Source organism: Culicoides brevitarsis, chromosome 1 (assembly GCF_036172545.1).
Source record: "Culicoides brevitarsis isolate CSIRO-B50_1 chromosome 1, AGI_CSIRO_Cbre_v1, whole genome shotgun sequence".
NCBI lineage: Eukaryota > Metazoa > Arthropoda > Insecta > Diptera > Ceratopogonidae > Culicoides > Culicoides brevitarsis.
In genome coordinates this window covers 33153447-33270489 of record NC_087085.1, presented here as the reverse complement: position 1 = coordinate 33270489, position 117043 = coordinate 33153447, and the positions used below count along the sequence as shown (strand labels likewise).

General features: G+C 31.8%; 27 protein-coding genes across 33 annotated transcripts; 11 read left to right on the top strand and 16 right to left on the bottom strand.

Moving 5' to 3' along the window:
- Nucleotides 1-5947: 5947 nt before the first annotated feature.
- LOC134827070 (odorant receptor coreceptor) lies at nucleotides 5948-10942 on the top strand. Its single transcript, XM_063839608.1, has 8 exons — nucleotides 5948-6230; nucleotides 7144-7743; nucleotides 7801-7899; nucleotides 7958-8075; nucleotides 9598-9790; nucleotides 9847-10051; nucleotides 10113-10268; nucleotides 10324-10942. The coding sequence occupies exons 2-8, from the start codon at nucleotides 7144-7146 to the stop codon at nucleotides 10372-10374; spliced, it is 1422 nt and encodes a 473-aa protein (XP_063695678.1). The 5' UTR covers nucleotides 5948-6230; the 3' UTR covers nucleotides 10375-10942.
- A 2781-nt stretch (nucleotides 10943-13723) lies between these two features.
- LOC134836832 (alpha-tocopherol transfer protein-like) lies at nucleotides 13724-19080 on the top strand. The gene is made up of 5 exons (XM_063852073.1): nucleotides 13724-13868; nucleotides 17077-17221; nucleotides 17278-17693; nucleotides 17823-18036; nucleotides 18761-19080. The coding sequence occupies exons 2-5, from the start codon at nucleotides 17077-17079 to the stop codon at nucleotides 18910-18912; spliced, it is 927 nt and encodes a 308-aa protein (XP_063708143.1). The 5' UTR covers nucleotides 13724-13868; the 3' UTR covers nucleotides 18913-19080.
- A 25-nt stretch (nucleotides 19081-19105) lies between these two features.
- On the bottom strand, nucleotides 19106-20391 carry LOC134837673 (odorant receptor 83a-like). The gene is made up of 5 exons (XM_063853058.1): nucleotides 20194-20391; nucleotides 19935-20134; nucleotides 19542-19875; nucleotides 19222-19485; nucleotides 19106-19111 (listed from the first exon to the last, which is right to left on the bottom strand). Exons 1-5 carry the CDS (start codon nucleotides 20389-20391, stop codon nucleotides 19106-19108), a joined length of 1002 nt encoding a protein of 333 aa, XP_063709128.1.
- A 4929-nt stretch (nucleotides 20392-25320) lies between these two features.
- On the bottom strand, nucleotides 25321-26864 carry LOC134837672 (odorant receptor 83a-like). Its single transcript, XM_063853057.1, has 4 exons — nucleotides 26125-26864; nucleotides 25748-26069; nucleotides 25430-25693; nucleotides 25321-25374 (listed from the first exon to the last, which is right to left on the bottom strand). The coding sequence occupies exons 1-4, from the start codon at nucleotides 26862-26864 to the stop codon at nucleotides 25321-25323; spliced, it is 1380 nt and encodes a 459-aa protein (XP_063709127.1).
- Nucleotides 26865-27025: 161 nt separating this feature from the next.
- LOC134837671 (odorant receptor 83a-like) lies at nucleotides 27026-28597 on the bottom strand. Its single transcript, XM_063853056.1, has 4 exons — nucleotides 27858-28597; nucleotides 27483-27804; nucleotides 27156-27419; nucleotides 27026-27085 (listed from the first exon to the last, which is right to left on the bottom strand). Exons 1-4 carry the CDS (start codon nucleotides 28595-28597, stop codon nucleotides 27026-27028), a joined length of 1386 nt encoding a protein of 461 aa, XP_063709126.1.
- A 334-nt stretch (nucleotides 28598-28931) lies between these two features.
- LOC134837670 (odorant receptor 83a-like) lies at nucleotides 28932-30068 on the bottom strand. Its single transcript, XM_063853055.1, has 3 exons — nucleotides 29367-30068; nucleotides 29048-29311; nucleotides 28932-28991 (listed from the first exon to the last, which is right to left on the bottom strand). Exons 1-3 carry the CDS (start codon nucleotides 30066-30068, stop codon nucleotides 28932-28934), a joined length of 1026 nt encoding a protein of 341 aa, XP_063709125.1.
- Nucleotides 30069-32704: 2636 nt separating this feature from the next.
- LOC134832465 (glucose dehydrogenase [FAD, quinone]) lies at nucleotides 32705-45947 on the top strand. 2 transcript variants are annotated; one of them, XM_063846499.1, is made up of 5 exons: nucleotides 32705-32779; nucleotides 41463-41639; nucleotides 41782-41908; nucleotides 44083-44487; nucleotides 44547-45947. In XM_063846499.1, the coding sequence occupies exons 2-5, from the start codon at nucleotides 41490-41492 to the stop codon at nucleotides 45686-45688; spliced, it is 1824 nt and encodes a 607-aa protein (XP_063702569.1). In that variant the 5' UTR covers nucleotides 32705-32779; nucleotides 41463-41489; the 3' UTR covers nucleotides 45689-45947. The 2 variants fall into 2 exon arrangements, with proteins under 2 accessions (XP_063702569.1, XP_063702561.1); XM_063846491.1 differs by lacking the exon at nucleotides 32705-32779 and adding an exon at nucleotides 33046-33163.
- Nucleotides 45948-47747: 1800 nt separating this feature from the next.
- Nucleotides 47748-48573, top strand: LOC134837669 (zinc metalloproteinase nas-4-like). The gene is made up of 2 exons (XM_063853053.1): nucleotides 47748-48132; nucleotides 48197-48573. Exons 1-2 carry the CDS (start codon nucleotides 47748-47750, stop codon nucleotides 48571-48573), a joined length of 762 nt encoding a protein of 253 aa, XP_063709123.1.
- LOC134835132 (general odorant-binding protein 84a) lies at nucleotides 48542-49238 on the bottom strand. The gene is made up of 3 exons (XM_063850003.1): nucleotides 49045-49238; nucleotides 48928-48989; nucleotides 48542-48877 (listed from the first exon to the last, which is right to left on the bottom strand). The coding sequence occupies exons 1-3, from the start codon at nucleotides 49214-49216 to the stop codon at nucleotides 48659-48661; spliced, it is 453 nt and encodes a 150-aa protein (XP_063706073.1). The 5' UTR covers nucleotides 49217-49238; the 3' UTR covers nucleotides 48542-48658.
- A 1322-nt stretch (nucleotides 49239-50560) lies between these two features.
- On the top strand, nucleotides 50561-51818 carry LOC134835142 (small ribosomal subunit protein uS10). The gene is made up of 4 exons (XM_063850014.1): nucleotides 50561-50701; nucleotides 50877-51041; nucleotides 51270-51359; nucleotides 51575-51818. The coding sequence occupies exons 1-4, from the start codon at nucleotides 50699-50701 to the stop codon at nucleotides 51689-51691; spliced, it is 375 nt and encodes a 124-aa protein (XP_063706084.1). The 5' UTR covers nucleotides 50561-50698; the 3' UTR covers nucleotides 51692-51818.
- On the bottom strand, nucleotides 51804-53738 carry LOC134835112 (parafibromin). Its single transcript, XM_063849980.1, has 2 exons — nucleotides 53299-53738; nucleotides 51804-53235 (listed from the first exon to the last, which is right to left on the bottom strand). The coding sequence occupies exons 1-2, from the start codon at nucleotides 53527-53529 to the stop codon at nucleotides 51880-51882; spliced, it is 1587 nt and encodes a 528-aa protein (XP_063706050.1). The 5' UTR covers nucleotides 53530-53738; the 3' UTR covers nucleotides 51804-51879.
- Nucleotides 53739-53831: 93 nt separating this feature from the next.
- On the bottom strand, nucleotides 53832-56725 carry LOC134835101 (2',5'-phosphodiesterase 12). The gene is made up of 2 exons (XM_063849969.1): nucleotides 55582-56725; nucleotides 53832-54544 (listed from the first exon to the last, which is right to left on the bottom strand). The coding sequence occupies exons 1-2, from the start codon at nucleotides 56688-56690 to the stop codon at nucleotides 53875-53877; spliced, it is 1779 nt and encodes a 592-aa protein (XP_063706039.1). The 5' UTR covers nucleotides 56691-56725; the 3' UTR covers nucleotides 53832-53874.
- On the bottom strand, nucleotides 56684-58440 carry LOC134835122 (splicing factor ESS-2 homolog). The gene is made up of 2 exons (XM_063849991.1): nucleotides 58020-58440; nucleotides 56684-57963 (listed from the first exon to the last, which is right to left on the bottom strand). Exons 1-2 carry the CDS (start codon nucleotides 58327-58329, stop codon nucleotides 56789-56791), a joined length of 1485 nt encoding a protein of 494 aa, XP_063706061.1. The 5' UTR covers nucleotides 58330-58440; the 3' UTR covers nucleotides 56684-56788.
- A 1940-nt stretch (nucleotides 58441-60380) lies between these two features.
- Nucleotides 60381-64530, bottom strand: LOC134836058 (YLP motif-containing protein 1-like). 2 transcript variants are annotated; one of them, XM_063851207.1, is made up of 7 exons: nucleotides 63906-64530; nucleotides 61711-63851; nucleotides 61352-61654; nucleotides 61239-61292; nucleotides 60932-60983; nucleotides 60732-60838; nucleotides 60381-60671 (listed from the first exon to the last, which is right to left on the bottom strand). In XM_063851207.1, exons 1-7 carry the CDS (start codon nucleotides 64459-64461, stop codon nucleotides 60501-60503), a joined length of 3384 nt encoding a protein of 1127 aa, XP_063707277.1. In that variant the 5' UTR covers nucleotides 64462-64530; the 3' UTR covers nucleotides 60381-60500. The 2 variants fall into 2 exon arrangements, 1 of the variants encoding a protein (XP_063707277.1); XR_010162242.1 differs by lacking the exon at nucleotides 60932-60983 and having other exon boundaries at nucleotides 60535-60671.
- An 888-nt stretch (nucleotides 64531-65418) lies between these two features.
- Nucleotides 65419-66567, bottom strand: LOC134826949 (small ribosomal subunit protein eS7). Its single transcript, XM_063839465.1, has 3 exons — nucleotides 66488-66567; nucleotides 65721-66218; nucleotides 65419-65504 (listed from the first exon to the last, which is right to left on the bottom strand). Exons 1-3 carry the CDS (start codon nucleotides 66488-66490, stop codon nucleotides 65427-65429), a joined length of 579 nt encoding a protein of 192 aa, XP_063695535.1. The 5' UTR covers nucleotides 66491-66567; the 3' UTR covers nucleotides 65419-65426.
- Nucleotides 66568-67171: 604 nt separating this feature from the next.
- LOC134835095 (tyrosine-protein phosphatase 69D) lies at nucleotides 67172-73104 on the top strand. Its single transcript, XM_063849956.1, has 10 exons — nucleotides 67172-67547; nucleotides 67770-67887; nucleotides 67953-70863; nucleotides 70920-71097; nucleotides 71168-71298; nucleotides 71359-71511; nucleotides 71691-71981; nucleotides 72042-72361; nucleotides 72425-72560; nucleotides 72622-73104. Exons 1-10 carry the CDS (start codon nucleotides 67454-67456, stop codon nucleotides 72718-72720), a joined length of 4431 nt encoding a protein of 1476 aa, XP_063706026.1. The 5' UTR covers nucleotides 67172-67453; the 3' UTR covers nucleotides 72721-73104.
- Nucleotides 73105-79007: 5903 nt separating this feature from the next.
- LOC134836797 (solute carrier family 52, riboflavin transporter, member 3-A) lies at nucleotides 79008-88876 on the bottom strand. Its single transcript, XM_063852021.1, has 3 exons — nucleotides 88750-88876; nucleotides 79355-80542; nucleotides 79008-79296 (listed from the first exon to the last, which is right to left on the bottom strand). The coding sequence occupies exons 2-3, from the start codon at nucleotides 80441-80443 to the stop codon at nucleotides 79087-79089; spliced, it is 1299 nt and encodes a 432-aa protein (XP_063708091.1). The 5' UTR covers nucleotides 80444-80542; nucleotides 88750-88876; the 3' UTR covers nucleotides 79008-79086.
- Nucleotides 82265-84192, bottom strand: LOC134827870 (glycosaminoglycan xylosylkinase homolog). Of its 2 annotated transcripts, XM_063840734.1 has the most exons (4): nucleotides 83513-84192; nucleotides 83085-83451; nucleotides 82628-83027; nucleotides 82265-82569 (listed from the first exon to the last, which is right to left on the bottom strand). In XM_063840734.1, the coding sequence occupies exons 1-4, from the start codon at nucleotides 83858-83860 to the stop codon at nucleotides 82368-82370; spliced, it is 1317 nt and encodes a 438-aa protein (XP_063696804.1). In that variant the 5' UTR covers nucleotides 83861-84192; the 3' UTR covers nucleotides 82265-82367. The 2 variants fall into 2 exon arrangements, with proteins under 2 accessions (XP_063696804.1, XP_063696803.1); XM_063840733.1 differs by having other exon boundaries at nucleotides 82628-83451.
- LOC134837668 (mitochondrial inner membrane protease subunit 1) lies at nucleotides 84189-84798 on the bottom strand. Its single transcript, XM_063853052.1, has 2 exons — nucleotides 84697-84798; nucleotides 84189-84638 (listed from the first exon to the last, which is right to left on the bottom strand). Exons 1-2 carry the CDS (start codon nucleotides 84796-84798, stop codon nucleotides 84189-84191), a joined length of 552 nt encoding a protein of 183 aa, XP_063709122.1.
- On the top strand, nucleotides 84882-86674 carry LOC134827872 (complex I intermediate-associated protein 30, mitochondrial). Its single transcript, XM_063840736.1, has 2 exons — nucleotides 84882-85459; nucleotides 86285-86674. The coding sequence occupies exons 1-2, from the start codon at nucleotides 84919-84921 to the stop codon at nucleotides 86647-86649; spliced, it is 906 nt and encodes a 301-aa protein (XP_063696806.1). The 5' UTR covers nucleotides 84882-84918; the 3' UTR covers nucleotides 86650-86674.
- Nucleotides 86610-87935, bottom strand: LOC134827871 (probable cardiolipin synthase (CMP-forming)). The gene is made up of 2 exons (XM_063840735.1): nucleotides 87777-87935; nucleotides 86610-87711 (listed from the first exon to the last, which is right to left on the bottom strand). Exon 2 carries the CDS (start codon nucleotides 87667-87669, stop codon nucleotides 86743-86745), a length of 927 nt encoding a protein of 308 aa, XP_063696805.1. The 5' UTR covers nucleotides 87670-87711; nucleotides 87777-87935; the 3' UTR covers nucleotides 86610-86742.
- On the top strand, nucleotides 88371-90855 carry LOC134836798 (U7 snRNA-associated Sm-like protein LSm10). The gene is made up of 3 exons (XM_063852022.1): nucleotides 88371-88581; nucleotides 88640-88757; nucleotides 90480-90855. The coding sequence occupies exons 1-3, from the start codon at nucleotides 88445-88447 to the stop codon at nucleotides 90633-90635; spliced, it is 411 nt and encodes a 136-aa protein (XP_063708092.1). The 5' UTR covers nucleotides 88371-88444; the 3' UTR covers nucleotides 90636-90855.
- LOC134836796 (5'-nucleotidase domain-containing protein 1) lies at nucleotides 88910-90473 on the top strand. Its single transcript, XM_063852020.1, has one exon. It carries the CDS (start codon nucleotides 89060-89062, stop codon nucleotides 90452-90454), a length of 1395 nt encoding a protein of 464 aa, XP_063708090.1. The 5' UTR covers nucleotides 88910-89059; the 3' UTR covers nucleotides 90455-90473.
- A 264-nt stretch (nucleotides 90856-91119) lies between the features above and the next one.
- Nucleotides 91120-92949, bottom strand: LOC134836010 (acetyl-CoA acetyltransferase). The gene is made up of 2 exons (XM_063851119.1): nucleotides 92813-92949; nucleotides 91120-92636 (listed from the first exon to the last, which is right to left on the bottom strand). The coding sequence occupies exons 1-2, from the start codon at nucleotides 92859-92861 to the stop codon at nucleotides 91504-91506; spliced, it is 1182 nt and encodes a 393-aa protein (XP_063707189.1). The 5' UTR covers nucleotides 92862-92949; the 3' UTR covers nucleotides 91120-91503.
- Nucleotides 92950-98065: 5116 nt separating this feature from the next.
- On the bottom strand, nucleotides 98066-98911 carry LOC134837667 (pro-resilin-like). Its single transcript, XM_063853051.1, has 3 exons — nucleotides 98894-98911; nucleotides 98581-98662; nucleotides 98066-98547 (listed from the first exon to the last, which is right to left on the bottom strand). Exons 1-3 carry the CDS (start codon nucleotides 98909-98911, stop codon nucleotides 98066-98068), a joined length of 582 nt encoding a protein of 193 aa, XP_063709121.1.
- Nucleotides 98912-106484: 7573 nt separating this feature from the next.
- LOC134837021 (sodium-coupled monocarboxylate transporter 2) lies at nucleotides 106485-108809 on the top strand. Its single transcript, XM_063852329.1, has 3 exons — nucleotides 106485-107452; nucleotides 107506-108534; nucleotides 108600-108809. Exons 1-3 carry the CDS (start codon nucleotides 106749-106751, stop codon nucleotides 108679-108681), a joined length of 1815 nt encoding a protein of 604 aa, XP_063708399.1. The 5' UTR covers nucleotides 106485-106748; the 3' UTR covers nucleotides 108682-108809.
- Nucleotides 108810-109357: 548 nt separating this feature from the next.
- Nucleotides 109358-113949, top strand: LOC134826969 (protein pygopus). 4 transcript variants are annotated; one of them, XM_063839503.1, is made up of 6 exons: nucleotides 109358-109685; nucleotides 110376-111274; nucleotides 111341-111820; nucleotides 112392-112770; nucleotides 112835-112981; nucleotides 113323-113949. In XM_063839503.1, exons 2-5 carry the CDS (start codon nucleotides 110734-110736, stop codon nucleotides 112953-112955), a joined length of 1521 nt encoding a protein of 506 aa, XP_063695573.1. In that variant the 5' UTR covers nucleotides 109358-109685; nucleotides 110376-110733; the 3' UTR covers nucleotides 112956-112981; nucleotides 113323-113949. The 4 variants fall into 4 exon arrangements, with proteins under 4 accessions (XP_063695573.1, XP_063695565.1, XP_063695582.1 ...); XM_063839495.1 differs by having other exon boundaries at nucleotides 113268-113949; XM_063839512.1 differs by lacking the exon at nucleotides 113323-113949 and adding an exon at nucleotides 113041-113242.
- Nucleotides 113950-117043: the final 3094 nt, after the last annotated feature.

Sequence of the window (117043 nt, the reverse complement as noted above, 5' to 3'; positions counted from 1 at the left end):
CTCGCCTGCCGTCAACGGAATGTAACTATCATTTTTTGCACGTTCAGGCTCAGACACACACGAAAAAAACGTGAAAACGGAGATTAGAAAGTGTCTACCGAAAAAAAAAATTGCCAAGTTAGTCACACACTGTGCGCGTCGAGGAAATTCGATCATGTTTGAGATTAATTTTGTATGTGAGCTGCTGCGATAATTTACATGATTTATGAGCATGGGATGTTAAGTTGTCGCGATAATTCCATTAATAAGTCATTTGTCGTGCAGTTGATGCGGGACTTTGGGGACATTTCATTTTACACTTTGTGGTTCGAAACTCACAACAACAAAAAAAAACTCTGGGATGAGAAAAAGTTTCGTGAAAATTTCGCATTTTACGTGACGTTTGGCGGAAAATACGTGCCTCCTCAAAAAAAAACAAGAGATTTTGTCAAATTTCCAAAGAAACTCAAAGTAAAATTATGAATCAAGTTTAATGATGTGAGGAACTTTCGAAAAACTTTAACGAGTTCGGTGAATAAATAAAATCCTTTAGTCCAGTCCCCAACGTTTTTCCGTGTGTGTTATGACAGAAAATCGATTCAATTTTAAAGTTTTATTCTTTTTTCTACGTTACAAAAGAAAAATGTTGTGAAAAAGAAAGTAATGACAGGTGCGGCAACGACGACGACGGCACAGGTGTGCATAAAACAAATCAGAAGTTTGTTTATTAAACTTGTTTATTCGTTCGTTATTCATGCTTTTGGACTCCATTTCGATACTTTTCTTGTAAGGCATTCCAAAGGATTTTTTTTTAATTTTTTTTGTCTGTCCGTTACTTTGCTGTTTTTATAAAATTTAATCCTTAATTAAAAATATTTTTATTTTTCATTAAGAAACTTTTTATGGGAAAAAAATAAATATTTTTAAAATAAAAAAATCATAGAATTAATTAATAAATAAATAAGAATAAAATAAAATAAAATAAAATAAAATAAAATAAAATAAAATAAAATAAAATAAAATAAAATAAAATAAAATAAAATAAAATAAAATAAAATAAAATAAAGTAAAATAATAAAATAAAATATAAAATAAAATAGAGTAAAATAAAATAAAATAAAATAAAATAAAATAAAATAAAATAAAATAAAATAAAATAAAATAAAGTAAAATAAAATAAAATAAAATAAAATAAAATAAAATAAAATAAAATAAAATAAAATAAAATAAAATAAAATAAAATAAAATAAAATAAATAAATAAAATAAAATTGTTAAATAGAAATATTTTTTCTCAATTATTTGTACATTTAATTATTTTTTTTTTAGTAAAACTTATTAAATGGTGTTTGCTAAAAACTTAAAGATTCAAAAGTTTCACTTTTCTCTTCATAAAGTTTAAGAATATCAATATTTACAAAGAAAATTTAACGCATTTCATTTAAAAATTTGTTTTTAATTTAAATAATGTCTGTCTGTCTTGAGGAGTACGAAAATGTTCAAAATTTGTTATTTCAACAAATTATTATTATTTCAAAAAATTAATTTAAATTTATTAAAATTAAAAAAAAACTTATTTTTTTTTTTAAATTTTCAATAAAATTCTATCACAAAATGCGCTCAAACCATTAACTAAAAAACAAAACACCTTGATTTTTTTCTTTTCTTAGACCAACTTTACTCGGATACTTTGTGGATGAATAAAACATTTTTCTTTTCAAGTTTCTCTTTTTCTTTCTTTCAATGCCTTTTAATAATACAGCGTCGAACGAACTATTTTTTGGGATGGAATAACAATAACCTCCTTGTGTTCCTCCTTGCCAACCGACACACAAGGTAAGTAAGCAGAAGAAGAAGTAGTTGAACAAAAAATAATAATAAAACAAATACCAAACTTTTTCAATATATTTCCAAACTTGTCTTTAGCGAAGCCTCAGGAACGTCGTCAGCGTGTCTTTTAAAGAACCATCATCATCAAAAAAATTACCATTGTTTACTTTTTTTTTTGCTCGGGTTTCTTTCTTATTTTTCCTTTATTATTGTTTGGTATTTGTTACCGAAATTTAGACATTCATGTAGAGTAGATACACGCAACAAAACTAATCAAATTAGATTTCTCACTTCGTTACCAGTTAACTTGATTACTTCTTGTATGAACTCTCCTCCGTCACTTTTCAATATTTTTTTTTTCATATATGAAGTAATTTTCTCTCTCTTTCTACTTGTTTTAATAAAAAAAATTATTTTTTACGTACATTTATTCGTTTTTTTGCCTCCTTCCGACGACGACGAGTCTATTAATTTATTTTTAACTATTATCCTACTTTTTATTTTTTTTAATATTCTTACGAAGGTAAGCAAGCAAGCACTTTACTTTATATTTTTTTTATAACATTTATTATTACAGAGCACTTTTTCTCTCGTCTCAAGTACAAGAAAAATGGAAAATATAAATATTACGGATCTACCAATTTGGTAAATGGTGCTCTTTACTTCGTGGTTTCTTTGTTTCTTATTTTTTTTTTTTGCTCTTCGGATTGAATGAATGCTGACAACACTTTTTTTTTTCTTGTAAAAGAGATAAATTTCACTGTAAAAACACTATTTTTCGTAGAATTTGTTTGTTATGTAAAAAAAAGAGCTATGCGGAGCGAGTTGTAAAAATTTTGCTTCTTTCTGCAGAATAACACAAGGGGAACACAAAAATTGAAGAAGAAGAAGATTATGTTTTTTTCACCATCACGGTCGTACACGCAAAGAACGGGAGAGTAGACTAACAGTCACTGCGATGGACCATTTTCAACTGAGATGCAAAATTATTTTCAGATCCTGATTTCGGTGTGTCTGTTTTTGCGAGAGAACGACTTTTCTCCGCTCACACGAGTAGCGACGCGCTACTTTTATACGGGAACAGCTGATTTCTGTTATCATTACATCATACGTTGTGCAAAAAATGAGAGAAAATGGAAAATGGAATGTGTGTTCCCAGAAAATCACTTCGCAAACATTTTGTAGCTACATCTTGTTGTTGTTGTTGTTGTCGTCGTCGTCGAGTAACTCGTACGGAACGTATGTGAACAATAAAAATCAGGGTGAAATGCAAAAACATCGACTCTGTGTGTCTGTGTGGGGGAGTATATGTGCCATTCACAAAAATTACGTAACAATTTTTAGCTTAACTACGGACGATGACGACGACGCCGAAGAAGAGGATAACAATAAAAATCACAAAGAACGGAAGAAAATGCCGTTTCCTTGAATGAAGTTAAAAAAATCGTACTCTTCAAAACTCTCAAAGAAGGACATTTATTCACCTTAAAGTCCTCAACAACATTTTACTTTTTCCTATGAATGGCAATTACAATTGAAAGTGAGTTATTCACACCTTCCCTTTTGTAGTTGCGGTTACGAGAGTCCTTTTGTTGTGATACTCGATGACACCGCACCTCATTGTTTGCTTTAATAATAATTAAGTCATAAAAAAAGAGAACCCCACGCGAGAGGAAAATTTTAATTAATGTTCACTGCAAACGTTTTAATTGTTATGGATCCTTAATTGTATGATTTCAATGGTTGACTATCGGTAAGAGTTTCAAAGTTGAATGAAAATTTTCTTTTTGTCTCAAGGGATTTCCTGACAAAAAATATTTTTCTGTTAAAAAAGATCAATAGAAGTAAGGAAATGGAGACGCCAAGTTAAATTTGTGCATCTTTAGATGTCATTTCATGAATTCAAAGAACATTTTTGTTTTTTCCTTTTATTCCGTTATTGAAAGTGACAAGGGTTGAAATAAATATTTCTAAGGAATTTGTTCTTTTTTCGTGTTTGGATATGAGAAAATCCTTGAAAATCCATATTTTTATTGTTTTGAACGTTTATGATATGTAAGTAAAGAAATTTTTATTTTATATGTACTTTTTGTGAAGAGTCCTTTATTTGTCTTTTTTAGCTGTTTGTGGTTTTAAATCAATTTATTTTTTTAAAAAGATTTTAAGGGCATTATTTTGATTTTTTTATGAATCACAGGATTTGGGTGAAAATTTAAAAAAATAAAAATTCGCGCAAAACATTGGAGGGTTAAGTTACATTTTTCTTCATGAAACATTGTTTTGAGGTTATAACGTTAAACACAAATTTTATACAAGGACAAAAAAAAATATAAATACCTAATTATATTTAAAAAATGTTTAATTAAAATGATTAATTAATTATTGACGAATTGAAAATTAAAATATAATTTTTTTTCGAAAAATCATGAGGTTTTGTAACTGAATCATTTTTTTAAAAAGGAAAGTAGCGAATAAAATTATTTTAGATCTTTTAATGAACTTCTGGATAAATTTTTGTAAGCACATTAATTTTAATAATTTTTCAACGACTGTTTTAAAATTTCCAAAATTTTTACGAAATAGTCTCAAAAATTTTTTAGACTCTCGTTAAAAAAAATTTTTCTCCTTTTAAAATTCCGAATATTTTTTTAAATTTTGAATTTCTTTTAACTTTTTCTGTAAAAATTAGTCAAAACCTTTTTCAAAAAAAAAAAAAAATATTATTTAAATCAATTAAAATATTTAAAACAAGTATCAAAAATTTTCAACCATTTTTTTTTTCATCTCCATCAAAAATATTGACATTTTTTTAAAATTTCTTCATTTTTGATCGATTAAATTTTAATTTTTATTGATTTCCGCTTCATAAAACATTTTTTCTCGAATCACATTTTAAAAAATTTATTACTTTTTTTTGTCTTGCATGAATGAATTGATTTTTATTTCAACCATTCTTAAATTATTCAAAAGCGTAAAATGACAAATCAAGTTCCTGCTTGTTCATTTCTGCGTAAAAATCCTTCACAAAGGTAGGTACATGAAAAGCAGAAAAATTGAACTCTGTCTATTCTACTTCCCATTAACATAATCCTTGAACTAACTTTTCCAACAGATTCAACAAAAGTCAAACGTATGTTTTTTTCCGTTATCTGTTTTACATAAAATATTGACTTTTTCCATGTTTGCTCCCGCTTCTTCGCTGATTGCAATATTTTTTTGTTATTGAATATTTTCTCAAAGCAAAATTTTTCTTTTGATATTTTTCATTATTTTTTCTTCAAGAAAATATTTGTTTGCTTCTAACTGTTCGTTTGCATGGGAAAATCTGCTAAATTTGCATGCATCGTGATTTACCGAAGCCATAAAATCATTATGTAAGTAACGTTTATGGCGCATCTTCTAACCGCAAAATGTTATCGCATAATTCCTGGCAACCAGTTAGTGCCTGCCAAGCAACAACAACAATAAAGTAGTAGATAAGAACTTGTCTTATTACTTTACAACCAGTAGTAGTGCACTCGCTTCAATCTCTTCTTCTTCATCTCTGTTGGTGCGGGGCGAGCAAAAAAGACTGTAAATTTATTTTTTTTGCCTCAGCTGAATGGAAATGAGAATTGAGCGCATCTGTAAAAGAGTTCCCTGAAGCAATGTAAAGTTTCGTTTTTTTCTGCTTTTCGCATGAAATAGTAATGAGAAATGAATGACTTGTAAAAGTGGCAGGCTTTAGGGCACCTCCGAAAAGAATTGCTTTGCAAAAATCCTTGAACCAAACCTAAAAATAAACCGCAATAAAAAGATGACGACAAATTCTATTTAAAAGAGTGGAAAATATATCATTAAAAGTCGTTCGAACAAATCGATAGACACCGCCTGGTCAGTTAACGAAAAGTTCCCATCACACATTCAAGTTCAAAATCTTGCTGCTGCGTGTATTTTATCCCGATTAATATTTTAAAACGTTGCTTCGTGCGACTCGTGTATGTCAGGGACAGCTACATATTCAAAGCAGGAATAGATGGGAAAATTTCTTTACTTTCTGATTGGAACACGTCCGACTTTAAACTAATACACATCACAATTTACCAACAATTTAATGAAAATTTTGAACTTGTTCTTCATTTTAGTTTGACACTCGAACACTTTAAACGGATTTTTTTCGGTCTCTTATTTGTCTTTTTTTCAACACTTAAAAAAAAATTCAAAGCTGGTAAAAAAGTGAAAAAATTGATAGAAAATGGCCCAAGCCGGAAATCCAATAGAGAATTGTGAAAAAACGATACAAAAATAAATTTGATCTGAAAATAAAAAAAAAGAAAAATAAATAAAAAATTGAAATTTACTTAATTTTTGAAGTGGATAAAAGAAAGCAAGAAAAAAAAATAACAAAGAATTAAAGAAAAATAAAGATAGAAGAGAAAAAAAGTAAGTGTCAATGTTTATTTATTTATTTAGTAGACGCGAAAGCGAAAAGGAGAAGCATCTGGTTTCATTGTAATTAATCATCGTTTCTTACATTTTGTGTTTCCTCTCCGCGTTATCATTGTACGATGAGATGAAGACAAAGATATATTTTTGCGCGAGATGGAGTGAAATGTGTTACTTTATTTTCGAGTGATGTCAATTTAAAAGTTTCATTTTTGAAGCGCTTTTAGTCGTCAATTAATTTTCTTATACGTTTTAGATCAGTTGAAGTTGAAATGAAAAATTTTGTTTCAAAAATTAATTAAAAATCATATTTTTTGAAAAACTATTTTTTCTTGCAAATTTTTGATTTTAAAAAATTAGTTTATTAATTTTATTTCTTAAGAAAAGTCAAAAAAGTTAATTTTCATTTTTTTATTTTTCAATGATTTCAAAAGTTTTTTTTATTTAAAATTTTCAAAATTAGTCTCAAAATTCATTTTCAAAGACTTAGACTTTTTATTTTTATTTTTTTTTCTAATTATTTTTTTAATTTTTCATCAATAATATTTATTTTAAAAAATTCCCTAATGACTACAAAAATATATTTTAAATAAATTTATTTTAAATTATGTTTTTTTTTAATTTTTAAAAATAAATTAAAAAATAATAAACTTAGTCATTAAATATTTAATTAAAAAATTTTAATACAAAAAAAATTGAATTAAAAAAAATAATAAAATAATTAATTTAAGAAAAAAGTTCAATAATTTTCGAAAATTATATTTTTATATAATCATATATATGCAATTTTTTTTAAATTACAAATTTAGCCTTGACATCAAGTTTTTTATAAAAATGATTTAAATAAAATTTTCTCAAAAATTAAATAATTAATTTTAAATCGCAAAAAATAACACAAAATTCTCCATAGATGGAAGTCCAACAGATGAAATATCAAGGGCTCGTCGCCGATTTGGTGCCAAACATCCGTTTGATGGAAGGAGTTGGCCATTTTCTGTTCAAATATGCACAGGGCCCCGTCATGATCCGCAAAATCTATTCATGGGTAACGCTTGGCTTGGTGACTTTCCAATACGGCACGATGCTGCTCAACTTGGCGCAAAATACGGGCGACGTCAACGAACTCACGGCAAACACAATTACCGTTCTCTTTTTCGCGCACAGCTTGATCAAGTTTTTGTATGTCGCCGTGAACTCGGAAAGTTTCCATCGAACTTGGAGCATTTGGAATCAGGCGAATGTTCATCCGTTATTTGCGGAATCGGATGCACGATATCACTCGATCTCCCTCTCGAAAATGCGCAAATTGTTGGTTATGGTAATGGGAACGACGCTTTTTGGGGTTGCAGCATGGACTGTTATTACGTTCTTTGGCGAAAGTGTTAAGGGAGTTGTTGATAAAGCTACGAACGAGACTTATATTGTGGATATTCCGCGATTGCCGATTAAGTCGACATATCCTTGGGATGCCATGCACGGATTTTTCTACTGGCTTTCGTTCGTTTTTCAGGTAAAATTTTGAATTTTCTCCTAAAATGAACAATTTTTTACATAAAATTGTTTTTAGGTTTATTATTTGTTGGTATCGATGGTCCAAGCTAATCTTGCTGACGTACTTTTCTGCTCATGGCTTATCTTCGCATGTGAACAATTGCAACATTTGAAGGTAAAATATCCTCAATTCGATGAATTTTTAACTTACAAAAATTATTTTCCTATTTTAGGGTATTATGAGACCTCTCATGGAGTTGTCTGCAACTTTGGATACTTACCGACCCAATTCCGCTGCCTTGTTCAGATCCGTTTCTGCCGCCTCCAAATCCGAATTGATCGCCAATGAAGGTAATTTTTGATGATTTTTTAGTTAAAGTTTTGAAGCAAGATTTGACAAAAATTGCTTTGACACAGTTTTTGACATAGTTTTTTTGCTCTTGATTTAGTTTTTAAAACAAAACTATGTCAAAGAAAATTTTTTTTTCCTTTTCTATTTTTTTGCAGTTTTGAGTTATAAAATGATTAAAAATGATAAATTAGAGCCCTCTGACAAATTTTTATCCATTTGGAGCAAGATTTGACAAAAATGGCTTTGACACAGTTTTTGACATAGTTTTGCTCTTGATTTAGTTTTCAAAACAAAACTATGATTTGACAAAAAGCTTTGAAAAAAAAATTTTCAGTTTCAATTTTTTGCCAGTTTTCAGTTATAAAATGATTAAAAATGATAAATTAGAGCCCTCTGACAAATTTTTATCCATTTGGAGCAATATTTGACAAAAAATGCTTTGACACAGTTTTTTTGCTCTTGATTTAGTTTTTAAAACAAAACTATGTCAAAGAAAATTTTTTTTTTCCTTTTCTATTTTTTAGCAGTTTTGAGTTATAAAATGATTAAAAATGATAAATTAGAGCCCTCTGATAAATTTTTATCCATTTGGAGCAAGATTTGACAAAAATTGCTTTGACACAGTTTTTGACATAGTTTTTTTGCTCTTGATTTAGTTTTTAAAACAAAACTATGTCAAAGGAAATTTTTTTTTTCAGTTTCAATTTTTTGGCAGTTTTGAGTTATAAAATGATTAAAAATGATAAATTAGAGCCCTCTGATAAATTTTTATCCATTTGGAGCAAGATTTGACAAAAATTGCTTTGACACAGTTTTTGACATAGTTTTTTTGCTCTTGATTTAGTTTTTAAAACAAAACTATGTCAAAGGAAATTTTTTTTTTCAGTTTCAATTTTTTGGCAGTTTTGAGTTATAAAATGATTAAAAATGATAAATTAGAGCCCTCTGACAAATTTTTATCCGTTCGGAGCAAGATTTGACAAAAATGTCTTTGACACAGTTTTTGACATAGTTTTTGATTTGCTCTTGATTTAGTTTTCAAAAAAAAAAAAACTATGTCAAAGAAAATTTTTTTTTTCAGTTTCAATTTTTTGGCAGTTTTGAGTTATAAAATGATTAAAAATGATAAATTTGAGCCCTCTGACAATTTTTTTTCCATTTGGAGCAAGATTTGACAAAAATTGCTTTGACACAGTTTTTGACATAGTTTTTTTGCTCTTGATTTAGTTTTCAAAACAAAACTATGTCAAAGAAAAATTTTTTTTTTTCAGTTTCAATTTTTTGGCAGTTTTGAGTTATAAAATGATTAAAAATGATAAATTAGAGCCCTCTGATAAATTTTTATCCATTTGGAGCAAAATTTGACAAAATTGGCTTTGACACAGTTTTTGACATAGTTTTTTTGCTCTTGATTTAGTTTTTAAAACAAAACTATGTCAAAGAAAATTTTTTTTTTTCAGTTTCAATTTTTTGGCAGTTTTGAGTTATAAAATGATTAAAAATGATATAAATAATTTTTAGAAAAAGAAGAAGCAAAAGATTACGATTTGGGAGGAATTTACAGCTCCAAGGCGGATTGGGGAGCACAATATCGCGCGCCATCCACACTACAAAACTTCAACGGCAACAATCCGAATGGCTTGACAAAGAAACAAGAGATGATGGTTCGAAGTGCCATCAAATATTGGGTTGAGCGACACAAACACGTCGTGCGGTAAGCCAATTTTGGTAAAATATTGGGATATTAATTCATAAATTTGCTACTTATAGACTCGTATCGGCAATCGGAGACACGTATGGCGTCGCTTTGTTGCTGCATATGTTGGTTTCGACCATCAATCTTACTTTGCTCGCGTACCAAGCGACAAAAATCGATGGTGTCAATGTGTTTGCCTTCACGACAATTGGCTATTTGGTCTATGCGTTGGCTCAAGTGTTCTTGTTCTGCATTTTCGGTAACCGATTGATTGAAGAGGTACCATTCGTAACGTCATAAAATCAATTTTTCACTAATTTATTGATTTATTTTCCCCCAGAGCTCATCTGTCATGGAAGCTGCTTACTCATGCCATTGGTATGATGGCTCGGAGGAGGCAAAAACTTTCGTTCAAATTGTTTGTCAACAGTGCCAAAAAGCTATGACGATCTCGGGCGCCAAGTTCTTCACTGTCTCGTTGGATTTGTTCGCTTCAGTAAGTAACTTTCTCGCATTTCGCGACCAAAACCTTTTAATTTTATTACTTTTAGGTCCTCGGTGCTGTCGTAACATACTTCATGGTGTTGGTACAATTGAAATAAATTGCCGCCAAAAGCATCATGAACAACAATCAAGTTCAATTTTTCACTTTTTACTATAAAATTATACAAAAACGTAATTATAATACAATGTTATACTACGATAAAATATTCACAGAATCCCTCAAAGGGTTTAAAATAATTAAAAAGTGCACTTTTTCAACAACATGCAAAAAATATATATTTATCTTCATAATAACAATAAAATATAATAGAGCACCTACAAGTTTACAGTGGAAAAAAACATGAAAAAGGGAAATATACGCTTTATTTTACAAAATATTCATCATGATGTAGAACAAGGAATGGATTAATTTCACAAAAATTTATAACTTTATAAAGTAAATAACATACAAAAGAGAGGCAGCTTATCACAAAACAACAAACACACTATGCTAACTCAACACGTACCACAAAAATTGCATTTAAGCTTAAAAATAAATGTATAAAGAAAAGAAGATTATAAAAAATATCTGACTGAGCTCGAGAATAAATGAAAAAATAAACGGATTGAATTTTACAAATGGACGGTTACTATCAAAAATAATAAAATACAAGAAAATATTTATAACACAACATATATAACATACAAAAATAACATAATAACAAAAGTAGAACAGGCCTAAATTAATAATTTTATTATCAAAAGAGATTATTTTTGTTCCTCTCAAAGGAAATAAAATTTTCTCCTCACAGAATAATACCAAAAATAATCACAAAGTAACGTTGTGAGCTGGATGTTGTAAAAAAATTACGAAAAAAATATTCGCTTCTAAGAAAAATTCAAGCTTAATCGGCTTTTTATTCAAAATAGATAAGATATAGAAAAGATATTTTTATTAAAGCTTAATTTACAAAGAAAAGGTTCAAAAGCTTACAACGTTACTACAATAAAATAAACATTAAATATTCAAAACATATTCAAAGAAAATTAAAATATAAAACAAAATAACTTTTATTGATTGTTAATCGTTAAAAATTAGTTTTAAGTTAAAAAAAAATACAAAAAAAAATTAAAAATTTATAAAATTTCCTTGTAAATGTATACAAATTATAGCTGAAAAGTTTAGGGAAGTTATATTTAATATAATAATGTACGACCTCTTTACTCATTATTTTATTATTAAATCGTAAGTGCCTTAAGATATAAGATATATAAAAAATATATATTACAAAAATATTAACTTACTCACCGAATATAAATACAAATAATACAAAAAATATATTAAACATAATATTTGCACCCGGAATGTTGCTCCTCGCAATATAAATAAACGTTATATCGTAAAGGAAGCAGGAAAGAGGAGATTCATGAATCTAGTACAATATATAACAAAATTAAATTTGAGCACAATAATAAATAAATAAAATAGGTTGTAACACAAACATACAAAATTTTGAGACTCATCAAAGAAAATGCAGTGATACAAATAGAAAATTACCTAAAAAAATATAGGAAAGTGAGAAGTTAATACGGAAGAAAATTTTTAAAATTATTTTAGATGATATTAATGTTGATCATAATGATTATCATCATCATATTTAAATTATTTATAAAAAAAATATATATAAAATATATTTATAAATGTTATTAAAAAATATTTTAATTAATTATATTTATAAAAAAAATATACAAAAAAAAATATTTATTATTATTCATACATTTATATATTTATAAAATTTGCTCAAAAAAAAAAATTATTAATGGTAATTCAATAAAGTATGCATATTTTATTCTATCACTTAGGAACAAACAAAAAATACAATGTTTTAATTTTCTGTTCTCGAAAGCGAAAAATGAATGCACCAATCGAAAAAAGCCGCAATCCACAAAAAATAAAACCAATTATTTTCATTATTATATTAAATAATCAGGAACATGCACAAAGCCGCAACGAAATCCACTAACCAGTAAATCACCGCCGCATGCACTTGGAAAAGTATAACTTAAAAAAAAATTACAAAATGATTATTAAAACAAAAAAAAATGAAATAAATATTTTAACCAACCAAAAATGAATCTACGCCGTCATGGATGGATGCAACTGCAGTTTATTGATCCAATTTTTAATGAGTCTGAGTCATAATTCGCTTAAAAGCACATACAAAAAAAATTGTTTAATAACATTAAAACGCATTCAAGGCTAATTATTTATGTTTAACTTTTTTTAAAACGATTTTTTTTTGTGTAACAAATGAAAAATAAACTTGAAGTGCGTTATTTATTGCATTTAATCAAACAAAAGGTACTGTAATGAGCAAAGTACACTCGAAAAAAAAGTGTTACAATTTTTTTTTACTTCATTCATTATGAAATACTCATAAAAAAATATTTAACTTTTCCCTTTTTTATAACATTAAAAAATTTGTTTGTAATTTTTTTTTATTTTTCGTAGATTTCTAAAATGAAAAATTTTATGACCTGTTAATAGAATGAATTTTATTCGATTTTTTTTTGGTTCGTTAATTCCCTGATTAAAGCATGCGGAAAAGTTACATTTAAGGAATAACGTTTCTTGTCAGAATTAAATTAAATGATTGCAAAAATTAATTTTAAAGAAGAAAAAAATGTTTATTTAACAGTTGCGTGCACCGAAAAGAAATAAAAAATAATTTTTAATTCGATTTCTTGAGTAATTTCGTTTCCGTTGAAACTTGAGACGACAAATTTACGTAAATTATTTTTTTAAAATAATTTTCGTGACGTTAAAATTTCTAAAGCTCAAATTATCAAGTGACCTTTCTCAAGTGCAAGATAGAAATTTTTGTTCCGATTCTTTGTGATGATTTCTGGTACATTTCCCAACAACTAACATCAAACGTGCATTCAAGCAACACAAGTACATGTACCTAACGAACAAGTAGCAACAACAACAATGAACAAAAAAAACTGTACAGCAGCAGTTTATTACCCCCCACTAAAAATTCACGTGTTTGCATGTTGTTGCTTGAATGGAAATAGTGCGCAAACTTGTAAGTCACTTGCGCACATTACCAATATCATGTATAGAGAAAAAAAAATTAAACCATTACAATTATATACCCTCACCTACGGATTTTTAATGCCGATATTCAACACTAAGACTCTGGCAGCAATTACAGAACCAAACACATACACCAACAATTCGCTGATTCCGCAATCCGAACATTACACACGGAATGCATACAACTTTCTTTGCAACGAGCTATATAGTGGTGTGATCTTTTGTTAAGTACTTTAGTCTTAAATCTTGTTTCAACGGTTGCTCATCAAATAAATCGTGTGTGTTTTTCTTTCATATTATTTTTTGTGCAATTTTTTCATTTATTATTAATAATAACAAAGGAAAAAAAATCTAAAAAAAACAAGAAAATCAAGAAGAAGAAGTAAAAAGTTTCCTCATTTCTTTCTTTATATATATTTTTATAGAGAAAACGAGATAAAAACGACAATCGTGCTTCCTTTTGTGATTTTTTGTTGCCTTAGTGAGATATAAAAAAAAGGATAAAAAATAAAGGTAATGCCATTCATTCATTGCGTGTGTTATAAGAGGATCAACATTGATCCCCGATATCCCGTTATTTATAGACTAAAAATTGTTCTGACGCCAAATCGATGAAAAATCCAATCACAAAAAATTTAAACAAAGCATTAAATTGGCAAAAAATAGAAACTTTATTTATTATTATTAAAGTAATGTTGCATAATTTTCCTTTATATTAACTTTAACATATATTTTATACGAGCAACATACATTTAAATAGGCATAAAGTAAACATGTTCGCTATTATTATTGCATCAACGAATTCTTTGGTTTAGCTTACTTGACTTTGTGACTGCGATTTAGCGAGGAAATTTGTAATTTTTTTATAAATCAAGAAAAAAAATTAAAAATTGTTTTTTTTTCATTGAAGTTGTATTTTAAATGGAAAAATTATGAATAAAAAATAAATAAATAAATGGATGTATTAAGTTATTTTGAAAAATTTCAATGATAATTTAAAAATTTACTAAAAAAAATTTAAAAATTTAATTTATTATTTTTAATGAAATAAAATAATTTAAAATTTATAGTTTTTTACAAAAAAAACTAGTAAAGTTGACGAAAAAATTAAAAAAAAAATAATTTAAATTTATTTTAATTAATAAATTGAATATAAATAATAAATACCTATTTAAAAAATTAAATTAATTAAAAGTAAATTAAATTCTCTAAAAATCTTTAAAAGTTGAAAAAAAATTTTTTTTAAATAAATAACTTAAATTAAAATAACTTAATTTTGGAAATTCGTATTTATTTTATTTAGCATTCTTTAAAAAATATTTTTCAATTAGTGTTTTTTAACACTTTTTTTTTCATCTATTTTTAATATTATTTTTTTAAATATTTTTTTTTAATATTTTTTTTTATTTTTTTTTTAATATTTTTTTAAATATTTTTTTAATATATTTTTTTAATTTTTTTTTTTTAAATTTTTTTTTTTATCAAAAATTTTTTTTTATTTTTCTGTTGAAAACAGGCAAAAATTATTAAAATTAATTAGAAAAATATTTTTAAAAATTTATTTTATTAAAATTTGTCAATAATGATAAATTTTAATTTTTTTCAAAAAAATTGGTAAATTTTCTCGCAAAATCGCACTTAACGTTATTTCATTCGCAGAAAACACGGAATTAAATAAAATAAACGGCACGATAAAATAAAACATTTCAACATAATCTTACATTGAAAATCAGCTTTACAACAAATTTTTGTCAATTTTCCCCGAATTTAGTTCAAAAAGCTGTAAAACTGCGCTACTCTTGTACAACTCAATTGCATGCGAAAGTTTGCATTTCTCGCGTGCGACACACGATGAGCACGAATGTGTGTCAAATGCAGTACAAACATGGACCGCTACAAAAAAAAATGATTTACTTGCCGTTTTTAATTTACTTTCTCTTTCGTTTCATTATTCGTCAGTTGTTACTGCCTGTTTTTGTGCAGACAATTTTTTTTTACGTGTCTGCATTTAACGGCGCACGTTGCGAAAGATGATCAGTTTCGTTAAAACAATATTTTATTGCAATTTATTTCGTTGTGCATCTTGAAGTGCATCTCGCAAGATTTACCTTGCCGTTAATAAACATTTAAAAATATATTAATGATTCACGTAGCGGAATCACGTTTTGCAAAGTTGATGAGGCAAAGCGGCGATCAATGAGCAAAAATTGCATAAGATTAAAATTTGTGTTATACTACGGTTCATTTGAGATTTTTTTTCGCAGAATTTTTTTCATATATTTTTCTTAATTTTAAATTAATGAATTTATTCAACAAGAGACGACGTGACGACACAAATGTCGGAAGGTAGATTAATGTACTGTAGATGTAAATTCGGTCAAGGTTACAAATTTTGTATGCCCGTTTTTACGTTTGGTATGTAAAAATGTACCTTTAATTTGGTATTACGTAAGAAAAATAACAGAAGCGGACTCTTCAAAGAGATGCGAAATGTGTCAATCAAAGATTTGATGTTTCAATTGTAGAAAAAGTCAAGGTTGAGAATTTATTTGATGGAAAAATTAGAGATTCTGACACTTGTAACTCGTTATTTAGAAGAAAAATGTGGTTTTGAATGGAAAATTTCCATGAAAGTTCGTTGAAAATAATAAAAAACGAATAAAAATCGACTCCAATTGAACTTTGATTCAACATTGAATTAATTAAATTGATCAATTACGCTTCAATGTTATATTTTTAAAGGTAAATTAAGTAGAAAAAGTACTTGGATCATTGGTAAAAACCGTTTCTAATGCACCACAATACGATTTCTTGGAAAATTTTAACTCAGAAGTTCATTTGAAGTAAAATTAAGTGATCTTGAATATTTTATGGACCAAAAGTTGCATCATTTTTTTACATTTAATTTACTATAGTTGACAAAATAATAAGAAAAAAAATTTTTTTCATGAAGTCTGACCTTTTTCCTTAATTTTGAATAAATTTCATTAACATTTTAAAAAATTTTGACAATATGAACAATTTTATGCATCTATTAAATGTAAAATAAAATATATTTGGAGTTAATTTTTTAAGAAATGAACAATTTTTTTGACTTTTGGTCATAAACCCAAAACTCAAGTATCATAAAATCTCTTTAAAAATTACTTAAAATTGACGTCAGAAATATTTTCATGATCTTCAACTCATCATGGACTCAGAAAAACTGCTCAATTACCGTTCAATGTTCATAAAATAATTATTAATTATTTTTTTACCCTTCATCATTAGAAAAAAAATGCAATTAGAACGAACTTTTTTTTTGCAACATTGGCTTTAACAACTAAATTACGTCTTAATTTTATTAAATTTCATGCTATAAAAATTCTCAGTAAAAAAGTAATTTATTTCCGTGCCATGATTTTGTGCTTTATTGCCTTCGTTTTTGTTTTAATTCATTACCTTCCGAAAACTAAAACAACTAAAAAGTAGCGAGATAGTTTCAAATTGATTTCAATTAAAATCGCTTAATTGACCGTGAAATAAATTTTATCTAGCGAATTATTTATCGGGGTTGCAAGAATAGAAAATTAACAGTGCGATTCTTCCCGTTATTATCAATGTCATCGATGCTCAAGAATGGAAAACTTCCGGAAATTTATTAATTTTTCGCATGAAATGGCGCGAAATTGGTCGTTTCAGGATGAAAATTCGCTAAAAATGATAAATTTCTTGCTTTTAGATGACTCTTGTACAACCATCTGGTGATATGAGCGCAAAAATTCGTGAAGAATTGCGAGAACCCGACACTCCGGAAGCAATTGAACGAGATGTTGCCGCTATCAAAGAGTGGTTGACGAAGCAGCCTCATTTGCCGAAAGATATGGGTAAGTTTCAATTAAATTTAGCTTGAATTTATGATAATTTTTCTCGTTTCGAACAGATGATGCCCGTCTCCGTACTTTCCTCCGTGGTTGCAAATTCAGCTTGGAAAAGGTCAAGAAGAAGCTCGACATGTACTACACAATGCGAAATGCTATTCCCGAGTTTTTCGCGAATCGCGACGTGAATCGTGCCGAAGCAGCGGCAATTTTGGATGTCGTTCACATGCCTCCGTTGCCCGGATTGACGCCAAATGGGCGTCGTGTGTGCATCTTGCGCGGCTTGGAGAAGGAAATTAAGACGCCCGACGTTGCGGAAGCCATGAAAATCGCTCTGATGATTGGCGACATTCGTTTGTACGAGGAACAAGTTGGTGTCGCGGGCGATGTGTACATTTTGGATGCCAGCGTTGCAACACCCACGCATTTTGCGAAATTCACCCCGGCTCTCGTGAAAAAGTTTTTGATTTGTGTTCAAGTGAGTGTTAAATTAATGGCATCCTCTTTTGTCGGCTCGACAACGGGGATGAATACCAAACTTTTATTGATTTATTCTATTGTAATTTTTCGTTCGTCTTTTGTCTTCAAATTATGACGATGACAATAGGAAGCCTATCCGGTCAAATTGAAAGAGGTTCATGTCATCAATGTGTCGCCACTTGTTGATACCATTGTCAATTTTGTCAAGCCATTCTTGAAGGAGAAGATTCGTGAACGTATTCATTTGCACTCGAGCATGGACAGTTTATACAAATTTGTACCAAAGGACATGTTACCTGTTGAATATGGCGGGCAAGCTGGCAATATTAAGGATTTGAACGGTAAGTTTATCGCTTTTTATATTCAAATTGCCCTAAATTTATTTAAAACTTTTTGTTCTTTGCTCCATTGAAAAAGTAAAAAATGAACAAATGAGCAAAAGAAAAAATTTTTTATCAAAAATGTAGGCTTTTTTTTCAAAAATTCTTCGAAATTTTACAGAAATTAATATTTTAACATGAATTTTTTTATTAAAATATTTTTCACAAATAGGTATAATAAAATATTTTTCAAAATTTTTTGAAGTAATTTTATATTTTTTTATTTTTTATAAAATTTTTTTTTCAAAAAAAAAAAATTTTAGAAATATATTTTAATTTTTTTTTATTTAAAAATAAAATTTTTTTCACAAAAATATTGAACTTATTTTTCAAAAATTTTGATAAAATTTTTGAAGAATTTTTTGAAGTAATTTTTTTTCATATAAATATATTTTTATTCATACATAAATTAAAAAATCTAAATGCAAAAAAAAATATATGTTTGAACAATTAAAAAAAATTTTTAAATTATTTTTTAAAATTTTTAATTTTTAAGAATTTTTTTTTTTTTTGAATTTTTTTCTTTAAATTTTTTTTTAAAAAAATTATTAAATAATAAATTTTTCAAAAAAATAAATAAATAAAAATAACCTAAAATATTAATTTTTAAAAATAAAACCTTAGATAAAAATTAAAATTTTTCAGATCAAAAAATAATTTTCATTTTTTTTTCTTGTACTTTTAGAACAATGGCGCCAAAAATTGAAGGACTACACCCCATGGTTCAAAGAACAAGAAGCTTCCAAGGCTGACGAATCATTGAGACCAGGCGGTTCTCGCTCCGCTGACGACTTATTCGGCATGGATGGCACTTTCCGCAAATTGACCATTGACTAAAGAAGATATTCCAAGCGCACACAGAAACAGGTTGAAGATTGATTGATTAGAAAAATGCTCAAATTCTTACACACACACGTCTATTTTTTGATACTTTTAGTGACTAGTTTATGGTTTACATGTTTCCTCTCTATTATTTTTATATCGTAATCGATAAAAATTTAATAAAATGACAAAAAAAAAATTTTGCTACTTAAACCTATTTTTTAAAATTTTTCAAAAAAGTGTAGTACGAAAATGAGGCTCGTGTAACCTAAAATTTTTTAAAAAATTAATTTAATATTTTTTTTAATGAAATTTAAAACTTACGGAAATTAACGTTTCAATGGAAATTCTAAACAATCCTGAACCAGTGAAAAAAATCGGCTTTACCGTCTCTGCTAAGAAAATTGAAACTTCAGAACGCAATGCGCCAGCGTACAAATACCAATCGGAGTTCATAACAGCATTTATTAGTTTCGAGCTTTGATGAGTTAAATTTGTTCCGTAATAGCACAAAATGAAAAGTTCAATCGATGGAATTGTCAAATACTCACAAAAAACAATTGCGCGAGTAGAATCTTGCGTTGTCGTCTAAAAAAAATAAATTTTAATGAAATTTTTTGAAATTTATCGAAAATTAAACTTACAATCGCAATTAAAATCAGTGTCATGAGTCCCGTGATATCGGCAAGTTTCAATAAGAAAAACGTACTCATCAAATTTTGATAATCCTTGGACATGCTAATGATCTCTTCGTGATGATGGATGCAATCAATAAAGGCTTCTTTCAAACATTTCTTGAGTTTGGGATTTTTAAAGGCATCTGGAGTCAAATTGAAGTCGGAAAGTACTTCATGGGAAGTTGATTGAACGAAATAAACACTTTCATAGAGGGAAAAATCCTCAAGAAGCTCAATTTTGTCCCCTGTCGAGAATTGGTTGATCTCCTGATAGGTATTTTTCAAGTTTTCTTGCATTTTTCTATCAGAAAAAAATAATTTTTATTAATTTTTCCAAAAAATTGTATAAAATTCACTCACAAAAGATGATTTTTGTTGATTCCATGACGAATAAGAGCCGTATACGGAATATTTTTGATACTAGCGCAAAGCATATCGATCTGAGAGGTTATCAGAACAAAGACATAAGCAGCTGTTCCACATCCATTCGCGAATTGTTGAGCTTGCCATGTTTGTCCGTACGATTCTAACACGTAAAATAGCTCAAAAAACTTTGATTCCTAAAATTTTTCCAAACAATTATTGAAAAAATCTTCAAAAAAAGTCGAAAAAATCTTACATAAACGTCAAATGGATACCAAGCAGGTAACGGCAACTGCTTCTGTTGATTCACCAAAGGAATAAAATTGTAACTCAATGCCGCCATTGTCGTCGTGCAATGCCAATACCGTAAAACTTTCCGTGCCAGCGCGAGTCCCGAATCGATTGTCACGTAAGTTAATCCCGGAGCACTTCTCTTCCTCAATTTCGAATTCATTCTGGCGAAAAACTCCTCAATTTGCGATCGTTTGTACCAAAAATAGTAAAAACTCCACGAATTCCATGCAAAAATGACGGCGTTCAATAGTGCAAGAAATACATCATCAAATCCGACTTCTAAATTCAAATATGTGGCAATTGAAAGCAAAATACTCAAGGTCGTGAGTAATGAAATCGAAAAAAATCGATAAATTGTATGAAAAACTTTGGCTATGAACCCCAAAATTGGATTTTTGAAAGATTTTTGGTCCAAACTCCATTGACCTGCTGCAGTAAAATGAAATTTTGATAGTTTAAAGTAATCTTCTGGCTCTGACATGATTGACTATTCGACATTCTTTCAACTGATGACACTTTTATAGGTGTCTGTCTCATCATTAAATGAAGTAATTAACGATATTTTCCGAAATTCGGGGAAATGGTGACCATTTACCCATCGTAAAATGTGTAATTAAGTGATTTTAACATTCAATTACTGTGATTAAAAGAGGTTAAAGGGCGGTGAAACACTTAACGGGTCATACGATAAAATTTTTTTCTTGAAATTACGCTTCGACGATTCATTTTTGAAGCTTTTTCAATAAAGTGTAATATGAAAATGACGCTCTCACAACCTAAAATTACACATTTTTAGCAGGAAATTCACTTTTTCCAAGCAACACTTACAGCTAAGAGCGTTCCAATCGATATTTTAAACATTCGTCCTGCGGTAAAATAGATCGGCTTAATTGCTTCTGCCAAGAAAATCGACAAATCTTTCTTCATGACGTCAGCGTAAAAGTGCCAATCGGAGATCAGAACAGCATTTAGGAGTTTCATGCTTTGTAAAGTAAGGGAATTGCCGTAGTAGGTCAAGGTAAAGAGCTCCACTGATGGAATCGCCAAGTACTCACAAAAGACAATTGCTCGAGTAGAATCTTCTGTGGTCGTCTAAAAATTGATTTTTAGTAAAAATTCGCAAAAAATGACAAAAACTTACAATCGCAAAGAGAATTAATGTCAAAAGACCTGTAATATCTCCTAATTTTATGAAAAAGAAGGAACTCATCAACGCTTCAAAATCTTTTGAGATTTCCATAATTGCTTCGTGATGATGAATGCAATCAAGAAACGCAGTTCTTAGGCTTTTTTTCAACTCTGGCTGCTTGAAGGTATCAAGTGACAATTCGAATTTTTCATTTTTATCACTTTTTTTGACATTTTCATAAAAACTGAAATCTTCGAGAACTTCAATTTTGTCAGTTGTTGTGTATTGGTTGACTTCATGATGAGCATTTCTTGAGTTTTGTTGCAATTTTCTACGAAAAAAATCAATTTTTTCTATTTTTAAGTTTAATAAAATGTAAAAAACTCACAAAAGAACATTTTTATCCATTCCATAGTGAATGAGAGCTGTGTAAGGAATATTTTTAATGCTGGCATAAAGCATGTCAAGTTGCGATCCGATCAAGATGAACACGTAAAATGCCATTCCGCATCCATTTGCGAACTGAACACATTGCCACGTTTGTCCATAAGCTTCAATCAAGTAAAAAACTGCAAAATAATTCGAACTCTAAAAGAATAAAATATTAAAATTTGCTTTTTAAATGAAAAATTCAACTCACATAAACATCAAAAGGATACCAAGCAGGCAAAGGTAACACTTTTTGCTGATTAATCAACGGAATAAAGTTATAAGTGAATGCCGCGATGAACGTCAACAAATGCCAATAGCTCATAACTCGTCTTGCCAAACCAAGTCCTGACTCAATTGTCACATAATTCAATCCAGGAGCACTTCTCACGTGTAATTTCTCGTTCATTGCAACAAAAAAGGCTTCAACTGCTTCATGTCTGACGTAATAATACAAAAAACAGAAACAATTCCATCCGTAAATAATTGCATTCAAAAAAGCCAGAAAAGTATCGTCAAATCCCTTTTCGTAAAAATTAAAATATGTAGCGATCGCCATCTGAGTCGTCAATTGCAGCAACAAATAAATCGAAAAATGACGATAAATGTCGTGAAATGCCTTTGCAGCAGATGCCAGAGATGGATTTTGCCATGATGAGACATCAAGACGCCACGAACCGCCGAGTGTGAAGAAAAATCGCGGCAATTTGAAGTAATTTTCCTTCTCGTTCATGACTGACTGATGACATCTCCCTCTGGACCATTGAATTTATATGTTTTTTGGTGAATTTGCCCTTTTAACCTTTTGTTCTAATGATTCTAACGAAACAATTTAAAGTTCCAAGTGCGATCAAGTCTAGTCTAAAGCACAACAACAAACATCAATATCATTAAAAATGCAACAAACAATTATTTTTTAAACTTTTCTAACAGCGTGTAATACGAAAACGACAACTTGACGACCTTTAAAGACGAAAAATCATTAAAAATTCAAAGAAAATCAAAATTTTCTACTCACCGAAATAAAACTTGACGCTGTGATATTCACCAAATGTCCCGCCGTCAATACAAAAGGTTGAACGCCGCGTGCCAACATGATCGACAACTCCTTCTTCACGGGCATCATGTACAAATTCCAGTTGGAATTGATGACGGATTCAATTACTCGTGTACTTTGAAGTGCGAGAACTTGTCCAAAGTATGAGAGATTGGTGAGTTCAAAGATAGGGCAACACAAATAACAGCCAAGAACAAATTTTCGAGCGAATTCTTCAGAAATTAACTAAAAATAAATTATTAAAAAAAATATTATTAATTATAAAGGCCGCTCCAAACGAAAATCAAAAATAAAGTCCGATGCCCCATTTTAAAAGTCAAAAATCCAATGGGGCAAAATAAAAAAAAAGTTAAAAATTTCATCAAAATTTATCGTTTTTTGTTGTATTTTTATAATTTTTCAAGACGTTTTCAAAAAAATTTATTAAAAATTTTCAATTATTTTAATTTTTGTTGTGAAAATCATATTTTAACTTGAATTTTCTTCTCTAAAAAATTTTTTCATAAAATTACTGAACTTTTTTTTCAAAATTTTTTGACAGTTATTTTTTATGAAATTTTAATTTTTCAATTTTTAACTTAAAATGATCTTAAATCAATTTTTAATTTGAAAGTTTCAAAGAAGATTATTAAAAAACAACAAAAATGTTGATCAACGATAAAAAAATTGCTAAAATTTTGTCATTTTGTATGAAAATAAGTATTTCAAATTTTTTTTTTATTTTGCCCCCCCCCCCCCCCATTTTATTTTCAAAAATTTTGGACTTTATTTTTGATTTTCATTTGGAGCGGCCTTAAATAATTATTAAATTAAAAAAAAATAAATTAATATTGAAATTTTTGAAAAATTTAAGGAAAAAACTTACGATAGCAAACAAAATGATCGCCAAAAGCAAATTTATGTCGCCATATTTGATCAAAAGCAACACCGTCATCTGTTTTTCGAACTTTTTCAATTGATCAGAGATGGCAATGTGATGTTCAATGCAATCCACGATGGCTTCTTTTAAACACTTCGCGACTTTTGGATCCTTAAAAGTTTCCACGGTGAGTTTAAAGTCCACAAAAGTCTTTGAAGCATCGATTTTCAGGTCAAGTTGATCAAGATTTTCAAATAGTTCGGTATTGCTTGCCATACTGTATTGATTTAACTCTTGAGGAATATTTTTGTAGTCATCTTGTAACTTCCTAAAAAGAGAAAAAAAAATAAAAATTATTTTTTTATTAAAAAAATTTATAAAAAAATATATTAAAAAAAATATTTATAAAATATATTCAAAAAATATATAAAAAGAATCACTTACATCAACGCCCTTTTGTCAATTCCTGCTTTAATTAATGCCGTATACGGAATATTCTTGATACTGGCGCACAAAATATCAAACTGAGAGATAAACAGGATTACCGAGTATATTACAACACCAATTGCTGTCGCATAAAGTATCCCCAAATAGAATTGGGCGATGTACTGTATGATCCATACGATTAAAAAACGATTTCCCACATCCAAATCGAAGGGATACCAAACGGGCAATGGTAGTTGCAAGGTTTTGCTGAACAAAGATACCGAAGCATATCCGCTAGCGACGAAAATCGTGCATACATGCCACCACTTATGGAATTTAACAGCAGCATTATATCCAGAATCGATAGTTACGTAAGTCAGGCCCGGAGCACTTCGATATCGAAAGCCTTCGTTGATGAGAACGAACACTTTTTTCAACCCTTTTTGCGTTAAAACGTAAAAAATGTCAACAATAACCACCCATAAGAACACGATGATGTTAACAAAGAACAAAAATGCGTCAATTAATCCATCTTTGACGTAAACTTTGTACGAAGTTATAAAAAGCAGGGTTTGAACGTGTGCCAGATTGATAAAAATGAACAATCGATAACAGTTGGCGATGAATTTCCCAAGGAACCGAAGATTTTCTGGCAAAAAATCGAAGGAAAAGGTCCATGAACCGACTATTTTGAGCCACAATCTTGGTAAGTACAAGTAATCTTTGACTTGGAAATTTTCTTCTACCATGGCGACCATTTTTGGAGCCTACCTCAAGCACTACTAACGTAAAATTCCATCATTGGTGTCCTTTTAAATTGAAATTTTTGAAGAAATTATAAAGTTTGGTGCGAGTTTCTTAGTAACAATCAACATTTATGACTAATTTAATACTTTCTTCTTCTGTTTATGATCTTTTGTTCAGCTGAACGAGCAACGTGTAGTACGAGAAGGACGTCGGAACAACCTAAAACATCAAAATGACATTGAAAATTCATTAAAAATTGAATTGTTGACACGAATCTCTCGTTCATGACTGACTGATGAAATATCCCGCTGGACCATTGAATTTATATGTTTTTAGGTGAATTTGCCCTTTTAACCTTTTGCTCTAATGATTCTAACGAAAAGTTCCAAGTGCGATCAAATCTAGTCTAAAGCACAACAACAAACATCAATATCATTAACAATTATTTTTTAAACTTTTCCAGCAGTGTGTAATACGAAAACGACAACTTGACGACCTTTAAAGACGAGAAATCATTAAAAATACAAAAGAAATCAAAATTTTCCACTCACCGAAATAAAACTTGACGCTGTGATATTCACCAAATGTCCCGCCGTCAATACAAAGGGTTGAACGCCGCGTGCCAACATGATCGACAACTCCTTCTTTACGGGCATCATGTATAAATGCCAGTCGGAATTGATGACGGATTCAATTACTCGTGTACTTTGAAGGGTGAGAACTTGTCCAAAGTATGAGAGATTGGTGAGTTCAAAGATGGGGCAGCACAAATAGCAGCCAAGGGCGAATTTACGAGCAAATTCTTCAGAAATTAACTAAAAAAAAAAAAATTATATTAAAATTTTTAGAAAATTTAAGGAAAAACTCACGATAGCAAATAAAATGATCGCCAAAAGCAAATTTATGTCGCCATATTTGATCAAAAGCAACACCGACATCTGTTTTTCAAACTTTTTCAATTGATCAGAGATGGCAATGTGATGTTCAATGCAATCCACGATGGCTTCTTTTAAACATTTCGCGACTTTTGGATCATTAAAAGTTTCCACGGTGAGTTTAAAGTCCTCAAAAGTCTTTGAAGCATCGATTTTCAAGTCAAGTTGATCAATATCTTCAAAAAGTTCGATGTTGCTTGCCATGCTATATTGATTTAACTCTTGAGGAGTATTTCTGTAGTCATCTTGTAACTTCCTAAAAAGAGAAAAAATGTGAAAAATGAATTTTTCTATCAAAAAAAATTACTTACATAAGTGCTCGCTTGTCAATTCCTGCTTTAATTAATGCCGTATACGGAATATTTTTGATACTGGCACATAAAATATCAAATTGAGAGATAAACAGAATTACCGTGTACATCACAACACCAATTGCTGTCGCATAAAGTATCCCAAGATAGAATTGGGCGATGTACTGTATGATCCATATGATTAAAAAACGATTTCCGACATCCAAATCGAAGGGATACCAAACGGGCAATGGTAATTGCAAGGTTTTGCTGAACAAAGACGCCGAAGCGTATCCGTTAACGACGAAGATCACCCATACATGCCAATATTTATGGAATTTCACGGCAGCATTGTATCCAGAATCGATAGTTACGTAAGTCAGACCCGGAGCACTTCGATATCGAAAGCCTTCGTTGATGAGAACGAACACTTTTTCCAAGCCTTTTTGCGTTAAAACATAATAAATGTCAACAATAACCACCCATAAGAACACGATGACGTTAACAAAGAACAAAAAAGCGTCGATAAGTCCATCTTTGACGTAAACTTTGTACGAAGTTATTAAAAGCAGGGTTTCAATGTGTGCCAGATTGATAAAAATGAACAGTCGATAACAGTTGGCGATGAATCTCCCAATGAACCGAAGATTTTCTGGCAAAAAATCGAAGGAAAAATTCCATGAACCGACTATTTTCAGCCACAATCTCGGTAAGTACAAGTAATCTTTGACTTGGAAATTTTCTTCAACTATGGCGACCATTTTTGGAGCCTACCTCAAGCACTACTGATGTAAAATTCCATCATTGGTGTCCTTTTAAGTTTGAAATTATATAAGAAATTATGTAAGAAATTATAAAGTTTGGTGCGAGTTTCTACGTGACACACAACATTTATGACTAATTTAATTCTTTCTATTTCTGTTTATGATCTTTTGTTCAGCTGAACGAGCAACGTGTAGTACGAGAATGACGTCCGAACAACCTAAAAAAAGCAAAATGACATTGAAAATTCATTAAAAATTGAATTTTTTGACACGAATTTCAATAATTACCGCAATAAAAGTTCCTGTGGAAATGTTTAACAACCGTCCCGCTGTTAAAACGTAAGGCTTTGCACCGCGAGCTAACATGATCGACAACTCTTTCTTCACAGGAACCATATATAAGTGCCATGGGGAGTTGATAACGGCATCAATAATCCTCGAACTTTGTAAAGTGAGCACTTGACCGACATATGAGAGGATGAGTAGCTCCGAAAATGGAATTGTTAGGTATGCACCTAAGACCAATCGTGCTGCACTGTCCTTGGATATCGTCTAAAAATTAAATTTTTGATTTTTTTTAAAGGTCTAAGTACGAAAAATATTCGAAAAACTTACAAAAGCGAACAAAATGATGGTCAAAAGTAAGTTGATGTCTCCAAGTTTGAGCAACATGAAGAAACTTATTTGTTTTTCGTATTTTTTCAGCAAATCCAAGAGCATTGTGTGATGATCGACACAATCTTGAATCGCTTCCTTCAAACATTTGACAACTTTTGGGTCTTTGAACAAGTCTGGGGTGAGTTGAAAGTCCTTAAATGTCTTTAAAGGATCAGTTTTCAGCTCAAGATCATCTAAATCTTCAAAAAGTTCAATGTCGTTTGAATCGCTAAACTGATTTAGTTCCTGAGGAGTGTTTTTGTATTCTTCTTGTAACTTCCTAAAACGAAAAAAATTTTTAAAACTTAAAATTTCATGAAAAAAGTGACTTACTTGAGCAATCTTTTATCAATTCCAGCTTTAATAAGTGCCGTATACGGAATATTTTTGACACTTGCACACAAAATATCCAATTGCGAGATGAAAAGTGAATAAACATAAAAGACATATCCCATCGCATTGCCAAAAATCATTCCCAGCCACATTTGTGCGAACGTTTGAATCAAAAAAACGACCAAAAATCGATGCCCAACTGTCAAATCAATGGGATACCATGTCGGAATTGGGAGTTGAAAGCTTCCGTTCATCAGCGGAATCAAGGCATAAGAGCTTCCCGTCAACGTACATGCCCAAGTCCATTTATTCTGAAAACGCACAGACGATTTAAAGCCAGGTTCAACAGTTACATAAGTCAATCCGGGCGCACTTCGTTGTCGAAAGCCCTTATTGACGAAAGGAAAGAAACTTTTGATGTTCTCGATTTGTGTCGCGTAAAAAGTATTCACGATGCACACCCACAAGTAGATGAGAATGTTAAAAATAAACATGAAAGCTGCGAAAGCTCCTTCTTTTTCGTTCACTTGGTAAGCAGTGACGGCAAGAACGAATTCGATATGGATCAAAACGGCAGCAACGAAGATGCGAAAGAGATTTTCAAGGGTAGGCGCGGAAAAATGCAAGAAGTTTGGTAAGTATTTCTTAAAATTAAACGCCCAGGCTCCTGTTGTTATCATCCAAAATGTTGGAGTTCCAAAAAATTCTTTGACGTTGAAGGATTTTTTCCACTTGACCATTTTTTTATTTATTTTTTTTTTATTTTAAGATTATTTCACTCAGAACCTCAAACTTCGAATGAAAGAAACTCCCTTTTGTTCCTAGGTTTATATTCAAAAAACTTCTAACAATTACAAAGTTTTATATTTTTTAAGTTTTCAACATTTTAACGTTTATTAAGAGATAGAAGTTCTCCAAAAATACATTTTTCCTTAGAATTTTTCGATTTTCTTGAATTTTTTATGATTTGTTCAAGTTATCGTGCCAAAACGATTATGAAAGTTTGGTGACACTAAAAGTGTTAAACATCAAACATCATTAAAAATTTAAATTTTTCTTCAACTTTTGACTCTTTCAGGGTTTTTTGTTCATTTTTATTAATAACGTGTAATACGAAAAAGCAGCTTTCACAATCTAGAAAGAAAATTTAATTAAAAATTTATTTTTTTTTATAGTTGCTTGACACATACAGCAATGTAGGTTCCTATTGAAATCGTCATCAATCCTCCTGCGGATAAAACGTAGGGTTTTGTGCCACGTGCCAACAGTATCGAAAGTTCTTTTTTGACCGGAAACATGTACAGATGCCAAGGTGAGTTCATTACAGCATTGATAATTTTCGAGCTTTGAATGGTCAGGACTTGCCCGAAAAAGGTGAGAATGAAGAGGCCTGTCAAAAGAATGAACATGTAACTGAGAAATGCGAATATTTGAGCTCCATCGTCGATGACGGACTAGAAAAAAAATTTTTTTTTAGATTTTTTTCTTGAAAAAAAGGAAAATATTTACGATAACGAATAAGATGAATCCCATTAGGATACAATGGTACCAAAGTTTGAAGAACAAATAGCCACTCAATATTTTTTCGACTTTTTTCAGAAGTTCAATGATGGTTTGATGATGCAAAACACAATCAGCAATCGCTTCTTTTAAATATTTCGCGACAATTGGATCCTTGAATGTGTCTGAAGTCATCGAGAAGCTCTCATTGTTCAACTCAAATTTGTCCAAATCCTCCAAAAGTTCACTTTTTTCGCCCAAACTGTACTGATTCAGTTCTTGGTGAGTATTTTCAAGTTCCTTCTGCAACTTTTTAAGCGTTTTTCTGTCCTTTTTAGCTTTGATCAGTGCTGTGAACGGAATATTCTTGATGCTGGCGCACAAAATGTCAAGTTGGACGGTGAACAACAAATACAGATACATGCAATATCCCATGCCATTAGCAAAAATCGTGCCAACTATCAACTGACACGCATATTGAAGACCATATACCGCCTCAAATCGTCGCCCAACACTCAAATCGAAGGGATACCATGTCGGCAGCGGCAACACTCGATCCCCATTTAACAAAGGCACCATTCCATAAACCCCGGCACCGAGAAAGCAATTACATACCCAATAATTGAGGAATTTTTGTGCCGATTTGAAACCAGAATCGAAAGCGACGTACGTCAGACCCGGGGCACTTCGTTGTCGGAAGTTCTCGTTCATCGTGACGAACAGTTTTTGAAAGTTTTCTGCTTGATGGATGAAAAACAGCCAAGTTGCAATGTTCCAAAAGTAGATGATGGTGTTCAGAATGAGTATGAAAGCGGGAAAAAGTCCGTCTTTTTGCAATGTTTGATACGTTGACACACAAAGAACGATCAGAAGATGAAGTAGAAGCAAGAAAATTAAAAGTCTTCGAAGGTTGTCAATCTTTGAGGCGAGAAATTTGATTGAATTCGGGAAAAATCGAGAAAAATCTATTTTCCAAGCTCCAAGTATCTGAAGGTAAGTAGTTGGAGCGACAAAATAATCTTTTGATTTGAAAGACATTTTACCGATTTTCACGTTTCAATGAAAATTTCTTTCTGGAAAAGCCGCTTTTTATACCGAAAAAAAAGTTTTTCGATTAATTATGTCATTAAAAAGTTAAGTTATCCTTCGGATATCCTTTTTTAATGTCAACACGGAATTAAGAAATTTATTTTTAGAAGAATTCTTAGAACTGATTTCTATTTCAGGCGTCAAAACAAATATCATTAAAAATTTATCTCTCAATTTTAAAATTTTCCATCCACATGTTGTTCCTTTTTACACGTGTTATGAACGATTTCCTTGAAATTAATATTCGGTTTTGTTGTCTGCACCGCAACCATTATAAAATTGATTGTATGCATTCCGATATGTCTTCCGATACGAAATATTTGCAACGCTAAAATGTATACAAGCAACTCTACTTGCTTTCATTAATTCATGACCAAGTCTGGACCAACTTTTTAATGAATTCATTATCATGCGACGTACTTGGAACTCTCCCGTTGCTAACAAAAAACGCCAAATGACAAGAATTCTTCGTGCTCAACGTGCTTAATGGGCATTTGAAGTTCGTCCGGGGAATTCCGTGCCGCTGGATGACGCAGTTGTTTTGCAAGAACATCTCAAAATCGTGATTTATGGAGATTTACTCCACGAATTGTTTAACTTTGCTATTGAATTACCATGCCAATCGATTACCTAAATAAAATTTAAAAAAAAGAAGTAAATCGTAACACTACCGCGAGAAAATTCCCATAAAATAAATGATTTATTTCCCTAATGCAGCCCGGAACATTAAATTTTGCAAATTATGTGCAAACAACAATCAATAAAACGATCACGCAGAGGCTAACATCTCGTGTACGAGCGAAGAAAAAAAAATTGCAATATTTCATTAACACTTATTTTTCACTCACTTACGACGTGGTACACAATGGGATGAATGAAAAGAAGCCACAAGCTCACAAAATAGAGATAAAAGCCATTTTTTGCACAAGAAATTCAATTATTTACGCTTTTATTGTGAATTTATAATCGTTAGTTTTTTTTTTGTTTTTTTTTCTTCTCTAGGTTTGTGAGGCAAACGAAGCAAGAGAGCAAGATGCAATAGAAAAATTACCAGAGGAAAAAAGTTATCTGATGCATTTTTGATTCAACTCGAGCAAGCTGCGGCGGCGGCAACAGCGGACAAAACGAGCGAGTAATGAACGACATACAAACAAAAACAATCGTTACGTGTCGTGCAGTGAATAGAGAAAAATGTTTACAACAACAATAATAGTGATTGTTTTGAGCAAATAGGGTTTACTTTATAGACAAATTCAAAAAGTTTTTTTTTTATTTTTTGGTTTTAGGCTTAGGATCACAACCTATTGCTCTATATGTAAAGGCAAAGACTTGTAGATGCACAGAGAATGCTTTGATGAAGAGAATTCGTGGGCAATTTTTGTGTGCAGTGAACCTTTTAATAGAGCATGATGCATTTTTTGCTAGTTACTTAGCTAAAAGAAAAATTCTTGACTTGATTTTTTTGTGAATTTAAAAAAAAAATTCATAGAAATTTTAAAGAACTTTTTTCATTCAAATAATTCGTTTTAAATATTTTTAAATAATTTATTTGTTCGAAATGAGATTTTTAATTTAAATATTTTTAAAAAATTTTTATTTTAAATAATTGTTTTGTTTTGAAATATTTATTTATTCATAATTTTAACTAAAAATAAATTATTCATATTTTTTGTCATTTTTATATTTTATTACTTAAGATTTCAAGTTTCATGAACCATAAAAATTTAATTATCGTTAAAAATGCTCATAATTTTTTATAAGATGTTTGCTCTTCTTTTGACTTTAGAAAGGACAAATTAATTATTTTTTTTTTTATTAAAATTAGTTTGACTTTTTGTTATAAAGATAACTATAATTCATAAATAAAATAAAATAAAATATTGGACTTCGAAAGATCGAATTCAAAAATAAAAATATTTCCCATATTGTCTAGCGGTAAGGATACCAGCTTAAAATTTCATACTTACCTAATTAATAATTTGAGCTTCCTCAATATTGATCTGAAATAAAAAAGAAAAAAAAATATTTAAAAAATTATTTTAAAAAATTTAATTTTCTGAGAAAAAAAGTCAAAAAATTCCCTTATCCAAAAAAAGCAATTAAATTTTCCATTAACGTCATCAAACGCCACATCAAAACAAAACAAGAAATCGCAGAACGTTAATAAATTCCCATTATTCACTTCTTCAACCAAAGAAGAGATTGCCTCATATAATAAATTAATATTCATTCCATTTCATTTCAATCGAGTATTCTGTCTTTATTTATTGTTTTTTCATTTCATTTTATTAACTGGTGATTTTTTTTCAGCTTCAAACATCAAGCAAACAAACGTGAGTGTGAGCCAAAAAAAAATAGCACTAATCCAAAAATTTTTTGAATTGAGATGAACCTCACGACATTCCGTACGAAGATTTGTACGGGAAACAAGTTGCGGCGTGTGTAAAACGAAATAAACAAAAAAGAGCAATAAGTGAAGTGCAGAAAAAATAATAATAATGCTCGCTTGTTGCTTTACTACCACAACGAAGACATTCATTCATAGAGTGCTTGGAAATATAAAACGCTATTCTGAAATGAATTTACTCTCAGTCGTTCACTTTAAGTCGATTTGTTTAGACGTTTTAGTTTACCGGAGTGTCTTAACGATTAAAAAATTATTCAAAATTAAATTTTTGTGAATTTAAAAAAAAATTGAAAAAAAAAAATTTTTTTTGGTTAGTTAAATATTTTTTTATTTTAATAAAAAAAAATCTAATGCAAACACGAAAAAATAATGTTCCTGGTTTTTTGCTAAAATAAGCAAAATAAATTTAAAAAATCCTAAATACACAAAAATCTCGCTGGATAAAATAACAACAAATTAAATTAAAATAAAATGCATGTTGTTCATAACCCTTTTCGTACATGACAACCATGAAAGCACGAAGAGAAAAAATTTAGAGAGACCTTTTTCAAGCAGATAAAAAAAATACAAAGCAAAAAAAAATATGTTGTGAACCTTTGATGCAATGTTAGCATAAAGCCCTGAGTTGTGCTAAACAATGGTCTCATATTTTACATGATGAAGTGATTTTTTTTTTGTTTCATTTGAATTGAACATTTTTTCGTTTCATGGCTCAGTTAATAAATATTGGCGTGTTTTGACACGAATTTTTCAAATGTTGATCAAAAAGTTATAAAGTTGTTCAAGTGAAGCTCTTAGTTACCTAAAAAAACTAGAAATAATAATTCATGTGCAAATTTTATGGAGCATAATCTAAAAAATAATTTTTTTTTATATTTTTGCAATTTGAACCATAAATGCATATAAAAAAAAGTAAAAAAAAACACAGAGAAAATAATTTAAATAGTTATAATCACTGTTACGTAAGTGTTAAGAAAAAAAACTACATTTCCAACAACAACAAAGAAGTGCTACACAAAAGAAAAGAAAATTACGGGTAATAATAGTGAGCAGAAGCAACAGTAGGCAACTGTAACAAACACGGCGATAATTAATAGTTTTTAAACCGCTGAATCGATGGCGGGTTTTATGTTTATAATATTTAATGAGCAGCACGTTTTATTGTTGAAAAAATGGATTAAGTGTTGAATATTATTGAAAAAGAACTGTGTGAGGAATCGAGTGATACATTTTATGTTTTCAAAAGAAATTTTTAGGAAAAAAATTATTGAATCAAGAATTTTTGCAGTTTTTACAATTTTTTTTAACTTTAATAATTAAAGTTTAATTTTATTAGAAAATATTTTAAATAATTTTTTTTTGTATTTTAAAAAGATGTAATTTTTTAAAATATATTTTTTTTTATTTTTATTAAAATTTAAATAATTTAAAAATTATTTATTAATTTTCTTATTTATTTTTTTAATCAAATAATTAATAATTTTTTAATTTAAATTTCTTAATTTTTTTTTGTAATTTAAAATTATTTCTTATTATTTTTATCAAATAAATTTTTTTAAATTTAAAAAAAAAATAATTTAATTTTAAATTATAAGCTTTCAATTTTATTTTAAAATAAAAGCTTTTAATTTATTTTTATTTATTAAAAATAATTTTAAAAAATATCAATTTTCATCAGAATCAAATCATATACATACTTTGTAATCATTTCAAGGATGATAAATGTCAGATTTATAATTTTTATTTAAAAAAAAACATTTAATGAAGTTAAAACCACTTTTACATGCAAGAAGTCACTTAAAGACATATACTTCTCAAAATGCATCAAAGATTTATTTCAAACATGTTTTTATCATGAAACAAGAAACAATTTGTTTTACTTAAATTTTAATTCTTATAAAAATTACGTTTCTTAAATCCTGAAAGTTAATATTATACATAAGTAACATTTTTTAAATGAAATAATAAAAACACAAAATAATAAAAGAAAAAAAGCGCCACAATTCCAATGATTAAGCACCAAAGCGTGCCTGTGCAAATTTTATACTTTTGCAGTCTATTATTATTTTATTACCCAGCATTATTATTTATTATTAAATAAGCAGATAGACAAACCCATCATATCGCAGATTTTATGATAAATAATAAAAGAAAAATAACCCAAGACGCTTTGGATGAAAATAAAATGAAATAATAAAAAAAATATGCATAATGTATTTTTACTCGAAGAGGAAATTACCAAGTTTATATTGTGTGCAGCGTGAATCTTGCAAACAAGCGCAAAAGGGAGATAGAAAGACAGATGAAACCCGAGAAATTGTTAAATTATCATTTCTGTGTGTAAAAGAAGCGCAACATTAAACACTTTATTTATTTGAATTTTTACACTTTTTTTTGTATTAAAATAAACAACAATTACAAAAATCTCTCGTTTTATGGTCATCTATGCAAAAAAAAAAAAACGAGCGGTGATTAAATTACGGCATAAAAAATGGTTTTGTGGCAAATAAAAGAAAAAAAATGTTTAATCATCTAACTCTCTTGCTAAGCACTTTCAGCACTTATCTCTATTCCCATAAAAAAAATTAAATAAAACCTTTTAATAAGAATAAAGATTAAAACTTTAATGCGTGTGGTCAATGACACTTGGATGGTACTTCAACCAGATTTCGTTACGAACTCCATAAAAGGGTGAGAAAGAAGTGAGAAGAAAAAAAAATTGCTTCAAGACAATTTGAACTCAATATAATTTATTATGTAGATTTCAATCACAATCTAAACAAATAAAATAAAAAAATCATTGAATCTTGGTTTTATGATCTTTGTACAATTGTTTAGCTACATAAATTGAAATTGAGACAGACATTAAAAATAAAAAAAAATAGACGAGATAGTTGGCATTCATACTTCTAAGGAAACAAAAAACTAAACAATATTGTTCTCATAGACATTCTCATGCGCTGCAATAGCGGCAAAGGTTGTCTTTTGATTTTTGCATTGTATAACGAAAAATTTTAGTTTTTTTCTCTCTTATGGGCTTAATTACCATTATTGTTATTATTATTTTATAAACGTTCAGTTAAGTGACCGTCAAATGGGGAGACAAATAATTAAGACGTTAATTAAATTAAGATTTTTATTTTGACTTCGTGTGAAAATTAAAATGTTTGTTTAATCGACTTTTATCAAAAAATTTAAATTTTTAATTTATTTTTTTAAGATTATAAGAATAATTTAATTCTTATCAACAATTCAACAAAAAAAAAATAAATTTATTAATTAAATTAATTATTATTATTTTTTTGTCTGAATAAATCAAAATTTTTTATTTAAAAAATATTTCTTTTAATTATTATTTGATTTATTTTTTTATTAATTTATTTTTTTATTTTATTTTGTTTAGTTTATTAATTTATTATTTTATTTAATTAATTATTTCTCATCGATTTTTTACAATTCTTTAAATTAATTCACATTTTGATTTTTTTTATTTATTTAAAAAAAATTAATTAAAAAAAATATTTTTCTTTTCAGAAATCAATTTAATTAATTATTTTTTTTTATTTTTTAATTCATTAATTTTTTTTATTTCTCCGAAAATTATTTATTTTTGTATGAAGAATAAAATTTTTTTATTTTAAAGTTTAATATTAATTAAATTTCATTTTTTTTAAATTTTATTTTAAATTTCTTAATTCTTCGAAAATTAATTAAATTCAATGAAAAATGAAAAATCAAATGGAGACGCCTTGCTTGATAAAAAGTCATCCTATTGCACGGTCCTCTATTACAAATAGATTATTGCCTTCATAACCTAAATTTTTGTGCAAAATAGGTTGTTTCCGAATACTCCAATGAACGAACGAACGAACGATTAAATGAATGAGAGAGTAATTCAATTGTCTGTTAAACTGTTTGCTTTTCGTTTGTGCGTCTTTTATTGAGACTGTGACACTGATTTGAAAACAATTTTTCTCCGTATTGCTGCGATTGCCTCAAAAGCAACAGTAAATATTTAACAAGGAAGGTCAAATAACGTTATTTTGCAAAAACAATCATTCTCATCATGAATCGTGGCTCAAAAAAGTTTTTTTTTGTGTTGCGTGTCTGAAGGATTAAACCGAAATTCGGTTCCTAAATAATCTCAAAGGTCGCCGCAATGCATCTCAAGGTGAAATCCTTCACAGTTCAAACGACGCATGTCGTCAACAAATTTAATTGAGCAACTAATGAAACGTTTCCTGTATCGAAAATGAGCGGCGGCACATTTAGATTAGCAATTAGTGTTGTTATTGATCTGTTAGCAATTTGTATATTTATTCATGCCTCAGTCACTTTCTGTCTACTACCTGAGAATAATCTCGAGTTTTCAATCGATAATCTTTTTATCGCAAAATATTTTAGATTCACAACAAAGTTCACCAGATGAGACTTTTAAGACATGACAAAGCAACAACAATGGCAAAAGACAAACCTTTTCTTTACCTTTCTTTTTATTTCTCTCCCATTTTATAACATTATCTTGTAATGCACATAAACATCGCACACTTTCTCATCGAGTGTGTCTGCTTGTGAATTTGTACATTGTTTGTAATGAAAGGAGGAAGACATGACATATCGTATTGCTTGCTGCTCGTCGTCTTGCTGCCTTTGTGTGCAAAACTCTTTTATTTTTTAACATAATCACATAAAAAAAATCTTCGGAGTACGAAAACATTTGCAACAAAGACGTGCCGATCAAAGGCAGCACGAGCAAGCAAAGAGAGAGACACGAGCAACAAAAAATTTTAAGAAGTAAGCTTAGGTCAATGTTTGTGAGCAGTATGTGAAGAAAATGAGAGAAATATTGTTTGAACTTTTTTTTTGTTGCTGTTGCTCATTGTGGTTTCATTTGCTTTGGCCTGATGTCAAACCACGTAAATGTTATAACTTTTTAAAGTCTATTATTTTGCCCTGAGGTTATTTGATGAGGCACATCGTCGAAAAATGATTTGATGAGTTTTTAGAGTAAGAGTAAAAAAAAAATGATCAAATTATTAATTCAGCAAGTTGATGGCTTGAGTAATCCAAAGTAGGTTATGTTAGGTTAGGTTTGAAAATGCATCACCGCGGTTCGAAGGTATATTCTGATCCAAAGTTATTACGTTTCAAAATAAATTTAAATTAAATTAATTTAATTTTCAACAAAAATTAAAAATGTTATTGAATACCTGAAAATAAAGAAATTTTACAAATTTTATTATACTATTTTTGACCAATTTTGAATAAAAATACATATAAAAATTTCTATTAAAATTCGGTTAAAAAATAAATAAAATTTGAAAATAAAAATAATCTTCAATAAAAATTTAAAATAAATTATATTAAATTTTATAAAATTAAAGCATTTTTTTTAATTTTTCAAAATTTTAATTTTTTTAAATTTCATTTTTTAAAATTTTTTAAATTTTTCAGCCAAAAACGTATAATTTTGTGAAAAAAAATAAATTTCCAAATTAAAACCGCTCCAAATGAAAATCAAAAATAAAGTCCAAAATTTTTTAAAATAAAATGAGGGGGGGGGAAGGGGGTGGGTAAGGCAAAATAAAAAAAAAGTTTTGAAATACTGAAATACTATTTTCATACCAAATGACAAAATTTTATCAATTTTAGAGCGTTAAATAATATTTTTGATGTTTTTTTTACTATTTAGGTACTTTGAGATTTGCTTGTTTAAGATAATAATTTTCAGAATATTTCAAATTAAAAATTAAATCATAAAAAATATCTGTCAAAAAATTTTGAAAAAAAAAATTAATAATTTTATGAAAAATATTTTTAGAGAATAAAATTTGAGATGAAATAAGATTTCCAAAAAAAAAATTAGAATAAATTGAAAATTTTGGGAAATTTTCTTGAAAAATTTTCTTGTTAAATTTTTAAAATGGGGCATCGGACTTTATTTTTGATTTTCATTTGGAGCGGCCTAATACACAGAAATATGCAAAATCTTAAGAAATTCAAAATATTAGAAAATTTTACCTTTTTTGAACTGATTTTTCCTTCTTAATATTTTAGAAATTCATGAAATTAAAAAAATGCCAAATGAATTTCTTTTATTTGAGTTCTTTATCAGACCCGATAATTTTCTGATGGATTGGATGGATGAAAATGTTAAAAATTCTGAGCAAAAATCTGAAAATTAAAAAATACTGATGAAAAATTTCAAAGTAATTAAAACTCACCCATTTAAGTACCACAGAGTTATGAGCAATGACCATTTAAAAACGTCATCTCATCTTTAACATCATCAACTTTCATCGTTAGACCGCCATGAAAGCGAAGGTCAACAACTTTTCTGACCTTTTCTACGTTGCCCTGCCATCAATCAACTCTGCTGATTTCTGACCTCTCTCTATTACTCTAAATATTCTGCAAATTAAGTTATGAATCCATCTATCCGTTTCTCGAAGGACGACAATAATAACAACACAACAACATTTTGTAAGCCACAACAAAACACATCAATCTTCTAAAGTTGCCGCGCCACACAAAAAGATCCACAAATGACATTAGTTTTCGTCATGTCTATTTATATTTTAGATGAAAACCCTTTTAGTCAAGTGCTCGTATGTTCGTTCGCCGCTAATTTGTTAAATCCCCCTTTTTGTGCCCTATAAATTTATGCGATGACAGCCAGTGAAGCAAAACATTCGATGCATAACAATGTTATGTTGTTGTATCGATCCTTTTATCCGATGAGCGAATTTGAGACACAAAAAGGATCCTGTTGCTGCTATTTTTAGGTGTTGTTTGTCCAACACACATTTTCACAATGGGAGTTTTGTGTCTGATCCTCTCGACGATGACAGCAACAAATAAAACCATCTAGTAGCCTCTTCGCCTTTTTATTCATGAAGAGCACATCTAACGCAACAATGGAGTGATTGATGATTTTAGTTAGACTCACACACGTGCCGCATGCATGAAAAGTACATAAAAACAACCACGCGCTTGTTTATTGTTATGTTACGGTACCTCATCATCATCATCATTATTTTCATTAAATTGACGTCGCGCGATGCGATGATAAAATTTAAAAAAAAAATAAATTTGGATTCGCATAAATTTTGAGCGAACCGCCGTGAGAAGATAATATTTGCGAATAAATTGCACTGATTATGCTGGCAAATTGCAGTAGCGGTTTCGGTGCGTTGCTGGGATATTTATGATTCGTCACAATAATTATACACGGGGAATTATAAAATGAAATTAAAGTTTTAAACGCGTGGTAGCGATATTATCTCGCGCGAATTATTTTGATTGTTGATTGCACACATTTAAATAATATGATCACGAAATTTATTCGTGTAGTTTTTGTGAATGCGAAATTTTTTGAATACAATGAGACAAGAAACTTGGCTTTTTTGGAGTAACGAGCTAACGTTGAAGAAGATTTTCAAAAATAAAAAAAAATGTTCAAGTTCATTTGAAAATATTCAAAAATTAGTTCTCACGAGTGTTTTTTCGAAATATTTAAACAAAAAAATGCAGTTTGAGGGATTGTTTCTTATATTTTTTTTATTTTTTAATTTTTTTTTAAAGAGATAATTTTTATGATTAAAACTATTGAATAATTTTTAAAATAATTTTTTAAAATATTTTTTTTTTTTCAATTAAAAAAAATCAATCAAAATCAAAAAGTCAAAAAAAATTTCGAAAACTAATTTTTTTAATATATTTTTTTTTTCGAAAAATTGGTTAAACTTCAAAATTTTTTAGAAGTCTTTGACTATATTTGACAAGTTAAAAAAAATTAAAATATTTTTTTTTAATTGTATAAAAAAATTAAAATATTTTTTAAATTATAAAAATTTTTTATATTTAAAAATTAAAAATTTTTTAAAAATTTAAATTAAAAATTAAAAATTAAAAATTTTAAATTTAAATTTAGAATGAACAATAATATAATTCTGTATTATACTGGCCAAAAATATTGGTAAATTAAAAATTAAAAAAAAAATTTTAAATTAAAAATTAAAAAAATTAAAAAATTAAAAAATTTTAAATTCAAAATTTGTGAACAATAAAAAATATTATACTGGCCAAAAATTGGTAAAAAACATAAATAAATTTTAAATCAAATTTTTATTCAAAATTATTAAAAAAATATTATAAAAAATAAAAATAAATTAAATTAAATTAGATTAAATTATTTATTTAAATTATTATTAAATAAAAATATTGAATTACTTACTTAATTAAAAAATTAGAAAAAATAGGAAAGTTTATTGAAACATTTTTCAAAAATTGTACATGCCTAAAAATCTTTTTGATAAATTTTCAATTGAATTTGATCCACTCAAAATGAGCAACATCAAAATCCCATGAGAAATCACTTTACAAGCAAAAATTATGTAAATCACGAAAAAAAAATCAATCGATTACTCTTGAAATTACACAATTTGTAGAGATTTTTATCATCATCATCATCATGCTCAAAAATGAAGCAATAATAAAATAAAATCACTTCCCCAATGGCAAAAAATCGCATTTTATTGAAAAATTATGTTTTATTATTATTGATGAACGTCCGAATAATTTATCAAAAATTTGTTTGTTTTTTGCAGAGATAAACCGAGGAACGACTAATTGCGATGGCAGTTTGTGATTGCCCGATTGGAATTCCAACGGGACCTACCCTCGCCACGTTATGCGGCGGCAGTCAATTTATGCTCTTCATGGGTCTGCTAGAAGTTTTCATTAGATCACAATGCGACCTTGAAGACCCCTGTGGGAGACCAAAGGTAAATATCTAAAAAAAAAAACTTTCACTTTTTCACTCGAGTTTTTTGAATGACGAACAATCTAACTCGCCTCGTTTATCTGATTGAAACGAAAAAAAAAACAATGTTTTAATGATATTTTTGTTTGTTTGCTTTTTTTCAGTCACGTTTATCACAAGAAGTAGACAATGAGTATGATTTTATTGTCGTTGGCGGCGGATCTGGAGGAAGTGTTGTTGCATCACGATTGTCTGAAGTCCCCCATTGGAAAGTTTTGTTGATAGAAGCAGGTAAATTCTTAAAAAAAATAATTTATTGCTCCATTAAATTGTTTGTTCAACTTCTGTCGTTCGTCGTTTCACGCGAAAAAGACGGCGATAATTCATTTTTTAATATTTATGAGCTAAACGGTAGTCGCTCATAAATAGTTTAAGATAATTTTATGATAATAGCCGCCGATTTGGGTCCCTTTCGCGTCGTTGTCATGGTGTCACATGCAGAAATCGTGATCCATTCTTATTATATTTTTACCACATGAACGTATCTAGGTCAAATTGCGAGTCGACTTGAATAGCGGAGCGAGCATAAAAGCATCGAACATACATAAACATTATTTTTTTTCGTATTCATTCATCCGTGTAAGAGCTCACTTAAACAAATTGGTTCCATTTTTCATTATTTCTAAAGGATCATCATCGTCGTGCTTTACATTTCGCACAATATGCCTTCTAGGTATGAAAAATTACACAAGAACCGGATAAGTACTCGAATTTACATACATATGTTGCTTTTGTTGTCGTCATCGTCGTCGTCGTCGATTTGTCTGTTGTCGACCTCAAACTTGCCGCTTTCTCGCCCACATTTGAGAAATGAAGGTCAGGAACTCCGTCATTTATGTGAAAAAGAAGACGTGAGGAAGAAACCACTTTTGATAAGAATTTTAACGATCCGACATAAAGATAAACAGGAACATTGTTGTCGCAATCATTGCAACATTTCCCTCTCACTTATGTTCTTGAGAACGAACAAAAGTTTCGTTTTTCTTGGCGAGTTTCACTTTTCAAAAAAAAAAACTCGTTTTTAATAATTTTTTAATTCTGTCTGCGAAAATTTTTGAAATTTTTCATTAGATTCAATTTAATTTGATATGGGTTTAATTATAAAATTAATTTTAAAAACGAATGGCAAAAATTGAAAATTTTACAAATTAAGAACAATTTATGAAAGTTTTTTTTTCTTTTTTTAAGAAGACATTTTTTTATCTTTAAAATGATTTTTTATAATTTTAAAAATTTTTTTTTAAATTTTTTTATAATATTTTTGTTTTTTATAAGAAAATTTTGTATCGAGATGACAAACAATTCAAAAATTTCAAAAATAAATATTTAATAAACAGATAAAAAAATTTTACAAAAAATATTTTTAGAGAAGAAAATTTATTTTTTCTAAATTTAATTTTCGAAAGCATGACATTTTTTTTTTTTATTTTTAAAAAATCTATAAAATTATTTCATAAATTATTTAAAATTTTAAAGAAAAAGATTCGAAAAAAAAATAAATAGTTAATAAACAGACAAAAAATTTTGTTAAAAATATTTTTAGAGAAGAAAATTTATTTTTTCTAAATTTAATTTTGAAAAATTAAAAATTTGAAAAAAAAGAAGAAAACATATTTTTTGATTTAGAGCAAATTAATAAGCCTGTTTTTTCATTAAAAATTTAAGAAATAATGAGAAAACATATTTTTTGATCTAAAATAATTCTTTCATTAAAATTTGATTTAAAAAAATTAATTTTTCAATTTTATTTATTTTTTTTTCATTTTTTAAAAATATATGTATATTTTTTAATTTTTTTCTAATTTTTTTTGAATTTTACTATTTTTTAATTTTGAATTTTATTTTTTTTTAATTTTTTTTAATTTTTTTTTTAATTTTATTTTTTTTTAATTTTATTTCTAAAAAGATTTTTTAATTAAAAAAATGCGCTCTTGTTAATATTTTTTTTCTTAAAAACTTTAAATTAATGTCATATTATGGTTTTAAAAATTGCTCGTGACTAGGTATTTGTAACAACAACAACAACAGAAGTAGCAACTCGACATGCAGCAATGAACACACAATGGAATTATGCCTCTTCCTTTTTTTGCATTTCTTGCATACCTACCACTCGTAGTCGAATAATAGTCGACAAAGAAACATTTTTGCTGCTAAAACTCTTGTTATGAGGCAAACGAAGAAAAGTTATAAGTGTACATTTCAAATGTCCCGGGAAAAGGATGTGTGAGTGGCAAAAAAGTGGTTTTAATGTGACATTTATGTCATGTCAAAGTGCTCCTTCTCTCCCATTTCTCTGTCGCGTTGGCATTTAATAATAGAAATTTTTGCTTTCTTCATAAAAAATGGCAACAATGCAATATTAAGAAGAAGAGTGATAAATGAAATTTTTTCTTCTTCATTTTCAGGTCCTGATGAGCCGACAGGCACGCAAATTCCATCGATGTTCTTGAATTTCTTGGGCAGCAACATTGATTGGGGATATTCGACGGAGCCGGAGCAGTATGCGTGTTTGGGACGTCCTGAAAAACGTTGTTTCTGGCCTCGTGGAAAAGTTCTTGGCGGCACATCGGTGTTGAATGGCATGATGTACATTCGTGGAAACCCCTCAGATTACGACGAATGGAAGGCGATGGGAAATCCGGGATGGGGATATGACGATGTCCTTCCGTACTTCAAAAAATCCGAAGATAACATGCAAATGGATGAAATGGGCACGGAATTCCATGGAAAGGGAGGCATGTTACCAGTTTCTCGTTTTCCTTATGCTCCTCCAATTTCACAAGCGATCCTGAAAGGAGGACAAGAATTAGGTAAAAAATTAATTCTTTGTAAAAAATTCAGATTTTAACTAAAAAAATTAAATTTTCAGGTTTTAATGTTCATGATTTGAATGGCGCCAACCAAACGGGCTTCATGTTGGCACAAATGACAAGCAAAAATGGCATTCGTTACAGTACTGCACGAGCTTTCTTGCGTCCCGTTATCGATCGTCCCAACTTACATATTTTGCTGAATGCGACAGTAACGAAAGTTTTGATCAATCCAAGCACAAAAACAGCTACCGGAGTCGAATTCGTCGATAAAAGTGGATTTTCGCGCAAAGTCAATGTCAAGAAGGAAGTTATCATTTCCGGCGGAGCTGTAAATTCCCCACAAATCTTGTTGCTGAGCGGCGTTGGACCCGAACGTGAATTGCAACAAGTTGGCGTTCGTCCCGTTCACAATTTGCCCGGCGTTGGCAAAAATTTGCACAATCACGTTGCTTATTTCGTGAATTTCTTCATAAACGACTCGAATACAGCTCCCTTGAACTGGGCAACTGCCATGGAATACTTACTTTTCCGCGATGGATTGATGTCGGGCACCGGTTTGAGTCAAGTGACGGCAAAAACAGCAAGTAAATATGCCGAAGACCCAAGTCAACCTGATATTCAGTACTACTTTGGTGGCTTCCTCGCTGATTGCGCCAAAACGGGACAAGTTGGTGAACTTTTGACGAACGAATCGCGTTCAATTCAAATTTTCCCCGCAATTTTACACCCGAAAAGTCGTGGCGAACTCACTCTTCGGTCTCGTGATCCTCTCGATACGCCCAAAATTGTCGTAAATTACCTGAAAGAAGAACACGATTTGAAAGTTCTTGTCGAAGGCATCAAATTCGCCGTTCGTTTATCGCAAACATCGCCTCTGCAACCATACGGCATCCGACTCGACACAACAAAAGTCAAGGCATGCGAAAAATTCACCTTCAATACGCAAGAATACTGGGAATGCGCCGTGCGACAAGACACCTTTGCGGAAAATCATCAAGCTGGCTCGTGCAAAATGGGACCCGCAAGCGATCCAATGGCTGTCGTCGATCACGAACTTCGAGTGCACGGAATCCGGAATTTGCGTGTGATGGATGCGTCAATTATGCCGAAAGTTACGTCGGGCAATACGAATGCGCCGGTTATCATGATTGCGGAAAAGGGAGCGACGCATGTCAAGAGATCGTGGGGAGCTCGTTAGATGAAAGGCGGCAGTGAAACGGGATGAAAAGTACAATTCGAAAGTGGCAAATTAATTGATAGGTGCTTTAGTTGATTTTAATTTTGTTTTTTTTTCTGCGATAGGAAATAGAAGATGTTAGACGATTAGTTTTTAAGGAGAAACTTTTAATGTAAATTGATAAAAAAAAAAAAATAAGAAGAAATCTCTTTTTTTGTGCGAATCTTAATTTATGTTGACAAGATTTTAAAATTAAATGAGAAATAAAAAGGAAAAGACTTTCAAATAGTTGTTTGTTTTTTAACTTTAAGCGCTTCAGAAAAGTTTTTCACACATCTTTCTTCATGCGTAAGTTAAATAAAATTTTAAAGAGCTGAAACGTGAAACTTTTTTAAAGTTTACAAAATTAAAAAAATAAATTATTTCCATTTTTTTGCTTTTTTTTTATAATTGGGTCAATTCATGTCAATGTACTTTATTATGACATTAATGATGATAAAGCAAAATTTAGTAATAAAAATTTACATAAGAATTTTTTGCACTAATAATATTTGTGATAATATTAACAAGAAAATTTTTGTCAACTTTAACTTACTGCTCCAATTTTTTTAAATTTTTGTTTTTTTGTTCGTCAAAATAAATACAAAAAAAATTTAAAAAAAAAGTTGTTGATAAATTTTTTTAAAATTTAATCATTTTCAAAATTTTAAATATGGAAAAAATAATTTTAATTGATTAATTATTTTTAAATTTAAATAATTTTTTAATATATATTTGAAAATATATATTTTTAAAACTTTTAAATTAATTAATTTTTTAAAAATTTTTAAGAATACCTAAATAAATTAAAAAAAATTAAACAAATTTTGTTCAAAAAATAAACAAATAAAAATAAAATAAATCCTAATATATATATACCTATAATAATTTTTTAAAAAAATAATTAAAATAATAAAATATTTAAAAACTTACAAAAAATATTTTTACTAAATCATTTTATTAAATAAATAATAATCAATTAATTTTTAATTAAAATAAATTTTCAATATAAATTTTTAAAATTTTAAACTAATTAGGTAATTAGTAGTAAAATAATATATATTTTTTAAATTAATTTTTCATATTATATAAAAAAAAATACATTTTTTAAAAAACAAAAAAAAATTATCAAACAAATTTTGATAAAAAAAAAATAAATAAATCCAAAAACATTATTTAAAAAAAAATAAATAAAATTTTCCTTTTAATTTTGATACACAAAAAAATTAATGAAAATAAAAAAATTTACTTACCATTGATATTTTTAGAAATCTTCAACAGCTTCTTAAGTTTCACTAAATTTCAAACAAAATTACCCTTTAAATTGCAAGCAACAAAGAAAAAAAGTTTCCTTACAATGTGACACAAATCGATACAAATTACATCATAATTTCCCACATTATTATAACTTTATCCTTCGCTTTTCTCTATCACAAGTCAAAACAAGTCATGTCAGTATAAAATTATATAATTTATGAATTAAAAATTATGACTCCTAAATTAGTTTTCCACTCTGCACACACATTCTCGAGTATGAGTACGTGCGAATTTCACATGGTATTAAAATGTGCGAATAAACTTTGTGTCTAATTAAAAATTCCCCACTCTTGTCACACAGTATGCCTCGCATTCTTTTAATTCACACCGAATGTAAGTAATAAATTGTCTACTAGATAAGAACATGTCAAAAAATTGCATATTATGAGTTAATGAATTTCAACATGATTAGCGAGCGTCGTCGCGTTTCTGCGAATTTTTCGGTTTGCTGCCTTCGTGCGGCGAAGAGAATACAAAAAACGGTATTAAAGGGGTAACAATGCCAAGTTATGCTAATTACGTGTGATAAGTATGATAAGGTCCTCGGGAACGCGTGTAAATGCAATAAAAAGTGCTACTTGAATTGCGACGACAGTTCACTTTTTGAAAACGCCTTCAAGCATCGAGTATGATTTTCTTTGTAATTTTCACTTTTTTCCTTTATTTCGCGAATACACTGCCAATCGATGAGGATGTGATCGATTTATCGCGTTATGGCACGCGAATGTATGGACAACCCGAAAAGGAAGTCGGCGACGTAATTGCTCAATTTACGAATTTTGAAGAATCGAATCCGGAGGAAATGGGAAAGTACCTCGAAGGGGATTTACTGATTCCGCAAGGAGCGCCGCGTAACGGAATCGTTGGTCAGTCATATCGATGGCCCGGCGGAGTGATTCCCTATGAAATAAGCAGATCATTTTCCGCTGGAGCGAGAAATTTGATTGTTTCACAGTGTTTCGAGGCATATCACAGAAATACGTGCATCAGATTCCGACCTCGTACTGCCTCAGATGAGAATTATTTGTTCGTCGATAACCAACATTCGGGTTGTTGGTCGAGTGTTGGCATGATGCGAGGTCGACAAGTGCTTAATTTGCAAGAATCCGGTAAATATTAGTAAATTTTGTTTGTTTTCCGATGGAAATTTGAGATATTTTCGTATTTTCGTAGGTTGTACGACAAAAGTTGGCACATGCATACACGAGATGATGCATGCCGTTGGATTTTTGCATGAACAAACGAGAACCGATCGTGATTCCTACGTTCGAGTCAACTACCAAAACATCATGACAGGCTACGAGAGTAATTTTAACAAGGGAGAATCGGGCAAAATTGATAATCAAGGCGTCGAATATGACTACGGAAGTGTTATGCATTACAATTTGAAGGCATTTTCGGCAAATGGACAACCAACGATGACGGCGCTCAAACAAACTTCCGAAAAAATTGGACAACGAGAGGCTTTCAGCAGAAAGGACGTTGCTAAAATCAATAAAATGTACAAATGTAGTTCAGCTGCCCCAAGTTTACTCGACTTTTTCGGTTAAATCTACATAACTACGTGCTAATAATAATGTCCTGACATAATAAAGAGTACGACTTTTCCTCACAGAAAGCCTTTTAGAGTTCGTCTCATCTGCTGTTGTGACCTCTGCCATCGACCAAGGCACGAGTTACGATGCATCGCGTCATGTAATACGCCTTTTCGCACTCCGTGTCACCCATCATTTCGGGCAAACATTCTTCGACATCTTCGGGAGTGTCGATCCACTGCAATTCGAGAGCTCGTTCCGTGTTCACTGTGACGTTAGACCAGATTCCAACTTGCTCGAGATAGCATTTGATGAAACACTGAGACAAAAAATGTTTAAAATTTGGCGGATTTTGAGGAAACAAATTACCATTGGGACTTTTTCAGCTTCGTCGGGGAAACTTCCAGTCTCATTGAGTTCCGTCAAGTATTCTAAAATTAAAGAAAAATCGTAAAATGATGAAATTTATAAAAAAATTCAACAAACCTGGCATAATTTTAAAACTTTCATTGCATTTTGCGTAAATATCCTTCACCTCGTTAGAACTGTTCTTTCCCGTGCTGAAATTATCCAACGGAAGCGGTAATGGCGAAGGGGATGCATCCAAATAGTGCAATGCCAAATATCCCAGCAACAGAATGAAAAACTTTTTCTCCATTTTTACGTGTGTTTTGCTTTTCCATCCGATATCACGAAACAAACTGAAACTTTTTTCCAAAGGGAAAAACAATTTATATACTTTTGTCGTCGTTCGTAAGTCATCATCATTGTGGAGCTTGTCTAATGTGCGGAAGACAATGCATTTTTGCTATAATTGGGGCATCATCATACATTGACTGGCTGCTGTTGTTGCTGTCCATCGTTGTCAAATGCAATTATTTTCTATTTTATTGTCTGATGCTCCATTTTGCGTGCACCGAACAATCCAAGCTTAATTAGACAACTTGATTAGATAATAATAATTTTGAATGAATTTTTCTTCTTTCACTTTTGAATGTGAATTTTTTTCGAAAATTATGACAAGGTATTTAATATTTTAAATGTTGATTCGACATGAAAAAATTTTTCTGACAAAATGAAGTATTTAAAAAATTAAAAGTAATTTTAGCTTTTATGACTCACAAGTTACAGGAATTTTTAAAAAATTAACCCATTTTAATGTAAATAGGTATAATATCTTGAATCGTAATTTTAATTAAAAAAATTATAAATTATAGTCGAAAAGTCAAAAATTTAATAAAATATTTTTTTAATTAAAAAAAATTAAAATACTTCTAAAAACAGTTAAAAATTATCTTTTTGTTTAAATTGTTATCGAAAATTCTCAAAAAATCCAAACCTTTATGATTTTTAACTTAAACTTAAAATTATTTTTTTTTTAATAATTTTTTAAAATTTTTCATTTTATAAAAATTTCAATTTTTTTTTTAACATTTTGAAAATTAGTTTTTGGTTAAATTAATTAAAATTAAATTTTTAAAAAATTAACCAATTTTAAAAAATTAAATTAAATTAAATTAAAATTAAATTAGTAAAATTAAAAATAAGGCTCAAAAAAATTTCTTTTGATTTAAAATTAATTATGAACAATTTTTTTCAAAAAAAATATCATTTTTTTTTTACTTAAAAAAAACTTTCTTAAAATAAAAACAATTTTTTGTCTTTTTTATATTTTTTTTAATTTAAGCTTAAGTTTCATAATTTTTTAAGTGAATAATTATTTTTCTCCTTGAAAAATTAAAAATTTCGACAATATTTTACATTAATTAAATTACAAAAATTTTTTAAAAAATTAAATTTTCATTCAGGAATATTTTGAAAAAAAAAATTAACTTAAAAAAGCCTGTAAAAAATGGTAATCTTCTTGAAAATCAGGCTTTAGATCTCACAAACTACTGGGCGTTTGCACTTTAAAAAATCGCCATCTTCTAATTCAATATCCGGTAAAGCGCCATCAATCCGGAAATGCAAACTAAATAATTTGCCGCATTTCCGTATTGAGGGCGCTGTTCAAAAATCGACGCCATTTATCACTTTCATGCTTCTCGTTCTTTTTGATTGATTAGCGACTCAGCGCTGGTTAATTTAAACCTTTTTACCCGAATAAATTAATTATCTCGGTCGCAAAAAATCCACTAAAATGGTAATTATCACTTTAGATGCCCCTTTACGCGAGCAACATGGAGATTTGTCGTTAAAAATACGTTTAATGCCTCAAAATTGTATTTAAATATCGGCTCCAACACGTGCATATCTCCACGTACACGCACTATTTTGCCCATATATGACAATAACATGATTTTCATCTCTTTTCACAGGCTGCCGCTGCCGTACAAGGAAAACAAGACTTTGAAAAGCCCGTTGTCGAGGCACCTACCATCCATCACATTCGTATCACCTTGACGGGACGCAATGTTCGCGTTTTGGAGAAAGTTTGTGCTGACTTGATCAATGGCGCCAAGAAGCAAAAGCTCCGTGTCAAGGTAAAACGACGTTTTGGATAACTTTTCGCATTTTCCTGGGGGGCTTACGATGTCCGACCTTTTAATATTGTTTGCCCTAGTTAACGAAGATGCAACATGAAAATCCACTCCCTTCATTACCCTTGTTAGTTACAGACCATTTGAGGCTTTTCTAACTTTTTTGCGGGGAGACAAAACAAAATTTCTTAAAAAATCCTTAAATTAATCAATTTTTTCATGAAATTTCAGGGACCCGTTCGCATGCCAACCAAAATCTTGCGCATTACTACCCGTAAAACACCTTGCGGTGAAGGTTCCAAGACATGGGATCGTTTCCAAGTAAGTTCAAGCTCAAAAAATTTCCAAACGGCAACTCACACAAACAGAAAATCTCGTGAAAAACTGACTTTTCTCGTAACTGAGTTGCCGATATCAACGTAGACTTGTGTCATAGTGCCTAATTTGATGATTACCCACATCCGTTAGGTCTCCAGATAGTTCGACATTACCTTTTTTCTCATTTTTCGATGCTAATTTACAATTTTTCGTTTTAGATGAGACTCCACAAGCGTATCATCGATTTGCACTCACCATCTGAGATCGTCAAGCAAATCACTTCGATCAACATCGAGCCTGGAGTCGAAGTTGAGGTCACAATTGCTGATCCTTGAACATCATCTCTTCATCATGTCCTCAAAAAATAAAAATATTTTGCAAAAGATGAGACAAAGAAACTTCTGAACAGAGTTCACCATACAAAAAACATCAATAAAGAACCAAGAAACGAAAAAAATTTAAGTCTAAATTTTATTCTCTCAAAAAAAATTTTACAATTTTTCTTACAATTTATTGTAAATCACTAAAATCGTAGTTCTGGCTTATTTTTCAACATGTACAAATCCAATTTCTCCCAGAACGTCATCAAAATTGACTTGTCCAAGTGTCGTTTGGTGCGTGACATGTTCAGAACCGTGACAGCCCATCTTGCGACATTCGCATCGAGCTTCATTTCGTCGAATTTGATGTGAAAAGCGCAAATTTTCGAGAAAATTTCCACGGGATTTCCATCCCAAGGCCATCCCTTGAACTGCCACGTTGGGCCCATGACGAAAACGGCAACGACACGCGCCCAATCCGACGCCGAGAGCTTATTTGGGTTGTCTATAATACGATAGGGCACTGTTGTATTGGCATCTTTGCGTCGCTGAATGAGAACTTCGTTGTCGCGCGTGCATCCCTGCGCCTTCTTCTGTTCCGTCGTCACGAAACGCAAATCCTGCAGAATATCGCGTGCATTGTACATCGTTATGAGACTCGATAAGGCTGCGGGAATGATGATGATGGGCGTACGGGATTGCCTCTTGCTTTGTTGCGAGGCATTTACGACGCGTCCCTGATTTGCGGGCAACAATTCTTTGCCGGGACGACCCGGAGGCATTGCAGCTGCGGGAATTGCGGCGGAACGAGCTTGTTGTTTGCCCTCAGTCACGAGTTTCAGCGACATGCCATGGTACGTACCCATAGTGTCGATCTTGAAACCCTCGGTCTCTTCTTTTTGCTTGTTGAATCGTTCCTGATCGTAACGATTGTATTGCGCTGGTTGAATCACGGGACGCATTATTCTCGGGGGTTCGGGCAATTTTATCGGTTGTTGTTGCGGGCGAGCACGACCTTCTTCGCGATTTTTGATCGATTGGAGCAACGACAAAATACTTTTGGCGAAAATCTTGCCTGTGCTTTGGAGAATTGTGGTTCTTGTGCGCCATTGACGCTCCCGACTGATGATATCTTTCGTGGAACCGACGTCAAAATCGATAATTGCTCGTAAATCGGGCCCATCGACATCCGTGTCGTTGCGTTTGATCGTCGTACGTTTGTTAGCTAAGCGTTTCGCTTTGATGGCAGCAATTTTCTCAATTGACATCGTCTCTGAGAGGGACTTGATGTTATCCAAGTTGACCGAAGCTTCTTTTTTATTGATGTCAAGACGTGCCGCAAGCTGTTCCTTGACTTTTTGCACTTGTTGTTCCTCATAACGAGCCTTTTTGCTGATCGATTCGATGCCTTCCGTATCCAAGGGACGCTTAACTTGTGTCGGAATCTCCAGCGGAGCGGATTTATCAATACTCGCACATGTGGTTGTCTCGCCATTGAGATATGCCAACAGCTCTTTACGATCGGGACGATTTACAGCGGGAATATCTTCAGCAGCTGCCTACAAATTTACCAAAAAATCATGAAAACCGACAAAAAATTGGTTTAAAATCATTTCACTTACCTGTCTAACGTACACCGAATGCTGCAATCCGACATTTTTGAGGATGTACAACAAACATTCGAGTGTGTAGTATTCCTTGGCAGCTCCCTTTTTGCCGGAGCCGTATTTGAGATAGTTTGTTTTGACATTTTTGGGCCAGGAGAACTCGCCGAAGATAATTTGGCCTTCGCGTTCGATAATTTCCTTCTTTTGGATGTTGTATTGACGCAACAAACTTAGCGGATCAGCCATGGTGACGACGAGTGTTTATGTAAAACTGCGAAAAAGTGTCCGAAATAACGCGAATTGGAGCTTCAAGTGATATTTTATCGCTGCACGGAGTCTCTTAGATTACTTTTATCATACTTTTGGGGCACAAAGTATCGTCTGGACTTGCAAAAAAGGTATTTTTTCAAGAGTTACCGAATTTTCGAAGCTCTTTTTTGAATTAACTAAATGGCGAGTTGCTATCGTCGACCCAGCATGCAAAAAATAATTTGTTCTCGACCCGATGCACAGGCTTTGGGCTTGAATTTCAAAAAAAAAAATCCGTTAAATTTAAATTTTTATTTTTTTTACAATTTTTTTTAACTAATTTTACTTCCAATCTAGATTCGCAACGAGAGCAACATGATCCGACGGGCACACAATACTCGGAATTGCGACATGCGGATGAAGTTCTTCAGCACTTGGCGTCGGAATCACTTCATTTACTTCCAATTTGTCGCTTTCGTAGAAGATGTAGTCAAGAGTTGCCGTAAAATGTGGCGTAAAATTCGTAAATGCGAGTTCAGGCGAATAAGCTGACTTCATGTCGAACGGTTGTCGCAGCTCCAAGCCTTTTACAGCTTGCTCTTCGTTGCTATTCCAGTCGATAAAATCTTGCGGCACGAATTTCTCCGTCATAAGTTTGTAGATTCCGCATTCAGGAACGCTGTTGAAGTCCCCACAAAACACGAGAGCGATTTGATCATTTGGGAATCTCGTTTTTAGCTCTTTCCGATAGTTTTCTATGAACAACATCGATAATCCGATTTGTAGGAGACGAATGTGATCCGCATCTGGATGGAAGTAAAGATGAGTATTCGCAACTAAAAGCAGCTTGTTGGAGTCTTTGACACGAAGTAAGGTGACTTGAAGAGCAGTCGATCGTTCAACAAGACGAGTCCAAAGAGCTTTATTCGTTTTAACGTTGTCCCAAATGTGAGCAAATTCAGGAAGTTTTTCAACTTTTTCACCGATGTTCATGCCATGCTTCTCCACGAGTCTGAAAAAGACGAAAAAAATTATTAATGAATGGGACCTTTTTCCATTTTCAATGAGATTTCAGAGATTTGTTGACAAAAATTGAAGATTTCCGACCAAAATGCAAGCCGAAGTTGAAGAAATACAAGAAATTGACCCTTTGAGGGTTCTAAATTTTGTAGCTGAAGACAAAAATGTTTCAAATCAAACAGAAAAATTCGATGAAAATATTTTGCTGCAACAATTTTCATCATTTCACACGAGAATTCGACGAGATTTGGGCTGTAACGTTGAAATTTCTGAAGAAAACATCAAAACACAAGACGAAAATTTAAATTTAAAACCTGAAAAACGAAAAATCTCCACGAGAAAAGCAAAACTGAAGTCAATTGAGGATCAACTTTCATGTCGAAGCTGCCAAAAACCCTTCGTCTCGAAAGAAAAACGCCAAAATCACGAGAAAAATGTTCATCCAAAAACCAACGTCTTGTGCGACATTTGCGGAAAAGTCACAAACAACCGAAAACACACGACCCACATGAAAGTCCACACAAATCTCCGAAATTTCGAGTGTCAGATCTGCTCGAAGCGGTTCAAGGGTTCCTATGATCTCAAACGACACGTTACTGACATCCACGAGCAAACGAGCGACTTTATTTGTGACATCTGTGATAAAAGGCTTCGTTCCAAGAAGAGTATGCGGAAACACATGATCCAGTTTCACATTTCGAATCTCGCTTTAAAGTGTCCCGAGTGCGAAAGGCCTTTCGGAGACAAATCCAGACTTACGCGACACCTGAAAGTGCATAAACGAGCAAGAGGAGAATTTATTGAGGAAGTTAAAACGGAAGAATGTCACATTTGTCACAAATTATTCGCGAATTCGACGCATCTCAAACAGCATATGGGCAAACATTCGAGCGAGAGACCTTTTAAATGCTCAATTTGCCCGGCAGCGTTCAATTTTCACAGCTCCATGCGGAATCACGAGCGAAAAGTGCACGAAGGCAAGGGTCGTGTGAAGCGAAAAAAAGATGAAATACAATAAAAAACACTTACTCGAATCGATTTTTGTTCCAAAACGTCGCCAAACCTTCTCGCGTAACGCCTTTCGCTTGAAAAGTCCCATCCATGCCACGATTAGCGAACACCGGCTTCAAATCCAGATCGAAAATTTTGTCATCCGTCTCTTGGGTGCACATTAAATCAGCATTGTATCCAATGAGCTCCTTCATAAAAAGTTGTTTCCTGTAATCGATGTTCAGCGCGTATTCAGGACAGTACGGGAAAAGCTCCTTTTTAGCAGTTTCTGAATCCGCGTACAGATCAGCGAGTAAATTATATGAAACAACACGGAATTTTGTGCCCGAACATCGATCCTGCGTGAAAAGATGCCTCGTATCAAAGGGACATGAACCTGGATCGGCTTGAACTTCACATTTTGAGATCGCTTCTGCAGCGGGACCTTCTCTTTCGGCATTTTTCGGGACAACAACTACTTTTAGTTTGTACCCAATATCCGCTGAAGTTGCCAAATAAGTGAATCCGGTGCCAATTTGTTGCCATTCAATTTTTTCTTCGTCGTCTTTTGGAAGTCCTTTGTACCAAATGATCTCAGATTTGTCCGTGTCAGCATATTCGAGCAAAAGTCGCGACGGATAAACGAAATAATTCGCCAAAATCGACGTCGGCATTTTAACTTCAGTCACCCAAGGGCAATTAAAGACGACGTTGTAGTTGTTTTCAAGTATCTTAAGTGAATACAAACTCTCCGAATTGATATCCTCAAAAGACAGTAATTCACTAAAGGCAACATCTTTCAGGGCTTCTTGATTCCTTAAAAGAGTGACTTCTACATCAATGGGAGGAGGAAGTTCCTTCAGCTCCTCCGGTTTTGCCTTCTTTTTGTTTTTCTGCTTGTTCAGCTTCTTGTTGAGCTCTTTTTCGACATTTACTTTGATCCGATCGAGCGCAACGACGACCTTTTCGTTGATGTCTCGCGAAAAGTTGAATACGCGGTCGATTTTGTGAACGTCGTTCGTGTAGCGAAACGTGATGTTGCAACGATTATCGGGTGCTTTCTTGAAATAAGCCTTCTCCATGTCGAAAAGGAGTTTGTGAGCGGCTTTACTAAATCTTCTCGAGATGAAATTCAGTCGTGTCAACATGAGTTCCGACTATTTTTCTTTAAAAACCTTCTGAAAATGGAATAACATGTGATGGGATTGTTCATAAATGTCTTTATTTTTACTTAAATTAGGTACTTTTAGAAGAAATCCGCAGCTTTTTGTCGTTTATTCGGTAACGCCAGCAAGTTATCTGTTAAGCTACTTGTGTCTTTAGGCACAGGAGACTCCGTTTTAGCACTACTTGTGTTTGCAGTTTTCATCATAGGTGTCTTTTTCCTGATCAGCGGTGATGGAGTGACTTTTTTGAACAACGACGTTGGGCGAGATGGCGTTTTTGTGGGTGTTCTACTCGGACTCGGTGTCGAACAAAAGCCTAATTTCGCGGAAGCGAGTCTTCTTGCAGCAGGTGACATACTTGCCAGTCGCTCAAAGGAACTTCTCACATGCGGAGATGCCGAAATATTTCGTTTTGCTGTCTCCATTGCCTTTTCCTTCTTCTGTCGCGCCTTTTCCGTGACGTCTCCCGCTAATTGTAATCCGATCGCTTCCCGTTTCGACACTTCATTGATGCGAAATGAGGGTCCCGAGAGTGTTGGATGTAACGGCGTGTCGCCCCCATCAAGACGGAATGGAGTTCCTTCGATTTCGCCCCATGTCATTAACGGGCTTTGATCGACGCCGGGCATCGGCGAGGGATCTTTGACGAAACTGTAGCCACGAACTTGCGGCGTTTGTCCCATTTCGATCGAATTGCCGTCTAAACCGACTTTGTCGCCCATCGTTTTGGCACTTGCTTTGGCGGCATCGTGAATCGCTTGTTTATTTTGCGTTTCGTCAAAGGGATTTGCCTGTAAACGCGTGTTTGAACGACAAATTTCCTGTTTGTTCTTCGCCATCTCAATTTGTTCCGCTTTTGTGAGTTGCCAGCCTTCGGGTGTGTACATTACGGCATTTTGATTTTTGTAGGTCCAATAATCGACGGTTTTGGGAGCAGGTAAGGCGAATTGATCGGAAATGTTGGGCAACGTTAATGCCTTTTGTTGCAATTCTTCGGCTTGTTTTTCCGCATCGAACAGTACGGCGTACTTTTCTCGAAGTTTTTTGTCTGCAGCTTCGATTATCTCCTGAAAACTTTGATTATCTTCACTTGTGTACGTGTCCAAAAAGGAATCCAGCGTATGACTCGAACAAACACTCTTCGTGGATGAATTTGAACTCGTACTTTTGTTCGAACGAACTGACGTCGGAATATTTTTGGGAGTTTCCTCGCCCGTATTCACCAATGGAGTCTCGAATGTTGCAGGACTGTTCACTAAAAATACAAAAAAATTAATGAAAATTCAAAAATTAAGCTTGAAAAAAACTTACATCTCGATAACGCAGGACTCTTTGTCTGATATTTGTTGTAAATTTGACGTAATTTCACCAAATCATTGCTCGCCAAGGCATCTAAATACTCATTTTGAGCTTTTAGCTTACTCAAATCCGGAAAATAGTCTCGTTGAATGATCTTTCCCATCTTCTCGATGTACTCCTCTTCCGAAATTATCTTGTATTTGGGCTTTTTTGCTGTATTTTTGATCACAGGCAATGAAGGTCTTTTAAATTCAGGTACGACCTTCTTCTTATTTAGCTCTTTCATCGCCAGTAACGCCTTTTCACCCGGTTTCGACGACATCTTTGACGGGATTCTGTTGAAAAGTTTCAAGAAAATTACTTGAAATTATCTTAAATTATTAAAAATTAACAATTTTCATTAAAAAAATATTTTTTGCGTTTTTTGTTTTGATACGTTTGTTCCTTTTTCAGTCAAATTTCACGTGAAATCGCGTGAAAAATGAACTTTGACAGATTTGACATCGCCGAAAAACGTAAACAGCAAGTCATTTTGAAGGAAGAAGCTTCGATTTTAGCTGATTTTTCCGATTTAATTCCAATCTTTTCACATATTTGAGCACAATGGCAGACAAAAATAACAAAGACGAGAAGAGAGTCGACTTGGGAGTCTTGGAGGAAGGTGATGAATTCGAGGAATTTCCAGCTGAAGGTTAGCTTACAATGAAATTTCCTTCAAATTGAACATTTTTAACGCAATTTTTCTTTAGATTACCTCTACACGAAGGAAAATGAGGAAGAATTGACCGTGTGGGAGGACAATTGGGACGACGATGATGTCGAAGATGACTTCAACACGCAGCTCCAAGCACAAATTCAAGCCCAATCAAAGTAATTCGCGTATTTTAAGTTCTTTTTCACCTTTTTTTCAATGCGATATGAATAAATTTAGCTCGTAATTCAACTTCTCATGAATTGTGATTTGATTTTTTTAGTTCTTAGTCGTCATGATCGACAAATTTTTCGTATAAAAAGAAATGTTTTTACAAAATTTCCATCAATTGAAATTCAAAAGTTAAAATTTTCACTTCAAAATGACGAAATTTGTTCAAAAAGTTAAAAATTTCTTTGAATCTGAATCGATAAAATTTCTACCGCTACAAAAATTGCAGCTTATTGCTATCGGAGTTTGGCCTCTGGAAGTCGAATCAACAAATTTTTACATTTTTTACGGCATTTTTAATTCGATTTTTAATTTTGTCACCACAATTCCGGAATTTGTGTTCTGCTATTTGCATTTGGGAGAGTTGGAAGAAATGTTGGCGAGTCTTGGGCCAGCAATTACTCGCATGGGCATCTCATTTAAGATGCTCGTGATGGTTTGGAAGAGAAAAGAATTCTCTCAGGTACTACAAACGTTGAGGAATCATTATGAAAATTACTTGACTCTATCGGAAATTTGTTTCTCGCGACGTTTGGCGAAACGATCTTTTAGAATTTGCTTCATTTTATCGCTTTTCTCAAACTCAACCGGAATTTTTTTCACAATTTTACCCATTTTTCGATATTTGAATCAATTTTTCGAAGGAAATTCCCCGGAAATTGAGTTACTTTTCAAATCTGAATGGCCTTGGCAGTGGAAAAAGAGAGGATTTTACGAAATAACTCTTTTGCTTCAAACGTACGGGAATATTTTGACTGGTTTTGGAATTGCAGGCATCGATTGTTTGATGATGGGACTCTTTTTTCACACTGCAAGTGAATTTCAGAGCATTTCTTTCAAAATAGGTGAGTTGCGGGACGAGATAGAGAATAAAACTCCAGATTTGGAGGCACTAAGTAAGGCAGAAAATGAAAAAATTGAACAAAAAATCATTAAAATTGTCGAAAAATATTGCGCTTGTATCGATTTATGCGCCCAATTGAGACATTTTGCGATTGAAATCGTAATGGAGCATTTACTGACGTCGTCGATCGTTGTTTGCATGGCGAGCGTCAATTTATTAATCGCAGATTGGTCTCAAAAGCCCGTTTACATGACTTATATTTTGACGGTTTTGGCTCAAGCGTTCGTTTATTGCTACGGAGGAGAGTTAATGTCAGCGTCGGTAAGAAAAAAAAAAATTTTTGAAATTTTTTTTGAATAATTTTAAGTAAAATTCTTCTCCAGAGTGGTCAATTAGCAACAGATTTCTACATGATCTCATGGCACAAATTAGATGGCGCACGACGAGATGTCTTGCGACTCAGCATTCAACGTGCTCAAATATCAATGGATGTAAATGTGCCATTTTTCAAAGCTTCATTATCCACTTTTGGCAATGTAAAAATTTTATTTTTCATAAAAACGCATAATTTTTAATTTTTTTTTCCAGATTTTACGAACTGCTGGCTCGTACATCACTCTCATCAAAACATTTTTAAAGCAATAATTAACCATAAATATCTAAAATCTATATTTTCGTTAAAATTTTCAAATAACTGTTCGAACGTTCATAACAAATCCTCTAAAATCTACTCCAATTTCCGGAATTTGGGCGCCTTTTCGATATATTTAATGTCGCACAATGCACTACTGCCTTCTGTGGGATCCATCATCTTACTCCAATCCGTGTGACCAACCACAAATCCAAGTTGTTTCATCTTTTGCTGTTCATTTTTGGCAACTATATCTGCCCATCTTACCTAAAAAATACGAAATTTGATGAAAAAATTCTTAAAATTAAAAAAAATAAAATTTCATACTCTTTTTTTGCCGTTACTTGATGACTTTGGAGGTTCCCAGCCATCCATCTGCAAATAATCTTCTATTGTCGGGTGTCGAAGGGGTTTGCTGACGCCATCGAGTCGTGCTGCAAAGTAAAAAATATCAAAAATTATTGATTTTTTCGAAATTTCATGGAAAAATATGAAGTAATCGATAGTAATAGCTTGAAAATACTAACCTAGTTTATTTTCTGTCGCATCATCCTCCCATTTACTTTTAAAAAATCCAGTCTAGAAGTGGAATTTGAGCAATGCGTGATTTTCGTTTATGAAAAATATTTTTTTTGTACACGATTTGATTGGAAATCACGTAATTCGTTAGAAATTCTAACTTTGGGAAGCGAATTTCGTGCACTATTTTGTATTTATATTTACATTCTACACTATTATTTTAAAAAATTAACAAGCAAAATCTCGAAGAGAGAATTTTACAGCAAAAAATACGAGAAAAAACAACAAAAAATATCAAATTCCTTCTTATCTCACCTCTTCGACTTCATCGCTCAAGTCTTCTGTTTCCTGTTCAGCAGCTAAATCGACCTAAAATTGGATTTTTAGACAATTTTTGATAAAATTTAATTTTTTCTTGTAAAATTTACTTCAATAGAATCCATTGGAGTATCGATCGGGTCTTCATTCGAGTCTTTTTTTGCTTCAGCATTTCCATTTCCTGTCTCTTCATTATTTTTTGTTGGTTCCTGTTCACTTTGATTCGCAGCTTGGGCTTCTTCGATGGCTTCATTCATGCTAAATTGAATCAAATTCGTGGCATCCAGCAAAATATGCTTCGGCGGCAGTGATTTCCAATTGACAATCATATTTTTGATATCAGCTGGCGAGCGATTATGCACATTATGGTCCAGACAAACGTCGAACGCGTACAGCAATTCAATGGTATATGCCTGAAAAATGGGTCAAAATTAATAAAAATCGCTTAAAAAGTGCTAATTACACTTACGACATATCCGTGCTTCGTTGCCAAATCATGCAATTCAAAGTAGTGATGCAATTTGTCGTTCCACGCATCCACGAGAACAAAGTCAAAGAGTCCATCGGTGAGAGTTTTCTTCAAACTCCTTACCAAATATTGCATATAATCGTCTTCTTTGTCTGCCACGTACTCATAACGACTTTCAATTTTCATCGTTTTCTTTCCCGTGATCGGATCGACTTCCTCCTTTTCTTCTTCAACCGTGTAATAATCGTCGATACTCAAAATTCGCGGTGAATTTCCTCCAATTACCGCTTCTTGGTCTTTTATCAACTTAGCTAACACAGATTTTCCGCTTCCTGGAGGCCCGCGAAAGATTATGACAATTTTCGGGGGCCTTGTGAGTCTTCCAGGTTCGAGCAGGATCTCATCGAGCGAGATTGTGTTCTTGTGCATGCGTAATGTCGTCGTTTTTGGATATGGTCCGTACTTTGGCACGACAAGAAATTCCGATTCGGGTATCGGAGACGGTTCAACGGGCTTTTTATCACATAACAAGGGAACGTTTTCCTCATTTTCCGAGTCTTTTGTGCCATTTGACGAGCTTTCAGGAGGTTTTTCCGCTTCAGAAGTCGATTCTTGAGGATTGTTTTTGTTGCCAGGCCACTTTTTCGACTCAATTATTTGCCCTTTTCGGTTCTTACGTTTGCCACGCTTCGTGCGACGAATCAACGGGGGTCGTTCACTGATTAAAATCCACTTTCCTGGATACGTTGGATTACTTTCGCCGTAATCTAAGGACTCTTCAGGCATAAAACTTCGACGATTTTGATTTCTATTGTTGTTATTTCTTCCATTGTTCATATTTCGTGGTTGATTTCTGTTCTGAGGGTAGTCCGAAAAGTTTTCACGACCAAAATTTCGATTTCCTTGATGTCCGTAATCGACAAAATTCGCTTCAAACTCGTCGCGGAAGTTGTTGCGACGTGCAAACATGTTGTTATCGTTCATGGGAGTTTCAGCAGGCGGCGGCGGAGGAGCTTGGTTAAATTGTTGATGCTGCGAATTTGGTTGTGAAAGTCCCAAAAGTCGTTCTTGAACGTTATTTAACGACGGATTATCATTCGGAGCTCTTGTCGAAGGAGGAGGCATGTTGAAAAATTGATTTTGTTGCCAAGATTGTTGTTGATTCCAACTCGGATCGAATTCCTGCCATGATTGATTCATCGATGGCGGAGGTTGCATTTGCTGGAATGATTCGACAGGAGGCATGACTTTAATTCCCGCTGCTGCGACATGAACTAACGGCTCATTTTCCTGCATTTCCGGTTCTTGTGGCACTTCTTCTGCTTGATTTGAGTTATTGTTCAACCTCATGGAGACTTCAACCAACGCTTTTATAATTTCTTTATCACCCCGTCCTGTTAATTGTTTCAGTGCTTCGATAATTGGCTTCAAGGCGTTCAACTGAATCGCGTTTAAATTCTCATTTGTGAGATTTACAAGAGTTAACAACGCCGAAACTTGCGAATTTTCAAGCAAAGTATCCAATTGTTGCTGTAAATCATTCGAAACGGGAGCATTTTGGATATTTTCTCTCAAATCCAACAAGGGTTTTGCTGATTTTTTGTTCGATGACGATGGCACCGCTTCCGTATCGACAGGTTCTTGCTTAATTTCGTCCTCGCCATCGAATCCAAAGCCTGGAATAGATCCCGCATTATTAGCGACAACGGGAAAAATCGCTTCCGGTTTAATTTCTGCACTATTTATGGGCTGTGGTTGCCACGTTTTCGGAGATTCCCTTTGATACGTGTCTTCTGGCTCGGTTTTCACTTGTACCGCAGGCGGTTTTTTCTTCCGGCGCATTTGTTCGCGTCGTTCGAGGAGCTTTGCGCGTGTTTCGAGGAACTTTCTTTCGTATTCGGCATACGTTTTCTTATCGGGATGGTTTATATTCTGCTTTCGCCAACTCTCAAACTCCTTTTCCCACTTTGTGAATTGATCGTCGAAGAATTTTTCCTCTTCGGAAGGCTCGTCAGTGGTTTTATTTGAAGGCGGTTGTTGGTTATTGCTCGGTTTTGGGGGAGTTTGTTGCTGCTGCGGTTGACTTACGTGATAAATTCGTCGATTTGGGGGAATATTCGTTTGTCCATTCGGGGTTTGGTCTAAAAAAATATCAAAAATTGTAATTTTAAAAACAAAAAATTAAAAAAATTCACCTCTTCGATTGTTATTTTGATTATTTTGTTGTCCCATTGTACGAGTCGCGCCGTACTGAATCCTCTGATTTGTCTTAATTTGTGGCTTGTGTCCCCATTTGCTCGAAACTTGGCTCTGATACGGTTGCTGTGATTGATGTTGTTGATGTAAGGGCATTTCCGGTTGATCCTGTCTTGGTTGCGAGGGTTGCTGATATGTAACGGGAGCAGCTTTGGCAGCGACATATCCCGTCGAAGTGTTCGAAGTGCTTGGTGATGGCTCAGAAGGCGGCGGCGGCGCAGGTTCTGTCGGCAAAGGAGGCGGCGGAGGCTGATAATTCGGATATGGAGCTGTTGGAGTACCCGGAAAGGCGCCTTGAGCAGCCATCGTTGCGGCATATTGTTCGCCGTATTGAGCGTACCAAGCGCTGTACTGCTGATAATAGATCTCCCATTGTTTATATTGTTCTGGAGTCATCTGTTGTTGTTGTTGCTGGATGTAAAGAGTCGGATCTTGCGATGGTCCCCATGCTTGGGGATTCATAGCATTCATCGGAGGCATTCCATTATTCCACATTTTCGCGAAAATTCTCGTAAAATCTTATTTTTTGAATATTAAATAATCCACAGAGCAATTTTCCGTCATTTTTTTGTTCAATTGTCAGTGTCAACTTGGATGAGTGTGAAAATTTCACCGGATTTTAATTTCTCATACACTTTTTTCAATATCCACAAGTTGATGTTTCAACTTTTTCACTCGGTTTTCATCTGAAATTTTCACAACAATCCGAATTTTCACATATTTCATAACAAAAAATCCTTTAAACCTCAAAAATATTCGAAAAATGTCCCAAAAAGGCTAAAAATCATCAAAAAACATTAAAAACAAGTGAAGAATCCATCCAACAAAGTATCCGTCAGTATTCAAATTAGCCGAAAATTTTTCCGAAAATACCTTTTAAAGACATAAACTTGTAAATTCTTGTCAAAAATACAAGTTTTAACACATTTGAGAAGGAATTAAACATTAAAGGACCCAATTTTATGTCGAAAATATGTTCAAAAAATGAGTTTTGACGAGCTTGGCTATTTAAACATGACTGAATCTCCGGTAATTTTTTTTCATCCTCCATAAAACTCTTGTAAATGTTGTTTTTGTTTATTTTTTTGTAGACAATTGAGGATTACATCTTATTTTTGGGAACGATGACGGCATTTTTGGCTTTTATACTTTGGTGTTGCTTCCCATTGAACCAAAAAGAGGCAAAAAGTCAACAATTTTCGAATTACAACAACAACAATGGCAAAAAATCCATTTCGCCGATGCCGACAATTTCCTACCAAGGACCAAAGACTTATTACAGCATCAAAAATGACTCGTATTCGCACTATACAAGTTGAATTTAGTTAATTTTTACGACAAAATAGAAGAATTTAGTTGAAATAAAGAAGTCTGAATGTGATAAAAATGAGATTTTTTTCAATTATGAGCGCATGATTTTATTTTTCTCATATTTTCTTATTCTGGAAAACGCGAATCATTTACAAATATGGTTCAGGGAACTCGAAGGTGACGTCACGTCCTGTCAATTTCTTGTAGACTGAGGTGAAGGTGTCGACCTGAAAGGAAAAATATTAGAAATTAGATAAAATTCGTGTGAATTTTTAAAATTTTTGTCTTCAAAAGTATTGAAATCGTCGGCACAAGTGACTCAAGCCGACGATTGAAAAGTCAGATGAAAATTTTAATGTACGCCCTTTTTGACACAGGCCAATTAAGAGGAAATCATTGACCGGTAACACAAGTGCGATACAGAAATTTCGTCAAATATTTACCTTGTGTTCAATCGTGGTTTGTTGATTTTTGTCCAAGTGTACTTTAATCAATTGCGAACCATCGAGCTTCACGCGGATACGTTTTCCGACAATTTCTGCGGGGAATACCAAGTCCTCCAAGATGGCATCGTAGACTGCCGTCAAGGTGCGTGAGCGTGGGCGCTTTTGTTTGTTGGGATCGGGACGTCCGCGACGTGGTTTCGGCAAAATTTTGCGTTCGCCAACGAAAACGACGTGCTTGCCGGAGAATTTCTTTTCCAATTCGCGCACCAAGCGTGTCTGGATCTTCTGGAAAGCCTTTTGTTTTGGTACGGGCACGTAGATGACGATTGCCTTCTTGCTGCCAAATTCGACTTCGCGGGCACGCGTAATGTGCAAGTCGCGCAATTGGGGCTTCAAGTCGGAGTTCATTTCGAGTTCCAACAAGGCTTGACCGATGGATTGCTCAAAGGCATCGGGATCGGCGCCGCCGGATTTCACTACTTTCGTAATCAAAACCTAAAAGAAAAAACAAAAAAACATCCGTTAATCCGATGAATTGCGTGAATTTACATGAAAATCCTTCAAAATTGTGTCCACTTGTCATTCACATGCAGCTAACCACAATTTTAACGCATCTTATTTTGTCGCATTTTTTCGTGCAAATCACTTGTTTGGTGAAAAATCTTCATGAAATATCGATGGAAATACATTTTACTCGACAATTGGACACATTTTTGACGGGTTTTCAGCTACTTTTCATGGCTAAAATTGCAAAAAACACTTGCCATAGTTCTGCTCGTATGGCTGAATCAAAAAGAAAAGGACTGACAATCGACCACGTTTCATACAAGACGTCATTTTGAACGTCAAAAGTGCTTCTGAGACGAATGAAAGTGATAAATTTTGAATTAACTTGATAAAAATTTGAATTTTTTTCAATTATTCGTTATTTTTTCTTTAAATTATCAATGAAAATTTAATTTTCAGCTATTTTTAAAGATATTTTGCTCAATTTTTCATCTTTTTTATGTGAATTTTTATTTTTCGAAACAAAATTATCACAATTTTATACCGAAAAAATCATTAAAAATTAATATTTAATGACTTTAGATAAAAAATTTATTATTTTTGATCATCAAAAGTAAATTTTTTGAAGAATTTTCACAAAATTTTGCTTAATTTTGTCTTAAAAAATTTTAGATTATCAAAAAATTAATTTTTTTTCAGAAAATTTAAATGAAATTTCATTATTTGATCAAATCATATGCAAAATTCAATAAAAAAATTTAAAATATTTTTAGATAAATCATGAAAATTCAACAAAAAATAACAAAATTTCTCAAAATTATCATTAAAAAAATCTCTTATCTTGAATCCCGTTTCCCGTACTATCAAAAGTCCCGTTTTTCAAATGACATTCAAAATCCCCGTTACAATCCTCCGCACACACACACACACAAAGAACCATCGACGAGAAAAAAAGTTGAAATCAAAAAGCAGCACAAAAAATCACAAATCTCTGGGTGTTAAATCGTGAATCGCTGATCCGCGTGTGCGTAATTTCACATCTGAACCACTGGACAACGCATTCGAGTGAAATGCGGCTCTGAAGCGCGGATATTTTATAGAAAAAAGTCGCTTTTTCCAAACAAAAAGTGTTAGGAAGGCACACAGCAAAAGAAAAATTGCACACACGACGGGCCATATAGTACACACAGAAACACATACACACACACACACGAACGCCAGCCATGGTCTCCGCAGCGAACCAAATTATTACGACGACGATTTGCCTGGCAATTTGTCTGTTTTACGCGAATTTGCTGGTTGCTGCCGGCGAACGAGGTAAGAATTGACGCGAAACACGCTGAAAAACGCAGATCTGTGCGTCGCGACGCTGCGAAAAAGCCCAAAGTTTGTTTTGGGTGCGGATTTGACATCCGCTGCTTGCTACAGAGCTACGAGCGAGTCGCGTAGAGAATTTTACGCTACGAGCAGCAAAACAAATCGATATTCAGCGGTAATTTTTGGAGGTGATTTGTAATTTTTTCTTGTTTTTCGTTGCAGTTCCGGAGGAAATTCTCATCACGGAAGATGTCGGGCAGAATATTTCGCTCGCCTGCAACGTTACGGGACACGCATCTTGGCAGAAAAATGGATTGAACATCACAAAGGACGACAAAAGGTGAGTCAAAAAACAATTGATCGGAAATTCCAATGACTAATTTTTTTTGAAAAAATATTTTTTAGGTACACTTTAGCATCTGCCTCACACGCCGTCGACGAAAACGGCTCGAACCAAAGATTGCAAAGCCATATTTTGAACATTAACAAGATTGATTTGGATGACACGGGCAACTTTTCCTGCTACGATCACACGACAAATTCCACAGTAACCGTTTACAACTTTCAAGCGATCATCCCGCCGACGATTGTGAAACACAGTCCTGCCCGAATCAAGAAGAATATAACCCAACGAGCGACATTATTTTGCACTTTTAAGGTCCATCCGGGAGAATATTTCGATAAATTACTTTCGTGGGACCTGGAAGAAACATACAGAACTGTTGATGATGACTCGGATTACAAAAAACTCACGGCTTACATCAAAAATCGCACGGAAATCCACCGAATTGACGAGAAACTCGTGAATATCACGTTGAAAATTGATGATATCACGAAGAAGCACAATGGAACGTACATCTGTTCAATTGGGAAACCAGCTCATATCGACAAAGATGTCGAATACGAGTCTTTTAGCTCGACAATTTTGGTCATGGATAAGCCCGTGTTGATGATCGATTACGTAAAAGCCGTTGGCGAGGACAAAATTTTCCTCAATTGGACCATTAATGATGGAAATGACCCCATTAAGCGCTATACCTTGAGTTATTTGAAGGAAGGCGCTGAAAGTTTTCGTTATTATCATGAACAACTAAAGGGCGGAAATACATCGCATGTCTTTGATCGCTTCGAAAAAGGATCGAATTACAAGTTGAAGTTATGTGCTCATAACTCGTTGGGCGAAAATTGTTACGAAACGAATGCCAAGACTTTGGATACAGATCCAACGTTCGTTCCCGAAATCGAAGTGAAAGGCAGCACTCATTCTACGATGACAATTGGATGGGCACCTCCCTCCTTCGACTTGCTCGAATACATTCAGTATTACGAAGTAAAGGCGTATCATCCGGGAAATCAGTCTGTCGTTGAAGAAGCAATTCATCCGCAAAACACACGAAATCTCCCTTACATGTTCGATAATCTCGCCACAGCTTCCGAATACAGTTTTAGGGTGCGTGCCTGCAGTGAACTGACACATCAATGCGGCAATTGGTCGGCAGAAGTGAATGGAACAACAATGGATGGCATCTCCAGTCCCCCACTCGGGCTCAAAATCAATTGTCAACACTTGAACATTAGTCGTCGCAATCGTGTCGAAGTCGAATGGGAGCCGCCAACCAACCCAAATGGCGTAATTGTGAATTATCACGTTGTCTTGAACGGCGTCAGCACATATCGCGTCGAACGTGGCATGAAAAACGAGACTTGGGGACCCAAACAACGCACAACAAAAGCCAACGAACGAAAAATTACCTTCGATCAGGTAATGCCAAACACAAATTATACCGTTTCTGTTGCCGGAATGACGCGTCACCGAAGAATTGGAGAAGCTTCACAGATTTCTTGTGAAATGCCGCCAACTGTACCGGAAAATGCGGGAAGATATTTGTGGGGAAAAGTACGCGAAGACAATGGAAATTGGATTTTTAAGTTGTTCCTGCCGAGAGTTTCGGAGCGAAATGGTCCAATTTGCTGTTACAGAATTTATTTGGTGCGTATTGGGGATCCGAGTGAACATTTAGCGATGCCCGATGATCTGGATGTCTTAAGTTATCAAGAAGTTCATGCCGCGAACAATACAAAAGGAGGTGCTTATATTGCTGAAATACTCACGACAGACGATTTTCAATCGGAAATCTTCTTGGGAGACGGAAAACAAATGGAATCCACGAAAAATGATGAAAAATTGTCGGAAGGATGTCGCGCGTGTTACCAAAATCTGCAGAGAAAGATCCCAAAAAGGGTTAAACCGACAACGACTGCCGCTCCAACAACGGAATCTTTGTTAGATGATGATTTACCGGAAATTCCTGCTTCGATTCCTCCTCAGGCAAGACGTCGTCGAAGGCGTCAAGCATCTCCTGAGCCTGATAACCAAGCAGTTGTTGCCCAATCGAATCCTTCCGTGATGACAATTAACCCAGTGTACGATGGCGAACTCAATCTTCATAGCAACTATACCGGATTCGTGGAAATTATTGTCGAAAACGCCCAAACTCAAAGCAGTTTCAGCGCATATTCAGAATTTTTCGAGACAATGAAGGCAGGCGCCCCGGAATTTCCTGATTCGGATGCTGATGATCTCGCTGCCATCTTAAATATCAGTGTCACGATCTTGTGTGGATTGATCCTTATCGTGCTCGTTCTCCTCACAACGCTTTGTTGCTTGCATCGTTATTACAGCAAAACCGCCGCGCAAGGCGACGAGGTCTATACTTTGAGTGATTCGCTTCGTGCTTTGTGCTACGGACGTTCAAATGGAAACCAACATCGACATCTCATCACTTCGGCGCCCATTAAACCGCCAGATATGCCGCCAATTCCGAAAGCTGAACTCACCGAAGCTTACATCTCACGGCATAAGGACTCGGATTACGGCTTCCAACATGAGTTTGAAATGTTGCCAGATCGCTTCAATGATCGCACAACAAAGAACACTGACGCGAAAGAGAATTTATACAAGAATCGGTATCCGGATATCAAGTCGTACGATCAAACAAGGGTCAAATTATCGATGATCAATTCGACAATTGGGTCAGATTACATCAACGCCAATTTCGTTATCGGCTATAAGGAACGGAAAAAGTTCATTTGTGCTCAAGGGCCCATGGAAACGACTGTCAATGACTTTTGGCGCATGATTTGGGAACAAAATTTGGAAATTATCGTCATGTTAACGAACTTGGAGGAGTATAACAAGACAAAGTGTGCCAAATATTGGCCTGAAAAGCAACTTGACACGTCCCAATTCGGCGATTTTGATGTGCACTTCAATGCTGAGAACCGTTTTTCGGATTATTTGATCAGAGAGTTGAAGGTAAGTTTGATATTTTTGCATGAAAAATTCAAAATTTTAATTTTTTGTAATTTCAGGTCTCAAAACGCAACAGTTCGGATGATGAACAGTCCCGTACGATCACGCAATACCATTATCTCAACTGGAAAGATTTTATGGCGCCCGAACATCCATATGGAATCATCAAATTTATTCGACAAATTAATTCTGTGTATTCCGTTCAACGAGGTCCGATTTTAGTTCATTGCAGCGCAGGTGAGTTTTTGCATTTTTTGACTTTAAAAATATTTTTTTACAAATTTTAACGAATTTTTGTTAATTTCAGGCGTTGGTAGAACAGGAACTCTCGTAGCTTTGGACTCGATGATGCAACAACTGAATGAAGAGGGTCAAGTTTCCGTTTTTAATACAATCTGTGATTTGAGGCATCAACGAAATTTCCTTGTCCAATCACTCGTAAGATATTTATTTAAAGATTTTTTAAAATTTATTGCTAAAAATTTTTTTTTCTTGCAGAAACAATACATTTTCCTATACAGAGCTTTGTTGGACATTTCCATCTTTGGCGATACGGAAATTCATTACAAAGGTCTCAGCACAAGTATTGAAAATCTGAAAAAAGAGGGAAATAACAGTAAAGGCCAGTGCAAATTAGAAATAGAATATGAGGTAAATTTCGTCAAAATTTAAAAGAAAAAATTTTAATTGTTAAAAATTAAAATTAAATTTTTTTAAATTTTAAAAATTTTAAATTTTTAATTTTAAATTTTAAAAAATTTAAATTTAATTTTGTTTTTAATATTTGAATTTTTTTTTAAATTTTTAATTTTTTTATCATTTTTTAACAGAAAATCAAGCAAAATCTTGATGATATTAAGAAAACGTGTGCCATAGCAAATGGTGAGGAGAATACCGCTAAAAATCGTAACCAAGCTGCGATCCCATTCGACAGAAATCGCGTAATTTTACAACCTGTGCCGGGAGTGGGCCATTCAACTTACATAAATGCCTCCTTCATCGAGGGCTACGACAATTCCGAGTCCTTTATCATCACGCAAGATCCGCTCGACACGACAATCGGTGATTTTTGGCGGATGGTGCTCGAGCAAGATGTCAATACGATTGTGATGATTTCAGAAGTACGTATTTTTTTCCAAAAATTTCATGTCAAAAATGTTAAATTTTGTATTTTTTTGTAGATCGGCGATGCCCCTAACAAGTGTCCTCGTTACTGGGCTGACGACGAAACTGTCTTCGATACCATCAAAGTCAAGTATATGCAGAGTGAGAGTGGTCCTTATTACACGCGACGCGAATTTATCGTGTCTCGCGTGAAAAATCCCGAAGATACCATCCAAGTGACGCAATTCCAGTATCAAGGTTGGCCCACAGTCGAAGGCGAAGTGCCCGAAGTTACACGTGGCATCTGCGAAATTGTCAATCAAGCACAAAAGCATCACAATAGTCAAGCGGCACGCAGCGAATATGTCGGTCCGGGACCCATTTTGGTGCATTGCAAGTAAGTTTTGTACTTTTTTCATCCTAAAAAGGCAAATTTTTAAATTTTAATCTTTTTTTTTAGTATGGGTACCGACAAAAGTTCAATATTTGTGGCAATGTGTATTCTAATACAGCAGTTGAGGTTGGAAAAGAAAGTCGATATTTGTTCAACGACACGAAAATTACGATCACAGCGTCATATGATGATTGACAGTTATGTAAGTCTTCATTTTTTCCCTCTTAAATTCGTTCAAATTCAAATTTTTAATTAATTTTCAGGCACAATACGAATTCCTTCATCGCGCAATTGTCAATTATGCTGACCTTCATAAATCATCGTTGGATTCAATCGCATCGGCACTCGCTTCAGACTCGTAAGCTTCAAAACGAACAAAGAAAATTCTCATTCTCTCTATGTCTGTCTCCCATTTCTTGTTCCCGCAGTTAAATTTGCTCAAAAAAATATTTTTATTTTAAATTTTTTTCGTCCCTCAGCAAATTTTAGTTAAATTTTCTTTCATTTAGTAGCATTTTTAGACAATTAGATCCCTGAAAGATACTCATAAAGTGTAAAAATATGATTTTATCAAAAATTTATGTGTCGTTTTAACAAAAATATATATTAATAAAAACACGGAAAAATGTATAAGAAAGTGCTTTCGCTAATCAAATTCATTCCATTTTAAGTGCAAACAGTTCTCTAAATAAATAACTCAAACAGTCAACATACTAAAATCGAAAAACTCAAACTCACCTAAAAATAAAAAAAAATAAATGACAGAAAAAAATCTATAGATGAAAAAAATTATATATTTTTCTGAACAAAAACCCCAAACTCTTTAAAAAAATCATCAAAAAACGAAAAATACGTGAAAATGAAACCAAAAATATAATTTGTAAATTTTTATTATTTTGTAAGAAATTTAATATTAACTTTTAAACATTACTCATATTCGAATTATGAAAAGAATTAAAAAGTACTTTAGTTTTTTTGCATAAAATTTATTAAAAACTGTCTTGTATCATTTAAAAAAATTTCATAAATAGCTGAAAATTATAAAAAAATAAAAAAGCTATTTTTTAATTAATTATTAAATAATAACCCCAATACATATATATTGTTATTATGTTTATAATCAATATTTTTAGAGCTTTCTACTTATCTTATAGGTATCAATCTCTCTTAAATTAAAAAAAAAACGAAAAAATTTAAATTTTCATTAAAACTTAAAAATAATCAAACTTAAAAAATCACTCATTAAATGCTCATTTTTATTTTAATTTTTTTTTTCTGAAATTGAATTTCATGAATTATCACCCCATGTCCCCATATATGTTACAATATCATATAATTATTATGTATATTATCATTGCAGTGATCCATAGAATTATTTCCCATAAATATTTATATTAAACATGTATGCTTATAGTCCCCAATCATATTATCCCCCATATTAAATATAATTAAAATATTCACAATTATTATTATGAGTCTCAAAAAAAATATGAAAAAAATTCTTTGAGCCATCATTATTATTTTAGTCTAGTCTCCACATCATCATCATATTATTAAATAAATAAAATTAATTATTATTATATTTTACGTAACAAAAATGACAGAACATAACATTATTTAAGAGGACGCAAAAAAACGACACAAAATGTGTAAAAAAATATTAGTAAAAGCTTGTGTAGAAATATTCGCCAATTTAACAAAAAATACATATTATTATATTAAAAATATATGATTATTATTAATGATAAGGTATTCACGTAAAAAATTGTAATGTATGATCAAAAAATGTTACTTGGCTTTCATTTTTGGGTTTCAAGTAAAAAAAAAACAAATTTTCAACATGACGCTTCTATTTAATTTTTAAATAGATAATTTTGTGCCATGTTTTCCAAGCGCCAAATTTAATTTTTTTCGAGTAAAATGTCTGAATATGCAATAAATTACCTCATTTTATCAAAAAAATACATGAAAAAAACTCTCGGAGAAACAAGTTTTATATACATATGATAAATAAATACTATAGTTAAAAAGAAACAAAAAAATTATTGGTACGAGAAATTATTGGACTGATATAAAAATTAATTTAAAATAACGTTAAACAAATATTTTAAGCTAAGCTAAGATTTTTGCACCCAAAGCAATTTTGTACGGCAACTGTTTAATTTTTTTTTCTCCATCCTAAGTTTCTGGAATATTATTCTGTAACTTTAAAAGAAAATACAAATTAATTAAAAGAACCATCGAACTACACAGGAGTGTCATATAAATGAAAAAATTATGTGCTGTCCCTTTTATACATAAAAAAATAAATAATTAAAAAAAAAATAAAATTAAACAGAAAAAATATACATATAATTATAATATATATACAACTGCTATAAAATAATTAAAAAATATAAATAATAAAGATAATAAAAAAATAAAGAAACTTATAAAATAAAATTATAATCCTTTAATATTTGAGTACCATTAAAATATGATAAAAAAAAAATATAAAAATAATCACATCACAAAAAAAATCGTTAGAGGTGAAAATTGTGTTTTCTGTGGAAGAGAGAAAAGTTAAAAATTGAAATTAATTGTAATAAATAAATGAAACATACACAACACACACACATGGAACTATTAGCGATATAAGATTTGCGTAAAAAAAATATTGTAACAACTCTAGTATTTGTAATTTATATGTAATTTTTATATTATATTATATATAATGATAATAATGATTTAGAATATATATGTTTTAACATGATTTCAAAAATATTTAAAATTAATTGTTTTTGTTTTGATCCAAAAAATATCATAAATTTTGTGAATTTGAAGAAATTTGGTAAGTAAAATTTAAATTCAACCCATCAAAAATTGGTTGAAAAGTGACTTGAGAAAAAAGTACGATTTTTGCTCCTCATATGATAAAATCGTACTTTTTTTTATTTGATCAAAAATCGATCAGATATCAATGGAAATCAACTTTAGAATGAATATTTATTAACTTTTAGCTTTGAAACCCATCAAAAGTTGGTTGAAAATTGACTTGAGAAAAAAAGTACGATTTTTGCTCCTCATATGATAAAATCGTACTTTTTTTTATTTGATCAAAAATCGATCAGATATCAATGGAAATCAACTTTGGAATGAATATTTATTAACTTTTAGCTTTGAAACCCATCAAAAGTTGGTTGAAAATTGACTTGAGAAAAAAAGTACGATTTTTGCTCCTCATATGATAAAATCGTACTTTTTTTTATTTGATCAAAAATCGATCAGATATCAATGGAAATCAACTTTACAATGAATATTTATTAACTTTTAGCTTTGAAACCCATCAAAAATTGGTTGAAAATTGACTTGAGAAAAAAAGTACGATTTTTGCTCCTCATATGATAAAATCGTACTTTTTTTTATTTGATCAAAAATCGATCAGATATCAATGGAAATCAACTTTACAATGAATATTTATTAACTTTTAGCTTTGAAACCCATCAAAAATTGGTTGAAAATTGACTTGAGAAAAAAAGTACGATTTTTGCTCCTCATATGATAAAATCGTACTTTTTTTTATTTGATCAAAAATCGATCAGATATCAATGGAAATCAACTTTACAATGCATATTTATTAACTTTTAGCTTTGAAACCCATTAAAATTTGGTTGAAAATTGACTTGAGAAAAAAAGTACGATTTTTGCTCCTCATATGATAAAATCGTACTTTTTTTTATTTCATCAAAAATCGATCAGATATCAATGGAAATTAACTTTACAATGCATATTTATTAACTTTTAGCTTTGAAACCCATTAAAATTTGGTTGAAAATTGACTTGAGAAAAAAAGTACGATTTTTGCTCCTCATATGGTAAAATCGTACTTTTTTTTATTTGATCAAAAATCGATCAGATATCAATGAAAATCAACTTTAGAATGAATATTTATTAACTTTTAGCTTTGAAACCCATCAAAAGTTGGTTGAAAATTGACTTGAGAAAAAAAGTACGATTTTTGCTCCTCATATGATAAAATCGTACTTTTTTTTATTTGATCAAAAATCGATCAGATATCAATGGAAATCAACTTAAGAATGAATATTTATTAACTTTTAGCTTTGAAACCCATCAAAATTTGGTTGAAAATTGACTTGAGAAAAAAAGTACGATTTTTGCTCCTCATATGATAAAATCGTACTTTTTTTTATTTGATCAAAAATCGATCAGATATCAATGGAAATCAACTTAAGAATGAATATTTATTAACTTTTAGCTTTGAAACCCATCAAAATTTGGTTGAAAATTGACTTGAGAAAAAAAGTACGATTTTTGCTCCTCATATGATAAAATCGTACTTTTTTTTATTTGATCAAAAATCGATCAGATATCAATGGAAATCAACTTTAGAATGAATATTTATTAACTTTTAGCTTTGAAACCCATCAAAAATTGGTTGAAAATTGACTTGAGAAAAAAAGTACGATTTTTGCTCCTCATATGGTAAAATCGTACTTTTTTTTATTTGATCAAAAATCGATCAGATATCAATGGAAATCAACTTTAGAATGAATATTTATTAACTTTTAGCTTTGAAACCCATTAAAATTTGGTTGAAAATTGACTTGAGAAAAAAAGTACGATTGTTGCTCCTCATATGATAAAATCGTACTTTTTTTTATTTCTTCAAAAATCGATCAGATATCAATGGAAATCAACTTTGGTATGAATATTTATTAACTTTTAGCTTTGAAACCCATTAAAATTTGGTTGAAAATTGACTTGAGAAAAAAAGTACGATTTTTGCTCCTCATATGATAAAATCGTACTTTTTTTATTTGATCAAAAATCGATCAGATATCAATGGAAATCAACTTAAGAATGAATATTTATTAACTTTTAGCTTTGAAACCCATTAAAATTTGGTTGAAAATTGACTTGAGAAAAAAAGTACGATTTTTGCTCCTCATATGATAAAATCGTACTTTTTTTATTTGATCAAAAATCGATCAGATATCAATGAAAATCAACTTTAGAATGAATATTTATTAACTTGTAGCTTTGAAACCCATTCAAAAGTTGGTTTGACTTGAGAAAAAAAGTACGATTTTTGCTCCTCATATGATAAAATCGTACTTTTTTTTATTTCAACAAAAATCGATCAGATATCAATGGAAATCAACTTTAGAATGAATATTTATTAACTTTTAGCTTTGAAACCCATCAAAAATTGACTTGAGAAAAAAAGTACGATTTTTGCTCCTCATATGATAAAATCGTACTTTTTTTATTTGATCAAAAATCGATCATCAGATATCAATGCATATTTATTAACTTTTAGCTTTGAAATCTCTTTTGAATATTTCGTACTTTTTTTATTTGATCAAAAACTTTTAACTTTGAATATTTATTAACCCATCAAAAATTGGTTGAAAAGTGACTTGAAAAAAAAGTACGATTTTTGCTCCTCATATGAAAAAATCGTACTTTTTTTATTTGATCAAAAATCGATCAGATATCAATAGAAATCAACTTTAGTATGAATATTTATTAACGAAAAGTGACTTAAGGGAATTTTGTGTTGAGGCCCATTCTATCAGTGACGAATTGCGTAGTTGTTTGTCCTTTTTCGACTGCAAGCAGGAAGCAATAAAAACTTTGCTTACTTTGTTTTTAAAAGGCTTAACGATCAATCTGACCCGTTGTTACCCATAGGGTGTAGCTTTATAAATGCTGTCAGTGATATAACAATTTTTAAATTTTTCGCAATTCGCAGCGAAAATTTTGAATTTTTCAATATTTTTAACAATATCTTATTAATTTTCATGGAAATTCGAAGGTACGCTCCAATTGAGAACTCAATAGGGAACTTGTGAAATGCCTTTAAATTGTTGACCAAAATCCGGAATTTTCTCCAGTAAAAGTAAAAAAAAAAGTTAAAAATTTCATCAAAAATTACCGATTTTTGAGAAAATCATAATTTTTCGAAATGCCTTTGAAAATAAATCTTTTAAGAAAATTTTTGTGGATTTTTTTTTTTCACTTGTTTCTGTTAAAGAAAAAAGCTATTTGGAGGTTCTAAATCAATTTTCTTCAGCTCAAAAAATTTGTTATCAAAAATTAGGGTCAATAAAACGCTTTTGCTTATCTTTTTTTAAAAGACCCCTTAATAGTTTAATTAAAATCTTTTTTCGCCCATCAAGATTTTAATATAAAAATATAATCCGTTTATTAACGAAAATATTTTTAAATTCGTTCTATTAACATTTTTAACGAAATTTCTATTTTTTTAAAATATTTTTAACAAAATTTTTTAGAATTTATAATTTTGATGAATATTAATTAATTTATTTTTTTATTTTATGAGAAATAATTTCAATTTTTTCTAAATATTTGCTAAAAAAAATGGAAAATTATTGATCTATTAACTTCAAAATTGATGTTCCATTAATTATTAGCATTTTTTGAATTTGTAACGGATTTTTTTCCATAAGAATTATCTACATTACGGTATTAAATTTTTCAAAGAATGGATCAGGATTTAATTATTTCTTTACCTTAAAAACAAAAAAATGATAATTTGTTCAACAAAAGCATACCTTTTATCGTTATCGATTATTTTTTTAAAACAAAAATAAATTTTTAATCACTTTTTTGATTAAAAAATTAACAATAATAGATGAAATTGTAAGATAATTAATTTTTTCTAACAAATTTATTCATTTTCTAACAAATCCTAACATAATTGACTAACTCTTGAAATTCGCACAAACATCATACTGCTTGAAAGTCGTCGTATACTGTATCAATAAAAACGCCACAATTGACCCAATCAATGACCCGATTTGCTGACAGCTGCCTATCCACACAAGTGATCGTCCTCCCTGATTTCTGAACGACGCATTGATTGACAGGCGCACATAACTATGGAGTGCCGTGAGACATGTCCAGGAAATGACCTGCATCGGAAGAAGAAAGGTCAAAAAATTGATAACAAAACTATAAATCAACACTTACAATAACAATTTGTCCGAAGAGAATGTTGTGCATGGGCGGCGGGCTCATCACCGATGTCGCGATAACGTAAGCGGCAAACACACTTGTTATTGTTGTTAAAATTGAAATATGACGAACACCCTTATGAGGCAGGAAAAAGGCTACGAAACATCCCGCAGGATTGGCAATTGATGTCATGACGATCGCCCAATGGTAAGTGAGATTTCCATACGGAGCTACCGAATAAGTTTGGGTACTCGGGAAGAATCCGTTTGTGAAAAAACAAATAATTGCCATCAGGATCATCAGGTAACCGTAATTCCATTTACTTAATCTCACGTCGTCACTTATTTCACTGTCCGTTTCGTCTTTTTTGTAGGTATAATCGTTCCCGCTTTTGATATCGACATTCGAATATTGCTTCTTGAACGTTGGCAAGCGATCGATTAGCACAAAGGCGATGGTGCAAACGATGAAAATACTCGCAATTGCCGCAAAAAAGGTCTGAATACTGAATCGCGGCGGCGGCGTGTAATATTCGAAGCCACTTTCAGTCTCATTATTCACTCGACAAACGGTATTTCCGCCAACGCCTTGTCCGAGCGCCAATAAACTCGGCACCAAACCACTCAAACCTTCGCCAACCAGATACGTGATCAAATAAATTTCCTGAAATCGACCCATATAAGGCATAAAAAGCACGGAACTCGTACATCCAACAAGCGCAAAGGTGAAAACGATGATCAGCATTGCCACACTGCGATCTTCTCCAAGCAAATGTGTCGTCGTGTCATAATAAAACCCGAACAAAACGGATCCTGTGATGCCTATCAGCAGTAAAATCGTGATGAAAATTGAATCCTTGAACGGATGAATGGATTGAATGATGTTATAAAGTAACGGCATGACATTTCCAACTTGAATAACGATCACAATGTACGACGCCAGAGACCATCCTTCGGGAGCTTTTTCCACAAGAAGCGGTAATTGCAAATAAGTTGAGTTAATTAGCAGCCACGAACTGATCCCGAAGAGCAAAATGAGGATATCCAAGGAATATCGACGTTTTTGCGGCATTTCTGGCGTACTAATGACTAAATTTGTTGTCATGATGTCGAAGGAACAAAGACGATTGGAATGTAAACTAAACAGTAATTTGAGATATTGCGATCATATGGATTACTTATCACAGCGACGAGCAAGTAGTTACTGAAACGAGAATAAAAACAGACAAGTAGTTAGTGTAAACAGACGAACTAAATACGAAGACAAAGTCGTTATCATATGGTTTTTGACTCATTACTCAGGTGAGAACTAATGAATGGCATTTATCGTTATATTGCCGCTTGAGTCTCTTTTATTAGTTCTTATCAAAGAAATGATGGTTATCTGTTACGAAGATTATCAAGGCCGAAAGTACCTCTTATCAAGAAGTGTGCGAAAATGAAGTAATTAAGTGATTTGAGCGCATTTTGATTTCCTTTGACATAGTTTTGTCTTGAAAACCAAATCAAGAAAAAAAACTAAATCAAAAACTGTGTCAAAAACTGTGTCAACGCCATTTTTGTCAAATCTTGCTCCAAATGGATAAAAATTTGTCAGAGGGCTCTAATTTATCATTTTTAATCATTTTATAACTCAAAACTGCCAAAAAATTGAAACTGAAAAAAAAATTTTTCTTTGACATAGTTTTGTTTTGAAAACCAAATCAAGGAAAAAAAACTAAATCAAAAACTGTGTCAAAAAGTGTGTCAACGCCATTTTTGTCAAATCTTGCTCCAAATGGATAAAAATTTGTCAGAAGGCTCTAATTTATCATTTTTAATCATTTTATAACTCAAAACTGCCAAAAAATTGAAACTGAAAAAAAAATTTTTCTTTGACATAGTTTTGTTTTGAAAACCAAATCAAGGAAAAAAAACTAAATCAAAAACTGTGTCAAAAAGTGTGTCAACGCCATTTTTGTCAAATCTTGCTCCAAATAGATTGAAATTTGTCAGAGGGCTCTAATTTATCATTTTTAATCATTTTATAACTCAAAACTGCCAAAAAATTGAAACTGAAAAAAAAATTTTTCTTTGACATAGTTTTGTTTTGAAAACCAAATCAAGAAAAAAAAACTAAATCAAAAACTGTGTCAAAAAGTGTGTCAACGCCATTTTTGTCAAATCTTGCTCCAAATGGATAAAAATTTGTCAGAAGGCTCTAATTTATCATTTTTAATCATTTTATAACTCAAAACTGCCAAAAAATTGAAACTGAAAAAAAAAAATTTTCCTTTGACATAGTTTTGTTTTGAAAACTAAATCAAGAACAAAACTAAATCAAAAACTGTGTCAAAAACTGTGTCAAAGCCATTTTTTGTCAAATCTTGCTCCAAATGGATAAAAATTTATCAGAGGGCTCTAATTTATCATTTTTAATCATTTTATAACTCAAAACTGCCAAAAAATTGAAACTGAAAAAAAAATTTTTCTTTGACATAGTTTTGTTTTGAAAACCAAATCAAGAAAAAAAAACTAAATCAAAAACTGTGTCAAAAACTGTGTCAAAGCCATTTTTGTCAAATCTTGCTCCAAATGGATAAAAATTTATCAGAGGGCTCTAATTTATCATTTTTAATCATTTTGCAACTTAAAATTGCGAAAAAATAGAAACTGAAAAAAAAATTTTCGAAAAAAGTCAAAAAAAAAAAAAAATTTTTTTGCTGAAAATGGAAAATTTGAATCAAAATTCAATAAAAAAAATAATAAATTTTGAACTATAATTGAAATAAAAAAAAATTAAATAAAAATTTTAGATTAAAATTTGTTTTCGAAACAAAAGAACTTTAAAAAATTTCAAGATAAAACAGACAGACCCTCTAAATATCAAATTTTCCCCATGAAATGCCCTTTATTATCACATCAGTGCAACAAAGTAACTTTTTCATAATTTTTATTTGAAAAAAATATCAACAATCCATTAAAACTACTCTTAACATTAAGTTTCTGACCAGAAAATAATCTCATCTTTTTCACACGGAATGATCACGTCACTTAAAAATCTCTTTTCCAAATTTGTCTTGACACAATTGAACAGTTACGAACACCGTCAACAGTCGTTTTTCCATCGCAATGTAATGTTCATCCGTCAACAAAGGATCCAACGGGTCTTCTTTCGTAAGTTCCTTCAGAGTGTCAGTTAACGATCCTCCTGTGAACAACAACATTCGATCGTAAGTCGATTTACGAATCCTAAAAAAAAAGTTTTTTGTTAAAAAATTTGATAATTTTTGAAATTTTTTATATTTACATGCAACACTGATAAAGTGGCGCCAAAATATCGAGATGATCGATGTGTGGATTACCGAATCCTTTGCCGTTGTCAACGAGTACAAGACGATTATTGCGACTTTCGTGCCTGTGACGATCCCCGTTTTGTATTAAATAGTCGAAAATTGCGACGTCAATCATGTCTAAAAGTCTTTCCAGCGAGAATTTTTTCCTCAGTGGTCCACAATAGTGTGAATCTGACTCCCAAAGTGCCTTTTTGTGAGGTTTATAGGTACGCTGCCATGGAGATATGTGTTTTTGCAGTTGACCCGGAATGAGAAAAAGTACCGCGCCTTCTGCCAGGTGAGATATTTTGTCGCCACAAATGAGTTCTGATATGTTGCAGTAATGGCATTTGCCGTAAACGCAATATTGTTCGTCTAAAATTAAAAATTTTATGAATAATTTTCTCAAAATTTTTAGATTTTCATGTTCACCTTTAATGAGCATTGTTTCCTTGAGCACTGTATCAGCTTTTTCGTACACTTCCTTCATATTTATCCTTCTTCCAGCTACTATTGGAGTCCATCGCAGGTTAAAAATCGCTCCCAGATAAAAAGAAATGATTTCCGAGTTGTGACGATCTTTGCCTGAATACACGGGACCTTCAATTTTCGTGTCTCTCGTATACCAACCAGGCTTCCACAGTACTTGTTGTCCCCCATCCAACCTTAGAACGAGTTTTAATTGCGTTCCGCGTTGCGAATTGAACGTTTTTTGTATGCCTGCGACTTGTAAGGCATGTAAAAGTTGTCCCATGGAGTCATCGACGTTTTCTGGATAAATTTCGTTATCCAAAGGCCACTAAAAATAAAATTTTTCTTTGAAATTTTGAAAATTTTCATTAAAAAAAAAAGGCACTTACTGAGATGGCAAGTCTCCAAACATCCTCGACATGCTCAAAAGGAACCGGTTTAAAGCTTTTCACCAATTTCCGACGAATACTCAGGTGATGCGGATTCTGATTAATAAATGCTGGATGAATTTGTTCGATTTTACGGCTAATGTTAAACAAAAAACTTAAGTTGAAGTGTGATTTTTGGGCGGTTTCAAGGAAGTCAGTGTACTTATTTGCCTGCTTAATTTGAATAATGCGCTTTTCTTGGACACTCAAACGGTGCAAAAAGTAAAAGTCGAGACTGAAAATCAGCACGAAGAGCACAAACAAAAGGCACACGATAAAAAGCCATGATTTAATTTTAATTTTAATCATTTACGGAACTTTTCTCGTATTTGTCTAAACCGAAAATTATGAATTTTTATGTGTCACACCCGGTGTCGTTTGCTATTTTTATACATTTTTTTTTAAATATCAAACAATTTTTTTTTGTTTTTCGTGTGTTTAGTGGGTAAAAAACGTGTGGCAAGCAAGCTGTTCTGTTAATTGAACCAAAGAACGTATTTTCGATTTATTAATAAAATCTCATGTTTTTGTTGTTGTTTTGGCGTTCATGTGTGTCACACGCATTCACAGCTGATGCAAAGGTCGTTACAAATTCAAAATTCGCTTTTATTACATAAAACAATAATTTTTTTTATTCCTAATGTATTAGTCCCATTTGATGGAAAGGATAGACTCGGAAGAAGGCTCTCGACTGAATAAGCCCGTGCGGAATCGGTCCATAGTGCCTCGAATCGTACGAATGGTTCGAATTATCGCCTTCTACCCAAACATGCCCTCGCGGAATCCACACTTTTTTATACCTAATTTCAGGATTTTCTGATAATTTTTCAATTTTTTCGTTCACAGGCTCGACACTTTGTTCGTAATCGTAGGAGAAAGACGTAGAATTGCCATTTCCCGTGTCTTGTGTGAGAATCAGGTCGCCTTCCAAGCCGACAATTCGTTTGCAGATGAATTGTCTGGGCTTTGCGGGATCTTTGGCGATTATCACGTCGCCTCTTCCGACCTTGCCGAAGTTTGTGGTAATGCGGTCTGTGAGAATTACATCTTTTGAGTGCAGTGTGGGCTCCATACTTGCGCCGGAACACTAAAAAAAGTCATAAAAAGGTTAATTTTGACCTTTTTGGATGAATGGAAATTGTTACCAAGACAAAATCTCCCACGTATTCGAGGCAACAATGAATCACAGCTGACACACTTACAACTGTGCCCGTGTAAGACGCGAATTTCCTCAGGATTTTCCGCATTTGAGGAGCTGATTGTCGTCTTTCGTCTTTCTGTTTTCCCTTTTTTGACAGATGAATGAATTCATTCACGGCAAACAGCTGATTTGTGTTACGACATGCCGTAAAATCAACACAAAAAAAATGGCATCGACGATTTTTCAACGAGCTCTTCCGCGTTTGTTGTCTCACAGTCGTCGGGAAACGTGGAAAACGTTCAATACGACTGCCGTTAATTATGACGTGTGGGAGCGTTCGCGGAAAGGAACGCAATACGAGCAACATACTGCCGATAGGTTGTCGCGCAAGGATCACATCTTGAACGGATTGAAAATGCTCAAGTCGGAGATTAAATTGTGGCAGGAAGAGGTGAAGGAACATCTGACTATGGATCCAATTTTGGCTTATCGTCCTGGCGAAGTCGATATTGCGTATCAATTCACAACAAAAGAGGAAATCGAAAAGTGGGTTGTGACAGCTGACAGTGATCACGGGCAGGGATTTAGTAGTGCAGCGTTCGATTTGAGTCCCGCCGGTTATGGATTGTTTCATGGCAATGTGAGGTCCGATGTGCCCAAAGATGGGAGAATTAAACGTGCGGGATATTGCAATGTGAAGAGTCCGAAAGCGATGAAGTCCTTTAAACGGGAAATTTATCTCGATTGGCAGCCATATAATACGTTAAGTGAGTAAAATTTCCTTCAGAATGATAAATTTAGTCAAAAAATTTTTGGATTTCATGAATTTTTGAAATATTTTGAGAGAAGGATATTGAATATTGAGTATTCAAATGTACAAAAAAATAAAATTTGTATTAGAATTTCTTAAGAAATTTGTAAAATTTGGTAAAATTTTAAATTTTTAAATTTTTTCTTTAAAATAATTTAAGATTTTTTACAAAAAAAATTAGAAAAAGTAAAAAATATTGACTTTTGAACTGTTCATAAAATTTTTTTTTTCATAATTTTCTTTAAGAATTTAAAAAAAGTTTAAAAATTTTTATTTAAATTTGTTTAAAAGTAAAAAAAAAATTCTAATATTTTTGTGAAAACTTTAAATTTTTTAAGAAAAAAATTAATTTAAATAAAACTTAAAAAACATTTTTAAAACAAAATTAGAAAAAATAAGAAATTTTGAACTGTTTTTCACAAAATTTTGAATTTTTTATGTTTAAAATTGAAGTTTGAAAGTCAATACTGTCTTATTTTTTGCAACAAATTTAAAATTTTTAAAGAAAAAAATTTAACAACCAATATTTTTTCTTTTACTAAAAATAAGAAATTATCGACTTTTGAATTGATTAAAACAAAAATTAGCAAACATTTTTTTTTTTGTTTGAAATTCTTTGAAAATTGAATAATTTCTTACTTTTTAAATATTTGATACTCGAATTTCTTTTAAAAATTTTACCAAAAATTAAAAAGGAGGAAATCCAAACATTTTTTGACAATTTTTCTCGCCTTAATTTTACACTTTTTCATTAAATTTCACAAATTTTAATTTTTTTCAGTCCTAAAAATCCGTGGCGATGGCAGAAATTATCTAATAAACATCCACACAGATGGCTATTTCGACATCCTATGGAACGACATTTACCATTACGTGCTCTACACTCGCGGAGGACCACATTGGCAAATTGCGAAAATTCCCTTTTCGAAATTTTTCCTCTCCAGCAAGGGTCGCATTCAAGATAAACAAGCTCCGATTCCCTTGAACAAAATTACGAGCGTTAGTTTCAGTGTGGGAGCAAAAGGCGATAGTGACGGGCCATTTAATTTGGAAATCGACTACATTGGACTCGAATTTGATCCGAATCACGTCGAGAAATTCGCTTATGAGATGTACAAGATGCCCAAATATATCGTGGGTGTTTAAATAAATTCTTAATTTTTAGTTGAAACGATTTTTTTGTAAAATTTTTTAACAACTTCCATTTTTTTTATTCCTATAAAACTAACAAAACGCGCATTACTTGGCCGATCGCGATCCATTCTTCAAAATTTTATAAGTATTTTTCGTCAAGGCGTAACTAAGGGCAGCTGCAATCGTCGTAAATCCCGTAAAATACCACAATCCATGAAGATACGGATGATCAATGTAATTCCATACGGGAGCTCCGAGCGAGACACCGAGCGCTGTCAATTGAATTGCTGTGTTAACTTTACTGATGAATGTAGGAGCGAGTTGGGCGGTTACGAGAGTTGCATCAAAGTAGCGAGCTATTGTACGTGGCGGCGGGAGACTTTTATACCGAATTGCGAAGCCAATGAGGATCAACAAGACATCGCGCGACACGACAAGTCCAGTTAACCACAGCGGAAAAAGTCCTCCGTACGTAAGTGACACAACGAGACATCCAATGAGAATTTTATCAGCCATTGGATCGAGGAAAGAACCCGCTCTGCTAGCTTGTCCGGGCCAATTTCGAGCGATATAGCCATCCAAGAGGTCAGTTACAGCAGCAACAGCTAACATTCCCATCGCAAAGGGAAAATCTCCCTGCACAATCACATAACCCAAATACGGCGTAACTAAAATCCTGCCAACTGTGAGGAAATTCGGAATTGTCAAGACATTTTCGCGTTCAATTACTTCCTCAACACGTTCCTTCACCTCCTTGACCTTTTCCTTCTTTTCCTTGATGTCATCCGAAATTTTCACCTTCAACTTTTGGATGTCCTGTTTCTTCGTTTGCCATTTTTGCTTTGTTCGTTGCGTGACATCTTCGATAACTTCGACGCCGCGTGCAGTTTTTATCTGGAAATTGGGCTTTTTGACACTCGATTCCGACGCAAATAGCGAATGTTGCTGCTGGAGCACGACAAATGACGTTCTCGCATATTTGATGGCTTCGTGATAAGATGAAGGTCGCAAAAGTCTGGCAACTGATAACATAATTCAACTTTCTTGCACAACCAATAAGGCAGTGGCTATTTCCTAAAAAAAATCATGACGTTGATAAGAATTGATGACGAACGAATTGGAATCGAGCAATGACTTACCTGAGCATTTTCACGTCAAATAATTCGGAAGAAATTCTTGGTCCCTTCTTGGAACGCGGAAAATGTTTAAAACAATATTTTTCTTTTATTTTTTTCCCTTCACGGAAGTGTTTTGGTTTTTAGTAACTGGATGTTGCACGATTTCAAGAGGAAAGTGATCGAATTTCCTCAATTTTTCATAAAAATAACGATTTTCCGGCGTTTTTTCAAAGGATTTTCATGAATAATTAAATTTTTCGACCGAAAATTAATTTTTGAACATATCAAAAATTATTTTTTCTTTAAAAAATTTTGAAAAAATTGATTTTTTGGATAAAAATTTAAAAATCATGAATCAACAAGCATGAACTTCTTTCAAAAATTCATTCGTTCATGACGAAAACAAACAGTTTGCAATTGTGCATAAGTCTAAAATGAGTCGCATGAAATTGAGATTGGAAATCGCCTTCACGCTGATTGCACACAGCCCATTTCACAATTGCAAATTTGTGACAGCCCCGAGACACAGGCGGCACAAATTTCTAAATGTGCGCTGGACTTGTTCATTCCCGAGTAAGTGAGACGAATGAAAATGATAACATCAGTTCATTCATTTCATATTCGTTCAAGGCTGACAAGTTCAGAAGGTCCGCCAAATTCAATCAAAACCTTCAATTAATCATCGAAAAATGTTAAGTGATCGTCGCGAGACGTTCTCCAAGTACAACACACTCGCGTGTCTCGCAACTGCACTCAAAGGTCGCAACATTTTAATTGATCTCCGTAACGAAACAAGTGTCGCGGGACACATTGACGATGTCGACGGGTAAATATTGACATAAAATTCGCTTGCAATGCACTTTTACATGAATTTTCTCATGCAGTTACATGAACATTTTCCTCTCAAATGCGATTTTCATCGATCAACGACTCGAATATCACGAAATGGAGACGTTTCAGGTGTACGCGAGGATGATTCGTCAAATTCACTTACCCAAAGATGTAAGTTTTTACTCTCTCTTTCGCTTTGATCCGAGTCTGATGTAACGACGACGTAAAATTTTGGTATTAAATAGCAACAAAGACATCGTGCATTGGTTACAGGGCTCGAAAACGCATATCGAACGAATATTTCGCAGCGATTGCCGGTCCCTGTTGTTTATAGTTGCCGTTGAACAGCTGATTTTGACGTTTCTTATCAAGTAGAAAAATTTTCCAAAAGGAAATTTGTTGAAAATTGACGAAAAGCGATGAAATTATAGTAACTCGCTGTGTGAAAGTAAACTTTTTCCCTAAAAAAAATTATGTTAAGTCGCTTGAGACCCTTGACTCAAATTTCTCAGTATTATTTGCGGTTACCACAAGTTTCTTTGACTTCAATTAAGTTCTATTCTCGCTTCTCGTCGGCACACATGATGGCAAAATCAGACGTTTTTCGACTTTCCGACTACGATTGCATCGGCTTCGATCTGGATAACACCCTTGTGCAGTACAAAATTCAGGAAATGGTCAAAATGGAGTACGAGACGTTGGTGAAATTCCTCATCGAGACGAAAAATTATCCGAAATGCCTGCAAGACCCGATCGATTACGACTTTTTACAGAAAGGACTGATCCTGGATTTCGCCAAAGGCAATATCTTGAAGCTCGATGGTGCAGGAAGAATCGTTAGAGCAAGTCACGGCACGAAATTCATGTCAGAAGATGAAATTGAAGCAGTTTATCCCGAACGTAGATGGATTGTTACCGACGAGTACGTGGCAAATCCTCTTGAAACATGGAATGGACCGCTAGCGGAGAAGATGAGAGCTCTTCTGGACTACTTTGATATGTCAGCATCGCTCATTTTTGGTCGCATGGTTGATTATATCGACGCTGTACGGGCTTCCGGCGAGAAATGTGACTTTGAATTGTGGCCTGATATCTTGGATGGGCTTCGTACGATGTACGATCGTGAAAATTTTCGTCTCAACAAGGGCGGATACTTCCCCGAGATGAAGGCAAATCCAGAAAAATACATCCACAAAGCGAGTGCCGACTTGTTAAAGTGGCTTCAAGAGGTTAGTGATAAGAAAACAACGTTTCTCATTACCGGATCTCACGTAAATTTTGCAAATCTCACTGCCACACAAGCGCTCGGACCAGATTGGCGCAAATATTTCAACTTTATCGGATGTTTCGCGAAGAAACCGGGATTTTTCACGGGCGCAAAACCCTTCGTTCGACTAGATGGCGACCTTGAAACGATTGCTTTGACTCCCGATCAACTTGAACTCGGGCCAATTTACTCGCAAGGCAATTGGCGCGACATGATTCAACTGCTGGCACGTCACACAGGCAAAAATCAACCGCGTTTCTTGTATTTCGGCGATAACATCATTCAAGATGTTTACACGCCAGCCAAATTCACGAAATGCGATACCATTACGGTATGCGAAGAGATGCTCGGCGAAGGCATGAAATGCATCGAGGAACTGCATCAAGACACAATTTTGCTAAAATCGCACACTTGGGGCTCGTACTTCAGTCACAACCGAAAACCATCATTTTGGGCGGAACTCATCGAGAAATACTCGAAAATTTGTATTCCGAGTGTCGAAACGCTCGCGAAATATTCGTTCGATCATGAGTTTTATACGTTCACCGAAAGCGAACATAAGAAGGGATTTTATCCTGAGGATCCCGTGCACGTCGAATAATTTAAAAAAAATATTTTTGTTACAGCTCAAAATTCTCCCAACGATCAAAGCGCAGTTAGAAGGCCTTGTCACGGAAAAGAAGAAGCCGAGACGTACGAAAAAATCCGCAAAAGTACGACGCGCTGAGAAACAACACAAAGCAACAGTAGCGGAAATGGCGAGCAGTTCATCACAAAATTAGAATTTATGATTTTTTTAAGAAATTTATTTTTTTTAGACTATCACCTCAGGTTTAATTTCACATTTTGAAATTTTAAGAGTTAACATTATTGTCGCATTTGAGCAATAAAATTTAAAATAAATAACGAAAATATAAAAAATTTTGCTATAAAGGTCCCTTGAACCGCATTAACGAGTAAAGCTGATATAAAAATCAAAAATATTTTCAATTTTTTAAGGAATTTTATCGAATATCGATTTATTTTTGAAAAATTTTTCATTAAAATTTATTTTAACTTTTTTTTATAATTTTTTTAAATTTTAATTAAATTTTTTTTATTAAAAAATAAAAAAGTAAAAAAAATAAATTTTTATGTGAAATGTTAATCTTTTACAAAAATTTAAAAAAATATTTAAATAAATTACATTTTCTATTGATTTTAAAAAATAAAAATATTTTTCTTTTAAAAATTTGTATTTCTTCACTAAAAAATTAAAAACTGAATTTTTATGTGAAATCTTTTACAAAAATAAAAAAAAAATTAATGAATAAATTTCATTTTCCGTTAAAAATATTTTTATAAAAATTAAAAAAAAATTTATACCAAAAAAATTGATAATTATAATTTTTTTTACTAAAAATAAGAAAATTTTGACTTTTGAAATGATTTTCATCCGAAATTTTTATCTTTTTTTACGAAAAATTTCTCAAAATTTGATAATTTTTTAAAATTTAAAATGCTTGATTTTAATTTTTTTTTCAAAAAAATATTTAAAATAAAATTGAAAATATTTTTGATTATTGTCTCAGCTTAATAGGGTAAGTACAAAAAACATTCCAAATCCTAAAAATTAATTTTCTACAAATTACTTTTGAACTTTCTTTTCAGTCAAACACGTTCAACAGCAATTGCGATACCCATTCCTCCTCCGATGCACAACGAAGCGACTCCCTTTTTCGCTCCTCTCTGTTTCATCGCGTACAATAACGTAACCAAAACACGACAACCACTCGCGCCAATCGGATGTCCCAACGCAATCGCTCCTCCATTAACATTCACCTTTTCGGGATTGCATCCGAGAGCTTTTACCACAGCGAGCGATTGTGCAGCAAAGGCTTCATTCAATTCGAACAAGTCAACGTCATCCATTGTCCATCCAGCGAGTTGCAAAACTTTCTGAACAGCTTTAACGGGACCGATTCCCATGACTTTTGGCTCACATCCGGCATTTGCAAAGGCAACGATACGAGCTAAGGGTTGCACTCCGCGTTTTTGTACCTCATCTTGCGACATCAAAAGAACCGCAGCTGCTGAATCGTTGATGCCCGAAGCATTTCCCGGCGTCACTGTTCCGTCTTTGATGAAACAGGCACGAAGTTTGGACAATCCCTCGACTGTTGTTCCGTGTTTCAAGTACTCGTCTTTGCTCACGACGACAGTTTCCTTGCGACTTGGAACCGAAACCGAGACAATTTCTTCGTCAAAAGCTCCCGATTTTTGCGCTTGTTCGGCGAGATTTTGACTGCGAGCTGCATAAGCGTCTTGTTCTTCACGCGAAACGTTGTATTCCTTCGCTAAATTTTCTGCCGTTTCTCCCATATGGATGTTCGTGAAGGCATCTGTCAAGCCATCGTGGATCATCGAGTCAACCATACTCGAATTTCCCATTTTTGTTCCGTTTCTGAGATGCATGACGTGCGGCGCTTTGCTCATTGATTCTTGTCCGCCACAAACCATGATGTCAGCACCGCCAGCACGTATCTTGTAAAAGGAATTCTCAACGGATTTCAATCCTGACCCACATAAAATGTTCAAAACGTATCCGGGACAGTCGATGGGCAAACCAGCTTTGAGTGTTGCTTGTCTTCCGGGGTTTTGACCTTGACCCGCGGTAAGAGCTTGTCCCATAACAACTTCATTCACGTCTTTTGGATCGACATTCGCACGAGCGCATACCTCTTTGATGACAACAGACCCCAATTCAGCAGCAGGAAGAGAACTCAGAGCGCCATTGAAACTTCCTAAAAAAATAAAACGCAGAAAAAAATGAGATGCAGTTACCAAGGGCGTCGTAGTTCACACCTAATTTGTTATTCAAACAAGATTTCACTTTTTTATGAATACCGTGGATGATGTGTAATGATCATCGAGAGGAATCTTGTGAAAAACAAATGAAAAAAGTTTTGCCATTACTTACCAATGGGAGTTCTAGCTGCAGAGACGATGTAGACATCCTTCAAAGACATTTTCGTGGTTTAATTGAGGAGAAATTTCGGAATAAATTTTGAATGAAAAGCACCGTAATTGATGACTGTTATGAAGATGAGAGAGTCCAGTGTGCAGAAATTCATTCAAGACAGCCCAATTTACATTGAGAAATTTGAACGAGGTGAGTTAAGACGTTGAGGCGTACAATGATGAATGATTTTCATTCAAAAATTTCTTCATTTTTTCGTTAAGTTTTAGGCTGAAGATTTTTTTGAGTTTTAAAATCGAAAGAGGCAGATTATCTAAAATACAAAAAAATAGTAAAATTTGAGATGTTCTTCTATAAAAACGAGGGTAAAATTTTTAATTTCAAAATTTTGTGAATTAGATTAAAAAATCATCATTAAAACTAAAAAAAAAATAAGTTATGACAAAAAAAAATTCTAAAAAATATAAGGCTTAAAATATTGAAGAATTTTCGAATTTTTTGATAAAAAATCTTTTTCCAAATAATTAAATAATTAATAATTAATAAAAAGTTTGTTCTCAAAATGAGCTTTATCTCTTGAAAATTTTCTAAATTTTTCATTTAAAAATTTTTTCTCGAAAAAAATTAATATTGAACTTAAAATATTTAAAAAAAAGTCACAAATTTTCGGTAATATATCGTTCGAAAATCTCGAAAGCATTAAAAAAAATATTAAAAAATTTGTGAATTTTTATTACAAAAATAAATATTTCTCACAAATAATTACCAACTTTGGGCTTCAAAATATAAAAAAAAAAATTTCTATTTATAAAAAAAGATTTTTCATTTTAAAAAAAATTCTTTAAGGTTAAAATTTAAAAAAAAAATTATAAATTTTTGAATATTTTTTAAAACGAAAAAAATATTTAAAGAGCTTGAAATATTGGAAAAATATTAAAAGTATCTAATTTAATACTTCAATTTAAAAAAAATATTTAAAAATTATTATTTAATTTTAAATAAATAAATTATTAAATTTTTGATTTTATGAAGATTTTTTTTGTCTTATGAGTTATGACTTTTTTTTTTAAATTTTTTTATGATCTTAAAAAAAGTTTATAAATAACTTTAATTGCTTTTGTGAGACGAAAAACTTACCAAAAAAATTTTTTTTTAAATCTTGATGAAAGCCTCGTTATGCAAAAAATTTATGAAAATCATTCCAAATTTTTTTTCTCATCGTCATAAATTTTGTCAAGATTTTTATGCAACAATTCTCGCTGTGCTGAATTTCTTTCTTTTCCTTTGTCTACGAATCATTCTTCACACCGTTATTAAAGGCAAGCAGCCATGCAAAGTGATCAAATGAGCGCGCATAATCCACAAACCGCCTCGCAAACGATGGGAAATTTATTACGTATGATGGGCATAGTATGTTGAATCCAAAAAAAAAAAGTAGTGTGTGAGTGCCGTGATTATATTATATTTGAATAGGAAATTACGTGAATAACATAAAACTTACTTTTTTACTCGTCGTCGTAGGCAAACGGCAACAATGGACACACAGATTGTAATCACCGAAATTTCATCTTTTGTACCTTCGTTGTACGAATGTTTTATAATGTTTTATTATGTTGCAAGCAATCAGCAAATGTTCATAACAACGAACAAAATAGCAGCAGCAACGTTAACCGGTATTGCACTTCTCTCTCAGCTGATACAATGAAATTTATCGCCGAAGAAAAGGGAAATTTCTTGCATGTATGCAAAGGTCATGATCCCATCCAGTAACTCTCTGCGTTAGACGAGACACGTTATGCAACTCGAAATTCGGTCACACATCCTTGAACGGCAAATTGCTTTGTCAAAGATCATCCAGATTAACGAAATTATTACAAAATTCGTAGCAAAAGTTACACCCAAAAGCCATTATCTTCGGATGACGGCAATTTTTAATGAAAACCTTCGCAATCTCGCATCAAACAACGAAGAAAAATGAAAAATTAAAAGTGATGATGATGATTATTAAGACATAAATTATCTGTTTGCCGGTAGCCGTAGACGACGTTGTTGTTGCATTTCTCTTGTAGCTTCATGCGTTAGTTGTTTGCAATATAGGTCAAACACGAGATTTGTTGTTTTTTATAATGATCGAGCAAAGCGTCGATACAAGAAAAACGTGTCTTTGGCGGATTTTATGAGTTCAATCAAGATATTTTATTGTATGTTTTGATAAATTTAATTGAGTTCGTTCAAAGAGAAGTAAATAAAAGAGAGACTTGCGTAATCGCAATTTGTAACTTCAGGCAGTGAAATGGGTGTGATGAGTTGGAATAAAATGAAGATTATTAAAAAAAAGATTGAAAAAAAAATTCTCCGTGTCGGGGAGTCGAACCCCGCTCTCCCGCGTGACAGGCGGGGATACTGACCGATATACTAACACGGAACTTGTTTGTTTGGATGAGATTCTGTGATTTCTTTGTTTGTACGTGTTTTATGAATTTTTTTGATTATTCTCGTTTGTGTTTGAGAATTGATTAAAATTTATTTTTTAAAAAATTTTGATTTTAATTTATTTTTAATATTTTTGAGTAAATTTACATTTTTATTTGTAATAAAAATTTTTCAATAATAAGGCCATTAAATTTAATTATTTCACTTAATGTCGCCCCCCCCTCCGATTTTGCCGAAAAAATTCAGGGGGAAAAATAAAAATAATAAAAAAAAAACAAAAATTTTTGACATTTCTTGGTGCTTTTTGATTAAAAAACGATAATAATGCCCAGTAAAAATTAAAATTATATTAGGTATAAACTTAACTTGCTTTAAAAACGCATTATCTATCAAAAATTTGATGAAAAATGTTTGAATCACGTGACCAAATTTTTTATTTTTTCTTAAATGTTAATTTTGTGAAATTTTATTAAAGTTTTGACTTAATTTGGAAAATATAAAATTAAAATATTATTTAGCTGATTGAATAGAATTTAAATTTATGAACAAATTTACTATCAAAATATTTATTTATTGAATTAAAATTAAATAAAACTTAAAATAATAAAAGTAAAAATTATTTTTATGTGTTCATTCAACGATTAATGTTCAAAAACGTCAAAAAAGTAGTAAAAAAATTATTTTTTTTTTTATTTTTTTTCGCATGCGACATAAAGTGAAATAATTAAATTTAATGGCCTAAATTAAAAAAAAAAAATAAAATTTCAAAATTACAATTTTTTAAGATAAAAATTTAAATTTTTCAAAAGTTAAATATTAAAATCCTCTTATTATGAGGGCTCACATACCGAATTTTCAAAATTGAGCTAGATCACGGTTCTCCGGCTCAAATTGAAGGTTTTGGCATTAGAAACAACTTTTGTTTTGGAATTTTTCTAAATTCTGCGTTTTCGATGTACAGGTGCCATTTAAAGATGTTAGCAAAAAAATTGATCAAAAAAAATTTTAGCCAAAATCCTCTTATTATGAGGGCTCACATACCCATTTTTCAAAATTGAGCTAGATCACAATTCACCGGCTTAAAATTAAAAAAATATTAATTTAAATATGTTAAAAAATATTAATTTAATATTTTTTATATCATGTGAAGTCGATTATGATTCATTATAAATTATGATTCATAATAAAAAAAATTGAAATTTTTAAATCAAAATTTAGCTAATTAATTTTAACAAATTCATATAAATTTAAAATTAAAAAAAAATAATTTTTTGAAAATAAGATTAAGTTAAAAAATATTGTATTTATTTCTTTTTCAATAAAAAATCCGTATTAATTTACCCACACGACAGGTGTCATCATTAATCCGCTCAACTTTCAACCACGATTTTAATCTGTTTCACCCTTTTTTTCCTCAACATTTAATTAACTCCAAAACCGCACAGCATTAAATAACGAACCACGACACGACCGAATCTGCTCATGTTATGTTCTCTCTCATTTAACCATTTAATTTATATTTTTTTCTTTGTAGATATTTTATCGCGAAACAAGTCATCGAACAACTGCAGCGACAACAAACGACACAATGTAAAATGTTCATAGGTCGTCTTTGTGGCTTCGTGTTACTTACTTTTTTTTCTACAAGGAAGTTGTATATATTTTCTTTCAGACGATTAGAAAAGTATGCAACGAACGAAAATCCATTTGCATCACGAGTTTTTTCTTTTTTTTCACAACATCTGTAGGCACTACCACGCGCTCAGCTGCTTTCATGTCTTCTGTCTGTAACTTATGGCGAGATAAATCAGCGAGAGTCGAACAATGCAAATCCATTTCCGAAAGCATGTTAACACTGTGGAATTTTGAACTTTGGCAATTTTGGCGTCATCAATGCACATTTATCGGTGATCAATAAATAAATTATTGGCAATTGTTGAAAAAAAAATGAAAAAAAAGAAGAAAGAGACAATAAGAGAAATTGTTAGCTAATAAATAATTGAATTGATACAAGGAAAAGAAGTGCATTACATCACGATTGTCGTCTCGTTGTCTTAGGCGAACAGCCACAAAAAAAGTTACATTCCTTTTATGGATGATTATTTTTATGATGTTGATGTGCTTTATTGAAAATTTAGATGCAACCAACATTGTTATGCCTCTCGGATGATGATGAAGATCATGCAAAAACATCAAATTTGTGTGTTAGTGGTGTGCTTATGTCGAAAGTTCGTTATGCAACGTGAGATGATTGACATCGAAGGAGGTCAGTAGGTGAAGACACAAGAAAAAAGTGAAAAACTCTTTTTTTTTAACGGTGACAAATTCTTTTTTTACTTTATTTTTTCTTTGAATAAAAAACAGTGTAAGCTATTTTTTTTTTGAGTTGAACGCCATGCGAAAGATGGAATTTCGTTGCTGCTCGAAGACACTTCCGGAGCATTGTAAAAATCAATGCAATAAGATGTTTGGACCCGTCGATGTTATTGTGAGGAGTGTCTTGCGAGCGATTTTGGGTGCAACTCGCATGGCGCATTCGATGTTCCTTTGCATGTTTGTTACTTATTAATAATTTTCAATATTTCTTTTTTGTGTTGAGACAAGAAACACAAAAACTCGAATATTCGATTAACAATTAATTAACAAAAAAATTAATAACAACAAAGTTTTGAGAGAGATTTGAGAAAGTTTTAGGTAGATGGAGTAGATTTTGCAAGAGATTCAGAAGCGTTTTAGAGAGATTTTTGCAGATTTTTTTTTTTGGGAGATTGGAGTAGATGCGTAATTTTGCGAAAAAAGCAAAAAATACATTAACAGTCCTTAATAGCGTCCTCCAGTGCGTGGTGGTGGGCCATATGATCCAGCTGGGGAGTTGGATTGTTCTTGCGTTTGTTGGGAGAAGCTGGCAACTTGACGTCCTTGTTGAACGGGTTCCAATTCGATGGCAACAACGCGACCGCCGCCAGCAGCTGGAGCACCATATTGTTGAGATGGAGCGCCATATTGTTGAGATGGGGGTCCGTATGAGCCAGATGGAGCACCTCCGGATCCAGAGTTGAATTGAGATCCAGCGGAAGCTTTGCTTTCTTCTTGCAACAAGATTTGCTTAACTTGTTCCAACAATTGGGGATCGACTTGTTGTCCTTCGTTGGTTTGAGAGTTGTCGTTGTTTTGTTGGAAACCACCGGATCCGCCGAATCCGCCAGCTGAACCGAAGCTGCTGCCTCCGTGTCCGCCGTTTCCGCCGCTTACGGCAACGAGTTGGAAGAGTTGACCGCCGCCATTACCGCCAGCGCCTGGAGCTCCGTACGATGACGAGGGAGCAGCTGGGGCACCGTAGTTCGATGATGGGCGAGCTGCGGCATATGGACCGGGAGCTTCAGCGACGACGCATGCTGCCAATGCAAAGGCCATAAACTGTAAGCAGAAAATGATTCTCAATTTAAAACACTTGTCACTGTTTTTTATTTTAATTTTTTTTTTCTTCAAATTTCTTTTCTTTCGTAATTTTTTATCCAATTTTTATCATTTCGTTTTTTAAATTAGTTTTTTGTTTTTTGATCTCTTAATTTTTTTTCACATATTTTTTTCCTTTGTTTTTTTTATTTCACTTTTACTGGATATTTTTTGTTGTATTTGAAAACTTACCACTGTAAATGTATTCATTTTGAGTAAAAATTGTTAGTTGTACTCCGTTAGAAGACTAGTGACTGAATGTACTGATTGCAGATCCCGATCGCCTCTTTATACTAAACGATCGAAAAAATTAAAAATGCCTTTTTGCTATGGCAGCACGTACGTTTTTACTGCAGTGCAGCATAGCGAAAACGAGCCATAAACCAACAATGTGTAGCTACTTTTTTTTTTCTTTCGTAGTCGAAGGGGGGATCTGTACATCTTTTACCGACGCGACGACGAAGAAGTGTGGCTCATAGAAAGGTATACCTAGTTTGTCCTCTCAGCTAATATTTTTTTTTGTTTTTCAATAATTTTTTTTTTGTTTTTGACCTGAAACGTCGAATCAAGTCAAGACACCCGAAATGCATAAAGAGACCCACTTAATTAATTAAAATTATTATTGATGCGATTTCTTGATGTTTTCACAACTAATAAACAATGTTGCTTCATGTCATCGTCTTTTAGTTGCTTAATTAACAAATAAATATTTGGCAAGGATGGAAAAAAGGTCGAGCTTAATTCAAGTCAAGCGAGGTTCAATTTTTGTGACAGCTCAATTTAAATACAAAAAAAAAACTGTAACAAAAGAAGTTTTAAACAACTGAAGTATTACATCACACATCATTATTGAAATCCCTTAAAGAGCTTAAGATAGCTCAAAATATTTGTCTATGACAGAAGAAGTTAAAGATTATGTAAATGTGAGCCAATAAATTTTTGCAACTAATAATTTATTTTGTGTGGTTTACTTTCGAACAGTTTTTTTTTTCGTTAAAATTTGTTAATGAAGCTCATATTTAATGACAATCGTTTACTATCACTTTCAATGACCATTTTTTTTTTGGGCATATACGTAGGATGATGATGAAGAGATGCAAAAATTTTCCAATAAAACACAATAGAAATAACTTTTTTATTTGTTTCTCGCTGTTTTGATATCTATTTTTAAATGCAGGTGATTGTGCATTGAATTAAAAAGCTGCCGCGAAATGGAAAAATGGCAAGTTTGCCTAATTTTGTAAAAAACGAATAAAAAATTAATTTAAGCATATTTTTTTGCATATTATAATTTAAATTTTTCAGTTTTTTAATTTTCTTAAAAATTTTGTCAAAAGAGATGAAACCTCTAAAAAAATATTCTATTTGGAAATGAAAATTTTAAAGAAATTTCAAAACAAGGTAAGTCAATTAAATAATATATTCTAATAAAACAATTTGAATTTCATAGATTCTGAAATCCATGTGCCAATGTAGAAGCCTGCACTGTAAAAATTGTGGATGCAATGTAAAAGAAAAGAACTTCTGTCGTGAAATACTAAAAACTGAAAATCAACCATAGAACGAGAATTAATATAGTTCAGCAGAATACTATGCAGAGTAAGGATTGAATCAAACACATGAAAATCTTTAAGGTCGAGCTTTAATTTCAGGTCCCCTCGTATGTTGTATGAGTGTTCTTTAATTTTCTTCAATATTCTTTAGGTTTTATAATAAGAAACATGATGTTTAAACTGCAGCATATGGATGTATGAGCGTTGTTATTGAAAGCAATCACCACTTGATTAATTTCATTTTGTTCATATTCTTTTTCTAAGCTTACCATCTCTGTAATTTTGTAAAAACTAAAGACGCTTCCTGTCTTTCTAATTTTGACGATCTGTTCCTCCGGATTATAAGCGTTAAAAATTTTAGTAATGAGGGTACATCCTTCAGATTTTTTTCTATCAAAAAATTAATTGAAAGTTCGATTATCTGCTTTATTGATAGGTTTTTGTTTGAAAAAATCAACATATCGTCTTATATTACAAAATTTGAGTTATTTTTGTCACATTAACCACTTTTATGTGACACGACAGCATTGATAAGGTGAATGGTATCGACAAATATTTACCTATCAATATAAAGACAAAACGACTATGACCTGTTAAAAGCACTTTTATTGCACAGGCATTCCTTTTACGATTTATTTCTATGTAAATTTGCATCTGTATGTTAATGTTGATTTTTTTATTGGTAATTTAAAAAAAATAACCGATTTTATGTTGATTATGGTTTTTAATCATTTAAATGTCGAAGGATGGTATCGATCATCTGTTTTTTTGTTCATTCGTCGTTTATCGTCGTCACCTGTAGGTATCTCCGTATATGAAATCCCTCATGAGATCAAGAAACTCTCATTCAAAGCGAGTTATGAAATGCCATCATAGACGACACACTTTATAATCTATGTTGCAGCAGCAGGTAGTTCGTTAACGAATGCAGTAGCAAAATATTTTATTGATGTCTCCCCCAAACAACAAAAAAAGCAACAAAAAAGAGAGAGAAAGAAACGAGATTTATGAAATTCAAATGGCGCTAATCTTTGTTCGTACGCTAATTAATAGTTTTATCGGTTTTGTCTCAAATTCGAGTCATGTAGTGCTAATCACGCTAAATATTGCATCAACAGCAATTAACAGGATGAGCAAGTAAGTGAGACGTAAGTAACTTGACAATTTTCTTCCCCTTTTTGTTTGATCATTCGCATTGATCGATGCAATGCCGGTCTTTCTTTAGACTCAATCGCAAAAAAAAACAGTAACTGACCTATCGTCACTTCATGCTAAAAATTGAACATCGTCGTCGTTATTTTATATAAAAGTTGGTTGTTTGATCATTTGATATTGCAAAATAATAATAAAAAAAAATATTCGTGAAATGACTGCTGAGTGTGTGTCTGTGTAATTTCAAATATAAACAACAACAACAACTTACGAAAAAAAAAAATTATGCAATATTTATGTTTTTTTTTTCGTATGGATACGCGATATGTGGCACGGTGGCGTCTCCATTCAATTTCAATAACCACAAACTTTGTTTCATTCAGCTAATATTAATGATAATAATTGGTCGTTGCACTGTCATCGATGCATTTTTGATGAATTCGTATCGTCCCAATTTTTTTTTTTTTTTTTTTTTTTTTTTGAAATAATCTCATATCACGGTCGAATCTTCTTTGAATTGTTGTTGACGTTGATTGATAATAAAACATTGCTCTGCTTCACTTGAACGAAGGTCATATACGCGAAATTTCAATGGCACGATTGCTAATCAAATATTTAAAAATAGCAAAAAAATAAACATAAAAATAGTTTTTTTTAGCGGTTTCTAGTTTATTTTTATGACATTTGCAGTTCCGGTCATCTAACGCTTATCAAATCATCATCGTCGTCAGTAAAAGTAAAATCATAACTCTTGTTGATAAAAAAAAATCCAGCAGAGATAAGTTGAGATATAACAAACAAAAGAGCGACGACATCATTAACTTGTCAAATTATGCCACATCAGACACATTGTGAGCGTGTAGTTTTGATCACAAACAAAAGTCGACGTTTTTTTTTGTGGTACCTTTCATTTCGGCATAATTTGGTCGTAAATTTCTGAAGAAGCTCTTTTTTTGTTTGTTTGTTATTTGTAACGAAGACGGCGACGCGAAGAGGCGTCAAGAGACAAATTTTTTATTTATTACAGCTTTCCGTTTGACCTACACCAACTTATTTATTACAAATTATGATAATTTTATGCCCATTAGAGACACCATCATCAGCATAATTATGTATGTCAAAAGAAATTAACGCCATTTTTAGGCTAATAATGTAACTGTTTTTACGTCAAAATTAATTTTTTATTATCTAAGGATCGATTAAATATTCAATTAAGTGAAATTAAGCGATTTTTTTTCGCACAAATTATAAAAAAAATTGTAATATTCGTCATTGTCTTGTCTCGTTTTTTTTTTCTCGGTACAATTTGACAATAATTGCGTTTTATAATGAGTAAATAAACAAAACAACAAAGTAAACACGAGACGTAATAATTTCTATCTCTCACTCCTCCGTGTCTTGAAATCGTTAATAAAAGTGATATAAAACATAAAGTTACGATGTTCACACATTGCTTGCGGAGCGTAAGTTATGTTGTTGCATTGGCGACGATCAAGTGTGCAATTAATTGATTTTTATCAGGTGTGAGTAAAATAAAGCAAGTGAGATGCAGGAAATTATGAAGAGGCGACAATGTGAAGATTTTTTAAATTTGTGAAAATTTTATTTTTTTTTAATTTTTAAATAACTTGAAAAATTATCAATAAATTTGATTATTTAAAAAAAATGTCTTAATATTACAAGTTTCTTCATACATTTAAAAATATGGGGTTTTAAATAAATTTAACTGACGTATTTAGTTAAAGATATTTTGTCAAAATTGTAAAAAAAGTGTCAACCCAAAAAATTGCGAACAAGGCAAAAAATTACGTTTCAGAGGCATTTTATTTATTTATTATAGATCTTTTTTTAAATACTTCTATTAACGAAAATAGGTTTTAAAATTCGTTTTATTAACATTTTTACGTTAATTTTTTTAATTTTTAACGAAATTTTGAATTTTTCAATATTTTTAACAAAATTTTTGAGAATTTATAATTTTGATGAATAATAATTTATTTTTTTTATCTTAAGAGAAATAATTTTAATTTTTTCGAAATATTTGATAAAAAAAAATAAAAAAAAAACAATGGAAAATTATTGTTCTATTAACTTCAAAATTGAATTATCTACGTTACGGTATTAAGTAAATTTTCACTGTTTTTAAATTATCCTATAAAATTTTATATGGTGCTGTTCATTAAATTTTACTATTTTTTTCCGAAATTTATAATTTTTTCACTCTTAAAACAAAAATATTAGTAAAACATTTACAGTATAAACTCCCAAAATGGGCACCCAAAATTCAAATAACTGTACGAATTAGAGAATTTTTATTCTCAAATTGGGCACCTCCATATTCATGAAAATATCTTTTATTTTCGAGAAAATTTTTAATGTTTGGTCAGTTTTACCAAAAAAATTATTTAAATTAGCTGAATAAGGGGAGATGGGGCCAAATCATAACTCAAACTTCAAATACGTGGCGCATACAGAAAAATGAAAAGTTTTATGGATGTGTTAGAGAATTTAGTTTACTTTGATTTGGCGCTTAAAAAACTCAATTATATCCATTATTAAGAAAGTTATGATCGTTTTAGTAAAAAAAAGTCATATTTATGAATGTGCCCCAACCGTGGGGTGCATTCATAAGTCCCTATGACACAATCGTAAATAACTGTTATTCATATGGAAGTCAGTTTTTTTGAAATGTATTATTGATCTACGAATCTCAGCAGACTTTTTCGTGATATTTTTTCTTCACATTATTTTCCAAAAGCTCATTTTATAGCAAAGACGTATCAGTCATACGTTTATGAGTGAAAAATGGATTTTAGCCTTTTTTTGGCATCTAAGTCTACTTTTCGCAAAATTTTTTAATTGAAAATAGTATTTCTCAAAAAAACTAATAAAATCATACAAAAAAATTTTGGATTTATGAACATCGCTATACTGTGATATGTGTGTTATGAAGTAGCCCCAAAACGGAAATTGATACAAAGCTCTGTGTATCTCAAGATGCTTGAATATTTTTCAAAAATTTTTTTGGTGAATTTCTGAAAGACACTTTGTACTAACTATCTAAAATGACATTTTAAATTTATTCATACTATATATTGAACTTTTAACTAGTTTTATGACTTCATTAAAATTTACTTTGAGGTCCGAAAAACAATTTTTCTCGATTTTCTCCGAAATGACAGAATATATCAAAAAAGTGTCTTCTGTGTATTTAAAGTACGTGTAAAACTGCACCTTTCGTAGAACAACATTTTTTGATTTGCCCTTTGTAAATAGGCGAAAAAGCAATTTATGAAGTAGCCCCAGTTATGATTTGGCCCCACTTCCCCCTATATCATACTTTACAAAAAATTTCAACAAAAATAATAATTTTCTTTGAAAAATTAAAAAAAAATTGATTACTTTGAATTCATCAAAACTTTGAGTTTTCTGTAGTTCATACTCTTTTTAATGACAATTTTAAACCATTTTTTATTGAAAATATTCTAAATAAACATAAAACTTGAATTTTTGGTCAAAACTTCATAGAAATCGGGGTGCCCAATTTCAAAATATGCCGAATCTCAGAATTGCCTATTTTGAGAGATTTTACTGTATTTTAATTTTTATGTAAAAAATATTAAATTAATTAATTTAATTTTTTCAATATTTTAATTTTTTTTGAAGTTCAGATTTTTAAATTAATTTAGTTAATTTATTTAATTTTTTTTTAATTTTTCATTTATTTTTTTATCGAGCTTGATAATTCATTTATTTTTATTTTTTTTTATAATAATTTTTTTTAATTCTAAAAATATTTGGTCTATTGAAATTTTTGAGTGCTGTTGAATTTTTTTTTAATTTGAAAAAAAAAAATAAATAAACATTTTAAAAAAATGAACAAAAATGAAACTTTACCTTCAATTACGAGTCATTGCCCTCCTAAATGAATTCCGACATAAAAATCAAACGCATGTCACAATGCAATATTAAAACATCGAGTTTCCTCTGCAACACGAGCATTCTTTAAATTCATTACCGGAATAACTAAACATTGATGCAACTTCGATAAAATTGAGATGACACAAAAATTATCGCTTATTTTGTTGTCAATGTGCGATGCTGCTGCGATGACATGTGAATCAGCACACACAAAATATCCCTTCACTTTTGTCTCTCTTGCATGTTTAATCCATCCGCCGCACAAAGAGACATAAAATTATGCGTGTGTCATAAATTTGCGTTGATCATGTTGTGACTCTGTTAAAAAATAATAATAATTATCGATTGATGGTCTGAAGTCACGTAAAGCGTTAATCCTTTCTAAGCTTTTCGGTAATCTCTTATGTCTGTCAACTTCCTTATCGCAATTATGGAAATAATTAAAAAGTGATGTAGGTCAAGCGCAATGACAAATATTTTGCTCGAGATAAGATAAATTAACGCAAAAAATCAAACAAATCTGATTCAAGTAGACGCACATTTGCATCACGCGATTCAATTGGTACTTTATAACATGCATGACATAATAATGTATGCGATAATGTTGTATGGAGCGAAGAGGTAATTATGGTGCCGACAGCCAATCATCGAGTAATAGGTCAACAACGGTCAATTCAAGACAATAAACAATGGCAAAGAGTGATTTATTGGTTATCGTTAAGGCGAAAAATTGCTGGAAAGTGCGTACTTGAAGCACTTCGAATTGATTTCCAAAAATAATAAAATGATAAGATATCGGAAGTACTTCTACAACGTTTTAAGAAGCTTGAGATAAGAAGTTCATTGCAACTATAAGAAAGGAAATTTCCGGCTTCTTTCACATGAGAAATTAATTTGTAACTGCCACAAATTTCGGGTTTGGTTTACATTTTCGAAATTTCCCCGAGAATTTCTCTCCGTTGTTGAACGGATTTTCGTCTCCGAGGAATTCGTCACAACGACTTTGTGCTCTGTACGTGTCGCCGATTTAATCAAAATGCCAAATCACAGTCGGATTCAGAAATTAAGTTCAAGCAACGCTGAACAATATTTGCACAGCAATAATTAATTTACTGTCGTTCGTCAGCATCGCTCAAAAATAAATTTTCCTTCAAGAGATCTTATCAGTCAGAACTTCACCTTCCACTTGATTGGACTACCGAAAGCAGTTAAATCCTCTTGTTGCGATAATTTTTTTTATCTGTGTAATTTTTGTTTTAAATATCATAAAAAAAATCTGAATTGCCGACTTTCGTTGGATGATAAGACAAGACAGACAGATAATTCTAGTGGATTCGGAAATTTTTCAGTCATTTTCGGTGCTTTGGCGTGAAAAGACCTATTTTTTGCCTTTTATCCATTGAGAAAAAAAAATCACGAGGATGGATGTCGTACAAAACGTTACATCAACTGTTCAAACGCACTTTGGTACCGTAGATTATGCAGTTTTTGTGATGATTCTTTCGCTTTCCGCTGGAATTGGGGTTTATTTCGGATTTTTTCGACGTGGCGAAGACTCAACGGAAGAATATTTGCATGGAGGACACAAAATGAAAGTTATTCCAATTGCCATTTCCTTGATCGCGAGTCAGTTATCTGGCGTAACAATGATGACCGTACCTGCGGAGATGTATTTTTACGGAACGCAATATTACATTATCGCTATTTTGATGATTGCCATCACTTTTGTGATAAATTCCTTCGTTCAAGTTTTCTACGAGAACAAGTTGTCAAATTGTAACGAATATCTGGAGTATCGTTTTAGTGCGAGTGTTAAACACATTATTCAAGTCGTTTATATTGCCACGAATTTTTTGATGCTGCCAATTGTTATCTACATTCCGTCTTTGGCATTTTCGCAGGTAACGGGAACGAGCATTTCGGTCATCAATGCGATCGTTTGTGGCGTTGGCGTGTTCTATACGATGTTCGGAGGTATCAAAGCTGTGGTTTGGACAGATGTGCTTCAAGCTTTTGTCATGGTAGCATCGACATTTTTCATCGCGGGTTACAGTTTGAATCTGCTTGGAGGGTTTGGGGAAGTTTTCAGTATCGCAAGTAATGGAGGAAGACTCGAACTGTTGAAGTAAGTTTGTTTTTCTGAATTCTGAATTAAATAACAAGACAACAATTTTGCAGTTTAAACTTTGATTTCACATCTCGCATCACTTTTTGGAATTCGAGTCTTGGATATTCGTTGGGATGGTTGGCATATGTTGGTTTGAATCAAAATTGCGTGCAACGAATGGTGTCTTTGCCGTCAATGAAGAAAGCTCGTTGCGCAATGTGGCTTTTCTGTTTGGGATTTATCTTCATTACGAGTTTGACATGCTTCACAGGTCTCTTGATCTACGCCAAATATCACGATTGCGATCCAAAAACCGTTGGGCTCATTGAAAAAGCTGACCAAATGTTGCCCTTGTTCGTGCAAGATGTTGTCGGACACATTCCTGGCATCACGGGCATCTTCATCTCATGCGTTTTTAGTGCTGGGCTGAGCACAATTTCAGCTATGATGAATGCTCTTGCGGGAATTGTGTATCAAGATTACTTGAAACCGATGAACTGCATCGGGCATACTGAAAGAAAGGCGAATTTATGGATGAAGGGAATCGTACTTACCTTTGGCATCTATTGTGTCTTGATGGAAGTTGTCATCGAGAAGTTTACTCATCTCTTGGATGCTGTTTACTCCATTTCAGCTCTTCTCAATGGACCAACTGTTGGTGTCTTCACGTTGGGACTTCTTTGGCCTTGGGCAAACAAAAAAGGTGCTCTTACGGGAGTTCTTGCAAGTGTTGGAGGTTTGTCGTATATCGTCATTGGACATCTTTCTCTCAAATTTCAAGATCAATTGAAATATCCAACGCTTAACACATCCATTGAAGGATGCGCAGACTTGGGAATTAATATCACGAATATTGACTTGAATATCGCTCCGATTCCTGAACCGATTGAATTTAGTTTGAACACGATTTCGTTTCCGTGGTTCAGTTTGATCGGCGGATTGATTGTTTGGGTCGTTGGAATTCCTGTTAGCGCTTTTACGGGCGGCAATAACACACGAATGCTTGATGTTACGTTGTTGGCTCCCGTCATTCGTGGATTCTTCAAGAAAGATAGAACTGAAAAAGGAGAGGAAATGACCTTTATTGAGAAGAAAATTATGTAAGATTGATTTTTTTTTGTTTGAAATTTTAATTTTGATTAAAAATTTTTGAATTTATTTGTAGAATGGACACGAATGGAACAATAACGGAACAGATTTTTGCTCAAAAAGATGATTATGAGATGGAAAAGAAGGATCGAGATTAAAATTTTTATAGTTTAATAGAAATATAAACCAAAAAAGTATTCAAAAATAGGAAAAATGAATAAAATTTATTATATAAATACGGAAAATATGAAGAGAAATCATCTCTGGAATGAACATTCTTATTCAATTTAGGTTTAAAATATTTTAAATAATGAACGAATAAACAAAAGATTAGTTGAAAAATTCATGGAAAATTAAATTTTTGACATTTTTTAGTATTTTTTGATTAAAAAACGACAATAATGTCCAGTAAACATTAAAATTATATTAGATATGAACTTGAACTTGCTTTAAAAACGCATTATCTATCGAAAATTTGATGAAAAAATTTTTGAGTCACGTGACCAAATTTTTAAAATTTTTCTTAAACTTTTATTTTTTGTTTTAATTTTGACTTAAAAATTAAATAAATGTAAATAATCAATGTTCAACGTTTAAAAATGTAAAAAAAAGTGGTAAAAAAATGATTTTAATAACGGTTTATCACTTTCGTTCGTCTCAAATCATTGGACTACTGTGATCCGGCGAACAATAAACTCCGGGTGTGGTTTGTGGATCGCCCGACAACATTACTTCCGGCGAATATCGCGCCAACGGAAACACAGCGGCAAAAATAAAAACGTAACACTTGCGCCACCTGGCGAGAAGTTAGTATTCAATGGCGTGCATGTAAGACACTGAATAAAAACAATTAAAATCGTCTTTTTCGCAATAAATTCAAACAAATAATTGCAATGGAGTAATCGAGCAGACACTTGAACCGATAAGCAATCGATAGAAATCATCTCGTTGGAGTATTGTGATTAAATTCAATGTAAAAATTAGTGTTTAAAATTAGTTGTGACAGCTTCTTCTATCGCTCGCACTGTACATCACAAAACAATACACAGCCAGATTTTTTTTTGTGTGTGCGATTGAGACAAAATATCATATAAAGCGACCGAAAAAAGTCACAAAATCCGAAAAAACCGCAGCTAAAGACATCCACGGGCTAGAAAAAGAGGTAAAAATGGGCAAAATTTAAGAAATTCGCACAACATCACAAACAACGACCAAAAAGTTACAACAAGACGTAAACGCGGATTGACTTAATCTACTTCCTTATAAATTTATCAGGAAAACGAGTTTTATTCGCAAAGTTGCTTCGAAAATTGTGTTTCAACATCAGAACTCTTTGTCTTCATCTTCTTCGTAAATATTTTTCATTTCGAATTTTTTGCTGCCTTTAATTGCTGTTTGAATTAAAAATTCACGCAAATATCAAAATTAAAAATAAATAATTAATTAAAGTGATTTCTTCCAAAAAATCAAAATCTGTTTTGCGACAAAAAGTGAAAATGCACCGGCTTGAGATTGTGTTTGTCAAAAATGACTAAAATTAGTGGAATTTCTAGATAAGAATGGGAGATAAGACAAACCTGTGCTGATAGCCAGACAACAAAAATGGAGCAAAATTGTCGAATTTGAGCGAATTCTCGTGAAAAGTGCAAATTTCACACAACTGAATAAAAATTTCTCGCCACTCGTTTCATTGATAAATTTAAATTTGAAACAAAATTTAACTTTTTTTTTGTCTTCACCTCAAAACATGCATCGTACATCGGATTTCGTTGTCTTGTTGATGTTGTGTGATGCGCGGCGCGCGGTTTATATTTAATCCACATTTGACTAATTATAGATTTTTATTATTTAGGAATCAAAGTTGGATCGCGTTTGTATAGATCTACTAAACAAACAAAAAAACCACACGGAAAAGTAAATAAATGAATTGAAAATTTAGAAAAAATGATCAAATATTAACAAACAAAACGTACGGAAAGAGAAAAAAAAGTTTAAAGGAGTGAGATCTAAAATAAAATAAAAAACATTCAATTAAGTGATTAATTAAAAAAAATTAGAACCAATTTAAGAGAGTTGATTAAGAGAATCAAACGGAACACAGTCGAAAGCTTATCATCGCGCGTTTGTCGGAACGACAACTTTTTTTTTTGGGAACATTTTCGTAGACCGGCGTCAAAATAAAAGCCGCAAAAATTGGAAGAACCAAGAGCATGACACATAATCTAGGGATGGCTTCATACCGAATGCCAGGACCTGGATTGTGTCAGCCATCGGATTTCAAGCCGCCGCCTCCCGAAGCGTCGCAAATCACGGCAGCCCCGAGTAATCCGAAGAAACGACGAAAAAATGCAAATACCGCAAATCCACCGATAACGTCGACGCCAACGCCTACGCCGCAAGATCTTTTGCCGCCGCCACTCAGCGGATTCGGCGATACAATTGTCGCATCAAACCCCTTCGATGATGCGCCTTCGATGAATCCATCGCCAATGTCGCATATGGGCGGCATGCATCCCGGCATGAATCCTCATATGCATCCACATATGGGAGGAGGCCCGATGCGCGGTATGAGTCCCATGAACATGGGAATGATGCCGCATATGGGAGCGCGAGGCGGAATGTCACCCATGAGCGGAATGCCGCCCGGAGGAATGTCTCCAATGAACCCCAATATGTCGCCGATGGGAGGTATGTCGCCGTTAAGTGGACCAAATCGATCGATGGGGAGTCCCATGAGCGGAAATCCATTAGGTAAAATTCATAAAATTTGAATTAAATTTTTTTTTTTACATTTTTTGTCTTTTTTTTCCATTGCAGGAAGTCCAATGAACGCGATGGGATCTCCGATGAGCAATAGCATGGGTTCTCCGATGCACGGTTGTGGAATGAATAACGGGCCAATGTCGATGCATAGCCCCCTCGGAAATGGCGGAATGCCCCTGAATCCGAATCAAATGCCATCACACATGCCATCACAAATGGGACCTGCGTCTCGAATTAACAGTATGCCTAATGGACCATCGCCAATGCCGGGAAATAATCCCTCGATGCCGCCCCAAATGATGGGAGCTGGCGGCCCAAATAGCAACAACGGTCCTACAAATCCAATGAATAGCAATATTATCAATAGTAACGCGTCAATGGGCAGTAATAGTAACCTTATGCCGCCACAAATGGGACCTGGAGCACTAAATACGCCCAATGACTCGATGAATAATCAAAATTTAGGTTTAACGCCGCAGCAAATGCAACAACAGCAACAGCAGCAACAACAACAAACACCTCAGAATCGATTAGGTGAGAATTTTTTTTCATAAAACTTTTCTGAAATTTATAAGAAATTTTGATGAAAAGTAAAATTTTGAAACTCAAGGATATTAATAATTATATATTTTCATAAAATTGAAAAAAAAATTGATGAAAAATGACATTTTAAAAATTTAAAAACATGGTGTTTTTAACAAAAATTGACTTAAAATTTAAAAAAAAAAGAATTTTGAAGCATGAAAAAAAAATTACTTTGAAATTTTTTTAACAAAATTCAACAGAAATTTTGATAAAAACTGAAATTTTTAATTTTAAAATTAAATATAATTTTTTGTTTCAACATTGTTCGGAAATTTTGATAAAAAGTAAGTTTTGAAGCTTCAAAAAAGTTAATTTGACATAATTTTTCAGAAAAATTTGACAAAAATCGAAATTTAAATAAGATTTGAAGCTTCAAAAGATAATTTTCTAATCCGTGAATGACTTTCAAAAGAAAATTTCTTAAAAAATTCGACTTTTTATCAAAATTTTTCATCTAAAAAATTTCAACAAAAAAATTTTGCCTCATTTTCTTATTAAAATTTATCTTTTTTCTTCTCAGGTATGCATCCAAATTCAATGATGGGCGGTAGTCCTAACATGGGAGGCGGTCCAATGCCTCCAATGGGTAATAATGGACCCGGCGGAATGCCATCGCATCCACAAATGGGCAACATGATGGGAGGTCCAATGAGTATAGGACCGAATAACGGACCAAATGGCATGGGACCAAACGGACCAATGGGAATGAATCCATACGGACCTCCGAAACCGATGCCCGTGAGTGCCGGCAAAGTTTATCCGCCCGATCAACCGATGGTTTTCAATCCACAGAACCCGAATGCGCCACCTATTTACCCCTGTGGGGTATGCCATAAAGAAGTGCACGATAACGACCAAGCGATGTTGTGTGAATCGGGATGCAATTTTTGGTTTCATAGGTAAAAATTTCCTTTAAACTGTCAAAAAATGCCAAAAATTAATAAAAAATTAAAAAAATTTCAGACCTTGTAGTGGTTTAACAGAGGCAGCTTATCAACTAATACACACAGAAGTTTATGCCGAATGGTGTTGTGACAAGTGCTTGGCTTCCAAAAACATACCACTCGTTAAACTAAAACCATAATGCTACATGTTCGACTTTTTATCGAAGTAATTTTAGATTTTTTAATTAGAAGAGTATTTAACACACACAAAAGTTTTTATTTAAGATTCCTCAAGAAATTTCAACGCAATTATTACTTATGATTTTAAATACTTAAATTTTTACGATCTTCACAAGAAACTTGGTTTTCCGTGATTTTATCGTCTTTCGCTATAAGTAATTTTACTAAAAAAAACACACAAAACTGATTTTAAGCAATATTTTATGTAAATTTTAAAAAAACTCTTGAACTGTAAATAACAAAAATCATTAAAAACCATATTTTTTCTGAAGATCAACTCATCATCCACGTCATTCTAATCAACATTGAAAATTCTTACAAAATGAGATTATCAACAAAAATTAAGAATGATATTTAGTTTTTAAGGCCGATCGTTATACAACTATTTTAAATGTACAATACTGTTAAAAAAAAGTTTTATTTTGTAATAAAAGAAAAGTGAGAGAACGAGAGAGCGAGAAATAGTTTCATTAATTAATAAAAAAAATTTAATTATTATAAAAATTGTATTTTTGTGACTATTTAAAAAAAATTAAAAGAAAATAAATGCCTTTTCAGAGAGAAAAAAATTTAAATTTAAACAAAAAAAAGTAATTATAAAAATAATATTTTAACATGAAGAAGAAAAGAAAAAATCCAACGGAAATTAATATAAATGTAAATAATAAAAAATAACGAATTAATTAATTTTTTGTTGTATTTTTAATGAAAATGCCCTTTTTCTATATTTAATTAAATTAAATTAATTAATTATTTTTTTAATTAAAAAATAACAAAAAAGCAAAAATTTTAGGCCTATGTATAAGTGAACTCCATCAAAATTTCGAAATAGAGACTGCTAAAATTATTATTTAAATAAAATTTATTTTTAGTCATTAATTTTATCATTTTTTTTTTGGTTCATTAAATTAATTAATTGTTTTAGGTGAGTTTTAAATTAAATATTTTCACCATATTCGAGCCACTTTTTAATAAAAAAAAAATATCTACCTCTTTTTAATTCTCAATAATATTAATACATACAAAAAAATTCACAAACTTGCTCACGTCCTAAAATTTATTTTATTTTTATCATCAAAAAGTGATAATTCACATTTTTTAAATTAATTTAAAATTAATAGAAATTAGATTTTATTTAATTAATTAAAAAAAATTACAGAAAAATTATTAATAGGTTAAATAAATTGTTTTATTTGTAAAAAAAATAAATAAATAAACTATATATTGTAAATATTACTAATTTTTTTTTAGAAATATAAGGAATTAATACGAAAAAAAATTTTTTTTGTGATTTTTATTAATTCAAAACGACCTAATAATTAATTACGGTTGTTAAAGCATGACATGACTTCACTTGATTTTATCCGTCTGAATCCGGTGATTATTTTTTGCATGATCATTATCGAATGGGGCATAAGTATAAAGCATTGTTCGGTAATAAACCGTCAAATTATGCGGAATAATTTTTTTTCGGGTTAATTTTTTTTTTGGGTCCTTAATGGACTTGAACATTTTTGACGAAATTTTATCGAAAAATTTCATTAAGGTTAATTTCGTCACTAATGTGAGTCACCCTTGTTGTATTTTCGTGAAAAAATTTTATTCCTTAACGAGTTGCGACAACTATTTAAATGCCCCGAGTAAAAAAATAATTTATGGAATAACTTTTGAAATGTCTCCACGAAAATTGGTAAAGCATGATTTCAGACGAGTCACTAAAAATATAATTTTATCCTCACGAAATCAAACAAAAATGATGGGAAAACCAACAAATGCTCTGGATTTTACAATTTTAACTCACGAATTGGCTCCGACGAGGTTCATTGTACGACCCTCAGTCAAAAATAAATATTACAATAAATTCAATTTATTTATATTAAATTTTTATGTGTCAACTTTCCCTTTCGAAACGCATGAATTTTGATATAACATTAAAATAGTCAATAAATTTTCAACGGAAATTCCCCCATTTTCCATTATTTTCCATTTGTTTGATAATAACATTAAAAATTTTTCAACGTCGTGTGTTTTCATTTCGTTTATTTTTAATGAGAATGCAAAGAAACACGCCACAAAAAGCCACAAACATGTTTTTTGAGCGGCTAAGTGATTGTTTGCCCGAAACTTTGGTTTGATGAAGAGATACTAAGTAAACAAAGCCCACGTGATTGTTGCCCACACTCAAGATTTTCTTCAATAAAACTTACAAAAAAAAAATGAGGGAAACGAACTCCACGCGATCCGTTGTAAGCCACCCACGTGCAAGAAGAGCGAAAAAAAATATTATTTCAATATTTTCCGTCTCCATCGTTGCATTACATTGAAAATATTTGCCGGTCTTCGTCGTTGCTTCGTGTGTGCATGTGCCACAATTTCCATGTGTTTCCACGATGAGTGCGATGTACGCCACACATTTAATCATTTTCCTGTCAAGCGGAGCTCAGTCGCGAAACGGCATTTGATGTTTCTAGTTCAAATAGTTTTAGTTGTGATTGAACATTCTTTCATGTAACAATTTCGGCTGTTTTTTGGCATTTTTGTGTCAAAGTTAATACTTGCGCTAAAAGAATTTCAAAGTAATTATCGCTGAAAAACAAAAAAAAAAGTTAAATTGAAAGATAAATGAAAAATTTTTAAAAGTAAATAGTTTTAATTGAAATATTTATCATGGGACGGTGATAATTGTTGGTAATTTAGTGTTTTTAGTGGAAAATCATGTTGATCATGCAAAAAGAATATTATTAATTAAAAAAGTTAAAAATATCGCTAAAAAGGAAAAACGAAACAGCAAACAACATCGACATGACATAGTTTCGACAAAATAATTTTCCAGAAATATTACGGCTGTTAAATGTATTTCAGTAGTTTTAGTAAGTTTTTCCTTTGATAAACACGTGAAAAGTTTTAAAATTGCATTAGAGAGGCACAAGTTTTTTTAAAAAGAATTTTTATTCAAAAATTATTTAAAACTTAGAATTATTTTCAATAATTTTTTATTCAGTGTCAAAAACTTGTAAAAATAAATTAATGTGAATTTTTAATTAAATTAAATTAAATTATTTTTTTTAGTAAAAATCGATTCAATGGAGTTATATTTTTTAAATAAATTTAAATTTTAATCATTAAATTTATTTATAAAATATAAAAAAATATATTCAATTGAATTATAATTAAAAATTAATAAAATTTTTTAATTCAATTATTTTTTTAAATTATATTTTATTTAATATTTTATTAAAAATATTAAAATTTTAATTTAATTTTATTTTATTCAAATTTATTTTTAAATAAAAATTAATAAAAGTTTTAAATTAATTTTTTTTTATATTTTATTAAAAATATATTTATTATTTTATTTTTTTTTAAAATATATTAAATTGAATATTAAAATTTTAAATTAAAAAAAAAATTAAATAAATTAAAAAAAACACGAAATTTAAAAAAATTATTTTTTTTAAATTAAAAAAAAAAATTTTATGAATTTTATTGAAAATTTATGATTAAAAATAATTTTTTAAATTTTATTGATATTTTAAAATATTTTGAATTTAAAAAAATTAAAATTAGAAAAGAAAATTCAAATGTAAATTACATTTTAAAATTCTCACAAAGACTCAGAATGATTTTTTTTCAATATTTTACCTAAAAAATAAATTATTATGTAATTTTCAAGCTTAAAATTCTTTAATTAACTCATATCCTTCAAAAAACCACTTCCTCTCTAATGCAAAAACGGTAAACACACACAGCGAACAACTATTTTTAAGTTTTTCACCGCAATGAGCAATTAATTTTCAAAGCAAAAATAAAGTAGAGACAGTTATAATTGCGAGCTCTAAAAATATTCTCTCGACTTGATAAGAAACTTTTCGAAATAAACTATAAAATCTACAAACAACTTATTTATAGAACGAAGAAAAAGTAAAAAAAAAAGTTTTGTGTCCCACTCTTTACTACAACTTTACTAAAAATTACTTTACAAAAAAAAAAAAAAAAAAATGGGAAAGCTCTCCGACAATTACGAGCCTTGATGAACACAATAAATTTC

What these genes read in the sequence shown, in the direction of transcription:
- LOC134837670 (XM_063853055.1), bottom strand. Translation starts at nt 30,068, where the DNA reads ATGAACGAGAACTTCCGACAACGAAGTGCCCCGGGTCTGACGTACGTC. An exon ending in GATTCATCTTATTCGTTATC is followed by an intron (nt 29,312 to 29,366) that starts GTAAATATTTTC and finishes TTTTTTTTCTAG; the next exon opens with TCCGTCATCGACGATGGAGC. An exon ending in CAATAGGAACCTACATTGCT is followed by an intron (nt 28,992 to 29,047) that starts GTATGTGTCAAG and finishes TTTTCTTTCTAG; the next exon opens with ATTGTGAAAGCTGCTTTTTC.
- LOC134836797 (XM_063852021.1), bottom strand. Translation starts at nt 80,443, where the DNA reads ATGACAACAAATTTAGTCATTAGTACGCCAGAAATGCCGCAAAAACGT. An exon ending in TCTTCGGACAAATTGTTATT is followed by an intron (nt 79,297 to 79,354) that starts GTAAGTGTTGAT and finishes CTTCCGATGCAG; the next exon opens with GTCATTTCCTGGACATGTCT.
- LOC134836010 (XM_063851119.1), bottom strand. Translation starts at nt 92,861, where the DNA reads ATGTCTTTGAAGGATGTCTACATCGTCTCTGCAGCTAGAACTCCCATT. An exon ending in TGCAGCTAGAACTCCCATTG is followed by an intron (nt 92,637 to 92,812) that starts GTAAGTAATGGC and finishes TTATTTTTTTAG; the next exon opens with GAAGTTTCAATGGCGCTCTG.
- LOC134827070 (XM_063839608.1), top strand. Translation starts at nt 7,144, where the DNA reads ATGGAAGTCCAACAGATGAAATATCAAGGGCTCGTCGCCGATTTGGTG. An exon ending in GGCTTTCGTTCGTTTTTCAG is followed by an intron (nt 7,744 to 7,800) that starts GTAAAATTTTGA and finishes AATTGTTTTTAG; the next exon opens with GTTTATTATTTGTTGGTATC. An exon ending in CGAATTGATCGCCAATGAAG is followed by an intron (nt 8,076 to 9,597) that starts GTAATTTTTGAT and finishes AATAATTTTTAG; the next exon opens with AAAAAGAAGAAGCAAAAGAT.
- LOC134827872 (XM_063840736.1), top strand. Translation starts at nt 84,919, where the DNA reads ATGGCATCGACGATTTTTCAACGAGCTCTTCCGCGTTTGTTGTCTCAC. An exon ending in GCAGCCATATAATACGTTAA is followed by an intron (nt 85,460 to 86,284) that starts GTGAGTAAAATT and finishes AATTTTTTTCAG; the next exon opens with TCCTAAAAATCCGTGGCGAT.
- LOC134835112 (XM_063849980.1), bottom strand. Translation starts at nt 53,529, where the DNA reads ATGGCTGATCCGCTAAGTTTGTTGCGTCAATACAACATCCAAAAGAAG. An exon ending in ATTCGGTGTACGTTAGACAG is followed by an intron (nt 53,236 to 53,298) that starts GTAAGTGAAATG and finishes GTAAATTTGTAG; the next exon opens with GCAGCTGCTGAAGATATTCC.
- LOC134836832 (XM_063852073.1), top strand. Translation starts at nt 17,077, where the DNA reads ATGACTCTTGTACAACCATCTGGTGATATGAGCGCAAAAATTCGTGAA. An exon ending in TCATTTGCCGAAAGATATGG is followed by an intron (nt 17,222 to 17,277) that starts GTAAGTTTCAAT and finishes CGTTTCGAACAG; the next exon opens with ATGATGCCCGTCTCCGTACT. An exon ending in CAATATTAAGGATTTGAACG is followed by an intron (nt 18,037 to 18,760) that starts GTAAGTTTATCG and finishes TTGTACTTTTAG; the next exon opens with AACAATGGCGCCAAAAATTG.
- LOC134836796 (XM_063852020.1), top strand. Translation starts at nt 89,060, where the DNA reads ATGTTAAGTCGCTTGAGACCCTTGACTCAAATTTCTCAGTATTATTTG.
- LOC134835095 (XM_063849956.1), top strand. Translation starts at nt 67,454, where the DNA reads ATGGTCTCCGCAGCGAACCAAATTATTACGACGACGATTTGCCTGGCA. An exon ending in AATTAGAAATAGAATATGAG is followed by an intron (nt 71,512 to 71,690) that starts GTAAATTTCGTC and finishes ATTTTTTAACAG; the next exon opens with AAAATCAAGCAAAATCTTGA. An exon ending in CCCATTTTGGTGCATTGCAA is followed by an intron (nt 72,362 to 72,424) that starts GTAAGTTTTGTA and finishes CTTTTTTTTTAG; the next exon opens with TATGGGTACCGACAAAAGTT.
- LOC134826969 (XM_063839503.1), top strand. Translation starts at nt 110,734, where the DNA reads ATGACACATAATCTAGGGATGGCTTCATACCGAATGCCAGGACCTGGA. An exon ending in AACACCTCAGAATCGATTAG is followed by an intron (nt 111,821 to 112,391) that starts GTGAGAATTTTT and finishes TTTTCTTCTCAG; the next exon opens with GTATGCATCCAAATTCAATG. An exon ending in TGCAATTTTTGGTTTCATAG is followed by an intron (nt 112,771 to 112,834) that starts GTAAAAATTTCC and finishes AAAAAATTTCAG; the next exon opens with ACCTTGTAGTGGTTTAACAG.
- LOC134837671 (XM_063853056.1), bottom strand. Translation starts at nt 28,597, where the DNA reads ATGGTCAAGTGGAAAAAATCCTTCAACGTCAAAGAATTTTTTGGAACT. An exon ending in CCATCATTTTGTTCGCTTTT is followed by an intron (nt 27,420 to 27,482) that starts GTAAGTTTTTCG and finishes TTTAATTTTTAG; the next exon opens with ACGATATCCAAGGACAGTGC. An exon ending in CCACAGGAACTTTTATTGCG is followed by an intron (nt 27,086 to 27,155) that starts GTAATTATTGAA and finishes TGCTTTTTTTAG; the next exon opens with GTTGTTCGGACGTCATTCTC.
- LOC134837668 (XM_063853052.1), bottom strand. Translation starts at nt 84,798, where the DNA reads ATGCGGAAAATCCTGAGGAAATTCGCGTCTTACACGGGCACAGTTGTA. An exon ending in ACGTGGGAGATTTTGTCTTG is followed by an intron (nt 84,639 to 84,696) that starts GTAACAATTTCC and finishes GACTTTTTTTAG; the next exon opens with TGTTCCGGCGCAAGTATGGA.
- LOC134835142 (XM_063850014.1), top strand. An exon ending in AGCAAAAGCTCCGTGTCAAG is followed by an intron (nt 51,042 to 51,269) that starts GTAAAACGACGT and finishes ATGAAATTTCAG; the next exon opens with GGACCCGTTCGCATGCCAAC. An exon ending in AGACATGGGATCGTTTCCAA is followed by an intron (nt 51,360 to 51,574) that starts GTAAGTTCAAGC and finishes TTTTCGTTTTAG; the next exon opens with ATGAGACTCCACAAGCGTAT.
- LOC134837669 (XM_063853053.1), top strand. Translation starts at nt 47,748, where the DNA reads ATGTATGGACAACCCGAAAAGGAAGTCGGCGACGTAATTGCTCAATTT. An exon ending in GCTTAATTTGCAAGAATCCG is followed by an intron (nt 48,133 to 48,196) that starts GTAAATATTAGT and finishes GTATTTTCGTAG; the next exon opens with GTTGTACGACAAAAGTTGGC.
- LOC134826949 (XM_063839465.1), bottom strand. An exon ending in AAACCACGATTGAACACAAG is followed by an intron (nt 65,505 to 65,720) that starts GTAAATATTTGA and finishes TTTTCCTTTCAG; the next exon opens with GTCGACACCTTCACCTCAGT.
- LOC134827871 (XM_063840735.1), bottom strand. Translation starts at nt 87,669, where the DNA reads ATGTTATCAGTTGCCAGACTTTTGCGACCTTCATCTTATCACGAAGCC.
- LOC134836058 (XM_063851207.1), bottom strand. Translation starts at nt 64,461, where the DNA reads ATGTGGAATAATGGAATGCCTCCGATGAATGCTATGAATCCCCAAGCA. An exon ending in TCAAAATAACAATCGAAGAG is followed by an intron (nt 63,852 to 63,905) that starts GTGAATTTTTTT and finishes ATATTTTTTTAG; the next exon opens with ACCAAACCCCGAATGGACAA. An exon ending in TGAGCGATGAAGTCGAAGAG is followed by an intron (nt 60,984 to 61,238) that starts GTGAGATAAGAA and finishes TTCCACTTCTAG; the next exon opens with ACTGGATTTTTTAAAAGTAA.
- LOC134835132 (XM_063850003.1), bottom strand. Translation starts at nt 49,216, where the DNA reads ATGGAGAAAAAGTTTTTCATTCTGTTGCTGGGATATTTGGCATTGCAC. An exon ending in AAGTTTTAAAATTATGCCAG is followed by an intron (nt 48,990 to 49,044) that starts GTTTGTTGAATT and finishes CTTTAATTTTAG; the next exon opens with AATACTTGACGGAACTCAAT. An exon ending in AAGCTGAAAAAGTCCCAATG is followed by an intron (nt 48,878 to 48,927) that starts GTAATTTGTTTC and finishes TTTTTGTCTCAG; the next exon opens with TGTTTCATCAAATGCTATCT.
- LOC134837021 (XM_063852329.1), top strand. Translation starts at nt 106,749, where the DNA reads ATGGATGTCGTACAAAACGTTACATCAACTGTTCAAACGCACTTTGGT. An exon ending in GGAAGACTCGAACTGTTGAA is followed by an intron (nt 107,453 to 107,505) that starts GTAAGTTTGTTT and finishes ACAATTTTGCAG; the next exon opens with TTTAAACTTTGATTTCACAT. An exon ending in TTTATTGAGAAGAAAATTAT is followed by an intron (nt 108,535 to 108,599) that starts GTAAGATTGATT and finishes ATTTATTTGTAG; the next exon opens with AATGGACACGAATGGAACAA.
- LOC134835101 (XM_063849969.1), bottom strand. Translation starts at nt 56,690, where the DNA reads ATGTTGACACGACTGAATTTCATCTCGAGAAGATTTAGTAAAGCCGCT. An exon ending in TGGAACAAAAATCGATTCGA is followed by an intron (nt 54,545 to 55,581) that starts GTAAGTGTTTTT and finishes CGTCTTTTTCAG; the next exon opens with ACTCGTGGAGAAGCATGGCA.
- LOC134832465 (XM_063846499.1), top strand. Translation starts at nt 41,490, where the DNA reads ATGGCAGTTTGTGATTGCCCGATTGGAATTCCAACGGGACCTACCCTC. An exon ending in ACCCCTGTGGGAGACCAAAG is followed by an intron (nt 41,640 to 41,781) that starts GTAAATATCTAA and finishes GCTTTTTTTCAG; the next exon opens with TCACGTTTATCACAAGAAGT. An exon ending in GAAAGGAGGACAAGAATTAG is followed by an intron (nt 44,488 to 44,546) that starts GTAAAAAATTAA and finishes TTAAATTTTCAG; the next exon opens with GTTTTAATGTTCATGATTTG.
- LOC134835122 (XM_063849991.1), bottom strand. Translation starts at nt 58,329, where the DNA reads ATGTCGTCGAAACCGGGTGAAAAGGCGTTACTGGCGATGAAAGAGCTA. An exon ending in GAGTCCTGCGTTATCGAGAT is followed by an intron (nt 57,964 to 58,019) that starts GTAAGTTTTTTT and finishes TTGTATTTTTAG; the next exon opens with TGAACAGTCCTGCAACATTC.
- LOC134837673 (XM_063853058.1), bottom strand. Translation starts at nt 20,391, where the DNA reads ATGAATTCGAAATTGAGGAAGAGAAGTGCTCCGGGATTAACTTACGTG. An exon ending in GGTATCCATTTGACGTTTAT is followed by an intron (nt 20,135 to 20,193) that starts GTAAGATTTTTT and finishes GAAAAATTTTAG; the next exon opens with GAATCAAAGTTTTTTGAGCT. An exon ending in CACTGATTTTAATTGCGATT is followed by an intron (nt 19,486 to 19,541) that starts GTAAGTTTAATT and finishes TATTTTTTTTAG; the next exon opens with ACGACAACGCAAGATTCTAC.
- LOC134837672 (XM_063853057.1), bottom strand. Translation starts at nt 26,864, where the DNA reads ATGGTCGCCATAGTTGAAGAAAATTTCCAAGTCAAAGATTACTTGTAC. An exon ending in CGATCATTTTATTTGCTATC is followed by an intron (nt 25,694 to 25,747) that starts GTGAGTTTTTCC and finishes TTTTTTTTTTAG; the next exon opens with TTAATTTCTGAAGAATTTGC. An exon ending in CAGCGTCAAGTTTTATTTCG is followed by an intron (nt 25,375 to 25,429) that starts GTGAGTGGAAAA and finishes TCGTCTTTAAAG; the next exon opens with GTCGTCAAGTTGTCGTTTTC.
- LOC134837667 (XM_063853051.1), bottom strand. An exon ending in TCGCCCATCATCGAACTACG is followed by an intron (nt 98,548 to 98,580) that starts GTGCCCCAGCTG and finishes CATCGTACGGAG; the next exon opens with CTCCAGGCGCTGGCGGTAAT.
- LOC134827870 (XM_063840733.1), bottom strand. Translation starts at nt 83,860, where the DNA reads ATGATTAAAATTAAAATTAAATCATGGCTTTTTATCGTGTGCCTTTTG. An exon ending in TTTGGAGACTTGCCATCTCA is followed by an intron (nt 83,452 to 83,512) that starts GTAAGTGCCTTT and finishes TTTTATTTTTAG; the next exon opens with TGGCCTTTGGATAACGAAAT. An exon ending in CCACTTTATCAGTGTTGCAT is followed by an intron (nt 82,570 to 82,627) that starts GTAAATATAAAA and finishes CTTTTTTTTTAG; the next exon opens with GATTCGTAAATCGACTTACG.
- LOC134836798 (XM_063852022.1), top strand. Translation starts at nt 88,445, where the DNA reads ATGTTAAGTGATCGTCGCGAGACGTTCTCCAAGTACAACACACTCGCG. An exon ending in CACATTGACGATGTCGACGG is followed by an intron (nt 88,582 to 88,639) that starts GTAAATATTGAC and finishes TTTCTCATGCAG; the next exon opens with TTACATGAACATTTTCCTCT. An exon ending in AAATTCACTTACCCAAAGAT is followed by an intron (nt 88,758 to 90,479) that starts GTAAGTTTTTAC and finishes TTTTTGTTACAG; the next exon opens with CTCAAAATTCTCCCAACGAT.